This window comes from Episyrphus balteatus, chromosome 2 (assembly GCF_945859705.1).
Source record: "Episyrphus balteatus chromosome 2, idEpiBalt1.1, whole genome shotgun sequence".
In the NCBI taxonomy this organism is placed as follows: domain Eukaryota; kingdom Metazoa; phylum Arthropoda; class Insecta; order Diptera; family Syrphidae; genus Episyrphus; species Episyrphus balteatus.
In genome coordinates this window covers 112,808,870-112,950,987 of record NC_079135.1, presented here as the reverse complement: position 1 = coordinate 112,950,987, position 142,118 = coordinate 112,808,870, and the positions used below count along the sequence as shown (strand labels likewise).

The 142,118-nt window shown below is 31.6% G+C and overlaps 14 protein-coding genes, 1 long non-coding RNA gene and 1 other non-coding gene across 19 annotated transcripts in view; 11 read left to right on the top strand and 5 right to left on the bottom strand.

Annotated features, from left to right (window-relative positions):
- LOC129911105 (uncharacterized) overlaps positions 1–963 on the top strand; it is a 1,323-nt gene extending 360 nt beyond the window's left edge. The window contains exons 3-4 of the long non-coding RNA XR_008771599.1: positions 1–522; positions 607–963. The exon at positions 1–522 is cut by the window's left edge and continues 31 nt beyond it. This is a non-coding gene — a long non-coding RNA (uncharacterized LOC129911105). The remainder of the gene's footprint in view (positions 523–606) is intronic.
- A 385-nt stretch (positions 964–1,348) lies between these two features.
- Positions 1,349–2,301, bottom strand: LOC129909662 (cytoplasmic dynein 1 intermediate chain-like). The gene is made up of 4 exons (XM_055986737.1): positions 2,145–2,301; positions 1,731–2,088; positions 1,512–1,672; positions 1,349–1,450 (listed from the first exon to the last, which is right to left on the bottom strand). Exons 2-4 carry the CDS (start codon positions 1,897–1,899, stop codon positions 1,349–1,351), a joined length of 432 nt encoding a protein of 143 aa, XP_055842712.1. The 5' UTR covers positions 1,900–2,088; positions 2,145–2,301.
- A 2,480-nt stretch (positions 2,302–4,781) lies between these two features.
- Positions 4,782–5,524, top strand: LOC129911104 (UDP-N-acetylglucosamine transferase subunit ALG14 homolog). Its single transcript, XM_055988778.1, has one exon. The coding sequence runs from the start codon at positions 4,904–4,906 to the stop codon at positions 5,450–5,452; it is 549 nt and encodes a 182-aa protein (XP_055844753.1). The 5' UTR covers positions 4,782–4,903; the 3' UTR covers positions 5,453–5,524.
- A 1,639-nt stretch (positions 5,525–7,163) lies between these two features.
- Positions 7,164–9,165, bottom strand: LOC129911103 (TBC1 domain family member 22B). Its single transcript, XM_055988777.1, has one exon. It carries the CDS (start codon positions 8,787–8,789, stop codon positions 7,350–7,352), a length of 1,440 nt encoding a protein of 479 aa, XP_055844752.1. The 5' UTR covers positions 8,790–9,165; the 3' UTR covers positions 7,164–7,349.
- Positions 9,166–11,279: 2,114 nt separating this feature from the next.
- On the top strand, positions 11,280–15,005 carry LOC129911102 (dynactin subunit 4). Its single transcript, XM_055988776.1, has 6 exons — positions 11,280–11,518; positions 11,586–11,731; positions 11,781–12,063; positions 12,122–12,284; positions 13,936–14,506; positions 14,570–15,005. The coding sequence occupies exons 1-6, from the start codon at positions 11,390–11,392 to the stop codon at positions 14,778–14,780; spliced, it is 1,503 nt and encodes a 500-aa protein (XP_055844751.1). The 5' UTR covers positions 11,280–11,389; the 3' UTR covers positions 14,781–15,005.
- A 3,027-nt stretch (positions 15,006–18,032) lies between these two features.
- Positions 18,033–19,047, bottom strand: LOC129911101 (40S ribosomal protein S14a). Its single transcript, XM_055988775.1, has 3 exons — positions 18,925–19,047; positions 18,447–18,695; positions 18,033–18,370 (listed from the first exon to the last, which is right to left on the bottom strand). Exons 2-3 carry the CDS (start codon positions 18,681–18,683, stop codon positions 18,152–18,154), a joined length of 456 nt encoding a protein of 151 aa, XP_055844750.1. The 5' UTR covers positions 18,684–18,695; positions 18,925–19,047; the 3' UTR covers positions 18,033–18,151.
- Positions 19,048–23,173: 4,126 nt separating this feature from the next.
- Positions 23,174–43,539, top strand: LOC129911100 (zinc finger SWIM domain-containing protein 8 homolog). Of its 2 annotated transcripts, XM_055988773.1 has the most exons (10): positions 23,174–23,828; positions 23,890–25,329; positions 37,704–37,946; positions 38,008–38,174; positions 38,232–38,542; positions 38,608–39,102; positions 39,205–42,750; positions 42,813–43,151; positions 43,208–43,357; positions 43,416–43,539. In XM_055988773.1, exons 2-10 carry the CDS (start codon positions 25,287–25,289, stop codon positions 43,480–43,482), a joined length of 5,361 nt encoding a protein of 1,786 aa, XP_055844748.1. In that variant the 5' UTR covers positions 23,174–23,828; positions 23,890–25,286; the 3' UTR covers positions 43,483–43,539. The 2 variants fall into 2 exon arrangements, with proteins under 2 accessions (XP_055844748.1, XP_055844749.1); XM_055988774.1 differs by having other exon boundaries at positions 23,174–25,329; positions 39,220–42,750.
- Trnaq-uug (transfer RNA glutamine (anticodon UUG)) lies at positions 31,324–31,395 on the top strand. The gene has a single exon. It is a non-coding gene; the product is annotated as a tRNA-Gln (tRNA).
- A 111-nt stretch (positions 43,540–43,650) lies between the features above and the next one.
- On the top strand, positions 43,651–44,640 carry LOC129909661 (probable serine/threonine-protein kinase DDB_G0280133). Its single transcript, XM_055986736.1, has one exon. The coding sequence runs from the start codon at positions 43,651–43,653 to the stop codon at positions 44,638–44,640; it is 990 nt and encodes a 329-aa protein (XP_055842711.1).
- Positions 44,641–54,201: 9,561 nt separating this feature from the next.
- On the bottom strand, positions 54,202–56,799 carry LOC129911099 (synaptic vesicle glycoprotein 2A-like). The gene is made up of 8 exons (XM_055988771.1): positions 56,330–56,799; positions 56,180–56,257; positions 55,798–56,122; positions 55,371–55,731; positions 54,976–55,308; positions 54,793–54,922; positions 54,573–54,729; positions 54,202–54,507 (listed from the first exon to the last, which is right to left on the bottom strand). Exons 1-8 carry the CDS (start codon positions 56,331–56,333, stop codon positions 54,309–54,311), a joined length of 1,587 nt encoding a protein of 528 aa, XP_055844746.1. The 5' UTR covers positions 56,334–56,799; the 3' UTR covers positions 54,202–54,308.
- A 6,428-nt stretch (positions 56,800–63,227) lies between these two features.
- Positions 63,228–64,340, top strand: LOC129911098 (uncharacterized). Its single transcript, XM_055988770.1, has 4 exons — positions 63,228–63,576; positions 63,629–63,758; positions 63,820–63,976; positions 64,032–64,340. Exons 1-4 carry the CDS (start codon positions 63,343–63,345, stop codon positions 64,225–64,227), a joined length of 717 nt encoding a protein of 238 aa, XP_055844745.1. The 5' UTR covers positions 63,228–63,342; the 3' UTR covers positions 64,228–64,340.
- A 4,545-nt stretch (positions 64,341–68,885) lies between these two features.
- LOC129911096 (synaptic vesicle glycoprotein 2B-like) lies at positions 68,886–75,664 on the top strand. Of its 2 annotated transcripts, none has more exons than XM_055988768.1 (8): positions 68,886–68,996; positions 73,619–73,669; positions 73,726–74,050; positions 74,112–74,472; positions 74,539–74,871; positions 74,931–75,060; positions 75,125–75,281; positions 75,360–75,664. In XM_055988768.1, exons 1-8 carry the CDS (start codon positions 68,966–68,968, stop codon positions 75,556–75,558), a joined length of 1,587 nt encoding a protein of 528 aa, XP_055844743.1. In that variant the 5' UTR covers positions 68,886–68,965; the 3' UTR covers positions 75,559–75,664. The 2 variants fall into 2 exon arrangements, with proteins under 2 accessions (XP_055844743.1, XP_055844744.1); XM_055988769.1 differs by lacking the exon at positions 68,886–68,996 and adding an exon at positions 73,409–73,541.
- Positions 75,665–78,680: 3,016 nt separating this feature from the next.
- Positions 78,681–80,883, top strand: LOC129911095 (synaptic vesicle glycoprotein 2C-like). Its single transcript, XM_055988767.1, has 7 exons — positions 78,681–78,910; positions 78,971–79,295; positions 79,362–79,722; positions 79,780–80,109; positions 80,177–80,306; positions 80,377–80,533; positions 80,591–80,883. The coding sequence occupies exons 1-7, from the start codon at positions 78,841–78,843 to the stop codon at positions 80,778–80,780; spliced, it is 1,563 nt and encodes a 520-aa protein (XP_055844742.1). The 5' UTR covers positions 78,681–78,840; the 3' UTR covers positions 80,781–80,883.
- Positions 80,884–83,854: 2,971 nt separating this feature from the next.
- LOC129911094 (synaptic vesicle glycoprotein 2A-like) lies at positions 83,855–85,302 on the top strand. Its single transcript, XM_055988766.1, has 5 exons — positions 83,855–84,167; positions 84,227–84,553; positions 84,615–84,738; positions 84,795–84,951; positions 85,013–85,302. The coding sequence occupies exons 1-5, from the start codon at positions 83,883–83,885 to the stop codon at positions 85,209–85,211; spliced, it is 1,092 nt and encodes a 363-aa protein (XP_055844741.1). The 5' UTR covers positions 83,855–83,882; the 3' UTR covers positions 85,212–85,302.
- A 3,289-nt stretch (positions 85,303–88,591) lies between these two features.
- LOC129911093 (synaptic vesicle glycoprotein 2C-like) lies at positions 88,592–99,320 on the bottom strand. 2 transcript variants are annotated; one of them, XM_055988764.1, is made up of 5 exons: positions 99,153–99,320; positions 92,080–92,619; positions 91,596–92,019; positions 89,122–89,360; positions 88,592–89,051 (listed from the first exon to the last, which is right to left on the bottom strand). In XM_055988764.1, the coding sequence occupies exons 1-5, from the start codon at positions 99,184–99,186 to the stop codon at positions 88,702–88,704; spliced, it is 1,587 nt and encodes a 528-aa protein (XP_055844739.1). In that variant the 5' UTR covers positions 99,187–99,320; the 3' UTR covers positions 88,592–88,701. The 2 variants fall into 2 exon arrangements, with proteins under 2 accessions (XP_055844739.1, XP_055844740.1); XM_055988765.1 differs by having other exon boundaries at positions 88,593–89,051; positions 92,080–92,633; positions 99,153–99,315.
- Positions 99,321–110,813: 11,493 nt separating this feature from the next.
- On the top strand, positions 110,814–128,032 carry LOC129911092 (alanine--glyoxylate aminotransferase 2-like). The gene is made up of 4 exons (XM_055988763.1): positions 110,814–111,156; positions 114,426–114,544; positions 126,465–126,699; positions 126,763–128,032. Exons 1-4 carry the CDS (start codon positions 111,068–111,070, stop codon positions 127,769–127,771), a joined length of 1,452 nt encoding a protein of 483 aa, XP_055844738.1. The 5' UTR covers positions 110,814–111,067; the 3' UTR covers positions 127,772–128,032.
- Positions 128,033–142,118: the final 14,086 nt, after the last annotated feature.

Sequence of the window (142,118 nt, the reverse complement as noted above, 5' to 3'; positions counted from 1 at the left end):
CTATGCGCTTGGGTCTTAATCGTGTCGGTACCTTCAACCCTCACAGCCAAAATGTAATGTCAAATGCTCTTGGAATGCGCGCTCGTTTGCGAAAACGTCTATTCTTAGACGATCAACATGAATAAATGATAACAAAGCTCTTGTTGTTAATAAATTGCATCGTTAGAATGCCCACCACAAAAACAGTCTCTTACATTTTTAAAATGATACACGTCATGTATGCGTGCGCTGCGAAGAAAAGCAAATACAAACATACCTCCCGACACATATTCCCCCAGGAAACACTTTTCATCCCAAACAGCAGACAGCAACAAGCAAGACAATCCTAACATTGCATTATGCAGCTCATTCAACACCCAAAAATCCTTCAGCTCCCGTTGATGAAAAACCATTTCATAAGAGATCGCTTCACTGCGTTCAAACTTGGACGACATGTGCATGATAAGTGAAGTGTGGAAACAAATGGCATGTTGAAAGTGGTAATTGTTTCAGAGCATCATTTAGCTCCCCAATTGGTTGCAGGTAATATTTTTATTGATTCTCCTTTTTTGGTTCGATATATTCCTTATGTACTCTGCCTGCATTGATGTCGTTTTGTTTCTGTAGGACATGTCTTCTACAAATGGGTCTAAAGCCCCCATCGAGCTCCCGAGAAAATCTGCATGAATCTTCTTCGCAATTGCTTTCCCCTCCTAAACAGTTATGCAGAGGGAGGAATTAAGGCAAAACACATGGATTCCCAACCCAACTTAACCAACCCTACAACTGGACATCCGGGTCTGAACAACTCGAGTACGGCAGACTTTTTAAACTAAGTTTATCCATGTATTATATTTGTTTATATTTTATAACTTTGTCATTATTATTTAACGTTAGACCCCCTTTGTGCCATCAAAATTTTAAATGTATCTTAGAAATAAGTTATTTTATTATTAAATTGCAAATTGCAAAATTAAAACGTAATCCGTTTTGCTTTTTCTCATTAAGATTTATCTGACAAGTTTCCAATCCGATATGAAAATTAAATGAACAAATTTGTGCGCGCCTCACTGCATAATCTCGGAACTGCACTTTTACATCAGACTTACAAAATGTTTCCATAAAAAATTCAACACATAACTTTGTATTAGTTTTTAGAAATAAAAAACATACTCAAAGAAAGAATTACTCAGCTTTTGACAAAATTTACCTATATATTTATTTAACATTTTTGTTTCATGTTTTTTTTTTTTTTCATAAGTAGGTACCTACTCAGTAAATACTCTTTTACTAATTTTCATTATCATACATACACAAAACAAAAAAAAAAACAATCACCGATGCCGAGGGCACTTCGGTATTCCATAAATCAAGGCGACCACTGCCGTCGACAGAAGCGAACAAGGCGGGATGAATTGGAGACCATAACATAATTTGAATTTTCTTCAAATGAATATGATGGTTTAGTGTCCTACAAGTAAATACAAAAAATGTAATACATATTGGTCGTTATAGTAGATATTAAATTTCACCTTAAGACTCCATAACTTTATTGTCCAATCAATGGACGATGTAAGAAACAAATCACCAAAATCTGTTGTAGATTGATTTGGATGAGTTGATATTCCCGTCACTGGACCCAAATGTTTCTCATAGACTTCAGACACACCCGAACGTATTCCATGTCGATAAGCTTGAGTAGAAACAACAATTTATTTATAAGCAAATGAAAAATCACAACAAACTTTTACCATAATAAACATTGCCATCTTCACTACCCATAACCAGATTGTTAATCTCATTCGATGGAAAGGACATGCAACTGATAGCAATTGGGTTCGATTGCCGTGGCTGCAATTCCAGTGTATCTCCATGAGCAAAGCTTGCCATCGGATGAGATCGATAACACATTGTCTGCATTCTGTGTGCCAACCATTTGCAAACAATACACTGGATGCGTATGTGCAGTTGCACTTAGAGGTGCTCTGCTGGTTTAGCAAAGCATGTTGACATAACGGCACTTTGACAATGGAATACATCTTCGGGTGTTTGTTTTTTATATTTTGTGTTCCAGACCATTACAACACCATCTGGTTCATTGTGACTCTCCTTAAAAAATTTAGTGGGTTTTAGATAGAATCGTAGAAAAAAATACAAATGCAAACCTCATGATTGTGATATGAAACAACAACCAGTTCAGGAAAATGTGTTGGCCAATCCATTGAAGTGACGCATCGATTCTTAGACCATCGGTCTTCGTGGAAATCTCGATTCAATGACAACCTAGCATGTGTCCTCTCATCGTTTAACTCCTATCACCACCTCCAATGTATTCGGTGTAGATGTCGACATTCTCAGATAGAGCCCTTTCGAAGACACGTCCAGCGCGTAAAACAAACCTTTGAAAGTCCGCCGACAAGATGATCATCTGTTTTTGTTCTTCCGATAGTTCCTTAACTGAAAGCACAAATGTTAAATTAATGTAAAGAGAGGAGAGAAAAAATTCACTTACTTTATTTTTCTCTTCAGGTTCTTTTTTGTGTTCAAGTGGTGTTATGGCTGATGCAACTTCCTTCATAGTGGGCAAACCATGTGGTAGAATTCCTGGTGGTAGTTTGGAATGGAACCCATTGTCGATGTGTGGCAGCGATCTCTGTTCGTCATCTCCTTGGGCATCATAAGTAAGCATAGGTAAAACAGGAACAATTCTACGATTTTTTTTGTTTGTTTTTTTTTTTTCTCTCATTTTGTTTAGAGCTTTGTTTTATTAAATTTTAATTTTTTAAATAAAAAAGCAAAAGCAAACTTTTTGACAGACAGTTGTCAAAGTAAATGTTCAGTGCTGCCAAATTTTAACACGGATTCCAAAAATCTCGATGTCGTTTTTTTGCACAAAATCTATATAGATAAACAAAAAAACACACCTATAATTTCGCAAATAAGTTAATAGCCTGTTTTCATTACAGCCCGCAATGAGATAATTTCGCAAACTAGTTCAGTTCAAATTAATTTTTTTATATTTGATTTGACATTGAAATGAGATTTTTGCAAAATTATCTCATTTGAGCTTTTGTGAAAACAGGCTATAACACAATGCAAACGTGGTAGTGAGTAGAAATCAAGTACAAAAACTACACACTCCTATCTCCTCGAGTAGAAGATCATGTGTTAATAAATTGTAGTACTAGATCTACTCATGAGTAAACTACCACCTTCATTGGAACAAAGCTATAGTGTACGAAAAATAAGTCAAGAAAAACGGGGGTAAATGTCGGCTAAAATGTTTCACGATCTGCGTACTAGGCTTAAAGCAGAGTTTTATCACTGGTTCAAGGTCCATTTATGCTAAAATAGCCAAATCCATGCTTGAACCAAAGTTCAACCACAGTTTATCCACCGAAGTCTTAATTTGTATTTTTAACTCACATAAAATCTCCCTGGGCCTTACCAATAATGAATCGGTAAACACACGTTTAAGTATCGTCGGGTTTAATTTTACCGTCGCGTTAAATTGTGTGTATACTAATAATCAAAATAAACACGCGTTTAACTAATTGTGCTTCTATTACCAAATCTATTACATTTGTTGTCAAAATGACATAATTGAAGTGACATTTTTTGCACGTAATGTAATAATGAACAAAAATATAACTACAAAATACCTACATACCTTCATATATTTTTATTTTGGTTGTAAAAGTTAAAAAATGGAGCCCAAGCAAGGAGGCCAAAAGTGCATAAAAAAAATGTTCATCTATCGTGAAGTACGACGATAGACTGACTCAATACAATGGTGTAGTTGTGGCTGTAGCTTGTAGTACTGCCAAAATTTTACTGAGGGAAACAACAACAAAAGTTGGCAGCAGCTGATCAAAAAGTTGAGAATTATTCAACTTGCGCTACAAGCTACAGCTAAAAAAGATAAATATTTATAAACAAATAAATTTTTCCATTTACTTATTTAATAAATTGCCGCCAATATTATTAATTTTTCTCAACAGCTTGTTGACTTGACAAATGTTTTTTTTTTGCTGACAAATGACAGTACAAACCGTGCGTTTACATTTAACCGCGCGTTTATAGTTCAGTTTCCCAACTATAAAATTAACGTGGCGTTAACCCTTAACCTGACTATTAAATTGGTTATTGGTATGGAGAAATATTTAACGCTCAGTTAAATATTTAACTGAGCTTTAAATTTGATTATTGGTAAGGCCCCCTGTGTGAAAGTGAGTCTGTCTGGATACTGTCTAAAGCCAGAACTATAATTGGCGGATTTAGTCGGAAGCTACTGTCAATTGTTGTTGTTTTCCATAAGTTTTCATCCGATGAGTGCGGTACAGCACTCGTCGGTCAGTAACAATTGACAGTAGCATCCGACTCCATCCGCCAATTATAGTTCTGGCTTAAGGCAAATAATGTCAAAAATAATGTACAAAACCACACAGTTGTAGGAATTGGGTTATAAATGTTGAAAAAAGTAGAAATATTTCTGTTTAAAGCCAGAACTATAATTGTCCGATCGTCGGATGCAAACGGAGGGGAACAGCGCTCGCAACCGCACTCGACGGATGAAAACTTGTGGAAAATACAAAGAAAACAACAACAATTGACAGTAGCTTCCGACTCCATCCGCCAATTATGGTTCTGGCTTAAGGCAGTACCCAAACAGAACTATTATTTGAAAGTTACTCTTTGAACATATCCTCCACCATATTCAATACACAAACCATTAGCGTCGAATAGGTAGTGTTGATTTTGACTTTTTGTCAAAACGTCAGCTGATGAGCTGACAAAAGATAAACAAACGGTTATTTGAGTCAGCGTACAGAGATCTTTTAACACAATTTTGGATAAAATTAAAGGTCTTCTTGGTTCCAAATCACTTGAAACTAATAATTGATTGAAAAAGCATACTATTACCATGGAAGACAAATCCCAATATCCAACATACGTGGTCCTGGGATCCGGTGGCCACACAGCAGAGATGTGTGAAATAATTAAATCTCTATTTGATAATCTTCCTCGAGCTCCCGATTGCTATTTCATCGTGGCCAAAACAGATGACACCAGTCGCAAAAAAGTCGAAGAAACTTTGGATCTAAAAACCAAACCACATTTCGTTGAAATTCCACGAAGTAGACACGTAAATCAAAGCTATTTAACATCCATCTTCACAACTTTATGGGCATTACTCTACTGCTTTTATATTCTATTGCGTGATAAACCAAAAATGGTGCTTTGTAACGGACCAGGAACATGTGTTCCAATTTGCTTGGTAGCTGCATTATACCGTTTCCTTCACATCTTACACAAGGACACAAAAATTGTATTTGTCGAAAGCTTTTGTCGCGTCAACACACTATCGTTGACTGGGAAAATTCTACTTCCTATAACTGATACGTTTGTTGTTCAATGGGAACCACTTGCACGAAATCGAAAAAATGTTAAATACTTTGGACCACTTGTATGACAATAGAATCTTAATTTTTACTTATATAATATTCTAGATTTGTAATTTGATTTGCTTATAAATTAGAATTATAAAAAAAAACTAAAATTAAAAAAAAAGAAGAATTTGTATACTTGTTTGTTATCATTGAAGAAAACTTTTACTATAACAGAATCGTCAGTTCTTATTTCGAAAGCCGATGTTTCTTGCAATTATTTCCTTAGTATTTTTCACAAACAATTTATAGATTCAACCGTCTACTCTTTGAGTTTTCAGTATTGGAAACTGCTGCAATAGATGATAACAACTACTTAATCTGACGAAAAATGTGAACAATGTCAACAAATTCAGGGAATTATTATAAATTAATTTTATCAACTTTTATTATCTAGGAATTAATCTTCAATCTCTGATATCCCTTTGGATAGAAGCAAATATGCTATTATGTATTACTTTGATGCACGTTATACAGTCAAAATTTCTTACTCTTATTAATCCAGTTACTCGGATTCCGTTTATAAATGCTATCTTCCTGCATGACCCTTAGTGGGCTGTCTCTAGTCGTCCGAACTATCCACCGGCTATATCTTGGTTTTTAAAACATATGTAGTTAATTCAACCTCCTCGTCTAGAAACCCGTCTCATAATGGGTGCAATAGCGAAATCCATACTTTAACAGACAGCTAATATATAATTTTCACTGCTCCTGATTATCTTGAAGCAGATCTATATAAGTATTTTCAATCTCTGTGGAACACCAACTCCTGACTTGAAATTCTTAACAGAGTCATCATTTAGAACTGTTTCATTTATAAGAGCCAAAACGTGCACACAGCATTATCTTACTTTGAATTAGATAATAAAATCGTCATTATAAATTATAGGGATTACAAAATTCGCTTGAAATGTTTCCGTTCCTTCAAACATATGTATGAACGTAAATGATGCTAAAATCTTTTCCCCAAAATAGCAGAACAAAATTTTCCCAGCATTTAATTTAAGATGGAGATTCAAGATCTACTTTAATTCCAGAGGAAAATAAATGTTTGCAGCAAAGTATAATTCGCATAAAGATTCATTAAAGGGCTCACTATCTGTTTTTTTGACCAGGTAACACTCGAAGGAAGACGTGCCAAGTTTAACCACCTAATTTAAATCAGCTGTTCAGCTTGTTGAAGAGCCGACGTGAATTTAAACATGTTTCTTGGATCCGGCCCTAATAAAATCACTGTATTGGCTATCTTTAATTTTCCGTTCACGTATATAACAAGGAATTTTTTTTTAGAAAACCCGAAAATGTCAACAGTTCATCAATTTCGAAAATAAGGTTTAGTATAGAAATTCTCTTTTAACCGCATTTAACAAGTCGGCGTAAAGCAAAATTGTTCTTAGTCCTTAAGAAATCCCATGTTCTTAGAACAATTTTGCTCTACGCCGCCAACGAAATGTTAATCATCCTACTCAGCACTATTTTCTACAATTCAAACTCACTTGTGTAGTTGTAGGAAATCGCGGCTTGATTTTTTGATTAAGTTGCATTTTTAGAAACAAAAAAAAATGTATTTGAACAAATTTGTCACTAGTTCTCAATACTAACCTCTTCTAAGAACTTTATTCAGTGGCATATTTCAGAACTTGCTCTTCACTATGTATTCCGTAAAAACAAAAAGAAAACTCTATAATCTCATTGAATTTTTACATTTAACTAAGAAATAAAAACTACAAAAAAATATTTAGGTGTATTAACCCCCTTTTGCTAATAGCGTTTATTATTAATTATACATAAATGTTTTACAAATTTTTTTTATATTGATATTTTCCCACAGTAAGATTAAACATTACATGAACATACTAAGTTTTTTGTTTTTGTTTTTTTTTTTTTATAAATTTAAATTTATAATTATAATAAATAAAATTATCAACTCTTTGCCTCCAAGTGCTTTGGGGTGTCAGCATAAGTGAATTTTAATCGAAAAGCTTCAGCTACCAATATATTAATCTGCCTATCCGACCAATTGTATGTAGGAAGATTCTGCAGCATTATCATCAAACCTTGAAAATCAGTCTGATTGAGTAGCTGAGTTCTCCAATGCAACAAAAATGCTGCACACACATACAAATGTAACTGAGCAAACCCGTCCGATTCGGCTAGATATGTGTCCCACAGTCTGATGGTACAATGTAATGGAAGTTCACGAGTAAGTAGATTATTCATCCAACGGAAAGAGAATTGCAAATAATCAATGCCGTGGTCTTGTAAATGTCGATGCAGAGTCCCATCGATCCGATGAATGAGATCTTTCAACTGATTGACCTTCTCTTGAATGCCTAATTGTGCAAAAATGTAATTATCTTGAATGCAATCTAAAAAGTTGGACAAACACCAAAAGGAATCCGCTTCAATGGCATGACGGACATCCTCGGAAAGATCTTTAAATTGAATCTTCTCCAATTCAAAGCCATTAACTCCGAATGCTTCCTGCAGGAAGACAATAAAAAATGGCGTTACTAGGTCATTTATACCTTGGACGTAACCCGAAGCCGGATGGCGAATGGCCCAAATAAAGAGAATCCTTTCGAACATCTCCTGGACAAGTTCCTGCTTAAAAAGCATATTGTGTGGATTCATTCGAGGGACATCGATGTGAATTTGGCGGTATGTATCCTGCTGACTCTCATCTTTGCTATCAACCATAAAGTATTTCCTGCGTAATTCGCAATAGCTTTGGCGCTTGCTTTGTAGAACATACGTTCTTCGCTCCCCATTCGGTGGGAGGTACTTGGAGAGAAGTCTCCAAGTTATGGCTCTCATCTGTTTGGGTATTCCTGACCAACTAATTTGCTTTAGATCGGCGAAATCTAAAAATGGCGATTCTATCAGAGCAGAGAGCTTATTGATTTTCGATTGGCTATCCTCATATTCTTCCGGTGTCGAACTGAGTTTTTGTAACTGTGGCCACCCGGGATAAACATCGAATCTGCGATTTCTACATCGATTCTCGTAGTTGGCAGCAGATGATTTGAGTTGCTCCTGGCACTCTGTAGCTGGTGCATGATTATTGGCAGCTGCCGCATTTGGAGTTTCATGGGCAGCTGCTTCAGTAGGATTGGTTGCATTTTGTTGTTGTTGTTGTTGTTGGGAATTGTGAGACTTTTCTAAAATACAACATTCATCATCGCCCATATCCCAAGCATCGCTAACAGACATTTGGTAATCTTTGAATGTCGAATCACCAGATTTTTTGCCAAATGATTTTGTTGGATTGGTCATTTTTAAGTTAACATTTGGACTTGGTCGACCAGGGACAATACGACTGCTACTCTTCCAGAAACTTTTTGAGTTGTCTGCTTTTTCCATTATACATATATAATAGCTGTAACTAATAAGTTTTTTTTATATAAATTTTAAAAATAGAGGATTGACGAGCGCAAATAATATACGAAGGTAATACAACTTGAGAGTTCCATGTAATGAGTATCAGTGAGTGAAAGCTTCTGCCGAGAAAGCAGGAAACAAAGGTGAGTTAAATTGGTTTTTTTCTTCCTATAATTACACAAGTTTTTTAATTATTTTAGAATTGAAAATAATAAATACAAAATTTGGAACATCGTCTAATATGTAGCAAGAAGTAATAATAAAAAAAGTTTTCTTTATAAAAAAAAAAAATTGCACTTTTTTATCAATATTTTCCTAATTAATTGCTGTCAAACAAAAACAGGACAACCGACTGACAGAAATTTTCATTTTGACAGTTTGGTTGGTAAATGAAAGAGTTCAGCGCATGAATGAAGGTAATTTTCAGAAGGGATGTGTTCATAGAAATTGTACCAAATAAAAAAAAAGATTATACTTGAAATAACCCCTAGTTAGTAAATGCTTCAACCTTGGTTTAAGTTTTAAGTGCAAATTGTACAAATTTCAAATAAAACCGTGGTTTAGCAATTTTTATTATCTGAAATCAGGTGAGGTTTAGCTATGGTTTAAGGTTCTCTTCTTCCCTTTATTTGGCGCTATGTTGATCTCGATGTCAAAAGATCACAACTCTCCAAAGTATCTAATCCACCTGCAGGTTCGCCTTTTGGCACTAAATTTTAGCTCTAAATTTTCGCTCTCATACAAAATTTTCTCAAATATGGTTTTAATAGCCAAATTAAAATTAGAAAAAAAATTTTGAGCGATCTGCGTACTAGGCCTTACCACTCCCAACTAGCACAACAGCTTCTATAAATTGAAATCTCGCAGGATCTACTTTCTATACAGCTTGTATTGAGCTTGCTTCTGAATTTAACTGCTTATAGAAGTTCGGACTTGTTTAAAAACTTCTAATAAGTTGTTTAAATACTGTTAAAGAAACTTAAACGAAAAAAACTTGTTTTTCGGATAAGCCTGTTTAATGAATTTATAGAGGCTTTACAGAAATTACTAAGTTTTGTATTTGATTTTTGGTTTTGATATTAAATAATCTAGCTCGTACACTTTTTGGTTTTGACATTGAATAATTTAGCTCGGACATTTTTTTGCTATTTGAACTGATTAAGTTTTTGATTTCATTAATGAATATACTAGGATAGGCGAGTGGGTAGAGTGATGGACTACCACCAAGCAGATACGAAGTTCGATTCCTGGGTGTGGTAAAAAAATTATATACTTTTAAAATTATTATTAATAGATATACTAAAAACTAATGGAATGTTATATATAATATCAGATCAAAAGATAAAATTCATGATTTAAAACCAGTTAAAAAAGAATTCTTTTTTGTTTTTGTAGTTGTTTTTTTTAATTTCGATAAGACATGTATTAAAGAGCTATACAAGCTCTTCCGAAGCTATCTGTCAAACCTCAAAGCTTCTGTAGAGCTTCGGTAAAGCTTCGTTTAAGATCCTTATAGAAGGTCAAACTTGTATAACGTTCTCCTTTTTCCATGCCCAACAACCTTACTAAAGTTTAAAAGAAGCTGAAATGTAGCTTTTGTAATACCTTAACCGAAGCTGAAATGTTAGTTGGGCTGATATCTGATTTATAACTGAACCATGCATTAAATATTTGTACAACTGGCACTAAGAACCAGTGGTTCAGAAATCGGTGGTAAAACTGAAGAACTGGTTCAAGTTGCATATTGTTTTAATTTATAAAATGTCATTTAAAAATATTATAAATTGAAAAATAACAAATTTTCTTCGTGTTTCATCACGGAAAATGATAAATAATTGTTTAAAAATTAGTGGTGTGCGTGGTTTATCGGTTTTTGTGCGTTTTTCGTCGGTATTTTAAACAATTAAGAATTCGGTAGCTGACATTGGTCGCCAAAGTGTCATGTTTTGACAATCTGGCGACCAATGTCAGTTCGGAATATATTACCTTTTTATGTATACTGTGGGCTATTATCTCATTTGGGCTCTAGTTAAGCCTTTACTCATTGACTTAATATATATGGACTGCTAGAAGCATATTCAGGTTGGTTCCACTTGTTTCTTCGCGATACTAGCGCCCTAAAAAAAAGCGGAGAATAAGTGCAACATTTTTGACGAAGTGCGAAAGGAACAAATATAGAAAAACAGAGAAAGCACTACCTTTTAACGACAGATGTCATTCACTAAAAGTTTCCTCTTTTCGCAGTCTAAGTTTATACCGCTATAGTAGAGCTAGAAAGATGTGGAATCATTTTTTTTCAATTTTTGTATGGAAAAGTCAAACGACTAGCAGTCCATATATAGTAGGTCAATGCCTTTACTGTTTAAGTAGACTCGTGTCCTAACAAAAATCAATTCATCTAGTACAATTTTTATGCAAAATTCCTATTTTTTTTTTTTGCATAATTTCCCATCCCACAAACTGTCATTTTTTATGTTGTCATCGGTGGTGTCCCAGCTTTCAGCAAAAAGAAAGACAAAACTTTTATTAATTTTTTCTAACAATTTTCCCTGCAATTTTCTTCAAATTTAACCATTTCCATCATGGCAAATTTCATGCAAGATAGTGTAGTTAAATTTGCTTGTTCTTGTGGAATTTTAAATCCAATAATGAAGTTATATTTCTGCCGACATTGCCTAAAATTAAGGTGTGGATTTTGTGTTTGCCACGAAGTGAGTAATCCAAAATTATTCTCTCCCTTTAACCATTTTTGGAATACACAACATACAAATCTTTTAGGTGGATTCAAATTTCTGTTCAAATTGCTTGGAAAACATACCCTCTTCCGAAGCAAGACGAATGAAAAATCGATGCACTAGTTGTTTCAATTGTCCTTGTTGTCAACATACTCTTTCAGCTCGAGCAACAACTGTTGTTGTACCAAGGTAAGTTTGGCAATAGCTTAGTTTACTTTCTACATTAGCCCCCCTGCAGGAAAACAGATGATCCTCCCAAAGAAGGTGAACCCGAGCAAAAGGTTTTAACCAAAAAGATGTACTATCTATCTTGCTTGGGATGCAGATGGACGTCCAGAGATGTGGGCATTCCCGATCAATCTGTTGCAACTGGATCATGGCCAGACAATGAATACGCACACCAAACACGCTTCGATGCTCTTCTTGAATACTATCAGTCGGTAGTTCTACAAGAAAAGCAAGAAAAACAAGAATACAATCGCAGGAAGACTCCCAAATCGCACAAATTTCCTACTTTGACTGTAAATTGATTTAACTACAATCATTGGAATATTTAATTTGTTTATAATCTGTTTGTAGGATCGCACTGGTTTAACAGTGGCAATTATTCGACGTCAAATGGGCTGGCCCGATAAGAATCCTCAAAAAGCGAAATTGATTCAAATCAGTCCCTCGGCAGCCACTGAGGATGTTGGTGAATTGAATCCATCAATCTTTACTCAGAAAATCAACATCAAAAACAGTAAACTATCCCAAATAAGAATACATCTATACAGGGTGTCCCACAGTGATCGTCCCAAATGGAAACCATGTATTCCTGAGGTCATTTTAAGTCAAAAAACTCAAGAGGTCCGATTTCGAGTTATGACTGTTTTTATGATATTTGCTCTTTTTCCTTAACTGGCTTTATCTTTGCCAAACTACGTCCGATTCGTAAGATTTTTTGTATAAGAATTTATTACAGTTTTAGTTAATCAAAATTTATTTTCTGTGTACAACCGTTTCTCCCCAATTTTGCATCAAACCCAATTTTGTTCGTTTTTACTATACTATTATAAAGTAATGCATTCGTGAAAAAAAAGTTGACTTAACAATTTTCCATGATGTTACGATCATAGAGAATGCAAAAAAAGTGGGTCTCGAAAGTCTGTCTGTCAGTCTACCTGTCTGTCAGGATGTCTGTCGGTCTGTATAAGGAGCTACAGCCTAAACGGATGACTTCAAACTTGGTATGTAGCAGTTTTTGGATCCAGCGGGGTTTTTGGAATTAATTTTTTTGGACCAAAAATAACGGTACTTCATGGCATATACCAATTTTGGAAAAGTTTAATTTTCTCAAAAACGGCTCCTACGATTTTGATAAAAAAAAATTCAAGTATTAGTTCCTAGATAAGGTCTATCATTTCATGAAAAAATTATTTTTTTTTTCATGAAAAAATTATTTTTTAAATCAAAAATTAAATTTTGAAAAAAATTATTTTTGGATTTTTAAAATAATTTCGAACTTTTTTTTTTTTTTTGAAAAATCGAATTTTCGAAAACGAGACATTGGTTTTTTTAAATTTTGGTTTTAGGTATTCATTAATAGTTTCTATCAAATGGCATACCTACCAATTTTATTTTAAAACACTTTTTTCAAAATATTATTTATAAAAAATTAGTTTTTTAAAAAACGGCTCTAACGATTTTGAGATTTTTTTTTCTAAAAATGCATCTTTATAAAAGAAATTAAACTGTATTTAAAGATTTGTGTTTTTTTTTATTTGAAGAACGAAATTTATGTCCTACATTTAATTTAAGTTATTTTGTCACTTTCATATCATTTTATTAAAAAAAAAAACTTATGTATATGGGTGTTAATTTTTTCGCTTATTTTTAAAGCCCAGTTTTCTTTTCTTACAAAAATAATTTTTTTATAGAGGAGAATTAAGAAAATAATTTAAAAAAAAAAAATAAACAAACTGAGCGAGATTATAAAAAAAAACTAATTTTTAAACACGAAATTAATTCAAATGAATTACAACTTTTTCTGAGCTTTATCTATTTGTTCTTTTCTAAACCACAATTGTTCAGAAAAAGTTTTAGTTCATTTGAATTTTGTATTTAAAAATTATTTTTTTTTTTTACAAAATTCACTCATAAAAAACGAAAGAAATTGGGTTTGATCTTACGAATCGGACGGATTAGGCAAAGATATAGCCACTTAAGAGAAAAGACAGCAAAAATCCTAAAAACCGTCATAACTCGAAAACGTGACGAAAACAAGAAAATTAACTGTTAAGTTTTTCGACTTAAAATTACCTCAGAAATCCATGGTTTTTATTTGGGCCGGTGACTGTGGGGCACCCTGTATTTTCAACAAAAAAAAATAAAATATTTTGTTTGGTTCTCAGTTACAACAATTCAGCAGCGTCATGGTCAACCAGCCGATCAACCATTCACTGTAAATAATCTCTATCCACAGCGCAAGTGTTTGTGGATCAAAAGATCCCTGCGCTGTCGCCAATGTGAGCATAACGTCATCAAGCCCGAATATCATCCCGGGTCAATTAAGTACCGCATTCAATTGTTTGCAAACTATCACGTTCCCGATGTTCTCCTTGTGCGCTGTGAGAAACCATTGAAACCTGGAAACATGACTCAAATGATTCTCAAGCTGACTAACCCAACCATGCATGACATGACTATCACTATTATGGAATTGCCAACTGAGGAAGAGGAACTCCGTATGATTGAGGCTATGCGTAAGAATTTCGAACAACAAGTGGCTGTAACTGCAGCAACATCGACTCCATCTTTAAATACAAGTCTTTCGAGACAGACATCGCTAACTGAGGAGCCACGTTGTGTTAAGAATCCAACAAACGCTACTCTAGAAATGTTGGATTCTTCATTCGTTTTGAATCAGCGTGATGATTCAACGGAATTCGATGAGGACGTTCAAGTTCAACGAGAAGAACCAAAGTATACAAAACAAAGTTGTTGGAAGTAATGTTTTAATTATTTGATCATTATTTCCATTTTTAGATTCATTACTTGGAGAAAATCAAACAAAGTTACAATCAAATTGAACTTTACTCCTGATGAAGCTCTCAAAGCAGGTGATGAAGTAACACTTGGTTTTCTTATGCAATACACCTATGTGAATACTGTCACAAATACTCCCGAAAAAAAGGAACCACAAAAACATGCATTAGCATCGAAAGTTTATATAAAAGTTGGGCAAATCGAAGCTTAAATGATATTTGTTCTTGATGCATAATATTATTCCTGTTTGAGATTGAATCTATTGCAAAGGATTTATTAATTTTTTTTAATTTATTTTCAGTTATTATTTTAAAATTTGTTATAAATAATCGACTGTTTCCTTTTAACTGACTTGGTTTTTTTTTATATTCGAAATTATTTATGCTTTACCTATGCGCAGTGTTAATAAATAAAGGAACAGCTTTCATCTAAAATATCATTGTTGTTGGTATGACTTCAACAAAAGTTTAACGATTTTTTTTTTAACTCATGTGGAACTATAAATCAAAAAGCTTACAAACTAGACAGAAACGTATTTCGGCAATGTTTTATAAAGAGATGAATTCCAGTTCGAAGTATCTGTCACAAAACGAAGCTGAAAAAAAATTATTTTTTTTTCTAGTTATGTGGGTGATTCATCCGAGTAATCGAAAAAATAATATAAGAAGTATACAATACCTATGAATGCGCAGGCAACAAAAAGTTGCCATGAAAGTTAAATTAAGGATATGCACGTAATCTACTGGACTGATCCCACTCCTTGGCAGAAAAAAAAATGCCTAAAAATGAGCTATATTCCACAAAGATACTTATAGATCCCACAGATAATGTATGGTTGAAACTGGGAACGAAAGGCTTTCTACTTTACAAAACGAAGCTTTGGGATAAGCTTTGCGCCTGGTTTTGATGAGGTATCGAAGTTGCACCTAGAACGTTTTGTTATGTACCGATAACATGGGTTATACTCTTAATAGATTGGTCGATAAACTTTAAATTTTTAACCTAATTTCCAAACGGTTTTGATACATGTTTATAACAAATTTCTGTCACCAAGTAAGTTAAGAAAAAAAAAAAATTTTAAAGGTTTGAGTTGTTATGAGAGCGTATCTTAAAATTCCATTTTTTAATAATACCGATTTTATAAAATCCCGTTTTCTAAAACTCCGTTTATTTAAAATCTCGATCAATTATAGCACCGCTTTTTTAAATTCGTCATACGCCGACAAATCCTTTTTTTTTCCACAAAATATATGCATTCAACTAAATAAGCACAGAAGTCAATGGTTTGAATGTTAAACTATTTGACTAAAATGTAATGCATCGATATTTTTATGTCTTTACTGTAGACACTCAAACCATTATTTCTGTTTACAAAATCCAAATAGGTAACTATATTTTTTACTCTCGCATATTAAGCAAAGATATGCATTGCATACCTACAGCAAATCTTTCTTGGTAACGGTTTTACTGCTATCATTTGCTGCAGTTATATTTGTTTAAGGTTACAGTAAAATGCATTTAGAAAAATCTCTCATTTTCATATTTATTTTGTTTTTTTTTTATGATTTCGATTTTGCAATAAAAACCTGGTTGTTTTATTATAAGAAATCGCGGTTGATTTTTTTAAAATAAAACAACTAGTTTGATTGTAAAATCCGGATAGCAGGGGCTTATATAAAACTGGAATATTGAATGGCAAAATAAATAAAATGCACGACAGGGTCGCACGTGCATGCTCTTGCAGGGTAAAGCACTTTAATATTAGTTTTTTTTTTGTAGATTATAAATAAAAATTTTTATTATCAAATTTGTCTTCAAATGTTTGGCTTATTATCGGCCCTAGCGAGGTATCCGTCGGAGCGGAAATTTCTCCTATTGCATACGAATCGGAGAGTTTTTACTTGTCGGAAGTACACCTCGAAGCGAAATTCGTATGAAATCGGAGAATTTTCCGCTCCCACCGTATATGTACCATAGAGATACATATCGTCGGCTTAGAGTGTAAACCTGCTAACTCCACTCTACAAACTACTACTAACTACACTCGTGACAAAATTGTTAAAAAATAAAATATTTCTAATAAATGTTTGAATTAATTCAAGCCAGCATAAAGCTATTTCTTAGATTTCATACTATTAAGCCCTGGGGTCGAATTACAGCACACGATTACGATCACACGTTAACGTTTTTATTATTTCTGTCTCTATTTAATTATAAGAAAACGATAGGAAAACATAGCAACCATTCGTTAACGAACGTATGCCGTAATTCGACCCCTGATTTTTCAATAGTCAGTTAGACTATCAGAAGAATAAATGTCTATATTTAAAAAAACTTTTATTCCTAGGAATAAGCTCTATCTGAGGTTTATCTGACTATTTAAAAATTGGCCCTAAATGTAAAAGAATTGATAAGATTTGAAAGCTTTTTGTATTTTTAATCAATTTTTGAAATCATTTTTATGTGGAGTTAGCAGGTTTACACTCTAAGCCGACGATATAACGAAATTATTTCCTTTCTGAATTGATATGAATTTGAAATATTTTTTTTTTAATTGACATTTATTCCTCTGATAGTCTAACTGACGATTGAAAAATCAGGGCTAAGTGAAACTTTTTTAGATCTATTTTTTGGCATGAGTGATTGTTAACACGAATACGATTTTTTTTTACGAATCCAATGGTACATAAAATAAAAATTACAAAACCGATTTCTGAACTTTATTTTTGTTCTTTTCTGTTAACCGTCCCTACGTCAACATGAGAGGGCATCGATCGACATCGTATTCCATAATTAGGTCACGCAGCTCAATCGATCAGTTGCATTAAAAATCCACCCATTCCAAACAATAATTAATACAAAGCTTGCCAACCAGTTACACTTGAATAGCTCGCGTAGTTCTAAGCTAATCTTTTAGAAAAAAAATACAAATAACTCAAAGATGAATCATTCGCAAAATAAGAATCCTCTTCGGTAAATCACGAGCTTAAAATCTGAGACTATTAAAGTTGACTGTCAGTAAATAAATTTTATTCCATTGCTTTCTGGTGAAGCATGAAATGATATTAAAAAAAAAAAATGTAACACATTTTCAATTTCAAAAACATGTAACACATTTTCAATTTCAAAAACATGTAACACATTGACTGATATGATATAATGTAAATATTCGATTTGTTGTTAGTGCTTTAATCCATTTTGGAACTTTTATACAAAAGCTTTGAAAAAGCAATGGATAATGGATGATAGTTTAGTATAATTTTTACATCTCATCGATGCATAATCTCTCTTAACAGCAATCAGCTGAAGTCATTTAGTTGTATGTGGAAATTCGTTCATGACCACCAACTCCTTTACATTGCCCAGCTTATAAACAATTTTCAAACTTGCCACCACTTTCACAGAAAAGACAAACAAAAACCCCAGATTGATTAAACGCTTTCCAAATAAAAAGAAATGCAACTTTAGATTTTTATGGGTTTTTGTTTATATCAATAAAAAATCAGTTTTGTCGTCACAATTTATGGAATAATCTAATCCCAAATAATGAAGCACAAAACAAATCCGGCACACATTATCAATCTACAAACGGCGACCACGACGACCTCCCTTCCTACGTGTGGAATCTGATGGAATTGGAGTCACATCCTCGATGCGGCCAATCTTCATCGATGAACGAGCCAGAGCACGGAGTGCCGATTGAGCACCTGGTCCTGGAGTTTTTGTCTTGTTTCCACCGGTGGCACGGAGCTTGATGTGCAGGGCAGTGATTCCAAGAGTCTTGCACTTTTCAGCAACATCCTTAAAATTAAAAAAAAAAAAAAGAAATAATTAGTATATTATTCCAATTGGGTTTATAAACGTTTGCAAAACTTACTTGAGCGGCCAACATAGCAGCGTAGGGTGAAGCTTCATCACGATCAGCCTTGACCTTCATTCCTCCGGTAACACGGGCAATGGTTTCACGGCCGGACAAATCGGTAACATGGACGAAGGTGTCGTTGAAACTTGCATAGATGTGAGCAACACCGAATACAAGCTCACCATCGCGCACTTGGGGTCCTAGGGAAACCTGGACTTCCTCTTTTTGAACTTTGTTCTTCCTTGGTGGCATATTGATTGAATTCTGTGAATTAAGTAGGAATTTATTACATTTTGTCCAAAATGTTTGTATTCTATTTGAGTTCACAAAAGATGAGCCAAATTTTTAATTCATAAACATCGATGGGAAATAATAAGAATTCGATGCACAGTTTTTGAAATTTTAATGAAACACATATTGAAGTTTAGAATTTCACAAATATTTTTTAAAATGAATTTAAATTTAATGGAAATATTTAAAATTTTATAAAGACCTTTTAAAAAACACAACCCAATCACTTGAACCGGATATACAGAAAAGAAAGTATAGCAGCTTGAAATTGTCAAAACTGTCAAAAAACTGCTAGAATGTTTTAATTCCTTCAATTCTGCTAGAATGTATGGAATTTTGTAAGGTGGTGCTTACATTTGTTTAGGTGTGTGGAATTTAATTATACAGCATTTATATGGGCCGGATTTCTTCGGATATGGTTTAGTGCTCATGAATATTTTACCAAAGATTACAGAACACACCAAATTGTCTGAAAAGAGTTTTTAATTTTATTTTTAATTATTTTGTTGTGTGATTTATTATTTTTGCTCGATCTGCGTTTACCTACTAAAAAAAATTGTGTGTACACATTTACCACGATTGAAGTTAAGGCTTGACCACACTGGAAGGTATGCGGTAGCGGTACGGGTACTTGTATGAAAAAAATTTAATATCAGAATATTGGTTCTCCAGTTTGAAAAAAATTCCGAGCCTGAAATGATAAAGCCATAACTCAATTTTAAAGTTCAAGTGACTTCAACTCCAAATTTATAAAGCGACCAGGTACGATAGTAGGCTTACTTAAAATAAAAATATTTTAATATTTTTTTATTATTTTTGTTATTTTTCTTCGTTATTATTAAGCCATAACTACACCCTACAAACAATTTTGCTTCTATAAGGCTTTACAGAAGCATCATTAGCATCTGTAAAGCTTTATAGAACCAAAATTGTTTGTCGGGCAATGACCTAAAAATTGAAAAAGTGGGAAATTTCGTTGTTCAATTTTTGTATGGAAAATTTCATTTCGCTTCAGCTGCGTACTAGGTTTCAGGATGAAAATCGAGCTAAAATGTTGACTATACTAAATTCGCTAAAAATTTAGCCGAGCTAAATGTATTCAAGAATTTCATAAAATAGCAATGAAAAATTTTGTGTTCTTATATGTCTGAACTAAAAAAGTAACATAGATATTTTTTTAGACAGTTCTGTGATCTGCTCTGAGGTAAAAAGAAAAACGCTAATGGCCAGTTGTACATATATTTAATCCGTGGATCAGCAACTTTTTCCTTTTCACCGGTAGTAAAGTTGAGGTTAAGAGCTGGTTCAAGGGTAATATATGTAAAAATAGCCACATTCGTGCTTGAACTAACTGATAGACCAGAATGATGTAGCTGTGGCTTGTGTCTTGTGTCGCTGTCAAAGTTAAAAAGTATGAAATTAGTATATTGGTGCCAGAATACGTAGCTGTGGCTGTGGCAAGGAAATTCGCTGTGGTACAAGTCGAGTCGACTTTTACTTCAAGCTACAAGCGGAATGACTTTTGACGTTTCTATTGGGGTTGCTCAGTTAAAATTAGTTTTTTTTTCAAAGCGATTGACATTTAAGTGCGCCACATAATTCTGTTGATCTTTTCTACATTTTGAGCGATTTTATTTGACATCTTGTACCACCGCGTTTTTCTTTGCTACAATCGAATTTTCATTCTGTTCAACCAGTAAAGTTGACCCACTAATCCCCCGAAATCGGCGAGTTAAACTTCTGAAGCAATGCTGATCCACGTTTGTAAAACTGGCCCTAAAGCCTAGTACGCTGCTGATGCGAAACGAAATTTTCCATACAAAATTTCGTTAACGAAATCTTGAACGAAATTAAATTTGTTTTGTTTTTGCTTCAAAACTTATTTTCGGATGTTTTTTCTTGAATTTTTTGATTTGTATTTCTATTATTTTTACTTTGCTATAATACCTTATGGTATTTTTTCGTTAACATGTCCACTGCGTTGACTTTGGAGACTTCAAAATTTTTCGTTTCGCTTCAGCAGCGTACTAGGCTTGAAAGTCAAAATAACAAAAATTCAATGGGGAACTCCCAGCGAATGTCATTTCTGGGCTGGTGAAGATGTAAACAAACGTTTTTTGTACTGAAAAATAGCTTTTTTGTTGTAATTAGAATTGGAAAAAAATGTTTGTTTACCTCTTCACCAGTGGAGGTTGACCATAATGAGAAAGAAGTTCTTCTAGTACTTTTCCTCTTGGAAAAGCCCCATTAAATCAAGAAAAAAACATTTTTTCAAACAAGAAAACCAAAATAAAAATTAAAAAACCGTCGGCAAAACTCTTGCTGATCAAGAAAAATAAATTGTGCGACATTTTAGGTCTGTTTGGGTTCTTTTTTGACAAAAATATGAAACCTGTCAAATTTTAAGGAGTGGGGATGAAATCCTCTCAGAGAAAGAAAAATTGTGTAAAAGTACCCAAACGCTTTTGGCACAAAATTTTCTGCTACTTTTACTACAACAACAAATATGTAAACAACAACACCAATTGAAAAAAAAAAAAAAATAAAGAAACGAAAAATATCAAAATATTTTGTTTCGTTTTAAGGCTTGGCCACACCGGAGGGTATGCGGTAGCGGTACGGGTAGAGGTAACGGTACTTGTATGAAAAAAATTCCAAACTGACATATCAACGTTCAGATGTGGAATTTTTTTCATACAAATATCGTTACCGCTACCCTTACCTCTACCGCATACCCTCCGGTGTGGCCAAGCCTTTACAAACACTTTTTTATTCATTTTTTCATAAATAATTTATAAAATAAAGCACTTAACCATTAAAACACAATAAATAAAAATAAAAACAAAAACATAGCCACATCGTAATGTTTGTACTTTGCTTTGTTCATTAAAAAAAATGTAAACACAAATTGAAAAAACAACAAGAAATGAAAAATAGGTGTGTTTTTTGTTTATCTATATAAATTTTGTGCAAAAAAACGACATCGAGATTTTTGAAATCCATGTAAACATTTGGCACCACTGTACATATACTTTGGCAGCTGTCTGTCAAAAATGTTGCTTTTTTTTTTTTTTTTTATTTTAAGTTCGAAGTGGGAAGGCCATTACATCCATGTTGGATGCAAACAAAAATTTTCATATGGCCATGGCATCCATGTTGGATTCAAAAACATTTTTTTTTCACAAAAACCCAAAAATTATCCATGACCATTAACCATTAACATTAGTTGCGTTGTTCTTGTGTTATAAGCGTTTGAAGGTAGCCATATTGAATTTTTGTTTCGATTTTTTAAAAATTAAAGCCTGGTACGCTGCTCGCGCTAAAATTTAGCTGAGATAAAATTCCCATACAAGTTATCGATAACTTGTATGGGATCCATTTTATCTCGGCTAAAAATTTTCGATAATTTGTATGGGAGCTAAAATTTAGCGCGAGCAGCGTACCAGGCTTAAATGTGAAAACTTTTTTATTTTTATTTTTAATTTTTCGAAAAAACTTTGGTAATTTTATATACATATCTGTTCAACAATCTTATCAGGATCCATTTAAGACTTTTACCTGAAAAGTGCATTCCGTATATCTCGAGATATTAACATTTCAATGCAACCATGTCAAACAAATTTTTGATTATTTTTTTCTATGAGAGTTTTTTTCAAACCTCGTTTTCTCCGCTTTTTTTTGTTAATATTTTCAGAAATTTCTGTATGAACACAACAATTAAACTACCTTGGCACTACTGTTTTTATCGAGAGAAAGTAAAATCTGGATAATTATCTGGATTTTTCAAAAATCTATACAGATAAAGTTTTTGTTGTTTTTAACACGTAAATTGTTTTGATTTAAGAAATCTCGATGTCGTTTTTTTGCACAAAATCTATATAGATAAACAAAAAAACACTTTTTTTTATTATTTTGTTCATAAAATATTAATTTATTTTGAGTATTACACCTCTAGAACGAAATAAATTAAAAAAAAAAAAAAAAAAACAAGAAAAAAGATTGTAGTTTGTTTTGTTTATGTTGTGCGACAAAAAAAAAATAAAGAAAAACAGAGAAAGCTCTACCTTTGACAGATTTCAGATTTTTGTCCGAAGAATTTTTTTCGGCAGAAATTCGCAAGAAGGGGAATTTTTTTTTCTCTCGCGGCCATCTTTTTTCGAAAAATTGCACAATTTCAGAGTACCCAAAAAATGTTGAAAAAAGTAGAAATATTTCTGTTTTAGGCAGTACCCAAACAGACCTATTAAAAAAATCATCAAAATGTAGCCCCTGCCTACAATATGGAATTTTGAACATACCCCCGAAACAAAAAACTACAATCTTCCTGAACACAGCGCACAACAAAATCTCATTCCATTCCATATTCACCACTTGTTCCATTTTTCACACCAAAGAAAAACAACATGAAAAAGAAAATTCTTCTCTTCTCAAAAAATTCCCAAATTTCACATCATTCTCGCTTTGTGTGTCGCCATATTTGTTGTTATCTTCTTCAAAAAAACGGGGTGCCCAATATACATATAACTTTTTTTTTATTTAATTTTTCATATATTCGTTTATAAACTGAACGTGTGAAAGATTCTAAGAAAATTCTTTAAAAAATAAAAAAAAAAAATCCAAAACTTTCATTTAGAATACACTTTTCTTTGCGTGAACAGAAAAAAAAGCCAATTAATCGAAAAAAATCTTAACAAAGCAATTTATTTTTTTTTTCATCCATTGCAAGAGCTCTCCTCTCTCTCTCACTCTCCCCCTTGAAGAAAATTTTGAGAAGAAAAAAAATAGACAATCATCGGGATAAAAAAGACCCTCCGTCCTATTATTATAATTGAAGTAAAAGTGTAATCTTTATCATAATCTTCATTTACTTCGTCGACCACAAAGTGTGTGATCAAACAAAATAAAAAAAGTAGAGAAAAAACCCAACAAAAAAAACTTGTGTGAAAATGCTCATAAAAAAACCCCTCGACCCCAAGATCATCATCATCACGACGACGAATTTTCGTGGTACCACCTTGACTGGCTGCCATGGTGGTGATTGAAAACAAAGAAAGGACTTTTTAAAAGGACTGAAGAAAATAAAGAAAGTAGTAGAATTATAAAAAGGTTGAAGTAGTTTATAGTAGTGACGAAAAGTAGATTATATTTTTAAATTTGTTTAAACCAGGAGGAACATCGGCGAGTACCTCTGCCGTTCTCTAAGTTTTCCAAAACAACAAAAAAAAAAAAAGGAAAAACGAACAACCCATTTCGCTAACCACAAAACGCTGTTTGTTTGCTTTTCTGTTGTCTTGCTTTTCCCATGTCTCACGGTTTTTCATGATTAAACCTGGATCTGTGTTGGAAGACTCTCTTGGTTCTTTGTTTTGTTTTTTCTGTTTCTGCTGTGTTGACTTCGACTAGAAAAGGCAACTCATTCTAATTCCCAAGAAAGTGGCTTCTTTTGCCAGCTGATCACAAGAAGCATTTCTTTTTGATTTCCTTCAAACAAAAAAAAAAAGTTGAAAAAAAGCAAAAGAAGAAAAAAAAAACCATTTCTTGTGTACATACATCGATTTGCCAAACACTCAGGCGCACGCACATGCACACACAAGCAAAGGCAAAATCAACGCACACATTGAAGTGGCGCGAACTACAGGAGGAAAAGTAATCAAAAGGAGGAACACAAGAGAACAACAACGACAACGACGACGTTTACCTTCTTTCAATTTCCCATCTCCTCCCCGTGTTGCTAGAAATGCGACACCAACGACACCGTTCTGGGGAAAAGTGAAAATTCAAAGCTCCATTTAAAAAAAAAAAAAAGGAAAATACTTACCAACCATCCCGCCGTGGTGGTGTGTTGTTTCTTCTCCCGTTTAACGTAGAGTCTGGAGTGGAAAGAGAAAAAGAGAAGAAGTGAGAAGAATCCTTTGTCTTTTTGTCTTCAGGTTCAGCGCGACTTCAACTCGAAACTCGGTGGTGGCCCTCTGTGTGGTGGTGGATTACAAAATTTTTTGGTTTACGTTTTTTCCATTCCACATTTAACAACAACAACAAAAGGATTTTTTGGTTATAATTTGGTTTTTATATCCATCAATCGTGTCGTTGTGTTGTCGTCGTCTTTGGTTTTGGTTTCCCCATTCCTCCAATCATCTGGTCGGTTTGGTCATTGTTCTTCTTCTCTCTCAAGACTGTTGTTAACATTTTGCTGTTAAACTGGCGAACGGTGTAGGCAATAACGTTGGTGGTGGTAATGGAGGAGGTGGTGGTGGAGGAGGTGCAGGTGGACATGCAGCAAATCCTGCTGGTGGTGGAGGAGGTGCTCCTGGCGCTGGTCAACAGAATAGGATAAATGGTGGCCAACGGGGAGCTAATAATCCCAATAACAACAACAATGATCATCAACAAGGTGTTGGTGATTGGAATCAAGAGGATATTGATCGTTTTAGCTTTGATGATTCGGATCGTTTTGAAGAGGATTCATTGTGCAGTTGGAGTTCGGAACCGGAGTCGGTGTGTAATAATTGGCGTGGATGGAAACGGCCATTAGCTAATGGAGCGAATGGAAGTTGGAATTCGACAATGTTTAATCAGGCGGGAAGTTCGAAGAGAGGAAATGAAGAAGGTGAGTTTTTTTTTGTTATTAAATTAAACATTTTTAAACATTTTTTTTTTTTACATATTACTTGATCTCATAAAAGAAAATGTGCATTTCGGCGTCACGTACAGACAAAATTGAGTCACGTACAGACATGTGACGTTCACTTTATTAGGCTATCTTGTTTGAAGTTGTTCATATATGTATGTAAATTTTATTGCAGAAGACAAAATAAAATTTTTGAACTCCTTACTTGAGTAGAGTTTTGACCACGTGCACCTTTCGAACGAATTTTTAGCAAAATTTGTGCAATTCCAAAAGTCTACAAAGTTTAATCTGCTTGTAATTGAACTTTAAAATAAATTAAGTTCAAATCCTTTTACAGAATTTTATGCAGTGACCTATGCTGAGGGGATGGGACTTTTTGAAAAAAAATGTCGAAGTAGATTTGAACAAATAATGTAGTAGAATCATTTTTATCGCAGTAGATTTTTATTTTTTTTTTATAGAATTTCATAAAAAATAACAAAACAAACCAATAATTTCTTTTAAATAAAAAATAACAAAAACGGAACAAAACAAAAATTTATGAATTTTTGTATATTCAAACACATGTTACGTATTGAATGATACAAATAATATAAATAATATGCTGATAATATTTTTACATGAGATTCGCGTAGAAATTTTCCACCCGAAACATTTTTGTTCGCATGGACAGAACTAGTTCTTTGTTCGCCACTAAAATTTAAGTGAGAAGAGACCTGTCGACTACCTCGCACATTACCTAAAAAAAATACGAGGAGTTTTCTGAACGTGAACAACTTTCCGCACGGAACTCATAAGAAGTAAAATTAAATTTTTTCGGGTGAAATATTGTTCACATGAATTTCACAATAGGCTGATAATTTGTTTCTTGTAAAAAAAACTGCAGTAGATTTTATTTAGAGACAGTAGATTTGTTTCTTCAAGAAAATGCAGTAGATCTACTGCAATTGCAGCAAAGTCCCATCCTTGATACTAATACCCTTTTGGGCCAGTGAATTTGATGTCGAAATGCTTGAAATAGCATATATGGAAACCGGTACAGCAAAAATTGTTTTTTCTGTTCGATTTCAAAGATTTGGGCTCTAGGACATTCGAGTGATTGTCCCACACTTAGCAAATAGCTAACCAACATTATAATGATCATCTGATATAAGTGGTGAGGCCAAATGACCACTGAAACTACCTTTGTGCGGAAATTATGGACTCCATTTAATGATAGTGGTGCACAATGCAGATACGCCTTTAAAAATCCCAATTGTTAATTTTTGTTTAATGTAAATAGTAGTCTTCAAACAAAATTCAGTAGGTACTCCTGAAAAAAATGTATAGGTATCATTTAAATTACATATTCTGCCCTATCGAGGTATCCGTTCCGATTGACATATTGGAGAATCTTCCGAAGAAACATGGCGCCCATCAACGCATTGCCTTGAAGTGTCGGAAATCTCATCGTGCTTTGCCGAAATCAATCCGTTGAAGTTGACGAATAGGACGGAAAGGGATGACCCTTAGAATACCCTGCATGACGGATTGCTTTTTGACAGCTCACTGCATTCGCACTAAGAATGTTCCGATTTTTTCTAATACAAACAATTTTTAACTATTATTGTTGTTCTTTATGCACTTTATGATGAGAAACAGATGCCGAAGTGAGGCAGAAATTTTAAACAGACATTTTAATAACAGATTGTTGGAGCTCTACAACAGAATTCAGATATTGTATTGAATTCAGAAATGTCATAAAGACTTAAATGTTACTTTTATTACAATTTCGTCACTAATAAACAATAAAATGGGACAAAAATAAAACAGTTCTGATATCCTCGATGTGCACTCAGAAAACGAAGAAGCCCTACACTTTCGCCATACGAAAATGTTAATTGTCACGTATAGAAAACACATTTTTTAACGCTTTGGTCGACACTCAGGGTCAAAAAATGTTTTATTAACTTACCCAATACCCCACAACTCCTTATGTATGTATGTACATATGTTAGTAGGTATTTGAGTGTGACTTAAATTTTTTTTATAAAAAAATATCATAAAATGGCCTCTACAATTAATCTGAGTATGTCCTTTCTAAAAATCGGTACACAGCATAATTTAAGCAGTTTTTTAATATTTTCACTTGAAATTGGTACAAACCTTTAAAAATTTATTCCGCACAGAAATGCCTACGGGCTTTTTGATTAATTTATTAATTACAATAAAATTTATAGGCAAATAAGGTATTTTTTAAAGTTAAAAATTTACTAGTAACTTCAAATGCGTGCCAATTTTAGTGTTTTCAAAATCTATTAGGTACCTACGTATTTCTGTGCGGAATATTGCACTAAAAATAAAATGCACTATAATTTTATAGCTTTTTATGAAAAAAAATAATTAAGAACTAGATATCACTTTATTTTTTTAATGTATGCTCGAGACATATTTAGGTAGAATTGCGTTACAGGGTCAAGGTAGATATTAATTAATCGAAATAGCGGTAGGTACCTATCACATGTTAAATTAAAAGATATTTCCTACGTTCCCCAGGAATGGAGTACAGAGAACCAAATTTTGTATGCTCTTGAAATACTTAGTCAAATAATGCTTTTGACTTTGTTTTTAATGTTTCCTTAAATTTATAAATTTCAATTGTAAGTGCTCTACCAGAGTAAGGACACAAGAGCAGGTACATGCAACACAGTCGTGCATTTTGTCTTAATTACTCGCATATAATTTAAAATCTTGCACAAAATAGTAGGTAACTCTTAACAACATTATTTTTGTTTTCTTCTCCAATTTATTGTAATCTTTTTTTAGAATCTTAATAAATCGAACAACACAACAATAACAAAAAAAAAAAAAAAAACATCCTGAATAGTCGTGTTTGTTTTGTGGTGCTGACGCTGAAATTTTTTTTATAAAAACTAGTTTTTTTCGTTTCAACGTTCTTTGTTTTACAATCAACTTTGGTTTTTTCGTGTTTTTCTGTTTATAAATGGACAAAATAATTTAACAAACAAAAAACGACAACGACAAGAGAAAAAGAGACATCACACAACCAAATACACATCGATGCGAGGTTGATGGTCTTGGTTTTTTGTTGTTTTTGTTGCAATTGTTTTGTTTACAATTCAACGAACATGAATATATAAAGTCAAAGAACCTTGTCAAGGATTTGACTCTTCTTCTTCTCTCAGATACCTATCAACTTAAAAAAAAAAATAATGTAATTGACATTGGGGTTGTTAAGTGTTTCAATTCAAGTTATTTCTTCATTGGTCGCTCCTTCCGTTTTTAACATGGTTTGGAATGCATCATCGGTTTGTTAATTTTTTGATATTTATGTATAGTTACTGACAATTAATGAAAAGGACATCCTCTTTAGGAAAGTAGACGGACAGACAGTTTTGATAATAATGATTGATCAATGATATTTTACACATAAATTTGTAATTGCAGAAATAACTTCCACGAACGACTTAGTGTGTACCTTCTTAGACAAGACTTTATTAAGCATTTCAATTTTATAAGGCATTATGTTGCAATTGGGAATTGTTTTTGCTTGCAGAGACTGTCCCTGTCCATTCATTTGACATTTCGAAGATTAAAAATACAAACCATTGGATTTAAGTATTATACCCATCTCTATTTCAATGCACAGCCTTAGCGGCTCAAGAGATAAAAAGTCCTTCATTACAGAGTTCTCATATTCAGGTACATATGACGAGGCTACTTGTCATTAAGCGGAAGAAGAAGACTTTTTTTATGACGTTTCTAACAGAAAAGTTTATTGAGTTAGATCAAATGAACAGTTATCCTAAGTTTTCGCCTCAAGAGTCGAGCAAAATTGCAAAAAAAATGTCAACAAATACTATACAAATACAAATTTTTCCATCAAAATCTTTTGAATCCTGTATAGTTTGATTGCTGACAAAGAAAACAAGACACTTTTCTTAAAAGTCTACGGATATGTTATAAAGATATGATCGTTTCAAATCTTTCTGTTTCATCTCGATTTTTTGTTTGAAACTTGAAAACAAGAACTTTTTCTAGATAATTAAATTTCCTATCGTTATGAATCCTTTTATAAATTAAAAAAAAAAAAATTATTAAAAATGTAAGAAAAACTAATAAAAAAAAAACATATATTGTATGTACTAAATAAGTAGCTTACTTTTGTGCTATGAGTATTTATAGACATTAAACATATAAAGTAAAAAAGAAGCTACATTATCTTTGAATACTATGGTCACAAAAATATTGAATTGAGCTAAAATGATTGAAGTACTGTCTACTGTTTTTTGGTTTTTTTTTTGAAAAATTTTTTCTTTAAGATCGAAACTCATTTTCACATTTCTAACCTTAAAACATCAAAAAATTTCAACTTAGATGACCTGTAATTTTTTAATACATATGTATTTATATAAGTTATCTAAAAAATTTTATGAAACAAACTACGACAAATTTAATTTAATATAAAAAAAAATTATGCTAAGGGCTAGAAACAAGTAGTAATCAATTAGTAAAGGTCTTAGCTCTTAGGCATTATTTTTTATCCAAACACCACACGGAGTGAAGTTGATATTTCAAACGGCATCAGTTTTGAACTCATTGCTACCCATAATTATTTATTTTTTAAATTTTCATAATAATTGATTAAATGATACCCGCATGAAACAATTTGTCATGGCTCTCAAAATAAGGTATATTTGTATATAGAAAGGAGTATGGAATTTATTTATGTGTGTTTATATGTATTTTCGTTTATGATGTAGGTATAGAAAAAATGAAATAAAATTTAAAATTCAATTTCTTACATCAGTTTTTTGACCTTTGTTCATTTTAAAATCATAGATGCAAATTTTTTTGTCGCACAAAATATTAACTTTTTATGTTCTTACATTGCTGTACGTTTAAAATGACCCACTGCAATCATTTACACGAATGAGGTTTCTTGTTTCTGAAAAAGTAGATGGCCTTCTAAAAGTATCTCTTAGATAAAAAAAAAACCTTATAATTTGTACGTACTTTACTATTATGTTCCACTTTTATGTGTTAGGCAACTACATATGTAAGGGTTCAAAAAGGTACCTTAACCACCTTGAAACAGAGAATAATTAATACAAATTTCTGTTATTGTTTGTATTAATTTAAATAGAATACAAGAGCCTAAGCATATTATATTTATGAAGTTTACCCAACTTATCTTAATATAAAAAAAAATATTTTTTCTTTAAATGCGTCTAACCAAGTGTAATGCACTGTAATTTTATAATATTACCTTCGTGTTACAAAAATATAAACTTTGTGGGGTGTCATCCTATTAAGTGAAAGGAAATATGCGCACGAATTTTTCTTTGTTTTGAATTTTGTTGTTCCCATTATTCGCCTTCGCCTGTATACTCAATTCCTCTTTTGTGCAGCTGCTTTACAATCAACAAAGCAATTTTTTACCTACAAAGGAAAACAGAAATTTTGCGTGAAATAATCTAACGCAACAAAGTATGAACAAAATATAGAGCAAGAGTTGTTACAAAGAAAAAACTATACTCGTACCCAGTAGGTATTCGGTATAGCTATGTATGTACCTTCCTCTACTTCTTTTCGTGAAATCATATGGGTAGTGGGTAGGTAGGTAGCTATTATACCTACCTTCCCATACTGAATTTCTTTTTTTGAGAATTGAAAAGCATTAAATGCAACAATATTTTTTTTTTATTATTTTTATTATTATATAATGAAATAAATCGGGCATTGAACCATCTTAAAGTCAATTGCATTATTTATACAAATGTTAAATAAATTGTTTTATCAATTATAAAACACAACGTCAGGTATAAATACCTACTACTTGCTACCTGCCTTGCCTGCTATTGTGATGAAAACACGAACATCTCAACGGAAAGTGAAAGCAACTGAGTGTCTCTACATTGAATCAGATGGGAGTATGCGTCATGTTTTAGTTTTGGCATGTGATTGCCACACGGTTCTATGGTGTAATGGTTAGCACTCTGGACTTTGAATCCAGCGATCCGAGTTCAAATCTCGGTAGAACCTGAAGTTTTTTTTACATTATTTTTTTAAACTGAATATGAATTCGTTGGTAGAACAATTGGTTTTATGTTTATATTTTATATATAATTTAATATGTAGTTCATTTATCTTTTATATTTGTATCTTGTCTTATAGTAATAGGTCTTTTGCACTATCTGTTCTAAAAAAGACTGGCTATTAAATTTCAAAGAAAAAAATAATAATGTGAAAGAGTAGAGTTTATAAATTAATATTTTTAATTAATTAAATAAATAAATTTAAGTAGACAACATTGCAGGGAAAGAAAACATACCTATATTTGTCGCCTCTATATGTATGTATTTTATGGCGTTGATAAAACAAAATCAATGCAAACCTATATTTTTTATTTAAATCCGTAAAATGTTAGATCCAACAATCACACTTACATAATGAAGATGAAAAGATGTGAAAGTTCTGAAAATGTTTTTGGTCATAGAATTGATTTATAAACTATTAGACTGTCACACTTAATTAGAGCTAACGCAGCAATTTGTGTCAATTAAATTAATTTAAATATTTAAAATGCATAAATAGATACAAACGGTGGCGGTGACATACAGTTCTTCAGAGCAAATAAACAAACAAAAATAAACAAATTTTACTCGAATAACAGATGTTTTGTTGTTTGTTTATTGTTTGAAAAAAAAACGCCTTTTTTGTATGTTTTTTTTTACTTTGAAGAAGTAAGTTCAACTTTGAAAATTTGTATAACTTTTTTAAACCTGTAATAATAGGACAAATTTTTAAAACAATAAACTAGCCATTCAAATGCTTTTCAGAATCCTGCTCTGAAATGAAATAAACAATTATTGAGTTTTAAATCTTAGAACTTGTAATTGATTTGTCGAAAAATGGCGTAGGTACTAAATAATTATAGTCATTCAGTAAAACTTTTTTTTATGAATCAATGTCTAAGTTCAAAATAGGTTTAATAAACAAAAATATACAAAAAAATAAACAATTTACTCGAATAACAGATATTTTATTGTTTGTTTATTACTTTTTGGAAGAAAACGCCTCTGTTTTTGATTTTTTTTTACTGTAAAAGTAAGTTCAACTTTGAAAATGTTTACAACGTTTGAAACTTACAATAACAAGACAAGTTTTTAAAATAATAAACCAGTATCAAGCCCTACAAATGCTTTTCAGATCCCTTCTCTGAAATAAAATCAGCAATTGAGTTTTATTGAATCATAGAACTCTGGTTATCGATTTATCAAAAAATGGCGTACTAAATAATTAATAACTATTCTTTTGTTAGAACACAGCAGTAAGAGGTCAAACGCCTTATCTGAGGATGATTCGGCTGCAAATTCACTACAACTCAGTACTTCAAACCAGCAATACTGTTTTTAAAAAATTTTATTATTATTTAGTCTATTTAATAGACCCGAGCTCCAGAGCAAAAATAGAACAAATTCGTTCAAGACTTTTTATTAGCGATTATGATTCCTTGGCATACAAGAATACTCCAGCCAAAAGTGCTACTAAATCCATTGGTGCATTTCTGAGAAAACGGCAACACTGGTCGGTTTTCAGTTTTTTTGATTTAACTCGAAAATCAAGCCTGACTTTGAAATGGTTCAAAGACACTTTTTATAGCAAATTAAATTTTCTGTCAAGTTAAGATGGTTAAAAAATTTTAAAAATTATTTTTGACTAATATTCTAACCTAAAATCAAAGAAAAAAAAGTTAAAAAATTGACAATTTTTTTTTTTTTTTTACTAAATCAAGGGGCATTTTGTGTATGTAGCCGGGACGTCCAAACTTTGTACTAATGAAATAAAGTAGAGGTAAAATCCTTTGATAATATGCAATTTTTAATTTTTTTTGTCAAGAAACAACTTAAATGTACCTATTCAAAAATTAGCACTTTTTCTAAATTTTTGACTTTTTTAATTAAAAGCAAGTTTTTAAAACTCGATAAAATCGTATTAATTGGTAACTTTTAGACTTTTAAAGTAAACATACTTCGAGGGATTGATTTAATATAAACTAAATATGACAAACAAAAAAATTTATTTGCATCCTTATGGCCTTTTGTGCAATTTTGTGTATGTGCATTTTTATAAATTCGGGTCGAATGGATGGACGGAGAGCCATTAGCTTTGGTCTATTGCATAGAAGAACATTTAATACCAACTCTTTTACTATTTTCAATGGCCTGAAAAACAATTCTTGTAAAATCCGCGACCAACGAAAAGTTTCTCTTGAAAAACGAAAAAAATACTCTAATGAGTTTGAAACAAAATAGCTCAGGCAAATTAGTAAATCAAATTGCACTTTTCGCGGGACAAATTTTTTTCATGGAACGTGTTTAGGTGAATGTCCTTATCGTAAAAGTGAATTTTTTGGGATGATAAGATATCGGGAACAGCCGCCATCTTGGAAAAGAGGTCGGTGCCGTTTTTATTTTATAACTCCATTTTTACTCATTTAAACCAAAAATGTCCGGGGATAAACTTATTATCAATTAAATTATCTAAAAAATGGTATACAAATGAATTCCGTGAGTTAGTTAAATTCAATTTTATAGTCGGTCAAAGTCCGGGTTCTTCTCGCAAGGTTAAGACAATATGACATTTTTTCAAATATCTGAAGAATTTTCGATTTGTTTGGGATTTTCTTAAAGAATGAATTATAGCATTTTTAATTATCTATGAAATATGAACCCTTTATTGTTTTTGTAACCATCACATTGTAGAAGCAACAAACGTCGAAGTCATGATATACGATTTTTAAACTGAACATATTTGGGATTTCAATAGTTCAAATAAACAATCAAAAATTAAACACAATAGTCTCGAAAACATAACGGCTTACACACCTCATATCTTGAGTTATACTTATCGTAATGCTGAGATTGAGGTGTTCATGTTTAGGAAAAATGACAGGGCATCAGTTCTTATATTTAGAATTTTAAATAGTGTCACTTTAGCTTATTCACATTAATTGGAAAATTCACTTCATTTAAAACCTCGAAAACCATATAAAGGTTAACATTAAAGATTTCAAACTTTGAATTCAATATTTAGACGAATATAGTTAAAAAACTGTTTTCTTATATTTTGGTTATACCTCCACTTCAAAAATTTGCTCGGTCTAATAGAAGAAAACTTGATATTTTCTCACTTTTGACTGGTAGAATGTGAACTTCGACGTTAGATAAGTATACATTATGTTGGTTACAGTAACGATAAAGGGCTCATTTCATAGATAATTAAAAGTGCTATATTTCATTCTTTTAGAAAATCCCAAACAAATCAAAAGTTCTTCAGATATTTTAAAAAATGTCATATTATCTTAACCTTGAGAGAAGAACCCGGACTTTGACCGACTATAAAATTGAATTTAACTAACTCACGGAATTCATTTGTATATCATTTTTTAGATAATTTAATTGATATAAGTCTATCCTCGGACATTTTTGGTTTAAATGAGTAAAAATGGAGTTATAAAATAAAAACGGCACCGACCTCTTTTCCAAGATGGCGGCTGTTCCCGATATCTTATCATCCCAAAAAATTCACTTTTACGATAAGGACATTCACCTAAACACGTTCCATGAAAAAAATTTGTCCCGCGAAAAGTGCAATTTGATTTGCTAATTTGCCTGAGCTATTTTGTTTCAAACTCATTAGAGTATTTTTTTTTGTTTTTCAAGAGAAACTTTTCGTTGGTCGCGGATTTTACAAGAATTGTTTTTCAGGCCATTGAAAACAGTAAAAGAGTTGGTATTAAATGTTCTTCTATGCAATAGACCAAAGCTAATGGCTCTCCGTCCATCCATTCGACCCGAATTTATAAAAATGCACATACACAAAATTGCACAAAAAGCCATAAGGATGCAAATAAATTTTTTTGTTTGTCATATTTAGTTTATATTAAATCACTCCCTCGAAGTATGTTTACTTTAAAAGTCTAAAAGTTACCAATTAATACGATTTTATCGAGTTTTAAAAACTTGCTTTTAATTAAAAAAGTCAAAAATTTAGAAAAAGTGCTAATTTTTGAATAGGTACATTTAAGTTGTTTCTTGACAAAAAAAATTAAAAATTGCATATTATCAAAGGATTTTACCTCTACTTTATTTCATTAGTACAAAGTTTGGACGTCCCGGCTACATACACAAAATGCCCCTTGATTTAGTAAAAAAAAATAAAATTGTCAATTTTTTAACTTTTTTTTCTTTGATTTTAGGTTAGAATATTAGTCAAAAATAATTTTTAAAATTTTTTAACCATCTTAACTTGACAGAAAATTTAATTTGCTATAAAAAGTGTCTTTGAACCATTTCAAAGTCAGGCTTGATTTTCGAGTTAAATCAAAAAAACTGAAAACCGACCAGTGTTGCCGTTTTCTCAGAAATGCACCAATGGATTTAGTAGCACTTTTGGCTAAAGTATTCTTGTATGCCAAAGAATCATAATCGCCAATAAAAACTCTTGAACGAATTTGTTCCATCCAAAAGGGTCTATTCAATAGACTATATTATTTCTTAAAGATTTCATATATTCCAAACTCAGTTTCCATCTTATCAGAAAATAATCGAGCTCACCCTCGATACAGGAAAACTAAATAAGAGTCCATATCTAAACGAATTCGCCTTTTGGAGGACATAATAAACAAACACCGAAAAGAAAACATCTCATTTTCCCAAAAACCGCCTTTTACGATTTTGAATTTTAAGGTATTTTTCAACATCTAGATATTGGTTTGATGATAAAGGGTATTTTTATTCGAATAAATCTTTAGTTTTCTTTTTCCCAAAAACAAATACCGTACGCTACGTGTAGCGAAGGAGTTGCAAAACTCCCTTTCTTTAAAAAAAAAATCACATCATCAAAAAGTAGTTAGTAGATAATTTTATTCCTACGATCAATGACTTAGAAGATATTTTTTTTAGAGAAAGTGTTGAAAATAATTGTTTATTTTCAAAAAAAAAATTCAATTAAGTATGTAGGCTGACTTTCTGAACATAAGAGGTTCATATTTTGTATGAGGTATCGTTTCGAAGATATTGCATTTAAATGAAGGTTTGGTATCGCAAATATCAAGTCTTCGCCTTTTACACTGGCTTTTTTAAATGGAATTTTTTTTGTTTCTTGTTTCATCTGTTTCTTACTAAATTTGAGTTGATAGTTACGCATTTACTATGACTATCTAGGGACTCGAGTCCCAGATATATTTCAATCATCAGAAAAAGTTTTCTAAAAAAGACTACGGAATTGTCGACAGATTTCAATAGCTCTATTGAACCGTTGTCCCAGGACAACTTAACTTATTCATTTCTTAAAACATACACATTTTAAATCATTAATCCATTTCTTTAACAAAATATCGCTTCTCACTTAAATTTATTTTTAAATACTTTTGAAGTTAAAATTGGGAACGTCTATCCTTAAGTTTACTTCTTAGTATTTTTCCTTATTATTTACAAGTAAGCAATATCCGCTAAGGTATCTATTACACCAGACACACAACCTTTTGGCATTAGGCTTGACCTACCCACTTGCGACAACCTCACTCCATTTCACACAGTGAAGCCATCATAATAGTTAAATGTTTTTCAGTGTACCTATATGAAACATTGCAAAGACTCTTTGACTTGACACATCCCTCTGTATGCACATCATATGTAGATACATACAACTTCGTCATAGTCTGGTGGTAATTGCGACAGTCAAGCCAGGCCAGGTTACACTTGTAGTTGTTCATATTAATATAAATGCATGTTCTCTCTCTGTACATTTTAGCCATCACACTTCTTCTTCTTTTGAATCGTCAAACATGAGCAATGAATGGACGGACGGACACACAAATACAAACTACCCATACTTTTTTGCATAAAATTAAATTTATTCAACAGTCGCCTATAAGTCTGCTTCGAGTGTAATCCATATGGACACAGCTCCCTCATCCTCTTCCTCGTCTCACCTGACTTGGCTATTTTGTTTTCGTTTATATTTTATTGCTCATCGTCTACTTCATCGTCGCCGTCGTTGTCTTTTCTTCTTTCTTTGTTTGTCCTCGTTGTGAGTTTACTTTTTTTTTTTTCAGTCGGTTTTTGTTTCTATCTATCACTTTTACGCATTCGAACACTTCATGCAAAAGAGGCCAGTGATTTGGCTTAAATAAAATAAAAACCTTTAATGTAACTTACAACATTCCTTTTTTTTTTCTTTCTCATTAAACACTTATTTTATCTTGAGGAAATGTATTGTTTTCATCAAAAAAAGTATTTTTCCTGAAACGAAATTGCTAATCCATTTATTCTTTTTCCTTTCAGATGTTTCATCTTTAACGGAGCTAGCAGCGAAATGTGTTGCTTCGTTCATACCATTCGAACTTGTCGAACATGTCTATCCACCAGTTCCAGAACAACTCCAACTACGTATAGCATTTTGGAGTTTCCCCGACAACGAGGAGGACATTCGACTGTACTCCTGTTTAGCAAATAGTTCTGCTGATGAATTTCATCGCGGAGATCAGTTATTCAAAAATCGTGCAGTCAAGGATCCATTGCAAATAGGTAAAGTTTTATTATTTACTTCCAAATTCAAGAAACTAATTTTACTGATTTTTTTTTCTAGGTTTCCATCTATCGGCGACTGTTATTGGCCAAAGCCAACTTAGAAGTCATTTCAATGTTGCAGTGACTTTCGATCGGCGGCGAATATCATCATGCAATTGTACATGTACATCATCCGCTTATTGGTGTTCTCATGTAGTCGCCGTATGTTTGCACCGAATACATTGTGTAAGTAGAAGTAACACGAATTTCATATACAAATTTATAATAATAATTTTGTAATAGCCCAACGAGGTTTGTCTGCGAGCTCCAGTCTCAGAATCCCTCACCCGTTTGCAAAGAGATCAGCTGCAAAAATTTGCACAGTATCTTATAAGTGAACTGCCGCAACAGATTCTGCCAACGGCACAGCGCTTACTCGATGAATTGCTGAGCGCCCAGCCAACAGCAATCAACACAGTATGTGGAGCTCCAGATCCAACAGCTGGTGCATCAGCGAACGATCAAACCAGCTGGTATCTAGACGAGAAAACTTTACATGAGAATATCAATCGCATATTAATTAAGTTTTGCCTACCGGCGCCAATTGTATTTAGGTATGTCTTTATGACCCCAAAAACCTTAGCCAAATTAACTTAGCCTATTTTTTCATCCATTACAGTGATGTAAATTATTTAACCAACTCCGCCCCACCGGCCGCAGCCGAATGGAGTTCTCTTCTACGTCCATTGCGTGGAAGAGAACCCGAAGGCATGTGGAATCTATTGTCGATTGTTCGCGAAATGTATCGTCGCTGCGATCGCAATGCAGTTCGCCTGCTTGAAATCATTACGGAAGAGTGTATGGCATGTGATCAAATTCTAATTTGGTGGTTTCAAACTAAACTGTCAATGATGATGGGTTCGCATGGTTATAATGGCGGCAAACACAGCAACACACATAGCAATTCAAATGCATCGCAACATGCTTGCTCATCGTTGTGTGATGAAATCGTTGTACTCTGGCGTTTAGCGGCTTTGAATCCCGGTCTAGCTCCAGACGAACGAGATATGTTACATGCGCAATTTACGGCGTGGCATTTGAAGATCCTCGATCGGGTCGTTAAATGCCGAATGCTGCCATCGTCATACAGCAGCAAACATCAACAGAATTCAAGGTGAGTGTGGTTAGAAATTGTAGTCCCGCCGCAGAGATTTTTTTCTATTTTTTTTTTTTGTTTTTTGCTTTAATTTAATTTTGATAATAATTATTCACAAAGATTTACTTCACGCAGAACGGATGCTGAACTATTTGTTGGCTTTAAGCCGGCAATCGAGGCATGTTATCTTGATTGGGAAGAATACCCTATTCCTGGCATAACACACACTCAGGAAACAAATCCCATATACTATTCGCCGTTCACATGTTTCAAACATACCGACTCGAAGAGTGAACCAGCCACAAACAGTCATCAATTGAATGCGACACAAGCGGTCATGGCCAACAATAAACACTATAACTACATTAGCACGGCGGCGGATCATCATGGCATGCATCTTGTGCACAACAAAAATCGTTACGATCGACCATTCCGTGATCGATTTTACATTTCGAGCAGCAACAACTCGAGTAATTCGAGCAGCGAAAGTGTCCCAGTACGAGTTCATCATCAGGTGGCTTTGGTTTCAGGAGGAGGCGTTCTGCCTGGTATTGCCAGTGGCAGTGGAGGTGTAGGAGTTTCCATGGGAGTTGTTGTTGGTGGAGGAGCAGCTAAACCCGGCGATGGTAACCGCTCAAGTGCGAGTAGTGAAGGTTTTTGTGAAAATGAAGATTTTGGCGGAGACAGCAGTGGTAACAATGAAGGTGGACAGACACTGCCACCCACAGCTGCAGCTGCTGTTCAGGTTAAAGCCCCAAACACCAGTGAAACAGATTCACAAAATAGCTTAGAACTGTCTTCACCGCTTGAGCCAGACAACATAAACGGCGAGGAATTGAAATTTCTTGGAAATTTTGTTGAAAGCGCCAGTGGGAGTGCAGGTACAAGACCCACTTTATCTGCATCCTCATCGTCGTCTTCGACTTCATCGATGTTGGCAACAAAAACTGGTGAAATGCCGCTAGCCGAGCCCTCTACATCCCAATCAGTAGCCATGGCAGCTGCAGAACCAGTAGTAATAGATGATGCCGCTGCTATTGTGGTTGAACCCCGTCGGGTGTCTAAAGATGAATCATTTTCGAGTTCAAGTGATGAATTTATTACCCCCGAATGTCAACCAATTAAGTCTCCTCAACCCTCTTCTTCTGTATTTCCACCCACAGTGGCTGTTGCAGAATGCAGTCCAGTTGCAGGATGTAGTAAGACACTACAAATTCCTCTAGCAACTGAGAAACCGGAAATATTCTCGAATGTACGACCCACAGAGGATGCTTGGGATATTTTACTCGCTCGAGCCGAAGGCCTACATGCACATGGCCATGGAAGAGAAGCCTGCATATTGGCAGTTCGTTTGGCAGAAGAAATGCTAGCAAATCCACCGAATTTAATGGTGGAACTTCCGCCACCACCTAAACGCAAAGGTAAAAAGCATAGCATCAATCCGATTTCGCATCAATTAAGCGTCCTGGCATCGTCGACCCTATCTAAATGTGCATTTCTATGCACAGTTTTATCAGAAAACTCTGAACACTATCATAATGCATTCAGGATTTGTCTATTTGCATTGGAAATGCCACGACCTCCAGCCAGTACTAAGCCACTTGAAGTCAAATTGGCAAATCAGGAGGCCGACTTATTGGCTTTGTTAAAGAAAATCCATTTGAATCAACCCAAATTACGGGTGATTCGTGAAAGAGCTGAACAATTGAAAAATGGAACGCTCAAGTCGAGAGGAGAAGCTTTGCTTCCAATAAATCTAGCTAGTTTTATTTTTGATGCTTTGGTTATGCCCTCGGTTATGGGCAAGGAAAATCGAAACAAAGTTATGAGCATTGCATATCGGACGCCAACAGATGAGAATTTAGGATTTGAAGCAGCTGTAGCTGCTCTCGGCCTGAAAGCAAATGTCTCTGAAGCTGAGCATCCATTGCTGTGTGAAGGAACACGTCGCCAGAGAGGTGATCTGGCTTTAACACTACTTTCTTACTACAAGGACGAACCGCGAAAGATCGCCAAAATTATGGATAAATTGTTAGATCGAGATATACACATATTGTTGAAGAGCCCACTGCTGCCAGCGTACTATTCGAACAACCCACCTGTACGAACTCCAGCATCGCAAGCTCGTCGCGATGAACAGGAGCAATTTAATGCACATGTTGCGACTACATCTAATTTCGCAGATTCTTGTGGATTCCCATCGTCGGACAATAGTCGGCCACACAGCAGTACTAGTGCGGAATTAGAAGTGGGAATGGGAGCACTGAGTGTAAGTTCTGGACAAGGTAATATGGCTGGAGCATCACCAAGTCAAACGATTGGAGGCAATGGTAATGTTGGTAGTTCCGGCCCAGGTCCGAGTAATCGAAATAAGGACCTTCGATACAAGGGCAAGCGGGCTTATCCATCGATACCAAACCAGCCATCGGAAGCTAGCGCTCATTTTATGTTCGAATTGGCCAAGAATGTGCTCACCAAAGCAGGCGGAACAAGCTCAACATCTCTCTTCACACAGGCAACTACTAATCACAACCATCATGGACCGCATCGTGCTCTCCACATGTGTGCATTCCAACTGGGATTGTATGCTCTTGGTTTGCACAATTGCGTCAGTCCGAATTGGCTGTCACGCACGTACTCTTCACATGTGTCCTGGATCATTGGACAGGCAATGGAGATAGGTGCACCTGCAATATCATTCCTAATTGAAACGTGGGAGGGTCATCTTACGCCACCAGAAGCCGCAGGTATGGCAGATAGAGCCTCACGAGGCTGGGATAATAACATGGTTTATCCTGCAGCTGAATTAGCATTATCTGTTCTACCTCATTCGGCAGCACTCAATCCGAATGAGATTCAGCGTGCTATACTGCAATGTAAAGAACAAAGTGATCAAATGCTAGAACGAGCTTGTATAACAGTTGAAAATGCTGCCAAGGGTGGAGGTGTCTACCCAGAAGTTCTTTTCCAAGTTGCTCACTATTGGTATGAATTGTATTTGCGAAACACTCCGAATAGCGAACAAGATCACGATGTTAATGATATTGACCACTCGGTTAGTCTAAGCGCTTTGATTGAATCGGCGGAGGCTCAAATGCAACAGCCTCCACCACCACAACCCACACAAAATCAGCAAGTGGTAGTGACAACAGCGCCACCTCCATTCCAACAGGGAGTTACGACACTGGCTCCAATCGGAATAACCCCATATCCGCCGTACAGCTTCTGCCAGGGCATCTATCATCACCACAATCTGACGTATCCACCAAATCAAATGCAAATGTATATCTCCACAGCACCTCCACCACAGGCCTACCAACCATACCCACAAGCGCCACCTACTCAAGCTGGGCCGCCACCAAATGCATATGGTGTGCAACCAGGTGGCTTCCAGCCTATGCAAGCTCATCCACAGGTAACACAAGGTGGAGGATATCCAGGTGCTCCAGGAGCACAACAGTATGCTGCAGTGCAAATGCCTGTACAAGTTAATACAGGAGCTCCACCACCACCACAGCAATTGCCGCCACAATACTATGGACAAGCAATGGCGATAGCTCCCCCTCAAGCTTCACAACAAGGAAATGGAATGCGACAACAGCCATATCCATTTCCGCAACAACAAGCTCAGCCGCAGGTTCGGCAAAGGCATCCACATCAGTTTAGGTGAGTCAAAAATTAGTCTTACCGTAAGAATCTATGAAAATATAGTTTGATTTGATTTTCAGTCCCACACAACTGCGTTATTTACTCGCCGCCTACAATGTAGGAATGCTAGCAATGGAAACACTGGCACGCAGAGTTCACGATGATCGTCCACAGGCGAAATACGCCCGTAATCCACCCTATGGCGAAGATGTCAAATGGTTGTTGCGCATATCAAAGAAACTGGGCACCCAGTATTTACATCAGTTTTGTGTATGCGCCGTTAATTCCATCGTTAGCCCGTTTGTGCTGCACGATGTCGCTATCGAATCGGCACATTATCTAGGTCGAAACAACCACCAACTGGTTATGCAACATTTACGATCTGCATTGACTCCGTTAGTTCAAAAATGTCAACAGATGTGAGTACAAAATTTATTTAAATTCCAGGACTTTAGTAATGATTGGGTTTTTTCAGGTACATCCAATGTATTCACCAGAAATTGTATCATCTAACTCAGGCAGATTATGAAGATTTTGCTAGTATTATTCTAGCAGCACGTGCAGCGTTCCAAATAACGCCTGAAGGCAGTGCACAATTTAAAGATTGGTTGCAGTCTATTAAAAGGTATATTTTTCGAGAAATTATAACCTTGAAGCATGTTAAATGTTTTTTTTTCTTTCAGATCAAAATCGTGTAAAAAAGATCTTTGGACACAAATTAATACAGCTCTCCAAACCAATTCTAAATGACAAAGACTTGAATCGGCAAGTTCCGAAGTACACACTCTGAAAAGCAATGCATCATCTCTATCTTCATTACTCGCCGAATCAGCAGAATCTTCATCTACACCAACAATAAGCCATGACCGATCGTCAACATCGACACCGTCCCCATCCGAATCACCAGCAAGTTCGGTAATGGTTGCTCCAATAATACCACGGCCAACAGCTCCACCATCGGCTTCACCAAGTCTCAATCAGACAACACCATCGTCTGCTTCAACAACTTCGAATAGTTCTTTTCATTTACAACACCTGCAAAATCATCATCATCACCATCATAAAAACCAACATCAATTTGGATTAGGTTCTTCTTCTGCAACATCAATAGGTGTTGCTACAACACCCACGTCGTCGGCGAGTAATAGTAGTCTTAGTTCTTTAACTTTGCCATCGTCGTCTGGTGGTGGTCATCATCACCATCACCACCATCATCATCATCACCATTCAAAGCAACAGCAGCAATTGCAAGAACAACTTCAGCAACAACAACAACAGCAGCACCAACACCAACAGCATCGGCAGCAGCAGCAAATTCTTGCACCACAACAGCAAGTGCACCAACAGGTTGCTCAACAATTTCACCATCTCCATCAGCATCAACCAGTCCCTCATCAACTACCACATCATCACTTGCAACAATCCCATCAGTTACACCATACAACTTTAGAGCTACTGACACAGCAACCACCACCTGTTGCTCCTTCGTCTTCGCAAAAGTCTCATCATGGTCAGAGTTCGGTACCTCATATACCGATAAGTATGCCGCCGCCAAATACGGCGACAGTGCAACAACAACCTCCAACACCCCAACAACAAGTTTATCCAGCTGCAATGCTTACGATTGCTGCCACCGGAGGTCCAGCACCAAATCAAAATCTTAACGTAATTGCAGCTGCTCCAATTGTCGTTGATTTTAGTAATTTCACAGTTAATTGTTTAACGGCGCATCCTCCTCCTCCGGCGGTGCCTTCGTCGCAACAAGCACCGTCACAATTGCAAGAACAACATCATCAACTGCAGCACCACCATTTGCAGCAGCATTCCCATCAACATCCCTCACATATTGTACATAGCTTGAATCATATGCGACCAACATCGCCACCCGTATATCCAACACAAAAATGATGATCCCCCTAAAAGGGACTAAAGAATTGGTGAGGTAACATAAAACAAACAACATGTAGTTTTGAATTCTTAACAATCTTTGGTTTTTATTAATTAATTTTTTTTATCTTTAAAAAAACAATTTCTTCGAATCGTTATAAAATTTTGTTCTAAAGTTGACTCAAAAAATTGTTTTAAAGAAAAATGAATAAATACATAAAATTATGTATTTTTAGTTCACAAATTTGTATTGTCTGTTTAAACTTGGATTGAAAAATTTAATTAACTTTCAGGCCTATAATAAAATTTAGTACTAAAAAATAGGAACTGAAAATTTGTTTTTCTAAATGTTTCATCACAATCTAACTTCTCAAAGAGTTGTACTGAATTCAGTATGCGTTTTGTACTAAATTTCAACGAAAAATGTAACTTTTAGAACTCTACTAAAAATAAATGTTTAGTACTCACTCTAATTACGGAAGGCGTATTTATGTACTAAAAAGCCAAGTTATCGAAGTGGAAATTGTCTTGACAATTAAAACGAAGAGAACGTTGAAGTAAATGTTGTTACGAATACTAATTATCAGTTTTAGAACTTGTTTTAGTACAAACATATTCCGAAATATAGGTGATTAAGATTTCAAAGTCTTGAAACATAATTAAGGTTCATTCTTCTACTTAAATCTTTTTAGTACTAAACTTAAAAAAACACTATTGGTATTTCAGTTCAAAATTCAATGTTTTAATTTTAGTACTTTTCAAAAACTTGTTCTAATACCTATTTTTAAATAATTCTTTTGTGTTAAAATAATTTTTAATTTGGCACAACTTAAATTGGATTTATTACTTTGAAGATTTTTTAAATTTTTGAATAATTCGGCTTTAAGTTAGGATCAATGCACAGTTGAATATTGGACACTGAAAACAAATTTGATTTTTTTTTTTTAAGAACTTAAAACATTATAAAAAAATAAAATAAAGCGTGTGTAAAAAGACATACAATCTCGAAGCAACCATTTTCTTCTACTTCTTTTATTTTCAAATTAAAATACACATTTTATTAAATTTTATCCAATTTCATGTGTTTTTATTTTTGAATTTTTCTTAGACTGAATTTTGCTTCATACATAAATAAACAAAAAATAATAAAAAAAAAAATAAATAAAAACCCAATTATGTAAAATAATTTTTAGTAATTACATATGTATATTAATTTTTTTTAATTAATATTTTTTTTAATATTAAGAATAACTTTAAAAATAAAACTTTATTAGGAATGAAACAAAAAATGTGTTCAAAAGTAGTAAAATATTTTTTTCTAGTTTAACGAAATTTTTTCTATAATTTTTTTTTCATCAAATAGTTTTTTTGTTTTTTATTTAATTGCAAAATATTTTGTTTTGTATATTTTTATTTTATTTTTTTTCTCAATGAAAATATATATGATTATTATATATATTTTACTTATATATACATAAATATTTTTTCATAACTGATATTTTTAACGTGTTTTTTTTTTTTAGTTTAACATATTATACATATATATTTTTTTATTATTAATAATTATATACACTTATTTTTTTTTAATTACTAAGAAAATATTATTTATAAATATTATTTTTTGTTTGTTAAAAATATATACAATAATTATACATACATACAAAAAAAATAATTTAAACAATTACATACGGATTCATTTATATAATTTAAATATAAATTTCATTTCATTTTCATTAATTTTTTTTGTTATATTTGTACATTATATACACATGCATACATAAACATTATATACATATATATATTTCATTTTTTCATTATAGTTTTAAGTTATTAATAAAAAAAAGAGCCACACTGGAGGAGAAAAAAAAATGTTTTTTATTTTGATTTTGTTTCTTTTTCCTGGTTTTGTAGTTTTTTTTTTATTTTAGGTTTTTTAGAGATTGAAGTATGTGCAGTTTTTTTTTTTTTTTTGGTTTTGTTTGGAAGCATTGCTCGGTTTTTCATTTGTGCGAAATTGACAAGAAAGACTAAAATTGAAATTGACTAAATTTGGTTCAGTTGAAAGGTACATTATCTATATTTATATTTATTTGGTTTTGAATATTTGGCCTTGCATCTGAAAAAATCCCCAATATTTGTCATTATACATTTGAGATTTATCAAGACTAAGTTCACACTTCAAAGGAATAATATAAAGGTCTTAAAAAAATAACTTGCAATTGCATCAAATGGGCCATTCTTATAACGTATTTTATGTTCCATTACTTGACATTCCGAAATCTTTTAATTGGGTATATGCTTGATATTTAGCTAGGACTTGAAGAAGCATTTGTGTTTGTTTGTCTTAATCGAGTGCCAAAAGTTAAATAAAAAAGTTTATAATTCTTTAATTACTCAAATCAACTTACTGGGGGTTGACGTTTTGTAGAGCTTGTCGCACTGATTACAAAAGAGCAAGTAAAAATTTCACTACACCAGAAAATCTGAATAGGGAAAAAACGGTTTATTTGGAAATTCAACCCAGCTTTCAAACATTACAAAAATATAGCCGAAAACATAATTAAATATCTCAAAAACCTATAAAGTATTGGAAAAGTTCCCTTGCAGTTTTGAGTATCATTAATATTCAAAGAAGTATAGTTTGGTTTAGAATTGATACATTTTTCGATTGGAAACCAGTGTTGCCAGAATAATTTGGAGACAAAGAGCCGATTTTGAAAAATCTTGGAGCCAAAAATAGCCGCTTTCGAAAATGGTCCAAAAAAAGCAAACATTTTTTTTTTGTATGAGATTTATGATATTTTTTTTAAATTTTCAGATAACTTGCTAAGCAGACTTCAAGTATATTTTTATTTGTATTTCATTTTGTCAATATATTCTGGTTTTCATGCTCATTGACAGGTGGGAATTTAAATTGCAATACATGAAAATGAAACATATACGCAAACTGGTTGTCTGTTCTCATCTCTGGTGAATTTTTGTTGTAAAATGCTTGGATTTCAAAGGAGCGTTAAATCGCCAAGTTAAAATTAAAAGAGCCAAATTCCGATAAATCGGAAATCAAAATTTTAAGGAGCGAGCCTGTTTGGCGATAAATAGCCGGCTCTGACAACACTGTTGGAAACATTAGTTGATGTTTTTTATTACAGTACACAAGGTGAACATTTTTGCTAAATGTTTCTTTATAGTTTTTATAGTTTTTGTTTCAATCGTTTAATGCAGCTTTAGTAATTGTCGAAAATTTGTGGTCTTCGACAATCCATAGAATTTACTTCAAATGATAAATTTTCGAAATTTGCAAAAAAAAAATCGAATTGAAAGCGATCGATCGCTTAAAGTTCGATTTTTTTAAAAGGAATTCGACATAGGAATAAACATTCCAAAATTGAAACACATGAATTATATTGGCACTGGGAGAGTTGAAATACGTTAATATTAGACAAAATTTGAAACTTAACATTAAGTATCAAAAGAAACAAGCGTTGTTTTGAGAATTATCAACACAATGACAATTAAATCGATTAACCATTTCATTTTTTTTTTGTTAAAATGTGAACAAAATTAATTTTTGAATTATGAGAACTAAGCGGGACTGAAATCAGTCTTGGAAATTTAATTGTTACTTTAACGAATAGGGATGCCACACGTATAGCCTCCAATATTTAATATTAGACAAAATTTGAAACTCAACATTAAATATCAAAAGAAACAAGCGTTGTTTTGAGAATTTTCAACACAATGACCATTTCATTTTTTTTTGTTAAAATGTGAACAAAATTAATTTTTGAATTATGAGAACTAAGCGGGACTGAAATCAGTCTTGGAAATTTAATTGTTACTTTAACGAATAGGGATGCCACACGTATAGCCTCCAATATTTAATACATACATATAAACGCCTGTTTCTTTATCCATTGGGGCTTAAAATGGTGGTAAAATGTTTTAATGAGCTAGGATGTGGTGACCTACTTTATTCAAGCTAAGGATAGAATTTTAACAAAGTTAATTAGTTTCTTTTTTTTTTCTTTATCACTTTGCATATTAAAATCGCTATATGATTGCAGACTATCCCAGATATTCGAACTTTTCAAAAATAGCTTTGTTATGAAAAGAAGGGGTTTAGAATCAAAATCATCGTAAGTTTCACGTGAACAAAATACCACCAGGAAAATTTGTATTTCCCTTTTCCCTATTGTGAGTTTCAGGCGAAAAGTTGTTCACGTTCTGAAAACTCCTCGTATTTTCAGGTAATAATATTAATGTTATGTAGGCGAAAACTCTTTTCTCACTTTTCGTGGCGAACAGGAAACTATTTCCGAGGAAAATGTAAATTCTCTTCGGGTGAAACTCACGATAGCTTTTTAAATGCCGGGCGGAAAAAATTCCACGTGGAACTCAGGATAGGGCTGTAAACAATCAAGATTTCTTATTAAATTCAGTTTCAAAAACAGATTGAGGCGTATTCATAGACACGGTTCAAACTGCTTTTAGGAACAACTAGATTTTATCGTATTTGAGTTACATTGGATAAATTCCAGGTTAAGTTAAACAACAACTATGAATCCCATTGCTTTTATCTTATAAAGTAGAGTCAGTTCGTGAAATCTTGGATTAAAATTGACCTCAAAATCAGCCTCTTTTTCCTTCTCGAAGAGTTCAGAATGAATAAACTAACAATTTAAACGAAGCAATGTTTATTCTGATTTAAAACAGATGAATTATACTTTTTAATTCAGACGATCGTCCTCATTTGTTTATTGATAAAATTGGTAGTATGTTATAAAACATCGAAATCCATATTTTATCAATAATCAATTTTTGATTTACCTACCTATTGATAAATCGCAAAAGGGGTGAATATCTGAATTGGATATGTAAATGTGAGCGTATGTACTTGACAGAACATAATATTATTTTAAGTATATATTTTTCTATGAAACTTGGCATATGAAAAGAAATTCGAAAATTTTGTTTCATATGCGTTTGCTTCGGATAGAAAAATATATAATCCATAATCCACTAGAATTATACTAACATATTACATCACATATAAATAATTAACAAAAAAAAAAAAAATAAGAAAATTAAAAAAAACTGCCAACAACTACTGTTAAAAAATAAAAAAAAAAACAAATTATCATCAAAACTTAAGATGCATAATTTAGATGTAAGTATTTAAGTTTTTGAAAATTGTTAAGAAAAAGCAATAAGTAGTATCTTATTAATGATTTTTGGATTCTTCACAAAGAGTTTTATCAATGTAAATATTATAAATAAATAAAATAAAAAAAACACTACAAAAAAGTCTTATTGAAATAAAAAAGCAATTTTTTAAAAACACAAAACACAGGCAACATTATTGTTACTTGTTTTTTTGTATATTGAAATTACAACATTCATATAATTATAAATAAATAAAACAAAAAAAATAAAAATGAAAAAAATGTAAATACAAGAAATGTTGAAATTATTTTAAGATATTTTAAGACGAACAAGAACAACAAATATAAGTAAAAATTGAGACATTGCATGTAAATAATATAAAACAAAAAACAAAAAAAAAAGAATATATAACTCAGCGAAAAAAAAAATATTTAAATGTATAACTATGTAAATAATATTTATAAGAAACGTTATTTAAATATTTAGAATCTTTTTAAAATTAATAATTATAAAATTATCGATACCTACACGGAATTAAACCATAGAATTAGAAAAAAAAAATTATAGTAGAAAACTATAATATAATAGAATACATTTCTTGAAAATTAGAAAATAAAAAAATCAGTTATGTTAAAGATTTAAATCAATCAATATTCTTATATGAGAATACAAAGTTGAACAAAATAGAAAACAACATTAAATATGTTTTCTTGTTCATTAAATGTTTTATTCAATTTTTGTAGATGTGTAAAATTAAGATAAGATAGTTAAATAGTCTGTTTTCACTAGAGTCCAAATGAGATAGTTTCAAATTATCAAATTATCTCATTTAGAATGTCAAATCGTATAGAAATTATTTCATTTGAAATTTGAACTGAGCTTATTTACGAAATTATTCCATTTAGGCTGTAGTGAAAACAGGCTACAGAGATAAAAAAAAACCACTGGGATAACTTTACGTCTAGTATATTAACCTAATTTCTGGTATTTTAAACTATATAATGATTAAATGTATCAGAAGTAGAGTTATCCCTGGCGTTTCTCCGTGTATAAGACAGTTTTTTTTTTAAGTTAAGGAGAACATTTTTTTGGTTAGAGCAAAATTTGGCTAGAATATATCATTTTATGTTTAACATGAGAAGCAAAGAACAGGTCCAATTATTTTTATTTATGAAATAACTTCCATTTCACGAATATGGAAAGATAAGATCGAAGTTACAAATATTTTTATTTTTATTGAAACTTGAAGAATGAAAAAAAAAATGTCACGTATACGCCAGGGTGACCGTTCAGTTTATTGCTGAGTTCTCAGTTGCAGTGAACTTACTTCTCGGGAACTATTACCTTCACAATGGAAATAAATTCACACCTAGTGCGAAATAATCAGAGTAAAAAAAGTGTAACATTATTTCCCACTGTAAGTAAAACTATTTTTGTTCCCGTGAAGCTAGATCCTTGCATCGAATCCTCATTGATCTTTGAAGTGACATAGAATGGTTTATACAATATGTGTTTTCTTTTGTTATACTTCATATTTACAATATGATTATTAAGGGTTTCTTTGCTTAAACAAAAAAAAAAAAAAAAATAAAACATAAAACATAAAACTGATTACCTTTGATGATTTTTGATTATTCTTAACTTTGTAAATTTAACTATAAATAAAATGCAAAAAATGCAATATAAAATTAAAAAAAAAAAACAAACAAAAACTTTAAAACCTATTTAATCTAATATTAATATTAGATATTAAATTTTTTTTTTGTACATAAAATGGAGAAAAATAAAACAAAAATAAGCCAACGTTATATGGAATTAAATAAGATAATACAGTTTAAATACATTTATAGAACTAGACAAAAGAATTATTTGAGTTTGTACCATAATATTTTGGCAATTAATTATGCTGTACATTGAACAAAAAAAAAAAAAACAATAAAACAAAAAGTAGTCGAAATGAAAAAAAAATAGTTGCAGTAGAAAAAAAAATATTGTACATTTTATACATAAAACAAAATTAACATTAATAAAAGCGAAAAAAAAAACATGTGCGTCCAATATGGAAATTAAATTATATGAAAAAGTGTAAATTTTTTCTAACACATTTTCGAAGAATAGTATTCAGTAGAAATTAAATTCTATTCAAATCGTTGTAAATATATATTTTGTAATTGTATAATGTAGTTTTGGAATTTTAAGATATAGATAAATTCAAATTATAATATTAGTAATTAAATCTTAAAGAAATTACAATTAAATTCTTTAAAAATTTCTTATAGCACTATTGTTATAAATAAATAACAATAAAAACAATAAATTGTAAAATACATTATTTTTAAAAGATCGTAGTTGCATTATACCCAAATAATTATGAAGATTTTTGTATAATTATTTAAACATATAAAAATAATTATAAATCAGATAAGATTTATGTAATTAATTAAATAATAATTAATTTATTGTTTTTATTGTTAAAACTTGTTTCAAATTAGTAAAGCGATTCAGTTATGGATCGTTTATTATTTCTAGAAGTATGCAGACTTTTCATTTTAACTTTTAAAATCACTTAAATTGTATATGCATGCCTATATTATATAATATAAATTATAAAATTAACTAATAAAATAAAAAAAGAATAACTATTGACATTAAAACAAAAATATAGTTCTCCATGGCTTGGTGTGGAATTAAATTTTTTGATTCAAAAAATTTCACGAATAAAGGTAGAAAAATTAATGAAAATAACATACAACGCAATTTTAAATTAATATTTATAAAAAGGATGTGAAAATATAACCGAATTAAAAAAAAAAAAAAAAAACAATGAAAAAAAATAATTTCACGCTTTTTTAGAAATGAAATCATTCAGTCGTTGCTAAGCGAAGGTAAATTTAAATAATTGTAGAAAAAATACGTATTATGTGTATGTATGTAATAAAAATTTGTAAATATATTAAACTACTCATAAATAAAAAAAAACAACAACTTAGAGAGAAGTATAAAAATATATTTATTTCATTTTTAAGAACAACATATTAACCTAATTTACTTAGAATAGACAAGAAAAAAAAAAAATAAAACAGATTCAAAGTTTATCTTAAGTAAAAAATTATTAAAAAAGAAAAAAACAAAAAGTGTTCTTCATAAAAAGTAAAACAAAAAAATAAAAGAAATATTATATTAATGAACATATTTTAAAATACACCCAAATAGAATACTCTCCCTTTCTATAAATTAAACATATATACAGATAAATTATTGAAAAAAAAATTATATTATACATTATATACACTTATGTATACAAATACACATATATATAATATATATATATATATATAACTATTGTTTTTGGTGTAACTTTTTCGAATTAAAAAAAAAAATCTATAAATATAAATTATATATATACATACATACATACTAAATATAATTATACATACAAAATTAACGAAAAATAAAAAAAAGAAACTGAGATATAACTGTTTTTGTTTTATTATGTAAGAAAAAACTACACGGAGAAAATAGACCACCACAAGGGGATTCTGCATTAAATTAAGCGGATTTGTGCATGGTTTTTTGCCAAGATGACTTCCATCTTAAATTAAGCGGATAAATCTTCTTAATTTCTTGAATGCGCAAATTTAAAAAAGTCCGCTTAGTTTTAAAGGAAAATAATCTAATATTTTTTGTTGAAATATTTTAATTAAAAAAAAAAAAAAAACACTGGCAGCCACTGGGGACCGATCCTAAACCTGTTGGCGAGTGCTTTAACATCAATCTACCTCACTGTTGGAAATAAGTATGATAAGCTAGGGTAGAATTGCCTAATTTCGCCCGTCTCCAGTTTCCGGCTACCTTACTAAAAATCGTTATAACTAGTGATTTCGTGCGGTTTATTCTAAATTTTCGCTCCTTTGCTGTTTTAACATTATAAGAAAACAGCATAGAAACAATGAGGAATAAAGCCTACGAAATCACTTGTTATACTGATTTTTCGAAAGGTGGACGGAAACTGGAGACGACCGGCATTAGGCAACTCTACCCTATAGTCTGACCATAGTTTTTAAATTTTTATTTTAGTTCACCTTAAATTTAACAGAATTTAAGCGTATTCCACTTATTTGAAGCGGAAATCGTATTGCTTTGAAATGGTTGGATTTAAGGTGGATATCATCTTATTTTAACGTGCTCAGAGGTGTTCAATTATAGTGAACTTAAGTTGGAAAGTAGTTACTTGGGTTGACCCACGTTTTAACACTAGCCCTATTCCTTTGGTAAACTATAATAATGAGTACTTTATTAACGACTTCAAATGATACGCACTTTCAAAACGTATCATTTGAAGTAAACGTACTAAATGAATGAAAATTTATCAGTATTTTACTAAAACAAAAAAATATTTTAAAAAACTTGTCGCATACAAAAAAAAATCACTTTATTATCTTACAAAGGTATTTATGGCATAATTATGCACAAGGGTCTTTTTAACACTAATATTGCCTAAAATTTTTTTTACACACCAATCAATATCATGACCCAATAACTGGTTTGTTCTCTAAATTTTTCACTTTTGGAATTAAAAAAGTTAAAAATGCCGAAACTATTAAGCCCGTTCCGGCAATGTTGAAAGTCATTTCGCAGTTAGTAGCCAATAGCAATGCAATCATATTAGTTCCAAAGACACCGCCCAATCGACCAAACATCAAAGAGATACAAAGTGCCATAGCTCTGAAATATGTGCGATGTAATGTCATGTTAATTTTAATAAAAAAAACTTGAGTAGAATTACTCACCTCAAATATGTCGGGTATAAGTCTACCACTATTTCGCTCAAAACTTGAATTCCAACTCCAGCCAGAAATAGCATATTGTATACAACTAAGGCCAAAGTTGTATTGTAGATGAAATTTGTCAAAATTCCACAAGTTCCAAAAGTAAAAAGTATAAAAACTATAGATTAAAGAAAAAAAAATTGTATAACTTCCTTACCAAAAATTGCACATATGTACTTACATAAAATATGAACTTTTTTAACTTTTTGGACCAGAAAACCAATAACAACAAATCCCATGCCATAAGAAAATTCCATCATAATTGTCAAAAGAAAAGTTTCATCTTCAAGTTTTTCAGTGCAATGCTTAACCTAATACAATTTAAGTTGATCAATTTTGAAAATTTAGAATATCAAAAACTTACGCCATCAACTCTTTGGGATTCATTTTCGAGATGAAGCTGCTTAGCATAAATAACATCACAAATTCTAGATGAATTTCCTGGATTCTTATTCCTAAACTCAACCATATTATGAACAGTAAATGGAAACCACATAAACATTCCATGGATAGTAACGTAAATCCAAAATTGAATTGTACAAGCTAAAACAGTGGAGAGTAATAGACCTTTTCGGAAAAGTGGTATTGTCTGTCTCCACATTGTTTGTAAAAAGCTTGATAAAAGGCTTGAACTTTTCAATGAATCTTCACTTCCATTCCCAATTGACGTATCCTCCTCAGGAATTATTTTAAGTACCTATTGAATATTTGGTAAATAAAGTCTCCACTTTTGTTGATCAACCAACAATTCAGTCTTACCTTGAAATTTCCATCTCTTACATTCCAACTATACATTTTTCTTAAAACCTCTAAGGCTTCTTCGTTTTTTCCAATGGACATTAGGAACTTAGGACTTTCAGGATAGAAGAGTAAAATGATTCCAGCAATAATTCCCGGACTTGTACAAGCTACTATAAAAAGTCTCCATGGTTTGTAGACTATTCCAAGAAAAGGCAATGGCAAAGACCAACTTTGATTAATAATTGCCCAAGCAATAACTGGCAATGACATAGCTCCGACAGACAAAAAACATGAAGAAGCAAGAACTGCTCGAGTTCTTCTCCGTCCTATGTGAAACTCTCCAATATAAGCGTAGACAGTAGCTGATGAACCAGAAACGCTAAAAAAGTCATGTCTTGTTTAAAAATCCATTTTTTTTTTTCATTAAAACTTCAAAGATACTTACAAAAATCCATTTAAAAATCTAAGAAGAGCAAGCATCCAAAATGTATGTGAAAAACTTGATAATATCGACACTGTCGAACTTATCAAGACTGTTGGCATAATAACATATCGTCTTCCTTTTGTATCAGCTAAAAATCCCCAAAGATGTGAGCTGACTATGATACCGATATATCCTACAGCTGTCAATATGCCTCTATCTTGGTATGTCAGCTCTAAATCACATTCTGCTATTGGAAGTATGAAACCTATAGAAGCGGTTTCATATAAAGTACAAGCCAGCAGTAATCCACCGAGGATGATGAGGATATAATTAAATACTCCAAAGCCTAGCAAACTAATTTAATCAACTCGATATTTTTACTTGGTAAAAAGAAAGATCATACCAGTTTTTTCCAAAGCTTCAGAGAATGGAATAGCATCCTTGCTAAATTGTTTCCTATTTATCAAGGCAATATTCGTATCTTAAATAAATTGTAATTAAAAACACATCTTTAAAACTTTTAAACCCTTTATGATAAAGTGCCACAAATTACCCATGTTTTTTTTAGTGTGTTTTTATTTAAGTTAACGCCCTCCAAGTCTTTCAAATTGAAAAGACTTTGCAAGACAAAAAAAAGTCTAAAATATGCAAGCTCTGCAAGTTAATATTATGTGCTATGAAAGCTATCTTACTTAGACATGAGTTTACACAATTGCCAATGAAAATAATATCTATTAAATGTCAAGATCATTGCACTTTATTTGATCAGAGATTGTTTCATCTTAAAATCAATAAGAATTATGTATATTTATTATTATTCAATAACAAATTGTTAGAAAGTCTTAATTCAATACGTCTTTATTATCGCGCCGGCTGATGTAAACTACAAACAAAAAATAACACAACTGATCGTCAACGTGGTGGATTCACTACTATAGTACTAGGGGAACGTTTGTTGTCATGTCTAAAAAGTACTATGTGATACAGTTTTTTCAAATGACTGGGAGACGATTCGTCATAAAAACTTATAGTGGAGTCAAATTAGCTTTATACCTCGGAATCCAGGGAAAGTCGATGCATCTGAAAAACGAGTATAGGGCTGCATTATAAAAGGGTCAAATAAGAAAGTTAAAAAAAAAAATTTCACCGCTCTCGATTACAACAGTTTTTATGGACCGCTAACTGTCATTCCGTATGCAAGCGTCAATCGGAATTGTTGTCTCATTTTAGATTTTGATCAAACTTTGTAGGGATGTTCTCTAGGACTGTAAGGAAGCAAATCCATGATGATTTAATTTTAAGTTGCGTGGTTTCCCCGCTACCCGCATTCGAACTTTTTCAGAAGGTCATTTTTATGTTATTATAGCTTTGCGTCTACTAAAGATATCTTTTTGTTTGAAACGCCATTTTAAAGCTTAAGAGTAGTAATTTTTGAATATATATTAAAAAATTACGTAGTAATTATTCCTGAATTAAAAATAATTTTTGAAAAACTGGTAATTTTGCTGATTTTTCATGGTTTTTGACTGGCTCCAGAACCTTGGCTATTATATGTAGGAAGCTTATACTTACCAAATATTAAATATAGATATTTTTCAACAAAATAAATCTAAAATGAACTCGATGGCTGTACTCCTTATGCAAAAATTTTAAGTTCAAAGTTTTGAGTTTTTTGAAAAAATATTTTTTTATACTATGATTTTTTACGATTTGACTAAAGATAGAAACATGAAACTAACAGTGTGTTAAGTTGAAACTTTTAACTTTAAGTCCTCTAAATAAAATTGTGTTATTTTCATATCTTCTTAGTGTACCGCTTGTTTGAAAATTCGCAAAAATGCTAAAAAGCCAAAAAAAAACCCTACTTAAGGCTATGATTGCACTATGTTTGACATAAGATAGAAGCATGAAATTAATAATATATTTAGTTCGTACTCTTAGCTTAACACACTGTAAGTTTCACCTTTCTTCGTTTAGTCAAATCGTAGAAAATGACAGTATAAAAATTAGCTTTTTTAAAATACTCAATACTTTGAACTTAAAATTTTTACATAAGGACTACAGCTATTGAGTTCATTTTAGATTTATTTTGTTGAAAAATATCTATATTTAATATTTGGTAAGTATAAGCTTCCTACATATAATAGCCAAGGTTCTGGAGCCAGTCAAAAACCATGAAAAATCAGCAAAATTACCAGTTTTTCAAAAATTATTTTTAATTCAGGGATAATTACTACGTAATTTTTTAATATATATTCAAAAATTACTACTCTTAAGCTTTAAAATGGCGTTTCAAACAAAAAGATATCTTTAGTAGACGCAAAGCTATAATAACATAAAAAAGACCTTCTGAAAAAGTTCGAATGCGGGTAGCGGGGAAACCACGCAACTTAAAATTAAATCATCATGGATTTGCTTCCTTACAGTCCTAGAGAACATCCCTACAAAGTTTGATCAAAATCTAAAATGAGACAACAATTCCGATTGACGCTTGCATACGGAATGACAGTTAACGGTCCATAAAAACTGTTGTAATCGATAGCGGTGAAATTTTTTTTTTAACTTTCTTATTTGACCCTTTTCTAATGCAGCCCTATACTCGTTTTTCAGATGCATCGACTTTCCCTGGATTCCGAGATTTTACAAATTTTATGTCTAATTTGACTCGACTATTATGAATAAAAGGGATTCCTCTTATACTGCCCGATCATGAATAAAAAGTTTATAAAATTATCGTTTAAAATTGTAATGAATCTTCTTAATGTTCAACTAATGTTTTTTTGAGCTTATTTCGGGGGCGTTGTTGGTTGCCAAAAAAAAAAAAAAAAAAATAAATAAACCATAAATAAAGTCACACGCTTTGTGTACACACAATTTCTTTAAATATACACTTTTCTATTTGAAGCATATTCAAGCTTTTGGTTATTCTTTGAATTGATTGACCTGTAATAGTGAATCAATTAATTTTGTTGACTTGTTTAATTTCTTTTAATTTTTTTCGAAGGGAGGAAATATGCTGGAGGCTAATGATTTTTGATTGCTGATATTGGTATACGAGTGGTAGACATGAAATTAGTAGACCAAAGCAGTTGAAGAATATTTTTATTTTATTTTATTCTTTGTTTGAATTTATAATGTGTAGAATTTTTTTTATTTATCAATAACATCAATAGTCATTGCGGGCACTTTTGATTAGTAAAAACTGCACCTAAATACAAAAAATAATTACCTATCATTTATATTTTTAATAGTTAAAAATAGTTGTTCAATATACATTATAATGTAAATGAATGGCCAATAAAAGTTTTCACCAAATCAACTATTTAATAGTTTTTTAACATTTTAAAATAGTTGATTTTGAATATTTTATTAGTCAGGAGTCTACCGATACGGTTATCGATTACGACTTATTAAGAAAAAAGACATTTATGAAGACCAATAACACTGGTCAACAAAATTAAAAAAAAAGTGGGGCTCGCAATTATATCTGTTTGTCTCTCTATCTGTCAACAGTATACCTAATTACTGAAGCGATTTGCTCTCAAGTTGGTAGTCAAGAGTTTTGGGTGAATTTCTAAAGGGGAAACTGATTTTTTAATTGGGATCAAAATTAACGGAATTTCCCATATGAACAAAATGAAAAAAACAAGTTTAAAAAAAAAAAAAACAATTGCCTACGATTTTGATCGTAACATCGCACAAAAGATCATGTTTGTTGCTTTCACAGAACCGTTTTCAATGTTTTATTCATTTTAATGTTAAAATTAAGAAAAATCTTCAAAAATATCAATTTTGGATTAAAAAAAAAATATTTTTTTCAGTGCATCAGATCTGTCAAAATTTTCAATTTTTCTGATCGCTAATGCTGACTCAAATGGAAATCAGCATCAAGGATCAGAAAATGAAAAAAAAAAAAATTACAATCTTGTTTATTCAATTGTTCATTTAATTAGAATAAATAAAAACATGGTACAACTGATTCGGTCTGCTTATTTCATGCCCATCACTACAATATTCAATCGAAATTTATGCGCCTGAGCATATTTTCTCTCTACGACAAATTAATCAAGTGAACATTATATTTAATTGATTTGCTGTTACATATCAGTTGAATTCAGAATTATAGAAAACATTAAACTGTTACTTTGTAGAAATCAAATGCACGACTGGGTCGCACGATCTTGCTTTTTAAGTTAATAAAATTTTTAAGTCTTCTTACTGATATGAAATTCGTTTTTCAAGAAATAAAATATTAAATCAAATCGAGGTTCAAATCCTAAACAAGTTTGCAATACATTTTTTTTGTATTTAAAAAATAAATAATTTCAAAATCGTTAGAGACGTTTTTTTTAAACAAAAACTTTTATTAATAATAAAGAAAATAAATAAATTTAATAAATTTATGCTATTTGATAAAAATGACTAAATAACAAATTAATTCAGTTCCAATTTTAAACCAAAATTTCAAAAAAAGTCGCTTTTTCGAAAATCCAAAAATGAATTTTTTCAAAATTTAATTTAACAATTTTGGAAAAATTTTATTAAAAAAAGAACCTGTTTATTGCAAGTACCGTTAATAATGATTTTCGAGAGAATTTTATTTTTTTCATTAAAAGATAGACCTCTTTTCTAAAAACTAACATTTTTTTTTTAACAAAATCGTTCACAGAGAAAAATAGACCACATAAAATAGAACAAAAACAATAAGATTTCTCTATGGTTTTCATCCAAGAAGGAAACCTTATTAAAACAATCGGGTTTTCCTTATTGTTTTCAAATCTGCAAAAAAATTAAAAAAACGATGACCAGGCTGGGAATCGAACTGGAGACTTAAAACCATTAGTCACCCACCTTACCACCTGAACCAACCTGCCATGAAAATATTGATCGCGATTTTTGTTCTAGTGCTAAGTTGCAAAAAAAATCAACTTTTCAGTCAAATTTTAATAATATTTTCTCTATAAAAATAATAAGAAATCTCCTTAAAAAAACCTTATTAATCGTTGATTTTAATAAGATTTCTTTATGAAATATATGGACGGTAAAACAATATGGCAATCTGTTAGGAAATATATGGACGGTAAAACAATATGGCAATCTGTTAGTTTTTAGCGGGTCATATTTTTCTCTGTGTTGGAGCCGTTTTCTAGAAAATAAAATTTTCTAAAATTTGTACATGACAGTGATACCGTGATTTTTGGTCCAAAAATTTGTATGCAAAAACTTCTTCTGAAAGATTAAAAAAAAGCTTAATCTGAAATCGTAATGTCAAGTCTCAATTTTTTTTTTAGGAATGCATAATTTGAGATGTTTCTTCATCTCAATTTATGCATTCGTAAAATTCCATTCCTTCTGAGGTGGTAAACTAATCATAAGTAGAAAATCTAGTACATTTACTACTAGAGCAGTAACTACTCATTACTCATGCACTTCTGCTCGAGAAGATGAGAATTGCATTGATTTCCTTGAAAGCCCGTTCCATTGAAAATCGTTGTAAAGTAACTGCACTCAGAGAAAACAATAGTTAAAACCGGGATAACTATTTTAAATAGTGAAAAAATGGTTATTTATGACTATTTAGGTAAATAGTCAATTGAAGTATTCTCCAAATTAACTATTAAATAGTCTATTTTAACAAAATAACTATTTTAATAGTTAAAATGGAATTTTTAATAGTTTATTTGGAGAATACTTCAATTGACTATTAAAATAGTTACAAAATAACCATTTTTAGCTAATTAAAATAGTTATGCCGATTTTCACTATTTTTTCTCTGAGTGGACTATCAGTCCATCTGCCAAAGGCACATGGCATATATAACACAAAAAATGTAGGTACCATTGGAGAAATGGTATGTAAACGAATTGAGTCAGTTTGTTCACTGTTTATTTTTTGTTTGACAAACGCTTTTAATGTAAGCATAAAACACCAAAAAACAATTGAAATGAATCATCATCTGCGCCAATAAAAATACCTTTCTTCAATATTCATTATGGCAAGTTTATTAATGGTTGATGAATCGTCTCCCGGCCTTGACAGTTCTGTCTCAAATATTATTCGTTGTGATGAAATTAAATGAAGGCAAACGTTCCCCTAGTATTAGTGGCCTCAGCACGTGGAGGAGTTTTTTTTAAGTTCACATCAGCCGTCGAGGCAATAAAGACATGTTCAATCAAGTCTTCCTTACACTTTGTTATAGGTTATAAAAAAAGATGAAAAACAATCTCTAAATAAATTTAAGATAAGGGGCAACGATCTTAGCATTTTTATTACGATATTGTTTTCATTGTAAACTGTGTAAACACGTGTCTAGTCTAAATAAGATAGCTTCTTGTACTTATCTAATTTTAACTTGGAGATTTCAATGTTTTGGTTTTGTCTTTCAGTGTCTTTTGAATCTTAGAGGCTTGAAGGCTGTGTTTCTAACTTTCTAAATAAAAAGACCTCAAAGACGAACAAAACATGGGTAAATTCTGTTAAAGGATTTTTTCAAGTTTTCCTTTTCGATAATAACTATATTTCTTAATAGATATTGCCTTGCCAAATCGAAAACAATCCAACAAGGATGCTATTCCATTCTCTGAAGCTTTGGAAAAAACTGGTACAAGTTTTAATTTTACCTCAAGTGAAAATGTTATTTTAATTTAAATACATTTAAGGATTTGGAATATTTAATTATATCCTAATCATCCTTGGTGGATTGCTGCTATGTGTCACTTTATTTGAGTGTGCTTCCATTGGTTTTATACTTCCAATAGCAGAATGTGACTTGGAGCTAACAAACAAAGATAAAGGCATATTGACAATTGTAGGATATATTGGTATCATAGTTAGCTCACATCTTTGGGGATTTTTAGCTGACACAAAAGGAAGGCGATTTGTTATTATGCCTACAATTTTTATAAGTTCGACAATTTCGATATTGTCAAGTTTTTCAAATCAATTTTGGATGTTTGCTCTTCTTAGATTTTTAAATGGATTTTTGTAAGTATTTTTGAACTCTTAAAGAAAAAGATGATTTTCTAACACATTAAATCATTTTCAAGTGTTTCTGGTTCATCAGCTACTGTCTACGCTTATATTGGAGAGTTTCACATAGGTCGCACAAGAACTCGAGCAGTTCTTGCATCTTCATGCTTTTTGTCTCTCGGTGGTATTATATTGCCCATTATTGCTTGGGCAATTATTAATCAAAGTTGGACTTTGCCATTGCCTTTTATTGGAATAGTCTACAAACCGTGGAGACTTTTTATAGCAGCTTGCACAAGCTCAGGATTCATTGCTGGAATAATCTTACTTGTCTATCCTGAAAGTCCTAAATTCCTAATGTCGATTGGCAAGAACGAAGAAGCTTTAAAGGTTTTAAGAAAAATGTACAGTTGGAATGTAAGAGATGGAAATTTCAAGGTAAGACTGAATTGTTGGTTGTTCAAAATAAAGTGGAGACTTTATTTGTTAAATATTCAATAGGTGTTTGAAATCATTCCTGAAGAGGATATAAAAATTGGAAATGGAAGTGAAAATTCATTGAAAAGTTCAAGTCTTTTAACAAGTTTTTTACAAACAATGTGGAGACAAACAATGCCACTATTCCGAAAAAATCTACTACTCTCCACTGCAATAGCTTGTACAATTCAATTTTGTATATACATCACTATGCATGGAATGTTTATGTGGTTTCCATTTATTTCTCATAACATGGTGGAGTTTAGAAATAATAATCCATTAAATTCATCTAGAATTTGTGATGTTATTAATGCTAAGATTCAATTTGAAGATAATTCGCAAAAAATTGATGGCGTAAGTTTTCAAAATTTCATTTTATTTATTCAAATTGAATTTTTATTTGTAGGTTAAGCATTGCACTGAAAAACTTGAAAATGGAACTTTTCTTTTGACGATGTTGATGGAATTTGTTTATGGCTTGGGATTTATTGTTGTTGGTTTTGTCCTCCAAATAGTCAAAAAAGTTCATATTTTATGTAAGTATGCGTTATTCTTATTATTTCTTATTAATTTTTAAAAATTTTGTTGTTCTTATAGTTTTCATACTCTTTGCATTTGGAACTTGTGGAATTTTGATAAATTTCATTTATGATACAACTTTGGCCTTAGTTGTATACAATATGCTATTTCTATGCGGGGTTGGAATTCAAGTATTAAGCGAAATAGTTGTAGATTTGTATCCAACAAATTTAAGGTAAGTTTTTGAGTTTTCTTAAGGGATAACTTAAAAAATATCGAAAATATTTTAGAGCTATGGCACTTTGCATCTCTTTGATGTTTGGTCGTTTGGGTGGTGTCTTTGGAGCTTATATGATTGCATTGCTATTGGCTACCAACTGCGAGATGACTTTCAATATTGCTGGAATGGGCTTAGTGGTTTCGGCATTTTTAACATTTTTAATTCCAAAAGTGAAAAATTTGGAAAACAAACCAGTTGTTGGGTAGTGATATTGATTGCTATGTAGAAAACAGTTGTATGTTATATAAGTGTTAGAAATTCCTACGTCCATAATTATGCCATTAATACTGTTTTAAGATAAATAAAGTATTTTTTTTAATTTTGTTAAAAGTTTGTTTTGATATAGTTTTATTGTGATGTGATCAACTTTCTAATATTGCGGGAACACATCCTTCAACAAAGCTTTTGTTGTAAAGGAAATAAAAACAATTTTTTGATCTGATCAGGAGAATAACAAAACACAGCTAATAATATCACCTTCGATTAACAAAAAATCAATTCCTAACCCAAGCTAGAAAAAAAAAACAAAAAAAAAAAAAAAAAAAAATCAGCACAAAAAGTCCAAAGGACAAAAAAGGATGATAATTACAAAAAAAAAATACAAAAAAAATCTCTTTTAATTTTGATAATAAACTTGCATTTCTTGTTTGTTTAACATACTGTTTATTTTTACCATATTAGTATTGATAAAAAAAAAAACAAGTGTAACATAATCTTTTACGCTTTCCGATCTTTGTTAATTCTGCATTTTTGTGCACTTTGTTATCAATTAAAGCTCTAACTTAATAATGTTTTTCTTGTTATAGTGCTTCACTATTAATTCATGAATTTCATTTTCTGAATAAATGGGTAATAGTTTAAATTTTATAGAGATAATCAGTGGCGTATTGAGGGAGGGGCTCAGGGGGCTCAAGCCCCCCCAAGCCTTCAAGTTCATGTTTTTATTTAGCTGATTTCATCATAATGTACATGATTAACTGAAACTTGTTCGTATATCTTAGAGATTTAGAGGCAGCACAGATGATCGAGCCCCCTCCAAATTCTGAAACGGCTGTTTGGGTTTGTTTGAGTGAGAGCCTAAGCTGACGATGAGGGTTGGGATAATTTTTGTTTTTCGGATTTTAGTCCAATTCAGAATTCTTTAGATCATTTTTTTTAGTATTTTGACTTCCAATTACATCACCGTTAAATTATTGCAAAACTTCTTATGCAATCTCAAAACGCCGTATTTGATCGTCTTAAAAATTTACTTTTTTTTCAATAATATTTTTCTCAAAGATATTGGAAATAGAAATTTTTGATATCTCAAAATCTAAGTGGTCAACAGGTTTCTTTGAGAAAATTGCAGTTTGCGCTTCCGATTTGGATTAAAATAGGAACATATTACGAAAAAACTTATATATTTCGGATTAAACATCAAAAAGAATTTCATTCAAAATTAGTTTTTGAGATTTTCACGTTCTGCATTTCACTTTTTGCGTATTCATTTTCCGAAAGTGAAATATGTATGTAGGTGTTCTGCATTTTTTCACTCATTTAGATTTTCTGATCGAATTCAATTCACTATGTTACTGTTCGTGAATTTGGGGGCCTTTTTCAATGAATCTGCAATTGCAATAATTTCACTTTAGAAACAAAATAAAAATGGAAGACCCTTCAGTTTTGACAGTTAGAAACAATTTCAAAGTTTTCGAAACCGATCGAAATGAAGAATATTGATATTTTATTTCACGTGAAATTGAAAAGTGGTTTGAATTTACTTTCGATCGAATTGATTGCGGAACATTGCCGTATATAACAAAAATATTGATGAGTATAACTAAAAAACTCTTGACTAAGAAACTCTTCGAACGAAATAAAGTGTTTTTTTTTAAGGATAACTCAACTCCTTGCTGTTTGTGTAAAATGTTTGGGACACAAGAACTTTTAAAAAACACTTGGTACTCTGAATGTGAAAGGAGGAGACAGTAGTACGAATCTGTCGAGAGCAGTATAATGCTACTATACCACTTTCAGTACCGCAGCACAGCGTTTAACTCTCGATCAAAGATTAATAAAAAGAAATGAAAATTTTGTCGCACATTTACCCTCTAAAAAAATTTTTGAAAAATTTTCCAGCCCCCTCCAAAATTTTTTCTGGATACGCCACTGAAGATAATATATCAGCATTGGGAAAAAAAAACATGGTGAAAAATCAAATGCCCAAAATTTCTTAAATCATGCAAATTTAAATTTTTTGGGTATGACCTATATTTTTTTTTTTGATTTATAAATAAATGTGTTACCTTTTAGAATCGATTGTCTGTGTTACATCAAGAACCTTTTTTTTCGAAAGTCAGAATTAGGATCTTTCCATTGTAACGTAGATGAAATTTTTGCATGTTTTTTGGTATTTGATATAGATTTTAAGCGCGAAGTGCCGTAACAGTTTTAAGATCGATTTGAACATTTAGAAATAATCGTCCCTTCTATGTAATAAAGCGTCCACAAGTTTTAGTTTAACAAATATCGTTACCATACATTAGATACATATGTCGCGTAACGTAAACGCTATTAAATCAACCAAATTTAAGCGTTTATTTTTGCTTAAAACTTGATGAAAAGTTTGGCTGGGTGAATATCAATTTTGGAGTTAAGTTCGCAAACACTTTTTAACTCTTAACAAAGAGTTATCTGCCTCTAAATAAGTTTTTCATTGGAATAAATCCCATCTATTACTTTTTTCCCTAATTATAAAAAGTTAAATTTTTTCATGGAAGCCCCATTAACCGTTTTTTTTTTATTTGCCTTTATTTTTTTCCCTAACTACTAATTTGAACAAAATTTTCAAAAAATATAATTTTGGGTTTCAAAAAATGAAAATCAATTTTACAAAATCATGACATTGAACTTTTATTTTAAAATGTTGGTTCTAGGTGTTTATTTAAAGTTTCGTTATATTTTTAATTTTATAATAAAACTATTACAAATTTAAAATAAAATTATTATTAATTCAAAAAATGTAAGCAAGCAAAACTCAAGACCATGTTCGTTTGCCCATGCATTTTATTTTAAAGTCCACTTGAGTCAATGATAGTTCCATTGGAGGTGGTAGTTTACTCGTGAGTAGAAATCTAGTACAACAGCTACACATTCGTATCTTCTCGAGTAGAAGATCATGTGTTAATTGTAGTACTAGATCTACTCATGAGTAAACTACCACCTCCAATGGAACAGGGCTGATAATGAAGTATAACTTCTATAGGGTCAATGTGGGTAAATGTAAACAGGGGTAAATGAAAACATGGCTCATAACAAGCTTCCGTTAAATCTCTTTAACGCATACATAAGTACAAATCGCGGACGCATGTATCTTTTAACTTATAGGTCAAACTCATTATTGGTTTTAATAAAAATAATGTATTTTTAGTCAATTACTATTGCCGCGGAGTGACATTTTAAAGTAGCCAACACCCTCATTTTCAGTGGATGATGTTGCAAAATCGGTCTTTGACGTAAAAAAAATATGACGTTCAGAGCTGCTCATGATGCTAATTGGATGCCTATATAAAGAATCAAAAAACTTTTATTGGAATTTGAAATAGTTTTTGTCAAATACCTTCTTGAAAGTTTTTCAAATCGTTTTCCATATGATAAAGAGGAAATTCTAAATTTTAAACCACTGTTTACATTTACATTTACATTTACATTTGTTACAAAAAAAAAACAGAAACATGGTGGGGTATTTGTAAACATACCATAATTGACAGTGATTTAAACAATTTGGGAAATATTTCTTTATATTTATAAAAAAGAATTGCCATCATTGCATATTTGTATTTGAAGATACCTGTCAAGTTGTTCCGTGAAAACATATTAAAATCTAAAGTCAAAAGAAAAAAAAGACATGAAATTGTTTACATTTACCTACCCACATTGACCCTAACGCGTATAATACATGAGTAGTTATTGTTGCTGTTTTGTTTCGCCTTTTTTATATTAAAAAAACTCTAACGATTAAAGGATGTATACGATTTTCATGGTTAAAAAAAAACGTTTGATAAAATCAACAACGTTTCAGATTTTCAGAGTTTTTGAGAATTTTGTTATTACATTATCACTCATATGCCCTCCCACAAAAAAGGTTATCTACGCCACTGTTCTCGTGCATCAATTCTCTTTAAAAGATCGGTTTGTTGATCATCACATCTCTTTTTTTTTTGCAAAAGGAAGAGGGAAAATGTTTTGCATGAATTTCATTTCAATTTGAAGTCAAGTTAATTAAAGATAGATCATATATTTTTATTGGGCATTATTTGGGCTAAAGATACATATTTTAATTGCTTTAAGAAATAATTTCGGAAATTGTTCACAATTAACTAAATAATAATGAATTATATTGGCAATATTATAACTTCAGTCAAGCCAAGAAATCATTGAAATAAACATCGTTGAACTTTTTATTGCTCTCTGTACGTCGATATCTTGTACAAAACATAAATGCTGGAATATAATTTTGTTAGTAATATTCGAGACTTCAATTGACAATCTCTTCTTATACGATTTATAGTTATACGTCATAGCTCAATAAAAATATAACATACTTATACGCAAAACATTATTCACATGTAGCGCCATTTAAGTGTCATTCAGATGAAGCTAGTTGTTGTTATTTGATAAATTGTTTATATGAAAACTAGTTCTTGTGAATTCTCAACTTAAAGATAAGTTTTTAATGGAAAACAAATTGAATGAGGATATAAATAGAAATCGAATTAAAATAAGCCATTGACATCAACATGGGTTATTAAGAGGCGATAATGTTTTATTCTCATTGAAGATAAGATTGGTTTTTGTGCGTAAGATAGTTTTTTTTTTGTATTTTGTTATAAATTAAAGTGCAAAAATTAAAACTTGTCTGAATTGAGGTTTATCAAATCATTTTCAATTACCGGATTTAGCAAAATGGTCATAGAAAAATTGTTAAACGAAGAGCGTAAGTTTTATTTATTTTTATAATATTCTTTTTTTAAAAAGCCGGTTTGAACCCAAAAATACCAATTTGATTAGTTGTCGATACCTTACTCCCTTAACAAGTGTGGAATCAGTGTTACCGGAAAAAGTTATATCTTAATGGTGAAATTGTGTTTAAATGAAAAGATAGTAATTGTTGTCATTTATATTTGAAGTGAAGTTTTTGTGGCAGCAACGAAAATGACGTCATGCTATGGAAGAAAATAATTTTTTAATTAAATTTGAAGGATTAAAGAGAAAGAACATATGCATTTTCAATTAAATCGTTTATTTTGAAAATAAGACAAGTTCAATTTTGAAAAAAAAAGAAATTCAGGCCAAACAAAAACTGTATAAAATTTCCTTTGCAAATAACTTTTACCAGATTTGTTTGAACTTATTTTGAGTGGGTTATAAAACCTTGCAATAATCAAAAACACTCTGGTGAATATTCTTCAGAAAAAAATTGTTTCCATTTTTTAGTGGGCTAAAATTAATTTGTGCCACTTGCACACAAATGAGATTCAACTAAAATTGAATATGTCATTTCAAAAAAGACTTATTTCAGCAGTTAAGTCATAGAGGAAGGAATACCTAGAGAGCCGACTCGTACCCCCCTTACCTAAAACACCCGCAAATTTAATTTCAGATAATCTCTCTTATTTTTCTCTTGTTTTCCTATCTGTGAATACGTGTGAAAAGTACAATTCGTTTAATACCTTCCTTTCACCAGTAGATGTCCTCACAAACTTTGAATTTAAACATGATTTTGGTTTGTACATGAACTTGAATAGCTCAAATAGCTCACTCCAGACACCCACCTTTCAATAAATATGTACAGAAATAAAAAAAAAGGTTCGTGTTTTGAATTTATTATATTATTTTTTTATGAATTTATTTCCTACTGAGCACTTAAATTGTTTTTAATTGTTTTGAGCTCAACTCCACAGTTGAATGTGTTGGTGCCATTTAAAATGCACGGGAAAACTACCACATATAAGCACTGTGGAGTTTTTCCTCTCATTGCAGCTTGTAGGGTGGAAGAGAAAAACCAACCGAAGTCGCGTCTCTAGGTACCTATTCCTTCCTCTATGAGTTAAGTGCAGCAGTTAAGTTGTTTTTAAAATGACCGTTTTAATTGTTTTTTAATATTTTTGAAGTGAAGCACTCGTTAAGAACCGCAATAAGAAGCCACACAAAATACGATTATTGAAGTGAATTCAGACAAAGTGTTGCACGAGGAGTTAAGTAAATATTTCCATAGCCACCAAAAATTTATCAAAAATATTCATTATCAGAAAACGTCAATGAAGAATAAATATTTACACACGTTTTTTGCATTGGCCAATCTTCCAAATTCATACCTACTCGGCTTATCTCAAGGTCACATAGCTTGAGATATAAACATGTCGAAATTTGCAAAAAAAAAAATGTATTTGATAAGCAAAAATTAAAAGTTATTAATAGCAACCACCTTTTTGGGATGATTTTTATCTAAAATAAATTAAACATTGTAAAAAAAAAAAAATTAAAAAACTTTCCATAACATACATATGAAGAGAGTGAATTGCGTGCGGTATTTAACTTTGGAGTTCAAAATTAAACCTTCAAAATTTTGCTTCTTAAAAAAATTTCTAATAATAAAATTGGACAATTAAAGTGAATTTTTCTTGAATGAACATAATACCAAAAAAACAAAATTGATCACGAATGTAGAGTTTCTTTCCTTGTAATTGTAGGTGCATACTAGCAATAGTCCTGAAGTTAATTTAACAGAATTAGATGAATGTTCCTAATAAAACTTACAAAAACTTAAAGATTGCTTATGATTGATTTAAAACAAAAAAAAATCCTTACAAGTGCATACCTACTTTTTGTTTAGTCTAATTTTTTTTTGTAAAATTATAATATAAGAACAGTAATTTATCAAATTAAAACTATCTCTGTCAAATTATTGAGCTTCTGGTAAATGTATTAGAAAATAAAACATTCAGAACAAAAATGTTACGTATACATCCCAGTGACCATCTTTTTTTTTCAATTTTACACTGGAATGGAATTGCAAGGCAAATTTTCAAAAATGTAGCAAATTTGCTATAGATTAATAGGTGCACATAATAAATATAGATGTCGGGAACTCCAAAAACAAATTTATTTTGACATGATTTCACACCGTAATGTTCAAACACAAAGCTGCGTGCACACAATTGATTGTCATTACCTCAACTTTTTTCCGATACAAACTTAGAAAATAAGAAACACAAAATGTTAAAATGAGTCTAAGGGCCTGTTTCACAATGTACAAGTAAAGTTCTGTGTAGTTACCCACCAGTTAATTTACCTTCCAGTTAAATCCTCCCATTAGCAAACAGTACGTTTCACAATCAGCTGATAGCTATTCCAGTTTTCCATTAAACAAATTTTTGACAAATGGAAATCAAGAAAAAAAAAAAAAAATGTAAAAAATTGAGTGGCGTTGTATTTCAAAATGCAAATAAAATAAATTGCACGACTGGGGTCGCACGTACTTGCTTTTATTTTAAAAGTTACTCTAATGTTAAAGCTTTTCATTGATATTTTCACGGAATTTCATAAGTGGAAAAAAAATAAAATCTTTTTTTATAAATAATTAAATACCGTTTTAAATGATCTTTTACAAAAAAACTAAGTATGCCATTTTATTTCATGTATAAAAAGGAATTTTTAGAAAAATTTTTTCGAAAATCGTTAGAGCCGTTTTTTAAAAAAATAATTTTTTATATACCTATAAAAAATTTCTAACATTTTTCGAAAAAAAAAAAAATTTTAAATTTTTTTAAATAACGATAGTTTAAACGTTTCTGTACAAAAATTTTAGTCGAAATATGTTTTGTCGTTTACGAGAAATTCATAAATAAAAAAAAAACCATTCTATGGCAGGTACCGTTAATAACGGTTCAAAAAATATTTTTTTTATTTCCAAAGGAAGCTTTTATGTGTTACACTAAACACAAAAATTTTAGTCAAAATTGTTAGAGCCGTTTTTGAAAAAAATTAACTTTTCTATTTCCGTTATATGAAAGGTACCGTTAGTTTTGGTCCTAAAAAAAAATTTCAATTTGTCCTCTAGAGAATCACCCAAAACTATTAACTTCCAAGTTTGAAGGAAATCGCTTTATTAGTTTAGGTGGTAGCTCGAGATACACACAGACAGACAGACAAACAGACAGACGGACAGATAGACAGACAGACAGAATTGCCGGACCAACTTTTTTGGCATTCTTCATCATCGTAATGTCATGTAAAATTGTTATCTCGAGTTCGATTTTTTTTACGAATCCTAAACTTGCCCTATAGTACCTATATCGCAAGTAAAAATTTATGGAATTTAATGAAAGCAATTTATACACAAATTAAATTTACTTGGTGATTTGATAGGCACGTGGGTGCAATCAATAGCACCTACGAGTCTTGGAAATTTCGCAATTTGATAGAAAATTCTGTCTGTAGTGCATCTATATCAAGGAATTTAAAATACATCGCTTGTAATACTACGTTTCCACCTACCCTTAATCCAAAATTTAGCTAAGTAGATTAACGGCCATATTATTTACTAGTTTAAAAAATACATCTCGATGTAAAATTGTCAAATGTCAAAAATAAATCCAAATCCAAAATAGTTATCCCGATATTAACTATGAAAATAGTTAAAAATTACTATTTTTATCTCTGTGTGATAGTGAATATTATGGATTCCATTACTCTGGAGATGTATTTTTCACAGTGCTCAGCTTATTCTTTCAATTACTCGAATCAGGATGTTTTGTTTGGAATTGCTTGGTAGTTTCCAAACGTTTATTACAATGGTTTTTACAACTGAGTCTATTCTCTTTTTGTGCTCAAACTTGCGCTGCATAGAAGACTATCGCTTAAAATATGGTTTAAATAAAACAAAAACGATTTTTCGATTTATATTCGTTTTGTGTTGAAACTAAAACGTGCTCTTTAGTAGAGCAAGTAAAAACGTATAGATGTAATTTTTAACCTGGTTAAATATGACATTTAAAGTGTTATTGATAGTTCAAACATTAGGAAAACACCTCAAAAACATGTGTAATATAAGAATGAATATTCCATTACTTGTACTCTATAAAACAACTAAACATAGAAATATCTTATACAATAATCCTATCTATTCTGATGATATCGAAAGTATTACTTACATATGGAAATGGAATACTACCAAATATAAATGCTTAGTAACCGCATGACGGACCATCTTATTTTAATTTGTATTAAATAATAAACATATTGTGGATTAAAATATTAAGATAAGTTGCAGTAATCTAAGGATTTATTAGATACTTAAGATAATGTAATTACTGCCGCACTGAGATATATTCTGCAGAATTATTTTTAAACATCCAGATGTCAGAGAGACTTTTTCTGTCTTATAAATAGTATCGATAGTATCTTTTGGGTCCAAGATAGGATTAGAGGTTGTTGTCCCGTTTAATAAACTCTTTGAAATTTAATAAGTTACAAATGGGTAATATTCAATAAAGCTTAGATTGAAAAAAAGAAAAGAATTGTTAGCTTAAATTTAATAATAAACATACATTTTAGGTCAAAATGGGAAGAATGCTATACCAATATCCGAAGCTTTGGCAAAAACAGGTATTTACTTAGATCTTCTTACGAAAAACTGTGAATTTTATGTTAATGTATTTAAGGATTTGGTATCTTCAATTACGTCCTAATCATTCTCGGTGGATTGCTGATGACATGTACCTATTATGAAACAGCTTTAGCTAGTTTTATACTTCCAGCTGCAGGATGTGACTTAGAATTGACAAACCAAGAAAAAGGCATATTATCAGCTATTGGATATATTGGTATTATAGTCAGTTCACATCTTTGGGGATTTCTAGCGGACACAAAAGGTAGACGATATGTTATTTTACCTGCAGTCTTGATAAGTTCGACAATATCTGTATTGTCAAGTTTTTCAAATACATTTTGGTTGCTTGTTCTTCTAAGATTTTTAAATGGATTTTTGTAAGTATCTTCACTATTTTTTTAAATACAAATAAAAATAATAAATTTTTCTTTTTTATAGTGTTTCTGGTTCATCAGCAACTGTCTTTGCATATGTTGGAGAGTTTCATACAGGTCACTCAAGAACTCGTGCAGTAATGGCCTCGGCATCTGTATTGTCTATCGGATGTATTCTATTGCCCGTTTTGGCTTGGGCAATAGTTAATCAGAGTTGGTCTTTTCCAATGGCTTTACTTGGAGTAGTCTACAAACCGTGGAGACTTTTTATTGTAGCTTGTGCATGTCCAGGAGTTCTATGTGCAATTATTATAATGTTTTACCCCGAGAGTCCAAAATTTCTCATGTCCATTGGCAAGAATGAGGAAGCTCTTGAAGTTTTAAGAAAAATGCATAAATGGAATAAAGGAAGTGGAGATTTCCAAGTAAGATTTAATTTGGTAATGGATGCAAGTTTAGACTTATTTTTTTTTTCTTAAATCTACAAATAGATACGTGAAGTTATTTCTGATGAAGATACATCATTGGCAAATGCAAATAAAGCTTCAAACAAAAGTTCCAGTTTTCTAGCAACTTTCTTCCGAACAATGTGGAGACAGACAGCACCACTTTTTCAAAGGGGCTTACTCCTCTCCACTGTGCTTTCTTGTACAATACAATTTTGGATTTATGTCACTCTCCATGGAATGTTTATGTGGTTTCCCTACACAATTCACAGTATGGTGGAATTTAGGAAAAATAATCCAGGCAATTCGTCGAGTGTTTGTGATGTTATTTATGCTAAGCAGTTTCAGTTGGAAAGCGAATTACAAAATGTTGATGATGTACCTAAGTTTTAAAAAATTCATAAAACATTTTTTCATAATTTTATTTTGATAATTAGGTCAAGGATTGCAATGAAAAATTTGAAAATCAAACTTTTGTTTTCACAATTATGATGGAATTTTTCTATGGAATGGGATTTGTTATCATTGGTTTTTTGGTTCATAGGGCTAAAAAAACTCATATCCTTTGTAAGTATTCAAAATGTTTTTTTTTTTTTTTTTGTTGTAAGAAAGTTGATAATTTTCTTCATAGTTTTTGTACTGTTTGTCTTTGGAAGTTGTGGAATTTGGATACATTTCATCTACAATACAACTGTAGCCTTAATTGTTTACCAAATGCTGTTTCTAGCTGGAGTCGGAATTCAAGTTATGAGTGAAATAACAGTAGATTTATATCCAACAAATCTTAGGTTAGTAAAACAGGACTTACATTTCTTTTTTTTTTCCAGAATGTAACTAATGCTAATTTTGTATAAACAATATTTCAGAGGTATGGCTCTTTGTATTTCTTTGATGTTCGGTCGATTGGGTGGTGTTTTCGGAGCAAATTTTGTTGCTTGGCTTTTGGCAACAAATTGCGAGATGACTTTCAATATTGCTGGAGCAGGTCTCATGATATCGGGACTTTTAACATTTTTCATACCAAAAGTAAAACCTTTTGAGAAAAATGCAATCAACGATGCGTAGTATTAATTACAATTAGACCGATTTTAGATTATATTAATCTAAGTTAGACCTTAGTTTTAAGTTATAAATGGTTTTGTAAAAATAAAGTTTTTTTTTCATAATTTCATTTTGTGTCTGTTAATTTTGTTTAAATCTGCAGGGTAACCCAGTTCAAATAGACAAAATTATAAAGAGCTCCAAAGGATTTAAGATAGATTTAAGGCACACAAATATTCTGAAAACTTGTAGCAGAATTCCTTTGTAATAATATTGTTACTCAAAAGTTTTCTTAAAAATGTCCATATGAACCCCAAAAGTATGCAATTTGTTTTGCAAATAAATGATACTCAATACAATACTTGACGAAAAGATGACAAAAGCAGTAAATCACATATGTAGCAAAATAATGAATGAGATTTTTAGAAAATTGATAGTTGACTGGGAGAGGCGATCGCTAAGCAACACCTTTACTTGCTAAAGAATTTGTATGGAGGCGGTTAACGACGTGACGTCAAACATACAAAGTCTTTCAGAGACTTCAAGATAATTTGAAATGAAGAGAGTAGTACCTACATCACAAAGAAAGAGTCAAAACACTAAAACGGCCTATAGACACGACACTTGTGTGAACACCGGAGCGATTACAATGAAAACTTTTTGATTTTTGGTGTCGGTGTCATGATCGGTGTCAGAGTGTTGCCTAAATATTTTATAGGCAAGGAGTAGAATTTGAAAAATCTTAGAGCAAAAAATAGCCAATTTCAAAAGTAGTCAAAAAAAAAAAAAAATAAAAAAAAAATTTGTTTGGCATGAGATTTTTTTTAATTTTCAGATACCTTTTGGTTATTAGAGTTCACGTATAATTTTTATTTGTTATTTCATTTTGGTTTTTATGCTCATTTGGAGTTTTTCTTTTTTGGCTCTGAGGAAGTCCCTGAGCGCTCAGGACAGAGCTTTGAGTAGATTATATTCGAAGCATTCAGATTTAATCCTGAAACCCACCTGAGTGCCAAACTGATATTCAATCAATTTTGTAGTTTTGTTACTTTTTTTTTCAATCAAGCTTCTAAAATATAAGTGAGTTTGGCTTTGCTCAGCGTTTTGTGAAATGCTTTGAAAAGAGCCAAAATTCTGATAAATCAGTAATACAAATTTTAAGGAGCGAATGAAATGTTCAAAGCGTCTGTTTGGGGAAAAAAAACCGGTTCTGGCAACGCTGCTGTTTGCCATGTTTGTTTATTTCATTGAAACAAAAGATAAAATTAGTACAAACTTTTGATCATCATTTGACACAAATAAATTGCAATCAAACTGAAAACCAAGAAGCGGGTACTACAAGACATCATAAATCAAATTAAGACATTTTATCATCCACTAAACCTTTAAGTATTTTTTACCGCAGTACGTTCTAACATATTTTTTTAAAGCTGTAACAAAAAAGAAACTATTAAAATACTTACTTTTTAAACTATCAAGAAAAGAAGGGTTATAAAAAGACAAATGAAATTTATCCATCCAGATTTTTCTGGATTTTGACTTGATTTTTTTAAAAATTAAAATTAACTTTTTTTGAGCAAAACCATTTTTATTTTGCTTAAATTTCATAAAATAAATGATACAAAAAATTCTCTAGGTAATTTAAGGAAGAAAAATATATGGGAGTAAAAGACAATCTTCCATCGATAAAGATTGCATTGCGATAAATGCAATTTTCTCACAAACTGACTTCCAACACAAAAAAAAAAAAATATTTTGAACACAACCTCAACACCTACAATATTTGCATACATGTTTTTAAAAAGCCAAAATCTCATTTATATCTGTGAAATTTAAATCCACTAAATTTAATCAAGAGTTTTTGAAAGAATGTTCCTCAAATCAAAATTTTGTAAAAAAACCTTATTAAAAAATTTTAAATTGCTTTTTTTCAAACTTTTTTGTAGTAAAATATGAATTTATTAAAAAAAAAATTTTGGCAATAAATATTTTCAGTTGAATTCCGAAGAGAAAAAGGTAATTACAGTTTTGAAAAAAAAAAAAAATTACTTCAATTTCATTGGATTTTTTTGATAAAAACTGAATTTTTGCATTGAAATAATTGATTTTCTCAAAGCCTTTGGAAAAATAAGAACTTACACCTTTTGCTTTTAAACTTTCAACAATAAGGGCTATTCAATGAAGAAAAAATAACCTTATATTTAAATGTTGAACTTTAAAAAATAATAAGTTAATTTTTTTTTCAAAACTTCTATTAAAAAAGTTCTTCGAAAATGAAATACTTTTTAATTTATTTTCATAAACTGTAATACATATTGGCATTTCCTTTTATAATTTCAAATCATAATAAATGTGGCCAGAAAAAGTTGAAAAATAAATGCATTTTATATTACGAAAAGGTTTTAAAAATAACATGTTAAAATTTTTTAAATCATTTTTTTTTTCAAAAATCTGAGTTGAATTACCATTTTTTCAAAACCCCTTTCTTCAATTTACTTTATTTTAATTTTACAAATATGAATAAGCTTCTAGCTTTTTAAAAATGTATATTTAAATATTGTAGGTGTAGCCGTTGTGTTCAAATCAATTTGAAGTCAATTTGTGAGAAAATTTCATTTATCGCCTAAACCCTAAACGATGGAAGATTGTCTTTCATTCCCATATAATTGTTTTCCTTTAATTGCCTAGACAATTTTTAAGCATTAGTAAATTTATAAAATTTAAGCAAAATTTGATTCTCGAAACTGTAAACAGAAGAGTTTTTCTGTTTCCACATCTTTTGTTACATTTCAAAGACTAATTAATGAAGGTTACTCATGAGTTATTTTTTAACACCTGAAACATTCTGTTTTTGGTTTTATTAGATTAGGCATTAAAAAAGACCTGAAAATTTATCTGTCATACAAGAATAGGTGCTTCATTAGTTGAACTTAAAAAAAAACATAACAGAACAAATCAAATACAAGAAAAAACTCTTCCTCTTTGTTATAAATCATAATAAACATAATTGTTAAGTTATATCTTATCAGATAAGGTGTTGTAATCTAATGATTTATTGGATACTATGTAAATATTATTTTAAAAAATAATTGTCATATTGAGATAACTTTGGCAGATACTTTAACTTTTAACTTCAAGGCGTCAGAAAGTTTTTTTGTTTTGTAAAAAGTATCGACAGTATCTTTTAGCTTTAGCTTTGAAAAATTCTTTAGTCAAATAAATGCAATATTATTTTGATCTTTAAAATAAAATAAATAACATATGGTTAATTTGTACATGATTTTCAAGAAGAATTTAATTTAAGACATGGATTCGACAAATAGGAGTAAAATAAGCAAAAGTGCTATTCCATTTTCCGAAGCTTTGGAAAAAACTGGTATGTACTTAGTAAGTTTTTTTTAAGTAAAACTATTAAAGATTAAGGTATTTAATTTAGGCTTCGGAATATTCAACTATGTCCTAATAATCCTCGGTGGATTGCTATTGACATGTAACTATTATGAAACTGCTGTTGCTAGTTTTATACTTCCAGCTGCAGGATGTGACTTAGAACTGACAAACCAAGAAAAAGGCATATTATCAGCTATTGGATATATTGGAATAATTGTCAGTTCACATTTTTGGGGATTTTTAGCGGACACAAAAGGCAGACGATATGTTATTTTACCTGCAATTTTGATAAGTACAACAGTATCTGTATTGTCAAGTTTTTCAAATACATTTTGGTTGCTTGTTCTTCTAAGATTTTTAAATGGATTTTTGTAAGTAGTATCTTACCATTTTTTGGAAAAGAAATAAATATAAAACAAATATTTTGAATTTAATAGTGTTTCTGGTGCATCAGCAACTGTCTACGCATATGTTGGAGAGTTTCATACAGATCACTCAAGGACTCGTGTAATTATGGCATCGTCATGTGTTTTTTCTATTGGATGTATGCTATTGCCCTGTATAGCTTGGGCAGTTATTAATCAAAGTTGGTCTTTGCCAATACCTTTTCTTGGAGTAGTCTACAAACCGTGGAGACTTTATATAGTAGCTTGTGCATGTCCAGGAATTCTCTCTGCAATTATCATAATGTTTTATCCTGAAAGTCCGAAATTTCTCATGTCTATTGGCAAGAACGAGGAAGCTCTAAAGATTTTAAGAAAAATACATAAATGGAACAAAGGAAGTGGAGATTTTCAAGTAAGTTTTGTCAGTCAATACAAGAGTGTAGACTTTGTTCATAAATCTAACAAATAGATACGTGAAATTATATTTGATGAGGATACATCATCATTGAAGAATGCCTCAACCAAAAGTTCCAGTTTTATTGTAATTTTTTTCCAAACAATGTGGAGACAAACTGCACCACTTTTACAAAAAGGTTTAATCCTTTCGACTGTTTTAGCTTGTACAATTCAATTTTGGATTTTTGTCACTCTCCATGGAATGGCAATTTGGTTTCCCTACACAGTTCATAATATGGTGGAGTTTAGGAAAAATAATCCAGGCAATTCATCTAGTATTTGTGATGTTATTTATGCTAAGGAATTTCAATTGGAAAACGAACGAAAACAGGGTATTGATAACGTAAGTTTAAAAAAAATGTTTTTAAACTTATGTAAAATAGTTTAATTCTTATTTTATTTATAACTAGGTCAATGAATGCAATGAACAATTTGAAAATCAAACTTTTATTCTACACATTTTGATTGAATTTTTCTATGGAATGGGATTCTTTGTTATTGGTTTTCTAGTTAATAGAGTTAAAAAAACTCATATTCTTTGTAAGTATTTGGAATATTTCGTGTTTGGTAAGAAAGTTTTGTAACATTTTTAATATAATTTTCTTTATAGTTTTTGTATTATTTGTTTTTGGAAGTTGTGGAATTTGGATAAATTTCATCTATAATACAACTTTAGCTTTACTCGTATATAATATGCTATTTTTAGCAGGAGTTGGAATTCAAGTTACAAGCGAAATTGTGGTAGACTTGTATCCTACATATTTAAGGTAAGCAAACCTAAAGTTTCATTAATGTTAAATTGGCAAATATTAAATATATTTCAGGGCTATGGCACTTTGCATTTCTTTGATGTTTGGTCGATTGGGTGGTGTATTTGGAGCTTATATAGTTTCCTGGCTTTTGACAACTAATTGCGAGTTGACTTTCAACATTGCTGGAGTGAGTCTCATGTTATCGGGACTTTTAACTTTTTTGATTCCGAAAGTAAAAACTTTTGATAAAAACGATCCGTAATATTTATTCGAATTAGACTTGTTACTGATTATATTAATCTAAGCAAGACCTAAGAAAAGTCACAAATGGTTTCATAAGAGAATAAAGTTCGTTTTGTATAATACTCCTTTATTATTATTTTGTGTTTGTGAATTCTTTTTAAATCTATAATGTACTTTAAAATTATGAACATATGAAGATACATACTACTTCAGGAAATTCTAACCCAAAAATAATTTAAATAAAAGAAAACTACAAAAACTGGAACCTTAAAAATAACACTCTCAAAAATATGAAACAAGAAAATATTTTCAGCTGAAATTGTTATCTGATGTTCGTTTCGGAAGCGTTTCGGACGCGTTTTGGGAGCGTTTTGGAAGCGTTTCAGACGCGTTTCGGACGGGTTTTGGACGCGTTTCAGATGCGTTTCGGACGTTTTGGGCGCGTTTTGGACGCGTTTTAGGCGCGTTTCGGACGCGTTTTGGGCGCGTTTTGGACGCGTTTTGGACTCGTTTTGGACGCGTTTTTGCACGTTTCACGTTTTAGACGCGTTTCAGAAGTGTTTCGGACGCGTTTTGTACGCGGTTTGGACGTGTTTAGGACGCGTTTCGGACGTCTTTCGGAAGCGTTTCGGACGCGTTTCGGACGCGTTTTAGACGCGTTTCGGACGCGTTTCAGAAGCGTTTCGGATGCTTTTTGAACGCGTTATGCCTTAATCCAAGATTGAACTTTTTTTTATATCAATCATTTAAACGCTTATTCTGTCCACCATTTTGAGACTTTCCATTTTGAATACAAAATAGTTGGCAAATTTTTCATATTCCTCTTACTAATATGCTTCAGTGCACCATTTCATTACTTTTCGCCAAGAAATAATGGCCATGCAAATGATTTTTGACTCCAAAGAGCACTAAAAGGTACCACTGTGCACCGGGTCCTCTTCGCTAACTGAGATGTGCTTGAACCTGACCTGACCCTAAATTTACGTTAAAGAGCAAAGCTCTTACATTACCTTTAACAACTTAAAACTCACGAATTTTTGTAAAAACGACCTCTAGCGGGAAAATAGTGGAATCGATTTTTATGTTTTTGCACTCAATTTAATGTTTTGATTCTAAGCTAAATTCAGCAGAAGCCAAAGAAAACGAGAGTGATTTCATATTTTTGGTTGCAAGTGCAGTAGGTAAGCAAGCAAAAATTAAAAATCAGCCAGACAGACGACTAAACAGTTTTTTTGAATTATTCTGTGGTCATAATTCTTAAATGAATTATAATAAAATCATTCTAATATCAAACCCGATGACATGCATAATGAGTTTAAAATGTCTTACCAAATAACTGAATTTTAATTTTTCTGCTTGCAAGTAAAGAAGCCAAACCAGATTTTTTTACTTAATTTATTAATTTGTTTTCGAAAAAAAAGACGCTTATACAGGGTGTTCTATCACTCTACTAACAAAAAAAAAGTTTTAATATTCGATATTTTTGCAACGAATAGAAAAAAAAATTATGAGAAAGTAGATGAGATTGTAATAATTTTCAGTCGTATAAATTAAGGCCCAATATATTCACTATTCACTCTCCATTAAATTTAAAGTCTCCATTTAAAATGAGAAATTTAAAAATTCGTATGCGATTTGACGGATTTTAAAATATTAATGGGGACTTTAAATTTATTGGAGAGTGAATAAATTAAGTCTTTAGAAATACAGGCTCTACAAAAAGTTAAAAAATGGGTGTCTACTCACGAGTTTATAAAAAAAATTATTTATTAAAAAAAAGCGGTTTTCAAAAGTTAAAAAACTCGTTTTTAGATTTCACAGGAAATAAATTTATGATGAAACGCCGAAAAAGAAGTACAACCGAAAAATAATAGTACAAATGAGCTGGATACTTTTTTTTACTTCTTTATTTGATGCTCTTTAATTCAGACTAAGCTTCAAATATTTATGTGTTAGAAGCCTAGTTCAACAATCCGATGTTCTTATAAAAATGTTAAGATGTCTAACATCCTGTATGTTTTTAAGATCATCAGTTTAATGTATGTATCTATTATCATTTGTGTTTATATTTCAAGAATAAAGTTGCCGAAATGGCGTTGAAGTGTACAGATAAAACAGCCAACGGTAAGTTCTTGCGCTGTTTTATTTGGTATTTCTTTTAAAAGTAATTAACATGTGCTTAAAAAATTGTATTAAAAGTTTTTGGAATGTTGTTTTGTCGGCCAATTACCACATGGTCCAAAATTAATTAAATCCTAAAAATTCAGTTAAAATTTGAACATTTTTATTTTCAATCTTTTATACAGGAGTGTTCATAAGCCATAACCATTTATTTAATTAATTTGCAAAAAAAAAACGATAGGCCTAAGTCGAGTTAAGAAAAATTTGAGCTAAAAGTGCATAAAATTAAGAAATGCCAAGCGTTTTGCTGAGATTAACTCAATAAATTCCTATCTCGATTTAGGCATTTATGGCTTGTGGACACCAGTAATCGAACTATATTTAGTTTTTATTTTTCGAATTAAGTTGTTACAGATGAACCCAATGAAAACCAAAATACAAACGATGCAATTAGTTTAACTGAAGCTTTGGAAAAAACTGGTATGTTTTATTTTTGTTATCAAATCTTCTTCAAGTCGTTAATGATTATATGAACTTTTAAATTTCAGGTTATGGAATATTTAATTATTGTCTAATTTTGCTTGGCGGTGTTGTGTTGTCTTGCAATTTATATGAAACTTCTTCAATTGGATTTATACTTCCTATCGCAGAATGTGACTTGAAACTGTCAAACCATGATAAGGGAATTTTAAGTGCTGTCTGTTACTTTGGTATCATTGTCAGTTCACATTTTTGGGGATTTATGGCTGATACCAAAGGCAGACGAGCTGTTATATTGCCTTCACTTTTGATAAGTTCGGTAGTGTCGATATTGTCAAGTTTTTCTCATCAACTTTGGTTGCTAATTGTTTTGAGATTTATCAACGGCTGTTTGTAAGTTTTTCAAATGAATAAATGACGATAACACTTTCACTGTCTGCTTTAAAGTATTTCTTCGCTTTCCACATACATAGTTTATCTTGGAGAGTTTCATAGCGACCGTACAAGAACTGGAGCAATTATGGCAGCTTCTTCTATCTTTTCTATCACAGCAATGTTATTACCAATACTTGCCTGGGGTATTATTAATCAGAGTTGGTCAATTTCTCTACCTTTTATTGGAATAGTCTACAAACCGTGGAGACTTTTAATATTAGTTTGTGGAAGTATTGGATTGTTTGCTGGTCTAATCATGATGCTGTTTCCCGAAAGTCCGAAATTTCTTTTATCAAAAGGAAAAACAGACGAGGCTATTGATGTCTTAAAGAAAATGCATAAATGGAATGTTAGAAGTGGAGACTTACAGGTAAGCCATTGAATATTATTTAGGAGTGAGATATTAAAATTTTGAAACTTTTTTATAAGATAAGTGAAATCACTGCTGACGAAGAAGACATACAAGTACAAAATGATACTTCATTGGAAAGTTCGAGTCTTTTAAGAGTTTTTCTACAAACAGTATGGAATCAGACTATACCACTTTTTCAAAAGACTTTACTAATACCTACTATACTTATTTGTACAATTCAATTTTGGATGTGCGTTGGTATTTATGGAATCTTTATGTGGTACCCTATCATTACTGACAGCATGGTGAGCTCAATGAGTCATAATTCCCAAAATGTATCGAGTATTTGTGATGCTGTTTATGCTAAGCAAGCTGAAACTTTGGCGATAGATAAAAACGTTCAAGTAAGTTCAATTTTACCAGGTTTTGAAAATAGTTAATGGTGGTAAAATTTTGATTTTCTAGCACTGCACTGAAAAACTTGAAGATCGAACATTTATTTTCTCTATTATGATGGAATTCTTTTTCGGAATGGGTTATGTCGTCATTGGAATTTTGGTACAAAAAGTTCAAAAGAAACATATTTTATGTAAGGATTTTATTATTATTTAGTTTTGACTCCGAATTTAAAATTTGTATTTACAGTTGCTACATTAATTATTTTTGGAACTTGTGGAGTATTGACAAATTTGATCAACGATAAAACATTTTCTTTAATTACATTTAATATGTTCTTTATATCAGGAATCGGAATTCAGCTTTTATGTGGAATAACAATCGAATTGTATCCGACACATTTGAGGTTGAAAAATACTATACAGTATTGAATTGGTTTAGGTAAATAATTTATTTATATTTTCTAGAGCAATGGCAATTTGTATTTCGGTGATGTTTGGCCGATTGGGTGGTGTTGCTGGAGCAAGTATTACTGGTTTGATGATGGCTAGTAATTGTGAGATGACATTTTATATTGCGGGAACTGGATTGATTGTGTCGGGTTTCTTAACGCTTTTGATACCGAAAAAAGAAAATGAAAAGACGGTAGAAAGTGTAGTTGAATAAATAATTGGTTCAGATTTCGATGGATATTTTAATGGATAAGACTTTTTTGAGATTTTAGAAATCTGAATTGAAAAAAATTTGTAAAAAGTAAAAAAAAATTAATGTTAAGTTGTTATAAAATAGGAAGTTGTTTGTTAAATTTTTGTTAAAATTGAGGTTATATAAATATAGAAAAACAAGTTTATGTTTGAAGTTAATGATAAATTTATTTAAAAAAAAATTAAAAGCTGGGAGCTTTGTCAAAATGAAGCAAAGGACAAAATATTTTGATGGATTTTTGTTCAACTTTTATTACACATATTAGTCAAAACAGCCTAGCTTTAATAAGCACTGACTTGAAAATTTAAGACAAATAAACATTATTTGTTTTATGACCCTGAACTTTGCAGATAATTTGAATTAATAATTAATACTCTGATCTACCACCAGAGCCTTAAAAACCCACCAATTTTCACAATATTGAAATGGCTTTGTCTTAAAAAAATTTGGTTAGGCTTTTTTTTAGTTAATAGAGTCAGAAAAGCTTCTCTACACCATTGACCTTTAAAAGTGTGTGCACGTTAACAAAATCGTAAAAATTCGCTGATTTCCAAAAAAAAGTTTGGCAATGGCTTCGTCCAAATTTTTTTTACTAACCCTAACAAAAAAAAAAAAAAATTACAGCTAAAAGAGTCAGAAACGCCAGAACAATTCACCTTTTAAACTTTTAAAGCTTATAGCTTTTTAATATTTAAAGTTTTAATCTCTTAAATGTCAATTTTATAGGCACTGCTTACCTTTTTGTCTTAATTTTTGCTCTTATTTCATTTTATAAATAAAATAAATCAAATACTGTTTAAAATGATTTTCTCCACAAAAAGGTGTTTAAGAAATAAAAAAAAAAAAATAAAAATCGTTAGAGTTGCTTTTTAAGCCAAATATTTTTTATACACACAATTTTACCTTAAAAAAAAGTTGATATGACACGAATAAAAAAATAAACTCATTAATCAATTTTAATATTAGATTTTCTTAAATGCTTATTAATACAGTAAAATAGGGAGAAAAAAGGGGTAAATCTCGGAATGAATGTTAGTAGAAATTTTTTTTGCTCAATATCTTCCTTTTGCCATTCTATAACATATCTCAAAAGTCTAGAAAAATCTCATGTCCGCTTGTCGCGATTTCAAGGTCAAATCGCGAAATGGAGATTTTCAAAATTAGCAGAAATAGGCTATGGTACTATATACACATATGATACATGATGTCAAGGTATTTTTTAATGCTGATTCCAAAAAATCTAAAATCAAGACAATCTGACGTCTCTGGAAAAAGTTATACCTGTTTTTCATCTGTCAACTCATATTATTATAACAGTTGCAAACTTACTGCCGAAAAACCCTTAAAAGTTATGGTAGATGAACCAAATTTTGCATGAAGATTTTAGAATCCATCATTATTAAAAACCAAAACAATCCATTACAAAAAATATATATACCTACGAAATAATGGTATTTTTTGATGGAGGGGCAAATTTTAGGATATGCACTAAAGAAGATTCTTGTTCATCTTAGGAATAAGTGCTAATAGGCTAATTTTTTCATTTTAATCTTTGTTTGGATATTCTTTAACTACCCTCAAAAATCTAAAAAAATCTCATGTCCGCAAGTCCTAATTTTCTTGGTTTGAAAATAAGGTGCAGATTTTAAAAAATTAATAAGAAAAGTTTAAATTTTTATATGTATACCAACATAAGCGACATGATTTAAAGGTATTTTTTAACACTTATTCCAACAAAACTCACAAACAAGTCAACCTGACCATCCCTGAAAAGTAATGCACCTTATTCATGTTGATCTGACACAAATATCTGAAGTGTAGTTTTTCAATTTTTTAAAATCTGCACCTTATCTTCAAACCAAGAAAATTAGGACTTGCGGACATGAGATTTTTTTAGATTTTTGAGGGTAGTTAAAGAATATCCAAACAAAGATTAAAATGAAAAAATTAGCCTATTAGCACTTATTCCTAAGATGAACAAGAATCTTCTTTAGTGCATATCCTAAAATTTGCCCCTTCATCAAAAAATACCATTATTTCGTAGGTATATATATTTTTTGTAATGGATTGTTTTGATTTTTAATGATGATGGATTCTAAAATCTTCATGCAAAATTTGGTTCATCTACCATAACTTTTAAGGGTTTTTCGGCAGTAAGTTTGCAACTGTTATAATAATATGAGTTGACAGATGAAAAACAGGTATAACTTTTTCCAGAGACGTCAGATTGTCTTGATTTTAGATTTTTTGGAATCAGCATTAAAAAATACCTTGACATCATGTATCATATGTGTATATAGTACCATAGCCTATTTCGGCTAATTTTGAAAATCTCCATTTCGCGATTTGACCTTGAAATCGCGACAAGCGGACATGAGATTTTTCTAGACTTTTGAGATATGTTATAGAATGGCAAAAGGAAGATATTGAGCAAAAAAAATTTCTACTAACATTCATTCCGAGGTTAAACCCTTATTTGACTGGATTATATCTGTATGAAAATGTTCCTCAAAATCGGTTATATCGCTCAAGAGAAATTGAGAAATAAAAAAGATCGGTTCTATGGTAGAGGTGCTGTTAATAACGATCAAAGTAATTTTTTTCTCATCAGAAATATACCGTCTTATTTGCTTTATTACACACACAAATTTGGTTCAAGATCGTTAGAGGCGCTTTTGAAAAAAGGAAACTTTCTTTATTTTTGTGAATGTTTTAGTCCTAGTAAAATTTCAAATTTTTCTCTTGAAAATTGTTGAGAACTGTTATACCAAGCACTTTATAATCGATGTCCGGACGCATAATTGCTATATAACTTACTTACATTTGGGTTCCTAAACTTCAATACCAAAATTTGCAGTGAGCTCTTACAGTATATTTTAAGATATACATACTTTTACTTTCGCATTTGATACAAAAAAAAAACATAAATTTTGTATCATTTTTGAAGCTAGCAGATAATTATCGCAGATGTTTTGAGTCTCTTTTTATTTCAAATTATGTTAAAAAATTTGAAATGTAAAGAAAATGTTCAACAAAGATCAACAAGCTTGATTAATTCCCGAAGTATAAAAGATTTTGTATTATGATTTTTTAATTTAAAAAAATAGTTACTCATACACCACAGTGACCTTTAAAGTAAAATTGAAAAAGACAAAAATTTTGGAAAAAAAATTATAACTAAACAATTTTTTTTCACGTTATTATGAGAAACTTGTGACCAGTTAAGTAATAATGCATAACTTTTCACCCATTATTTTCAATATTTTCCATTGAGAACACTTGACAAGAATAATATTTTGTTGATAATAAAATAAATAAAAAGTCTTCTTTTGCAATTTTCAATCATTCAGTATCTTTTATGTTTGTATTATATAAGTGTAATGCTTTTTTGTTTTATTTTAAAAAAATTAAAAAAAAATCTTAATATCTATAACTTATTACTAACATACTATTAACTATTAACAGTATGTATTTTCTTCTCATTACTTGGTAATAAAATTGACAATATCAACAAAAACATACATAAGCCAAAAGAAATATAAAATAACATATCACAATTTACATAGATCATTAATCCGAATACACTGCTTCCCGCCGCTGATCCAATTCGTGCAATCATCATAATCAAACTCATTCCCATGCCACTAACATTTGGTGGGAAAAATTCAAAAGCCATTGTACCAACAATGCCGATACAATTGCTTAAGCTCATTAAAACTGTCAAAGTAACAATTGCCCATGGTACACTAATCACAAATTGTAATGCCAAACAACTTAATCCTGGGAAAACGATCAATGCGACTGTAAGACGAAATATAAAACAATTATTTATTATTAATAAAAAAAAAAAATTAATAACATTACTACTTACATAATAATTTTCTCTTTCCAACTGCGTTAATGATGAGTGATAAAAAGAAATAGGTTACAGAAAAGACTGCTCCAATAGTTATAAGGACCTTAAACATCGCTGTGTCTATTACAACTTCTGAAGATACTTCTTCAATTTGTGTTACGTTTACAGACTCATTGGATGCTAAGTGCATTATTTCACAAGTTGAGAGGCCATTTGCAGAATCAGCAATTTGTTGTTTTAATATTGTTGGAAACCTTTAACAGCAAGAATAAGTAGAAAAAATTATAAAAATAACAATTGGTAGCTTTTGATAAAAAAAATTTATAAATGCTATATAGAAGCAAAATATTGAAATACGGAAATCATTTTTTTTTATAATTTCGAATCATGGATGCACTACGCTATCCTTTTAGTTACTAAAATAAAAAAAATTGTTTCTAATAATCTTAACGACTTACATGTTTGAATAAGTAAAATAATACTATTATTCAAAGTTCTAAAAAGGCTAAAATTTTGTATAAGATCTTTTTAACAGAGACAAATAGAGATGACAATAATACGAAAAAACTTATGAAATAATTTTATAATTTTAATACTTCTTTTCAAAATTAAATTTTAATTATTTTATTTATGTCTACGAGTATGCTTTAGCTTTTTTTAAAAACTTCTGGGTTTGGTCTTAGATTCCTAAGAGGAAAATTAAAATATTTTATTTAATAACTTCATATTACAAAGACACCTGTGGCAAAACCATTATAGAAAAATATTGTTTTTCTAAAAAAAGGCTTCAATGGATTTACTTGAAATTTTTAATCGTATTTTTGAAAAATAAGTTTCTTTTTCGAACCTTTATTTATGAACGATATTTGCCATAAAACTGTTTTTTTTTTTCTTTACATCTAATATAAAAAATTGGATACAATGAGTTTCGGAAACTTTAAGCATTGGCAACTAACAGCCAAAAGCATAAAGTTTGAAAAATTTCAAAGTGAACTTTTTTTTGTATTTTCAATGTTCTGAATTTAAAGACGTTTTTAATATTGAAGACGTTTGAATGGATATGGACATTAGGGTGTCCGTTATTTCCCAAAGTGATGTTTTCGGGGGTGACACCCCCCAGATCGAAAGTTTAGGACCTAAATACGGGGAATTCAGCAAAAAATTTTTTTTTGGAGGTCATTAACCCGTGCCTCTAGGGTCATACTTTCCCCATACAAATTTGTATGGGAAATTTTTAACTCATACATACAATTTTTTTTCTCTCGAGTTAAATCATCTTTTTTCAAAATGTTTGTTAATTCTGGTTCGAAAATAGTTCCTTTAAAAGATCACATTTAAAATTTTCCAGTAAAATAATTTTTTAATTTTCGGAAAAAAATAAATTTAAACGTATATAAACGGCAAAAATTTCAAATAAAAATTTTAAAAATTAAATTTTTTGATTTATACACACATTTTTTAATGCAATATTTGAAAATAGTTAAAAACCAATAAAACTGCATTTAAAATTGTGTGATAGGTGGTGTACTCTAAAAAGAATAAAATAAAACGTAAAAGCAAAAACCACGAAAACAGCTAATAATTTCAAAAACCGAAATAAAATATAAAAACATTTTTTAACGGGAAATTTTGAATGTGATCTTTTAAAGTAACTGTTTTCCAACCAGAATGATCAAACATTTTAAAAAAAGATGATTTAACTCGAGAGAAAAAAAAATTTATGTATGAGTTAAAAATTTCCCATACAAATTTGTATGGGGAAAGTATGACCCTAGAGGCACGGGTTAATGACCTCCAAAAAAATTTTTTTTGCTAAATTCCCCGTATTTAGGTCCTAAACTTTCGATCTGGGGGGTGTCACCCCCGAAAACATCACTTTGGGAAATAACGGACACCCTAATGGACATGGACACCAAGATAATGCTATGTAAAAGTCTACTTTGATTTCTTTTTTTAAATTTAACTTGTTTTTTCATATGAACATTTTTTAGTACTATTTGTTATTATTTTTATGATGTTCTTTCTCAAAAAATTTCAAACCAGATTGAAAATTTGTACATTTCCTAAAAGTCCCTGTCAGTCTTATATCTGAGAAAAAAAGCATTCGGGATTAAATTTTGATAATATCGGTTTTTCTTAAATACTTCTTTAGCGGTGGACGCTACTAATTAGTGTTTTTCTACTTGGTATTTTATGATTTTTTCCAAGGGCTATCTTTTTAATATTCGTCAGTAGTAGCAGTTTTTTTCAGACTTTTTCTCTTAAGAAATGATGTTTTCGTACAATATTCTAAATTTGGTGTATTAATTGATATTCTCTGCAAATAACCAGAATAAATATTACATCGTTATTAGTTTTTTTTGCCCAATAATTCAGTTTTTTTTCCGTACTTTTTATGCTAGCTCTTCTGATAGAAAAGATATTTACTCCATTGACAACTTTCTTAAAGGTCTTGTAAGAAATTTCTAAATAATTCCATATGAACTTACCACATATAAGCTCCATGTGAAATAGCACTTATCAAAAACATCATCACACAAATATTCATCGTATGCAGTATTCGACTCTTATTAAACAGTGGAACTGTTTGATTCCATATAAGTTCAAAAGCTCCTTTAACACCATGAACATTTTTTAAACTATCTCCTCTGCCCTCTGAAGCAATACGACGTACCGGATATTCATATTTCGGTTTTCTAGTATTTTTCGAATACATCATTTGAAGTATTCCAATTGCTTTATCATGATTACCGTGAACAAGTACGAATTTCGGAGTTTCAGGCAATATAAAAAGTCCAATCAAAGCAAATGTTCTCATGAAAGAGAAAATTAACATTAACAAACGCCATGATTCGAATTGCAAGCCAAAAACTTCGGTATTAAGTTTTAGTGGTAGAATTCCCATTGCTACAGCTGAGGAGATAAAATAAAAATTAGTTACTTTGATACTTTTTATTTGACGAAATGACTTACCAGGCATAAAAATCATTGCAAGTTGAGAAAACATTGACAACATTGTAACATATTTCGCTCGTGTTTTACTACTGTGAAATTCTCCAACTAAATTAAATATACTTCCTTGACTTGCTGACATAATGAATCCGGTCAAAAATCTCAACACAATAAGCATCCAGATATTGAACGAAAATACTGACATGATACTTGTTATGAAACTTATTGACAAAGTTGTGCGCATCGTCTTGGCTCGTCCCCAAGTATCAGAGAGAAATCCAACAGCATGTGAACTCATAACAACTCCTAGGAATCCTGCTGAAGCTAGATAACCCTTTTCAGCAGTTGTTGAAGGAATATCACGACTTATAAAAGGCATAACTACACTCATACCAGTGATTTCTACAACAGCTGTCATCAAACATATTCCACTAACTAACTGAAGAAAATAATGAAATATCCCAACTTTAGTTTGAGCGAGTGCCTCATCAAATGTGTAAACTTTTTCATTTTGAACTGCGGGAATTGCTTTGTCCTGATTGACCACCAATTCAGGGATTTCTGAAATGAAAAATCTTTTAATTTTGAAATAATTTTGTTTTAGTTTAATAAAAAAAACTTTTTTTTTGTTGATAAAACTCAATAAAATTCAAATACGAGATTTTGACTGTTTCATCGGTTTTATTTCAACTCATGAAAGCTGTTTTATTTTAAGAACCCGAATTCAGGTTAAAATGAACAAAGAACAGCAATATTTTAAAAGTTAATAAATTAAAATCGTTGTTTAATAAACTTTAAAATAAACCGGAAGATGGAATAATCTTATTAAACGATTGAAACAAAACAAAATACAAATATGCAAATATAAAGCTATTGCAAATGTTCATATTTTGATAAGCAAATTGTTTTTTTTTTTTTGATGATTTGAATATGGAATCTTCTTTGATATTTTATTGAACCTATTAAAATTAGAACGCGTTCATCATGATTTGCATGCTGATCGTAATATTAATCCAAGAGCTTTTGAAATTGACGAAATATTTTTTAGAAATCTACAAAGCTATTCCCAAACGTGTTGTAACAATATCCCTGTACTAGAAAGTACTGTTTTAGAAATTCTTTCATCGTTGAATGATGATTGTTCGGTTGGACCAGATGGTGTTCCTCCAATATTATTGAAAAACTGTAGAAACTCGTTATCTAAGCCCCTAACGTATTTGTTTGAACTTTCCCTCAAATCTGGACAATTTCCCATCATTTGGAAATCATCATTTCTAACTCCTATTTTCAAGAAGGGTGATAAGACAGATATAAAGAATTATAGACCTATTTCAAAACTATCGTGCATTCCGAAGATTTTCGAAAAAGTTGTTTGTGAGAGTGTAGCATTTTTCAGCAAGAATCTAGTATGTGAACAACAGCATGGTTTTATGAGGAAAAAATCAACTATTACTAATCTCCTTACCTTTTTATATAAATGTTCAAATGCTTTAGAAAAAGGAAGTGAAGTTGATTGCATATACACTGATTTTTCTAAAGCGTTTGATCAATTAAATCATAAAATTATTTCTTTCAAGCTAAAAGCTTTTGGTTTTCCGCCTTTTTTTATAGCCTGGATAGAATCATACCTTGAGAATAGATCCTATCAAGTTAAATTCAGGAACTGTCTTTCTGACCCCTTTATTGCTCGCTCAGGTGTACCCCAGGGAAGCCATCTGGGTCCATTTCTTTTTATACTTGCTATAAATGATGTAACTTCATGCATTAATTCAAGTGAAATTCTTATATTCGCCGATGATATGAAGATTTTTAAGACAATAAAAAACAACCATGACCGGATTCTTCTACAAGCTGACATTGACAGTTTTAGTGTTTGGTGTGGGAAAAACGGTCTCTCTCTCAACCCAGTCAAATGTCAAACTATTACTTTCTCTCGAAAACGAGTCCCGAATGCCTTCGATTATTGTATATCGCAACACAAGCTCTGTCGAGTATTTAGTTTTAAGGACTTGGGTGTCCAATTCAGTTCAAATTTAGAATTCACCGAACACATTAATTTCATAGTAAACAAAGCGAGCTCAATGCTTGGATTTGTAAAACGCTGGGCAAAGGAGTTTGACGATCCATTTGTCACACTTTCTTTATACAACTGCTACGTTCGACCCCACCTCGAGTACGCTTCCCAAGTATGGAGTCCTTTTTATGAGGTTCATAAGAATCGTATAGAATCAATCCAACATAATTTCATACGCTTTGCTCTGAAGGGTCTACCTTGGACAGATCCTTACAACTTACCACCTTACGATCAGCGGATTCAACTTTTAAACATGCAAACTTTGCAACAAAGGCGTGTCAATAACGATATTATATTCTTTCATCAATTAATTAATGGCCAACTTGACGCTCCTGACTTATTAGGTTGCCTTGGCTTTAACTATCCGGGAGGATCTCACCACCTACGAAGATTTGAACTCTTACATATTGACTTTCATAGAACAAACTATGGTATAAACGAGCCTCTTAACCGAATGAGCAAACTTTATAATTTAAACGATATTGACTTTAATATGAGCAAGATGAAATTAAAAAATTTATTTCGAACCAGTGCTCCACAGACGTGATTGTCAGTTAATGTTTTAATTAGATTTTTAAATTGTAAATATGTTAGTATATCATTTTTAGCTAATATTAATTGTAAATTGTGCATGTGGATAGTATTTAATTGTTTTTGTCCTACTAACTACTAACACATGCACTAATGATGAACCCTCTGATAGTAGTATACAGCTTGCTCTAAGCTGACTACATCAAAGAATCTGAAGTGAAAAAAAAAAAAAAGAGAAAAATTTTTTAATTCTTAAACTTGAATAAATATGTGGATGATTGCAGTTTTTAATTTTTGCTGAGGAAAACAATTTATGAACAAAGTGAAAAATCTGTGTTCTTATGAGAACTGTTATTTAAAAGTCCTTTATTGAACTTTTTTCTTGATTTTGAACTTTTTAGTAAATTTATCTATTTTTCATTTTTAAAGTTTTTTGTTTTTATATTAAGACATTATTTAATGTTGCCCAGAGTATTAAAAATCAGTTTTTTAATGCATTTGTTTTCGATTAAAAATTAAAAAAAAATATTTATTAAAAATAAATAATTTTCTGGGTTGAGAAAAAAATCCAATGCAAAATGTAAGCATTAAATATTTTGTCAAATTTGTTACAATTTTGACTATTTGGCCTTACATTTTGTTCATTATTAATAGTTTAAATAGCTAATGTATGGTTAAACAGTGGATTTGTGAAGTTGACACCCCCAAGTTAATTTTTGTTTTTTAAACTGCCTGGTTCGATTGCCCAAGCTTAGCCCAGTATAGCCCAGTATTTTTTTCGTTAGCCCGACCCATAATTCTAAAATTATAATCCAATTATTTTTTTTCACCTCAATAATTACAAAAAAAACAAATTTTTATTCATTCAGTGTAAAAATTGTTGGTCCAACTTTTTTTTCTTTATTCCACTATTTTTACTTGCGATATAGGTACTATAGGGCAAGTTTAGGATTCGTAAAAAAAATCGAACTCGAGATAACAATTTTACATGACATTACGATGATGGAGAATGCCAAAAAAGTGGGTCCGGCAATTCTGTCTGTCTGTCTGTGTGTCTGTCTCTATCTGGAGCTGCAGCCTAAACGAGTGAAGTGATTCTCTTCAAACTTGGTAGTTAGCAGTTTTTGGTGATTCCCTAGTGGGGAAATTGAAATTTTTTTTTTATGACCAAAACTAACGGTACCTGCCATATAATTTTGAAAAAATAGTGGAATAAGGAAAAAAAAGTTGGGCTATCCAGAGCTAACGTTGTGCAAACGAACCACAGTACAAAAACAAATAAATTGCACGACTGGGGTCGCACGTACTTGCTCTTATGCTTAAAGTAACTATAATGTTAAAGCTTTTTATTCAAGAAATTTAAAATTTGATATTTTGAAGAAATTTCATAAGTAGTATAAAAAACTTAAATCTGTTTTTATAATTAATAAAACTCCATTTTAAATTATCTTAAAAAAAAAAACAAATATGCCATTTTATTTCTTGTATAAAAAGGTATTTTTAGAAAAAAAATTTCGAAAATTGTATGAGCCATTTTTTAAAAAAATAATTTTTTATGTATAAACATTTTTTAACATTTTTCAAAAAAAAAGTTGGTATGCCATTTTGAAGAAATAAATAATTTACACATAAAAACTAAATTTCAAAATTTTTCATTGATCCGTTTTCAAAAAATTGATTTTTCAAAAAAAATTTTGAAATATTTTTTAAAAATCCAAAAATGTGTTTTTTGAAAATTTTCTAAATTCTTAATATTATCTTTACTTACACAGGTTTGTATAAAAATTTTCATTTAAATCGGGTTAATGTTTTACGAGATATTCAGAAACGAAAAAAACCGTTCTATGACAGGTACCATTAATAACGGTACAAAAAATATTTTTTTTATTTTAAAAGTTGGCTCTTATGTGTAGTACTACACACAAAAATTTAAATCAAAATCGTTAGAGCCGTTTTTGAAAAAAATTAACTTTTCTATTTCCGTTATATGGCAAGTACCGTTAGTTTTGGTCATAAAAAAAAAAATTCAATTTCCCCTCTAGGGAATCACCAAAAACTGCTAACTACCAAGTTTGAAGAAAATCACTTCACTCGTTTAGGCTGCAGCTCCAGATAGAGACAGACAGACAGACAGACAGACAGACAGACAGACAGACAGACAGACAGACAGACAGACAGACAGACAGAATTGCCGGACCCACTTTTTTGGCATTCTCCATCATCGTAATGTCATGTAAAATTGTTATCTCGAGTTCGATTTTTTTTACGAATCCTAAACTTGCCCTATAGAACCTATATCGCAAGTAAAAAATTTTAAACTGAATAAAAAAAATTTTTTTTTGTGATTTTTGAGTTGAAGAAAAAAAATATGATTCCGTTATAATTTTAGAACTAATATTGGGCTAGAGAAAAAAATCTTGGTGTGTCCGTGGGCAATCGAACCAGGCAGGTTTGAAAAAAAGTTGCTTTTGGGGGTGCCAACATCACATAGTTCAAATTGTAAGAAATACGACGAAATCAAAAAAGAAATATATATAATGCACTTATTTTAAATTGAATGTTTTTTTTTTAGTTTAGAAAATTTTTTATTTGCAATAACATTTTTTTTAATGAAAATTATTTTTATTTGCAATAAAAATTTTATTTTCAATGCAAATATTTTTCAGTTGCAATACCTAATATTATTTTTTAATTTTTAAAATTGCAACACCTAAATATTTTTGTTTGCCTCACGAGTACGACAAAAGGGCATTTTGAATTAGTTTTTTTTTTAAATATGTATTTTTTTTTAAACTATAAGGGTTGAGTAAAGTCTTCAAAATTTGTGATTTTCATTTTTTGGCATTTGGCAGTCAGCTGTTTAGTAAAATGAAATTTCATCAGTAAAATTTATAAAATGAATTTTTGCATACACAAAATGCATTGATTCTTTTTAAAAAAATTAGTGGAAATATGTTTTCAATTTATTTCATCAAAATTTTCCACAAAATCTAAGATTAAAGTATTCAAAATACAAAAACAAATTTTTTACTGATGGATTTTACTGATAGCTATAACTGAGCCCTTAGTAAAACTATGCATTTTTATAAAATTCAGAAAATCTGTCAAATATGCCCCACCTTAACTTAAAAGTTTTTTAGTAAAAAAATATTAAATTGGAGGTCAAAAGTCCTTCAGATTACGACATTATTAACATTATTTAAGTAACCAGCATACAAAATTACAGGCTTTGTTTAGACAAAAGGACATATTTTTGTTTTAAATGTTGGAGTTGTAGTCCACTTAAAAATAAAATGCACGACTGGGTCGCACGTACTTGCTGATGTTGTTCAAAGTATCTTTATCTTAAATATCTTTTGGAAATCTTAGGTTTTTTAAGTGTCGAGAAAAAAAAAACATCGAAAGTTAAAAAATCAATTAATTTTTTTTCCCACAACTTTTTTTTAAACTTTTTTTACATTTTACACTTCAAAATAATATCTGTAAATTTTAAATAAAATTGGCTTATGCTTTGATAAAATACCTTAAACCTTAAAAAATATGTCAATTTTTGAAAAACGGCAACGCCATATTTTCGTTCTCCGCATTTTTTGAGAAAAACTAAAAACGCAGATTTGTTAGAATCAATAAGACTATTACGCACACCAAATTTAATCAAAATCGTTAGAGTCGTTTTCGAGAAAATTGCAATACCTCGAAAACGTTATATGGGAGATATGCGTTAAAAAGGAGATTTAAAAAAAAATAAAAAAAATGGACCTAGGAAATTACACAAAAATCATCTGTACCAAGTTTCAAGCAAATCCATCCATCTAGCTCGATGTACAGATGGACGCACAGACGCACAGACCGACGGACGGCATGACGAAAACCACTTTTTTGATCTTTTCCATTATCGTAATGTTGGTTTGATTAAAACCTCGAATTTTTTTTCTACACGAAACCAATACTTGCCCTATAGAGCAACTAAAAATATTCGTTACATAATTCTCAAAAATTAAAACATTTCATTTTGATTGTTACTGATTTCTTAGAAGAATGCATATAGTCTTATAATATGTTCATTCGACATATTCATAAATTTTATTACAACTTAAGCCAGTTATTAACAAAACCAAATAAGCAAACATCATTTGACTCGATTTGAAAGTATTGTTGTTTTATTTTTTCTAAACAAACAAGAAGTTATTTTCACATCAAATATGTCAAAGACAAACGCATTACACTCAGGCTAGACTAATCACTATTATCAATGATCACAACATAACAAACAAGTTAGTAGTGATACAAGAATTGGTGTATCAATCTATTTCACTCAGAGCTTTGTCCACCTTTTATTTTAATAGAAAATATTTTAATTTACTGGCTATTTTTATTTGGTAGTCAAAAATGCAAATTAAGATGCAACACAAAAAGAAAACAAAAGAAATTTTAGTCGAATGCAATGTAAACAAAAACAATGAAATAGAAACAACACACACGCACAAACCTTGTGATTCTTCAAATCCATGGTTAGTTGGCATTTTTTTTTTTCGAAATTTTATAGAAATCTTTAAATTCAACTAAATTAAATTGGAATAACGAATATTAAAAACAAAAATGTTTTATACTAATCGCACTCCTGAATTAAAAGAATTTAACAAATAAAATAAAATAAGGTATAAAAAAAACCAAGATTCCGTACAAACTTAAACTAAACTACATTAAATAAGATGCCTGTTTAAACTGGCTATCAAACTTCTGAATTCATTGAATAGGATTGGTAGAAGAAAAAAAGAAAACAAAAATAAGTTGTTCCATGTGTAGTAGGTAGGTATACAGTGGCTCAGTTAATGCAAAATGTACGGTAGAAAATATTAAATGTACTGAATTGGGTCGCATGAAGTTGCATTTATAGTTCATATTATTGGGAATAGAATTTCATAAAAAAAAAAGTAAATGTAAGATTTAGGTGCAGTGAATTAAGGTATAGAGGAAATAAGTTAGAATGGACTTTATTTCCATTGCATATTGTAAATAATTTAAAATTTTACCATGTTCTGTATTCGACTTTATTTCCACAAACTAAACATAAGAAAATAGTTATAATTATGTAGATAGTCCATTTTAACCAATGAAATTTTGGTAATCGACTTTATTTGCCAAATCAAAAAGATTTTTTTGGACTTGGCGGGTTTTAAAAGCAACTTTGTTGCACCGCTTATGGTGCAACAAAGTTGTGGCAAATAAGTTCTTTCTTCAGAAATAAAATAAATATTTTTTAAACCGTTATTAACGGTAGAGGTACCTGTCATAAAATCGCTTTCTTGATTTCTGATTTTCTCATAAGCAACTTAACCGATTTCAAAGTAAATTTGTGTTCGAAACATTTTTGTAATTTTAATTTAAAAATTAAGAAACATTTTCAAAAATATGAATTTTGGGATTTGTAGGGAATATTAAAAAAAAAATTTTTAACCCTAAAAACCTAACCTTATTTTGTAGTACGTTTAAGCTAACCATTCGTCGAAACGACGAAGTTATTTTAAACCGCGCTGTTAAGAAAAAGTTATTAACTAATTTCTGTGAAGTTAAATAATTCATGTTAAGTAGTTATTTTTTTAACAGAAAAAGTAAAAAAAGTATTTTTTTTACACACGGATTACACGAATTAAAAATGCAATCGGAAGCTCCTTTTTCCGAAAAATCAGAAAAAATAAAATTGGTGTTCGTCAAATCGACGAAGGTTAGCTTTCTAGGGTTAAGAATCAATATTTTCAGAAGAGGTTGCTGATTTTTCTTTAATTTATCATTTACGAAATTTTTTTTGGAAAAGTTTTGAAAACTTTGATACACAAAAAATTATTTTTTTTTAAAATTAAGGCCTATTTCTGTGAAGAAAATTTACAAATCACGAAAGTTGAAACCGGTGTTCCACAATGTTAGTAGGTGTAAAGGGTGTCCCAAAAGTCAACGTCGAAACGAAAACGCACGGAGAAAAATGAATCTAGTATTTTATACTCCATATGACTAGTAAGGTAATTAAAGTAAAAAGCCCTAGATTTTAAGTAAAATTTACCTTACGTATTGAACATTTCTTGGATCCGTAAAGTAATTTTTACAAGAAAGTTATGGTGAACAAATTATAGTAGTATATACCTTACGAGTAGCAATATTTTCTTTACGTAGAGTCAAATATACCTTCAACCAAAAAAGTGTATGAATCTTTTCACTTTAAGATTCTAGTAAAACATATTTACAAATTTAACTATTCTATGAATAAGTTTTACCTTACACTTAAGTAATAATAATACTGAATTCTAGGAAATTTCCCCAATAGAGATCAGTACCCTCGATACATAGAAAAAACTCTTAAAGCTATCATTGAAAAGTGCGCCATTTTTTCTCCATTTGTGTTTGATTTTGATTTTTTGTCAAAACTTTTAGGTGACGAGTGCGGGATAATTACATTAATTCATAAAGAATTCGCAAACAATTAGATCAAATAAAGTCAATTTAATTTTTATTGATGATATTTGCCTAAATAAAATTGTATGCATTTATCTTACAAAAATTAATTAAAGTAAAAAGAGGTGATTTTTGTAATTATTGAAAAACATAACAGGGTCATACGTTACTTACTTCTAAATAGCTTTGAGGATTAAGTACGTGTTACTTAGTTATGCTTTTCAATAATTACAAAAATCAACTTTTTTCTTTAGTTTAGTTTATTTCATCAATTTATTTTAGTTTTTGTAAGATAAATGCATACAATTTTATTTAGAAAATATCATCAATAAAAATGAAATTGACTTTACTTGATCCAATCTGTAACTAAATTATATACCTTCCATAGAGAAGTTCAATTTACTTTAAAAATCAGTATTTTTAGCCTTATAGTAAGGTTAAATATGTACCTAACTTTCTAGTAATTTCTATTAGAAATTCATACAAAAAAAGGCTTTACTGTAAAGTTAATCATAAGCTATAAATTTACTAGAAAAGTAAGGTAAATTCCATTTTATTGGGGAGTCATCCCTATTTAAACTTTACATTAAAGTTAAATATACCAGAAATAAGGTGGTTCATACCTTATTTTTTCTCCGTGCGGTTTCAGAACTTTTCAGAATACAAAAACTTAAATAATATGGAAAAATTACCTAATAAAAAAGTCGGATTTCTTAAGAAAAAAAAATTATCTCGGTTATTTATGGAATATTCTCAACAATGTTATACCATTTTGAAAAGAGAATTGAACACACCAACTTTTAAAATAACTTGCCGAAACATGGTAGTGCATTTTTTTACACTACGGTTCATTAAATTAGAGTCATGTAAATTTTTTTTAGTACTTAGTTAGGCAAAAAATAATATTGGCTTTAAAGCTGATGCAGCTGAGTTTAAATTTTTGAATGCATTTGGTAGCAGAGTTATTCAAGGTTCCGTAACAAAAGAAAAAAATGAGAAAAATTAAGATTTGTAGTCACGGAAAACTAATTTTGTACCAGAAAAATTTTATGCAAAGTGAGAAGAAAAACCGTTTGTTTTAGAGAAAAATAGAAAAATAAGCTTTCCCTTAATTTATTATTAAGCAATTAGTTTTATAAACAAACTGTTGTTTTCTACAATTTCCTTCGATGTTCGAAAAAACACTTTGTACAAAACTTTTTTTTGCCAAACTTGGCATGTACCACAAACAATATCACAAACCATTGTTGTGTATTTTCTTAAAAAACAAAAGTATAAATTACGGCAATAACGCATTTTATTTATAAACCTTATCTTCTATTTTATGTTCTTGCTCTTGTGAATAAAATGTCTGAAGATCAAACATCAAAATAAATATCAATATTATCAAAAAAAAATTAACTTAAACTAAAAAATTAAGACAGCAAACAAATGTACATCAATGAATTACTCACATTTGATTGCAGTTGTTAGTAACGTTTATGATGTAGACGCACGCGTGGCTCTAAAGAAAACAGTAATATTTTAATTTTGAAATTATTAAAATAATACATAGGGTAAGGTGGTATAAGAGTGCGCATTTTAGACAAAATACCAAATAAAACAATAACAAAAAGAATTTAACTACTTTTTTTATATATAGTTTTTAGTTTATAATCAAAGCAACGAAAAAAACTTAAAACTGGTAACAAAAATGCATTAATTCAAAAGTTATAAACAAAATACCACATTAGGAAATTTGCGCACTCTTATACATCCTATTGTGTAAGAGTGCGCGGCTTAGTTTGTAAGAGTGCGCAGCTGCGCACAGGTGTAAGTTCGCACAAAAGTCGCAAATAAAATTGCCTATCTTTAAATAAACAGAGTATTTTTCAACCCATCACTCCTTGCATGAGGAACAATCAATTTAGTCTTCGATTAATGGTTCCGAGAAAATTTCAATATTTCCTAGTTACTCTCTTCGCTTGTTTTTTGTAAAACTTTTATTTGGTTTCTTTTTGGTTGGAATTGCTATTTCTAGCTGCTGTTTGCTGGTATATGGACAAATGCCAGTTATTTTGAAGCCTTGGAAAGCATTTACTGCTCTTATAACCCGCGCACTCTTATACATCATCATGGTGCGCACTCTTACACGCAAAGACATGTAATCGAAGAATATATATATATTTCACAATGCACTTTATGACCAGTCTTACGTGTTACTCAAATGTTTCTTTTTGTCGACTTTTCAATGTCCCATACTTTGTTTATTGTTATTTTTTGTTGTTAAGCGGAAAATTTAATTTGTTTGGCAAGAAATATTGGAAAAAAAAGTGCTAAAAAACTTAAACTTAACTAGCACCTCTGTTTACAAACACATTTGCATGAAGTTTTGACAGCAGATCAAACTCATTTAGATCTTTCCAAAATAAGTGCATTCAGTCTTATATTCCCTTTCAAATCGTAGAAAATGGCCTTGCGCACTCTTATCAACCGCGCACTCTTATACCATCCTACCCTAACTAGGGGGATGAACTATCTCTCTTTCAGATACTTAGATTATATAAAAGAGCCATAAACATTTTGTATGTCAAAAAATTAAAACACAAGTTGATAACAAAAACTGGCTCACAAACTGTGCATTGTATTGTCACGTATGATTGTTATTTCGATTTATTTTTACGAAACCCATAAGTAACTTTATTGAGAAATTAATTCTTTAATCTTAAAAGTGATGCACAAAAAGTTTCGTGATTGCATGGTTTTTTTTCTGTAGAATGGTCAAATGTTATCACTTTCACCATCTTGCCTTGTAACTTGGAAGGAGGTACAACCTTCAAAGAGGTAGTTTAAAGAAAAAATTGTTTCCTGATTGTTCTTAATCTCGTTTAAAATTATTTTTTTTTTGCAGTATAATAATAATTTATATTTATAATTATAATTGCTCCTGATAATATTAAAATGTAGATAAGGTTAAAAAAAAATCAAATATGCACTTGATTTATTTATTGAGCCACTGTACCTATATGTCTCCTAGAAAAACACTTTTGATTGAAACTATTTTTAGTTCAACTGGCATTTAAGTTTAAAAGTAAAACTTGTTTTGAAATGTTTTTTATTTTAAAAGGCAATAAGGTTATGGCCATTGCACTTTTCTCCGATTTTAAAGTATGAAATTTATTAGTTGTGATAAGAGTGTTTGTTTTTAACTAGTTTTGTTAAATTATATTCTGCGGTATGTATGTATTTAATAATAAAATAGATTTTGTAACATAAATTAAACCTATGCGCATTGAGTGAAAAAGGGAAAGATATATTATAGGTATGCCCATTTTGGTTCAAATCAATAGTCAAAGTTTGAATTGCAGGCAAATAAAGATTGAATTTAAGTTTCGTAATCTAATACATTTTAATAAAGTAGTTAATTTTGAATGTTACTCAATACTCAAGATATACAGAAAATTGATTTTTGTTTTTTTTTGCAAGTGTGAGTGATACACTTTTTTAAAAAAGAAAATGTAATAATCGAGAGTGGTCAAAATTCAGTTTTTCAATGCTGTTTTTTTTTAATTCTGCTTATTATTTTTGTTTCAAAATTGTGCTTTTCAAAAAAAATAATAATCTGCTGATTAAGTTTTTTTTAATCGCATATGAGCTTTTTAACATTTTCCAAACACGTTTTTCATTTTTTGCAGAATTTTGTAAAACAGAATTATGGAAAGCAGAAATTTGAAAAAAAAATTTTGCACGCGGTAAAATGTTGACCCCAACCCGTAATTATCCTTATGATAACAAAATTGGGGGCAGTGCTGCCATTTTGAAATTAAAAAAAACATGATAAAAAACATGATTTCTGTTGAAAAAACATGATTTTTAAAAAAAGCAAAAACTGATAGAAAATGAACATCCATATCGTGACTAGGGGGAATAAAACAAATTATTTCATTTTAGAAAATATAATTTTATGATGCAGAAATCATAGATATTGGCTTCAAAAATTTAGTTTATAGTTTTTCTTTTTTCTGGAAAAATTGCCTTTTGTAGGAAAAAGTAAATTATTTGCTTTTGTAATTTTCCCACTTTTTTTCAAAAGGTGGCCATTGTAGTTATAACTTAAATTAAAAAAATGGCAGGAATAAAACTTGAAAACATAGACACATCAGTTTATAATTTGTACTCATTTACGGCCATATTATTCACTAGTTTAAAAAATACATCTGGATGTAAGGAAATTGAAATGTCAAAAATAAATCCAAATCCATAATACTATATCATACAGAGAAAAAAGTCATTTTTAACTATTTTTAACTATTTTCATAGTTAAAATCGGGATAACTATTTTGGATTTGGATTTATTTTTGACATTTGACAATTTTACATTCAGATGTATTTTTTAAACTAGTGAATAATAGGTATGGCCGTTAGGGTTAGTTTCATATATACATACTTCATGTAGGTATTGAATAGCTTATTAAAAATAACAGTTTACCTAGTGAAGATTTTTGGTTTATAAATTGTTGGATGACAAAGATTTTTCTCTTGGATTGAAAAAAAAACATGATTTTGGGCACAAAAACATTAAAACATGATTTTAGTTCAAAAAACATGAAAATCATGCTAAATCATGATTTCTGGCAGCCCTGATTGGGGGTGGGATTTTTAATGCACTGGACTGACTGGACCTGTGGTCCGTTCTTTTATTGAACAATGTTAACTATTGTTGTTATGTCAAAAAAATCGTTGTATTTGTTTTTGTTACATTTTGTTACAAAATGTTAACTTTGATTTAGGAACGACTAAATGTTACATTTTGTTGATCTGTCAAAAGAAAAATTTTTGAGATTAATTTTATGAATGAATAAACAAGAAAAAATTAATTTGGTACTGAAATAATTCTTTTTAATTGAATTCTAAGCAAATTGAAACAAAAATATGCATTCAATAATTTCAAATATGGAAACAAACAAGAAATTCTCTTCTCACATCATCCCCTCTCTTCCCCATTTAGTTGTGTTTGACAGATTAACATTGAAACTCAAGTCCAGAAGCTGAGTTGGAAAAAGTAACAAAATGTAACTATTTGACACTTCAACACTGGATTTAGGAACGATGTTGTGACGTCACGATGTTACACTTTGTAACTTTTTTCTCATTTAGGAACGATGAAAGTTAACTATTGTTAACAATAGTTAACATCGTCGAATAAAAGAACGCATCACTGGTGTTTTGTCCTAAAATATAGTTAAACTCGAAAATATCCCAAACACAGACAAATTTTAAAGTGCTAAGACAAGAAAGTGAAAAAAGTAACAAAAAACAATTGATTCAATATAAGTTCAAGTGACCTCAACTCCAAAAATTAATAAAGCGTTTCGCCCAGGTACGACAGTGGGCTCATCAGTTAGATCTGTCGTACCCTTACTAAGACGCCTTATTTTGGTCAATGTTTACCGACACTATATAAAACTCACAGCATGAATATACTGTGAATTATAATATTCTAAGGGAATTTGTTTAAATTCAGACACTTAGAAAATGAATGCCCGTGGTCAGGCTTATATAATAACGAAGAAAAAAATAGAATATTATAATTCACAGTATATTCATGCTGTGAGTTTTATATAGTGTCGGTAAACATCGACCAAAATAAGGCGTCTTAGGCTAGGCGCACACATGCGATTTTGATCGCGCGATTATTCAGTCGCAAATTAAATAACAAGAATTTCGATAAACGTAGACACAATTTTCAAATTTTTAATCGCGGGAAGCATGTGTGTTCACAGGCATTGAAATCCTTGTGATCCATTTTTGCGACTGAATAATCGCGCGACTAAAATCGCATGTGTGCGCCTAGCCTTAGTAAGGGTACGACAGATCTAACTGATGAGCCCACTGTCGTACCTGGGCGAAACGCTTTATTAATTTTTGGAGTTGAGGTCAGTGTTGCCATTAAAATATTTTGAAAAATCTGCAGAAACAATGAAAAAAAATCTGCAATGCAGATTTTTTAAAATTTGGGAGACACGATTTGAAAAAAATTGCGAACAGGTGTCAGCAAGACTAATTTTTCTCACTGAAATTGTTAAATTTGTATCAATAGCTTCTTCCCTATAACAATGGAAGTGTTAATAAGTCGTTAAGCTTTATCCTCTATAAAATCAAAATCATACTGAGTTTTGTTACAATTTGAATTTTAAAAAATGAAATCAAGAAGTCAAGAAGGAAAAATATAGAACGTTATGAACAAATTCCAGCTGATTTGAAAACTAAAGTTAAATAACTATACCATTTTACTGGATTTTTTTAAATGAAACCTATTTTTGTTATTGAAACGTTAAGTTTCAGTTGCAGATAAAATCTGCACTGCAGATTTATGGTTCTCAAAAGTCTGGGAATGTGGTGAAAATCTGCAAAATGCAGATAAATCTGCACTATTGGCAACACTGGTTGAGGTAACTTGAACTTATATTGAATTATATTCAATCACTCCACTTAAAATAAAAATAATTTTAATAATTTTTTATTATTTTTGTTATTTTTTTCTTCGTTAAAAAACAATTGAATCTGTTTATAGTCAATATTCATCTCTTTGACTTTTATTGTTGCTCTATAAGTTGAGGAAAAAAAATCGGTTCCAAATCAGGAAAAAAAAGTGCCCTAATTTTTTCAAAGTTTTATTCTTAACCCTTCTTATTTCTTATTTCATTTAGAAATTTTTGTTGTTTTTTTTTTTCAATTTTTCGATATTTCACCATTTGCTCTTAAAGGAAAAAAAAATTGACAGTTTATAGCCTCTTCAAAAAAAAAACCAGTGGCGCCCTCTTTACTTTTATACTTTCATACGGTATCATACGTAGAAAACTATCATACATATTATACATATTATGAATGATCAAACATCCGCCATTAAGCAACACTGGACACAGAATATATTCCCTGCTCTAGTTATAACCAGTACAAACTTCTTATCAAAATAGGGCCAGGAAGGGTTAGAGATAAAAATATGAAAACAAAATAAGGTATTTTTTGATCATTTTTCGGACTTTTTTTTAGGGGCGTTGCACTCAATTTTCGCAAAAGAGTAAAATAAGGACCACCCTTATAAGTCAAATAGGTATTGAATTCGTGTCAATTTTCGAGGTCGTATTCAAAACCAACTTTGTAATAATATGGAGTAATCTAAAAATATTGGTTTTTATAATGGCGTCCGACCGAAGCACATGTCGCTCCAATTCGTGCCACAGAACCGTAAGAGAATATATGATCTAATTAAATAGTAATTTTCCTTATTAAGATATAATATTTATATGTCGTTAGCCTTATACTCAAGAATAATAAATTTATCAAAGGGAAAAATATTTCAAATTTTTTTTTTTTTTTTATTACTTAATTTTAATGACTATATGTAACACACAATAATCCAAAATCACAAGAGCAATGTATTCAAAACTGATGTTGTTTTGCAACTTGAATGATGATATCCCAACCTCTGCGCTTGAACCTAGTAAACATTTTTTTTTTTTCATTAACAGTAACAGAATGACAAACGTTTTCATAAAGGTAAGCAATGATAAGTATAGCTACTTTCCGTAATGGTTTATTGATTCTGGTACTTTTCCATTAATTTGCTCAATAAGGGATTTCAGGTAGATGTACCTTTTTTAATGACGGGTACCGCATATCATTGTGACTTTTAAAATCTATTTCTCAATCATCTATGTATTGTCAAACCTTGAAAACAAAAATTTCAATAGAAACGATAATGATGTGCATTTAAAATTTTGTTTTAAATTTTAATTATATTTTAGTTGTGATACAGTAACGATCTATCTGCAAAGTTGGTACCATTTAGCGATGATTTAAGAAAGCCCTTACTTTGATATGCCTTAACTAATATTAATGATGATTTCTCTTTTAGTAATTGTAGTACAAACTTGATAATGGTCTTTTTTTATTAGGAAAAATGTACTCCTTTGAAAATGTGTTTAAAAATTGTTGATATCAATTTTTGAGGCCAATTTTCTACAAAAAAATGTGTTGTTTTATTATTTGACAAGTTTATTATAAAACCTATACATTTTGTGATACTTGAGAAAACATGCTCCAGGAAAATCTTAAAAAACGTTTTTTTTTTGTTTAAGTAGGCAAGGGTAAGAATCCTTACTTGATTTTTCATGAATAAAGCCATTTTTTTTCTCGAGTGTAAAATCCTTCAATATTTTTAAGGAGATGGGTATAACATAAAAAAAATCATATGTGCAATTCACACGTGGTAGAAGTGAAACCTTAAAAAATCATTTTCCTTGCTAAAAAAAATCGAAAAAATCTACATTTTTTTCATTCCATCACCTTTAAATCCATATTTTTTATATAACAACCTATAATAAATTTTTATCATCTGAAGGCTTATAGTTTCAGATCAAAATATTTATATCGACAACATCTACAAAAAGAGCAAGAATTTTTTGAACCAGTCACTTCTCACCAAAAAAGCATAAAATCAATCTTTTTTCTCTTCTAACACCAATAAACATATTTTTTTAAATGACAACCTATAAATTTTATATCATCTGAAAGCTTATTATTTCACCTTTTATATGACGCTTCAATCATATTTATACCATGCCTACAAAAAAAGTAAGAATTTTTTTAAGCCAACCATGTCAAAATTTCAAACTGAGATTACGGTACTTCCTACTGTAACACTGGTGGCAGGTTATGGGCAACAGATCTCCACAGATGTTTTTAGGTATTTTTCAAGTTTTTCAATTTAAGATTGTGTAACTTGCAGAGCACATTCCGTTATGTGTGATAAATTAAATGAAAGGTAATATAATCAGCATGCGTATTAAAGTTAAATACAATTTGTATGTGCTCTAGATTAAAAGATATAATGTGTCCAGAAAAAGAATATATTTTTAACATTATCTCAGAATTTTGATTATGAAATTAATTGAAATTTTGCACAATTTTATTTTATTTAATTACCTATCTACTGTATAAATTTCATTTATCATTTCATTTATGATTAATTGATTTTTCGTGTCGCTTTTTCGTTTCATCTTGTTTCAAATCACTACGATACTAAAGAAGTTTTCACTTCAAAAATAAATCATTTTTTTTCATAGTTTATCAAACAATTCATGTTGCACCTTATAACTTTAGTAAAGCTCTTTAAGTTTAGACAATCTGAAGCTTTGTCATTGCTTAATTTTTTTTACTATGGGAAAGCTTCTTTCAAAGTGAAAACTTTCTGAGCTTAATCTTATCGCAAAAGTATGAAGAGTTTATTTGTCAGTGCTGTCGTCTGGAGCTGGAGAATACAAAAATTATATAAATTCATGTTGCAATTGAAACAAATACACAAAATAATGAAGGCGACTGGTGTTTTTAACTAAAGGTATATAATCTACTTGAAAAAACATTATGAAAAGAAGAGTATTATTTGTTCCTACAAAGTAAACTTTAGCACCTAATTAATGTACCTACAATAGTAGCTACATTTTCAAGCTTTTTTCATCGATAACTTGTGCAAAACTTTACTGTGTCGTGCCTCTTTCTTAAGCAATTGAAACAAAAGCTTGTTACCTTCTCAAGCAAATAAATAAAAAGTAAATAAATATAAACTACCCTTAGATAAGAAATTTTCGTGTGCACAACAATACACGCACGTGAGTCGAACACACACATTCAACCGTTTTGTTGTCATAAAAACCATAGAACAATGCCGACAATTCGACATTTGAATAGTCTTGTTCACCCTAGAGGCATCTAGTTATCCGCAGAGAGCTATAGTTAGTGGCATCTACTACCCCCTCTGTTTTGGTTTGGTGTGAAACAGGTCCTAAAGACCATATCTATCTACAGTAATTTAAATCACACTGCATATAATCAGTACATCGTTAACTTTGCCTTAGAAAAGGTGTTTAATTTTTTGTAAAGTGATTTTTTTTGGATTTAAAGAAATAAATAGAAATAATGCCTTATGCACAAGAATCTAATGAAAGCCCTGCCGTTGAGCAGATGTGCAAATCAGAAACAATAAAGCTACGTAACAAACATATTGGGTGAGTACAATGAAACCGAAAAATTATATTATTAAATCCTTATGAATCCTTGATATAAGTTTTTTTTTTTTACGGTGAAAATTTTCATACACCGCTGATAATGGCCTTGAACTTTTTGTTTTCTACTCAAGGGTAAACTTTCTTTGTGGCAAGGCTGGGTTTTTTTTTTTGTTGTTGAATTTGAGATGCATCTTTAATATGAATTTAGATGAACTTTATTGTGTAAAGTGTGTGATAAGTGTAGATGTAAAAATTGTTAAGAAAATTTATTTTGATTTTTGTTTCTTCAAATTCACACCAACCAAATAGAAAAATCTAGACCTTATTGCGAAACAAAGTGTTGCCAAAACAACTAAACAAGTTTTAGTTTATCGATGGCGGTAAAATATTGATTAAATTTCGCAAGGTGTCAAAAAAAAAACAAGTCTTTTAGGTAATTTAGGAGATAGTTAAATTTAAATGAATTCATTTTTTTTACAAAATATTCTTACGCATTTTTATGGCACTTAAAAGTAACACAAAGTAAAAGTAAAAGGGCAATTCCATGGTAACTCACGTTACATTCACAAAAATTTCCAACACATAAATAATTTTTTTTTTTTCAATTTTAATGTAAATTGATACTAAATTACTATCCATGAATGGAGCATAACTATTACTTTCATAATTAACTAGACAAATTTTTTTTATTTTTAACATTTGCTTGGGAAAAATAAAAGTTTGATGGTAACTCACGTTACAAAAATCGGACACGAATTTTAAGAGTCCTACAGTATGAAGTTTTTATGTGAAATTAAGAATCATAATTTGTTTTCAATGAAGATTCCATACATACAAAATTACAAGCTTTTAATATGAGTGACAAAACCAAACATTTTTTCAATATTTCGAGGAAAAATTTTAAAATATTTAGGTAACTCACGTTACATTATTTTGGTAACTCATGTTACCTGCGATTTGTGGTTCCAAAAGTAAAGAAAAGATGCATTTTCACTCAAGTTTTTTTTTAATCGAATAGTGTGTAACGAAGCTTGCTTAAATGTTAACTTATTTTAGCACTCACGAAGGGATATTGTCATCGTCACTATTAGACTCATCATATTTTCAGTTTGCTTGTTTTTCCGTCATTTTCATGTGAAATTCTTCCGTTGTTGGCAAGCTTATGCTATAAAAATGCTTTAAGATTATTAAACTCCCTGAATTTTATGTCTATCCATAAGAGAATACAACAAAGAATCTTTTCTTGCAACTTGCATAAAGAGTTGCCGTTTGTAAATAGTAATTTGCTAATAAAAAAAAGTAAAAAAGACTGCATAATTTGTTCAAAATTCGTGTCCACTTTTTCATGGAATTACCCAAAAGTAATTGTCTAGTAATGAAATCATAATCGAATAGTCTGAAAAGATGAATTTGAAAGAAATACATTTTTATATTACTTTTTTTTTGTTTGTAAGTTTTTCAAGGAGGAACGAAAAATGGCTGTGTTTTCGCGAGTCAGAAAAATTTAAAACAGAGTTCAGCAAAAAAAACCTTGCTTAACTTTGTACATCGCTTCACAAAAAACAACGTTTTATTTCGTCACTTGAATAGAAATAGTCTCAAAATTTAGGTTAAAAATGATGAAAAAGCATGTGTAAAATTAATTTAAGCAAAGAAAAGTTAAATTTATATATTATTTGTACTATAATTAGCCCTCTGTCGGCACACGGGTGCGAATTTGGCAGGACAAAAATAAAAAAATTACGATTTTTCAAAAAAGTGGTCTCAAAAAAGTCTCTTTATAAGGGTGAAAATATTTTTTTCGGAATTGTGAATACAATATTCGAATTCCTCGGAATATTCTACATCAATTTCACACTTGATTCTCTATAAAATATTGTGACCGAAAAAAGTTCTAGCGACATGAAAAAGTATAAACCAAATTCGCACCCGTGTGCCTATCACGTCACAAAAAAGAGGTGTGTCTACAGAGGGTTAAAAAGAATATTTGAATGAATATAAAATAATAACGTTAGCTTGATATTAAAGACTGGGCGTAATATTGTAGGTACCTACCAGGTTTTGTAACTTATTTTTTTATTCAAGTTCTTTTGGGGTTATAATTTCATATAGTTTTAATACATTAAAAAATCATAATACAAAATAATTCATGACTTTTGCCTTTTGGTACCATAGTCAATTTCAAATCTGTATTTTAATATTTAGGTTCTTATTATTCTCTATTTAAAAATTAAAATAAAATTCTGAATATCAAAAACTTTGTGAATCTACTTTTTTTTTTGAAATCTTAAATTCTGTGTATTTTTTAAAAATTAAATCCTGTAAATCTACAAGAACTGGAATTCACTCCTTTTTACACTAGCCAAACAATTTATATTGACTTCAAAATTTTGTATTCCAATTTTAGAAACAACATTTTGGCACTTTGAAGAAAATTAAATATTCAACAATTTCCATATTTTAAACATTTTATTAAATATCCGATTTATGTATAAATTATCTTGTTAATTAATTTTTTTTGGAATTTAATTGAAAAATATCTGTTGACAAATCAATTAAAAAAAAACTTTGGCAAGAGAACAGGACATTCTGTATTCATATTTCAGCGATTTTCTGTTATTTTGAAAATTCTTCAATTTTGAAAATTCTTTAAAAACGTTAGAGTTGAAGAATATAATTCAAAACTTTGAAAAGTGCGTGGTACTTTATTTCATAAAATCAAATACATAGGTACTTTTGAATTTACAGAATAGAATTTAGATTAACAGAGTTTTAAAATACATAATTTTGGGGTAGGTACAAATTATGGAAATCAACTTGTAAAAATGAAAACCAAATAAAAATTGATTTGCATTAAAAGCAATTTCATGATCAAGAAAAACAATGACATCAAAAAATTATTTGATCGTTAAATTTAAAAAATCCAGAATAAAATAAAATTTAGTGATCTATAAAACGAAAAATTGTATGTTTTATTCTGCCCTTCAAATTGCTTCTGAGTTATAGCAATAACAGAAATGCAAGTTATAAATAAGTTTCTAAGTCAAACAATAAAAATGTAATCTTTCTCTTTTTTTTGCAATTTTATGTTTTTGTTGAGATTTTTTCTTTCTAAATATGTCAGTTTATTTTGATTATAATTTATATAATCAGTTTTTATTAAAAAATTACCTTCACTTAAAATGTTTTTCTATTTATAATATGCACTTTTTATAACAATTATTAAAATTGATAAACAAATTTTTTTTTTTTTTTTTCTAACATTTCAGCAAAGCATGCCAGTTATTTTATAGAACAGATCCACTTAAGATTATACGTGGCCAAGGTCAATATATGTTTGACGAACAAGGTACTCGTTATTTGGATTGTATCAATAATGTTGCGCATGGTAAGTTGTTTTTTGTTATCTTAAGCTTTAAAAAAATGTGCATGCAAAAGTAATTTAGTTCAAGCAAATAAAGCAATATAATAAATTATTAGGTACAATGACCCATTTTTTTTTTGTATTTTCAAGGTAATAAAAGCAAAAAAAAAAAAAAAATATATATATTTTGATGCGATTAGAAAAGAAAAAATATTTTATAATAAAAAGATTTGCAACATTGTTGCTAAAAATATTTCGGAATACAGATAAGCTTCTAAGATTTATTATTGCGGGATAATAGATATAATATTCACAAGTCATAAATTTTAAGAGGATTTATTTTCCCAGATAATTGGATTGTTAAACATTTGTTTCCCACACACGTCCGAAATTCAGACAGAAACCTTTAATGGGTTTTATGCAAGCTTATAAACCTAAGAGTTTAAAAAAAAATCTAGCCAATGTTCATCTCCCTACTGCAATGTATATTCTACAGCAAATTTTATTAAAATCAGTTGAGAATTGCAGATTATATGCTGCCACAAACAAACAATTTTCGTTCCTGAATCATAATTTTAATGTTATTTTCACAAAATTTTGACTTACGTCAAACTTTTCTGAAAAATAACATTATCGTTACTAATCTGCTCGTCATATAGAACCATATTTTGACATCGTTAATACCTACTTCGATGCACTAAATCTTACCTACGTACATTGCCTTCATTGCAAAAATAGAAAAACAATATATAACTGCACACGTTTCCCTCAATTCTATTAAAAAATAAACCATCGCAATCTCAAATGCAATTATCTCAAGTGTTTTGTCAATAAAAAAAAACAGCAACACGCAATAAAATTGTGCTGCTCTCAATGACACTTTGGGTCATTCAAAATGAAAACGTGATATACACTACGCACTTCACACATCAGTTTCATTATTCTCGATTCGATTTGCAGCGAGTTGAATCAGAATCATTTAAAAAATATTCCTCTCGTGAGCTTCACGTGATAAAGATTACAGAATGAAACAAGTACAACGTCCCTAGCCGAGCCGTGCCCCCAGACCGCAGACAAGAAGACAGCATGATTTATTAAGTGGGCAAACAATTTAATTGATATATACGCATTATCTATAAATAAATAAAAAAAAAAACAATATATTGATAACGCATCGCACAAAGTTTGCCAACTCTATTGACAATATGTTGTGTACTTAAGTAATCTGTTTTTATTACAATAAGGTACTTGTTTAATGAGAACAAATTCAAGTACTTTATTGTTATTGAAGTAGATAACAGAGTAATTGTAACAAATCCACATGTTAGACATGACTTCCCACCACGTGAACACGCCTTGTTCGTAGAGCATCACCCGGTGGCGATCAGCTTGACAAAAGCTTTTATTTGTTTGTGCAATATTTGCTACAGTTTTAGTTTTCTATTTTCTTATCATTACTTCTCAAATTGTTGATGTAAATAGAATGTACTTAGTTAGTCAGGAGCGGATTTGGTAGCAAAGCAAAATTGGTATCAGAATCTGGGGCGGTTAACTTTTGAGACTTTGATTTCATTTCAAAATTTATGGAAAGAGTAAGCTATTGGTTACATGTAGAATTTGATAGGAAACAAAGTTAATGTTTAAAAAAAACCAAAGTTGAGACCTCTTAAACTTTGAACTTATTAAAATTTTTAACTTATTAATAAAAGTTCATTCAAATTTCCATTCACAATTCCAGTAAATTACCAATTCATTTATTTCCACATTTGAAACTATACTCGTAATATAGCCAACTTACAAAAAAAAAAAAAAAAAAAAAAACTGGGCCCAAGACAACGAATTTAGCAAATCCGTCCCTGTACTCTGTGATACCATTAGATTGTGTACCCACTTTTGTTTCGTTTTTTGTTGTTTTTTTTTTTTTTTAGAGATGTAACAGTAAGGAAATTTTTCGCTAAATTAAATAACAACAGCAACATGCTGAGAGGTGAAGGTTGAATTACTTTCGGAAAGCGCGGAATGCAAGCAAATAAAACTAACTGCGACTTATGTAGGTAGTTTCTTTTCATTTAAATTATTTCAGATAATTTTTTTTTTTTACAACACAACAGGTGGCAATTTTATAGTTACACAATTTGTTTATATCAACAAAATTTTGTTGATATACATAACTGAAGATGATGATACTTGTAACAAAAGCTAAAGGGATTGAAACTGTAGAAGATTTTTTACTTAAATAGATTGTTCAATTTCATTTAATTTTCTTCTAATCTCAAAGGCTCAATGATTGAAAAAAATAAATTAGGTAATAAACACTAGACACTAGCGAGAAAAACGTTTGGCGGATTTCTTCAAAGGTTTCTATCGTCATGAACAAACAAATCTACTTTTTTATTGTTCATATTTTAATTTTTCGAAGACAATATTCATTTTTAAGGCACCCAAAAAGATCAGCTGCTTGCATGAAATATGTGGACTTCAGAGTTTGTATTAAAAGTAAAAAAAAAAAACTATCAATTTAACGTGTACACTGAGGGAAATAACGCAACGTTAAACGTAATATGTTCAATAGGGTGGGTCAAAAAAATCGAATTCGTATTTTCGATTTTGTACTCCGAAAAATCGATTGCTAGACACCTCTAGAATATACACACCAAATATGAGCTCTTTTTATTAAGAGGAAGGTCCTCCGCTTCGCAATTTTCTATTTTTACATCAAGCTTCTACTAAAAAAGAAACATTTTTTTTTATTAATTGACTTTTTAGCAAATTTTTTTTACATATTCTTGTAGAAAATTGAACGACCAACCGAGCTTAAATTTTTTTAGAAGTTTGGCCGGAAATGAGAAAGAGTTTTAGCGATAATCGCATCTATCGATACCAACTCGACATAGTTTTGGATAAAATTTCTTTAGTTTATGGAAACTTATAGCAAAGTCCGAGATTGTTATTTGGTTTTTTTTTTTTGTAAAGGACGGAAATTCAAACTTAGTTTGTGTGGAATATGATAACTTAAACCATTTGAATGGCAGAATTTTGTAAACCGAATACACGCAAGATTTTCTTTTAATGATATTTTCTAAAATAAAGAAATTGTACGACTGGGTCGCACGAGCTTGCTCTTAGAGTTAGAGACTTTTTATATAGAAATATGGAAAAAAAAATAAAATTCGTTTTTTTTTTTTTATAAAATAAAATCTGAAATCAAATTGCCCTCCAATTATTTTTTTGGAAATTTGTTTGTTGGCTTATATTTAAGTTGTATAAATGCTTCCTCACAAAAAGTTTCGTTGAAATCGAATGAGCAATTTCGGAGATAATCGGATTTGAAAAAACGGTTCTTTGGCAGGTACCGTTAATAATGATTTTCCAAAAAAAATTTTTCATAAGAAGATAGACCTTAGCTTAAAACTAGCGTTTGAATTTTTTTAAACAAAATCGTTGGAGCCGTTTTTGAGATATTTCAATTTTACTAAAATCGGTATATGATAAGTACCGTTATTTGTTGTCCAAAAAAATTAATTCCAAAAACCCCTCTGGAGAATCGCCAAATAACGCTACATACCAAGTTTGACATTAATCGGTCCATCCGTTTAGGCTGTAGCTCCTTATACAGACAGACAGACAGACGGACTTCCGGGACCGACTTTTTTGGCATTCTCTACCATCGTAATGTCATGGAAAAATGTTGTCTCAACTTTTTTTGTTGTTGTACGAATGCATTACTTTATATCTAGTACATCGCAAGTAAAAAATGGTGAACTGCCAAAATTCTTCCTATTCTATAACATTAGCATATTTTTTCTAATCTTTCAAGCTTGTGAACTCTAGTTAAGTTGACTTGAAATTTGAATATCTTAATATGTAGAAAAGTTATACATATTACTGATCAGAATGAGTGTTTCTTTCAAAACAATTAAAACCTTAGTCCAGTAAATAAAGGAGTTTTACCCTACAAAAGGTCCGGTAGTTCTAAATTTTTGATATGTTGTTAGGTATGGTTAGTAGATAGAAAAACCAAATTTCCACAACCACGCCCCCTCCGCCCCCTTCAGCATCACCGAAAAACCATAGAAATCTGGCACTTTTTTCACTTTTATGCCCATAACTTTCTTCTGGTGCATTTTATTGAAAAAAAGTTGTTGGTAGACTTGTAGAAAACATAATTTCCTACGAAAATGACCTTGGTAGTATTTTTATACATCCAAAAACAACGAAGTTATGAAGCTTCCAAAAACATGTAAAATTTCGGATTTTGCAATATTTTCAGTTTCTTGTCACTTAACAGTGCTATAACTCTTTAACAATTGACTTTTACGCAAAAGTCTTCATAATCAATCTTATAGACAATTTAATTACCTAAAATAAAATGTAACCCACTTTGATTTTGTGAATCAAATAACCGAGTTAGGGCTAAAATAGTAAAAAAGTATTTTTGATAGTTTTAGAAAATTTTTTAATTATCCATTAAATGAAGGATTTGAATCCCACAAAAAGTCGGGTGGTTCTTATTCTATATTTAATCAGGTTCTAATGGTAGATTGAAAAAAAAATTCATAGCCACGCCCCCTCCGCCCCCTTAACCATACCCCAAAAACCAATTCTGCATTTTTTCAGTTTTATGCCCATAGCTTCCTTCTGGTCATTTAAATGTGAAAAATTAATGTGCAAAATTGTAGAACACAAAATTTTCTACAACTTGCACATCCAATATCCACCAAACTAAGAATTTTCAAAAAAAAGTTACAATTTCCGTTTTTCTTTATTTTCAGTTTCTTACCTGTTTACAGCGCTATAACTTCCCAATTTTTAATTTTTAGCCAAAAATCCTTTTGTAGGGAATTCATTTGCATAACTTTATTATTTTGATAAGAACCAGGTAATAGTAAGTGTTTTTATTTAATAAAAGTCGTATTTCTTAATAACCTAGTTTAATATCTCATGCGCTTATAAAGCGGTGGGCTATGAGTGGACGAAGGTAAAAGAATTGCGTTATGAGGGGAAGGGGTAGCAGGTGGGGAAATATAGAAGTAATAGGTGGAGTTGAAGATGGTGAATTATGAGAAAAGTTGGCTTCGTTGAATTTTTCTTCAAATTGATCGATGATATCTGATCTTCTTCGTCGACATCTTCATAAAAAATTCAAGTGGACGATTTTGACAGGATTGTCCACAGCAAAAATTACAGAATGTGGAACATTTAAGTCCCTCTTTCCTGCATCTGCCAGCTCCCATGCATCTAGGCACATAGGTATTTGCATGACACAGCTTTCATCAATTTTTGGGGAGCAGGATCTTGCACAGTTTTAATGGGTTGCAATACGTGGCATCCTCTCGTCCAGCCCCATTTCAGAGGTTTTTCTCAATACCCATCCACGCCATGATCTGGTGATAAGTCCGGAGGAAATGAAAGTGTGCTGGATCTGTTGTACGCGGTAGTTTGCACAAATTAAGTTAGTTGAACTGCTCATAAATTTGAAATATCGAAGAGAGCTTAGAGATATGACTACTGTCCTCTCCATATAAAGCCAACAAGATATGTTCTTCCGCCTCCGATACTTTCTGATCTCTGGCATTTGGGTCCTTAGCTTCTCTGCAGCTTCAAGAGCAGAGGGGTTTTTGAAACATTTTGCAAAATTTGTTTTTTTCCGAAAACAAAGATGTTTGAGGTGGTGTCACATTCACTTATGGCATGAATGAGACGTTCTCCATAGAATTGAATGTGAAAAATGGAGAATTCATCAGATAAATTGATCCTCCCAGGTTTTCGAAGGTACATACACGTTCTCTGCCCTAGGTATAGTAAGTCGATGTCTTCCTCAAAAATCTTTGAAACTCTATGGTACCTGCTTTAGATACTAATTCTGGCGCAACTGGAAGAAAGCATCCTTACGTTCGAGTTGAATCAGGGGTGGTTGTGGTTGCATGATAGTAGAAACTTAAAGTAGCTGCGCCTCGTGGTGATTTGATGAAAAGCCAAGGGATGTAATCATATAAATGAGAAGCTCAGGACCTTCCTATACATATACACTTATTCTTGTTTGAAGGGGGAAAGGAAGGATCGGGGACGAGCAGCAGCTTTAACAGCATGGGATAAGGCCAAACATTTCCTTTTCCATTTATCCAAAGGGCCACTCTTATTCTTCAGTATTACAGTTTCAAAAAATAGAGGATGGGTAAGGGTACTCATCTGTATTGTAAACTTTAGACCGAATGACTTCCAAAACTGTGCCTGCGGCTGCTTTGACTACTCTCAACCTTTTAACCTTCTCCATACTTCTTAGGCAAACAGGATTTGACTGTTTTATTATCCATTTTATAATCACCCGTATTGTGATTTACAACTGTCAATCGATTGTTGATAAATACTGTAATTTTGGGTTTTTAAACCAAAATTATAGGAAAACTGGTCAACTGGAATTTTGTAATTAGATTTCTTTATAACGACTAGGACCATTCTCTGCTTTCAAAACTTTTTTTAATTAAGTAATAAGATATTAAAATTAAATTTGTATCAACTTCCGATTGATAGTTGTATATTAGGGTGGTCCTTATTTTACTCTTTTTCGAAAATTGAGTGCGACGCCCCCTAGATTGGTTCCAAATCAGGAAAAAAAATACCCTATTTTTTTTTAAATTTTTATCTCTGACCCTTCCTGGCCCTATTTTGATAAGAAGTTACTATAGCAAGGGCGATATTCTGTGTCCAGTGTTGGGTAAATGGCGGATTTTTGATATAAACTTCTTAATTAAATATGGTCAGGAAGGGTTAGGAATACAAATTTGAAAAAATTAGGGCTTTTTTTTCCTGATTTGGAACCACTCTAGGGGACGTCCCCAATTTTTTGTTCCTAAGGACCACCCTGTTGTATATAGCAATAAAGCTGAACCTCCTTCAATCGTACTTGTCAACTCATCAACTCATATATGAAACTTCATAAAACTGAAAAAAATGCAGAATTGGTTTTTGGAGTATGGTTAAGGGGGCGGAGGGGGCGTGGCTATGAATTTTTTTTTCAATCTACCATTAGAACCTGATTAAATATAGAATAAGAACCACCCGACTTTTTGTGGGATTCAAATCCTTCATTTAATGGATAATTAAAAAATTTTCTAAAACTATCAAAAATACTTTTTTACTATTTTAGCCCTAACTCGGTTATTTGATTCACAAAATCAAAGTGGGTTACATTTTATTTTAGGTAATTAAATTGTCTATAAGATTGATTATGAAGACTTTTGCGTAAAAGTCAATTGTTAAAGAGTTATAGCACTGTTAAGTGACAAGAAACTGAAAATATTGCAAAATCCGAAATTTTACATGTTTTTGGAAGCTTCATAACTTCGTTGTTTTTGGATGTATAAAAATACTACCAAGGTCATTTTCATAGGAAATTATGTTTTCTACAAGTCTACCAACAACTTTTTTTCAGTAAAATGCACCAGAAGAAAGTTATGGGCATAAAAGTGAAAAAAGTGCCAGATTTCTATGGTTTTTCGGTGATGCTGAAGGGGGCGGAGGGGGCGTGGTTGTGGAAATTTGGTTTTTCTATCTACTAACCATACCTAACAACATATCAAAAATTTAGAACTACCGGACCTTTTGTAGGGTAACCCCCTTTTTTTTAGCTTCATTTATTGGACTACCTTTTTAATTGATAAATCTAATCTTTTCACGAAAATTAACTTAATTATCGAATGTGAGAAATTTGAGACTCATTTATATTTTGTTTCTTGATGAGATTGCAAAGTTGATAAGTGGAGTTAAATTATCCTTATTGAATAGTTTGTGGATCATAGTCCAACAAATAGTGCTCTGTCCATCGAAATTACCTACTTGATTATTAATTCTGATAAATATGTAATTAAAGGAGGAAAAGGGATTTTTTTTTTGAAAACAGCAAATAAAAATGACTCGGCTAAATTATTGTTTATACAATTTCCAAACTTTCCTTAAAATTAAAGAAGTAACTATTTATAATAGTGCAATGAAAATAAATAATCGAGGTGTTTCTTTTATAGTTCAAAATCCACTTTGGTTTTGTTTAGATACGTCAACAACTACTGTCGCCATGATTAATCTCACCGATAAATCCATAAACAAACCACAAGAAAAAAATCAGCTTTACCATTCCATAATATGATAACGCTCCAAGGTAAACAATTTTAAAGCTTCGCAATTCAATTTGATTATGTAGGTACTTCAATATTATATTTCCAGATAGAACGCGATCTGACTTTGCAGCAAATTTTTCCACAATTTGTTTTAGGAATTGTTTTGTGTTGATAACACTTTTAATGATCCTGATAATAATATATTTTTTAATTCGAAAGCAAAGAGTCAAATACACAATGGTTGGAAATGATAGTGTTTCTCAAATCTCGTGTGTTGCGCATGTGATGATCACATGTGGATTCAACGCGAGTTAAATACTAGAAATGTCTAGTATTGAGAATGATAAGCTTATAATATTGTTTGAATACTTTTTTTTTGTTAGGCTCCTGACCTAAAATAAAATATAAATTATACGACTAAATTGTTAATGTACAAAAAGTATTTGCAAAAATAAGACTCAAGGCTGTCTGGGTGCCTAAAAATAGCTAGAAAAGTGGATTAATTTATATAGCGAAAAATATAAAAAAAAGGCGTTTTCTCACGTACGCATGTTAGAATTTTGCTGTTAGATGCTTTTAGAAGCTGTAAATCATGATTATGATAAACAAAACTAAGCTGCAAACATTCTTGGTTATCTTTCGGTTATTTATTATTGTGTAGAATCCCTGGGTGTTATATGACGCATATGATGACTATCCATTTATCATCCCTAAGAAATTCACTAGGATTAAGATTAAGATTAGGGTGAGAGGTGGGAATAATTCGCCTTATCACTGCGGCCTCTGATGGGCCTATTGTGATGTCCTCTTTCTAGAGTTCACGTAGAAATCCTGAGTTTAGAAAACTTAGTATGTTTTTGGGTGAACTAGCGGCAATGTTTTCCGCTTCGAGATAATACCCTCCGAGGTGACGTCGACGTGTATTAATTAAGCAATTACAGTGACACAATATGTGTTCTGCTGTTTCTTCGTCTTCGTTACACATTCTGCAGGTATCGTCTTGTGTAATGCCCATGGTCTTGAGATGTTTTTTTACTGAGCAGTGTCCAGTAAGGAAGCCTGTGGTTATGCGAATCTGACTCCTGGTGAGTGTGAGGAGTTGTTTCGTTCTGGCGTGGGAGATGTTTGGTATAAATTTTTTGGCTTGTCTGTTACCTTCCGTATGCGTCCAGTAATGATTAGCCATATCTCTTAGCCATTTATTGATGTAATGTTTTGCAGTGCTTGTTGGTATGCCACAGAATGGTCTTGGCATCATGAATGTAGATGCGGAACCTTTTCTGGCTAGTGTGTCTGCTATTTCATTCCCAACGTGACCGCTGTGACCAGGTATCCAAATGAGTTGAACTCTGTTTGTACTGGCAAGCTGGTGTAGAAGTTGTATACAGTCCCATACCAGCTTTGAGGTGACTTCACTGCTCCTAAGAGCTTGGAGTGCGGCCTTGCTGTCAGAGAGAATATAAATTTTTTTGTTTATTACAGCTCTGTTTAAGTTTTCTCTGAGGCAGAGTTCAATTGCGAATATCTCTGCTTGGAATACGGAATTGAAGCTGTCCATGCTCTGGTGCAGATAAGTTTTGGTGTTCATTCCGAATACTCCGGCCCCAACACCTTCATTTGTTTTGGAGCCATCTGTGTACCATACATGAGACTCGCTATTGAAGATGGGTCTGTTCTGTTCCCATTCACGTCGTGAGGGGAATGTGACCTTATAGTTTTGGGTGAAGTTATATCTTGGGAGACAATTGTCTACTAGAGATATTTTAAGTAATTCTTCCCTATTTAATTCAGTGAGAATATCAGAGTGGATTATCTTGGAATTAGAGTTATCTTCTGCGATGAGCCTGTAGCCGTTGACCATGGCTTCTTTCTTTAGTAGGAGATGGAGTGGTGGTAGATCTGTGATAACTTCTAACGCTGCTGTGGGGGCTGTTCTCATTGCTCCTGTAATATTTATACAAGCTAGTCTTTGTAGTTTATTGAGCTTGGCTTGTACTGTTTTTTGTTTTGTTTTATGCCACCAGACCGGTGCAGCGTATGTAATAATTGGTCTGGCAATGGCTGTATAGAGCCAGCGAGAGATTTTGGGGTTGGCACCCCAGTTTTTACCAGTTAGACATTTGCTGGTCCATAAGGCAGTCCTTGGACTTGGACACTAGGACTTGATCTTGAAAATTAAATTTTCGTCTTTGAAGGCTGAGATTTGAAGATTTTTTTATTGTAGCTATAGATAATGGAATCTCTTAAAAATGTAGTCTGATTGGTCTCCTTAAGAAGGAGAATTTCCTCAAACTTAAAAGTTTTAGGTACATTAATCAATTTCACTTTAAATTTAATAGTCCTAGCTGAAATTTATCTATTTCCATTAAGGTTTACCAGTTTCGTCAAAAATTAACCAATCTTGTCGGAAATTTACCAATTTCCGCGGAAGTTTTTTTTTCCGTTAAGGTTGGTGAAACATACCAATTTTCTTAAAGTTCTAGCAGTTTCAAACAAAGATACGCATTTTAGCTGATATTTACAAATTTCCGCGAAAATTTACCAGCTTTGGGTGTTTTTTATAAGTTTCCGCTGATATTTAGGAGGTTCTACCGAAATTTTACCAATGTTCGTGGACATTTGCGATTTTACTAAAATTTACCAAATTCTTCGGAGATTCGTTTCAGCTAAAAATTTCTAGCAATTTCCTCATTGAATTCCCTGTTTTGGTAGAAATTTAGATTTGCCCAAAAATTTACCAAATTCGGAATTTTTGCTTGTGTTTCCAAATTCGACTGGAAACTTAGCAGTTTCTGCTATTAGTAACCGATTTCCGTTGATACTTAGAATGTTTCAACTGAGATATATTTTACCAGTTTCTGTTTAGATTTATTCATTATTTTTTTTAGATTTACCAGTTTCAGCTAGAATTTACTAGTTTCCGCAAACATTAAGCAGTTTCAGCTGAAATGTATTGATTTCAGTGGAATTTTAACCAAACTCCACAAAGGTTTTTCTGAACTGTATTTCGGAGCAGATTCCTTAGTTTTCGGTCTAGATTAACAAGTCCCACATGAGGTTAACTAACTCCGTTTAAAATCTATTAGTTTCAGCTAAAATTTAGAAATTTATGCAGAAGTTAACCGTTTCGGCTTAGGTTTATAGGTTCCAATCGGGTCATCCAATTTTGACTAGAATTTACCAATTTCCACAGACGTAGCAGTTTCCGCTATTATTATGATTTCCGTTAACACTTACCAGTTTCAGATAGTTTAGATATTTTTTCCTTTATTTTAGTTAGTTTTAGACGAAGTTTAATAGTTCCAGTTGAAATTAGTCAATTTTTTGCCAAAATCTACTAATTTTCGCCAAGATTTGGGAGTTTTGGTTGAATTTTACCAATTTCCGCATACATTTTTCAGTATCGTCTAAAAAACATTATTTATTACCGATATTTTTACAGGTAAAATTTACCAATTTCATCTATAAAATCGCCACTTTCCATGAAGCCTTAAAAGTTTTCGTTTAGATTAAGTTGTTGCGGCTGAATTTTAGCGGTTTCCGCTTAGTTTTTTTTTTGTCTTTTTCCAAATTTACTTTTTCCACTCGAGATTTCGATTTAAATCAATCAGTTTCAGCTAATGTTCACAATCATCGGCAGAGATCAGCAATTTTGACTGAAATTTACAAAATGCCGCTGATATTTAATAGTTTTTGATTTTGAACTTGGCTCTCAGAGTTTTTTCTTTGTACATAAAAATATCAGCTTAGCTACAAAAATTATATGAAAATCCATTCTATTATTGTCATCATTTTTAAACTTTTCTAACTCGTTTATTCTCTCTTTTCAGTTGGTCATTGTCATCCCAAAGTTGTTAAGGCTGGAAGCTCTCAAATGGCAACACTTTCAACTAACAATCGTTTCTTACACGATGAAATAGTTCAGTGTGCTAAAAATTTGACCAACAAGTTGCCATCAGAGTTATCGGTTTGTTTCTTTGTGAACTCTGGCTCTGAAGCAAATGATTTGGCTTTGAGATTGGCCAGAAATCATACCAAGAGGAAGGATATTATTACTTTAGACCAGTAAGTTTGAAAAAGCTCAAAACTTTCTATAAACCTTTTTAACATTTGTTTTTGTCATCACAGTGCTTATCATGGTCATCTTCAATCGGTAATGGAGATCTCTCCCTACAAATTCAATCAACCAGGTGGCGATAAGAAGCCTGACTTTGTTCATGTAGCTGCTTGTCCAGACATTTATGGAGGAAAATACCGCGATAAAGATCATCCAAATGAGGATATGGCTTCGGTTTATGCTAAAGACATCGATACAATTCTTGAAGGCTTGAGAGCACAGGGTAAAGGTGTTGCAGGATTCATTGCTGAAAGCTTACAAAGCTGTGGTGGTCAAATTATCCCTCCTGATGGTTACTTCCAAAAGGTCTTTAACGCTGTTAGAGCCGCAGGAGGAGTCTGCATTTTGGACGAAGTTCAAGTTGGTTTCGGACGTGTTGGTTCCCATTATTGGGCTTTTGAGATGCAAAATGTTGTCCCTGACATTGTAACAGTAGCCAAGCCAATGGGTAATGGACATCCAGTTGGAGCTGTTGTGACAACTCAAGAAATTGCTGATTCATTTGCTGCCACAGGAGTAGCTTATTTCAATACTTATGGAGGCAATCCGGTATCATGTGCCATTGCTAATGCTGTTATGGATGTTATTGATGAAGAACATTTAAAAGAAAATGCTTTGAAAGTTGGCGAGTATATTCTCAAGAAATGTGAATCGCTCACCTATGAATATGATTGTGTTGGTGATGTTCGTGGAACTGGACTTTTTGTTGGCATTGAGCTGGTTAAAAGTAAGGCAAGTCGTGAAGCAGCTACTGAAGCAGCTCATTGGGTTGTAAATCGCATGAAGAATGTTCATAAGATTTTGGTCAGTTCGGATGGTCCTCGTGACAATGTTATCAAGCTAAAGCCTCCAATGGTGTTTAATATTGAAAATGCTGATGAATTTTTAGTTGGCTTCAAGGAATGTTTGTCAGAATTGGAGAAAGATCGAAGACCTGTTACAAATGGAAATGTTTCAAGTTGTAGTATGCCGACAAATGTTTTACACGAGAAACGGGAACATTTAATTAAGTCAGTTTAAGCAAATTTATAAATAGCCTTTATAAGGCCTAGTTTTAGGAAATATAGGTAGTCTTAGTTCTAGTATCTAGAATTTTAGTATAGGTACCATTATTATGGTAGGAAATTATTATATCGAAAAGTTTTGGAAAAAAAAAAAATAAATAAAAAATAATAAATGATCATATTTTTTTAGATTCATTATATATTTTAAGTTCTATACTTTTTTTTTTTTAAATATAAGCATTTAAATTTATAAACAATAAATATATAACATTGTTAATTTTGTGGTTTAATTTATTTAAAAAGATCATTATATCCAAAAACAATTTATAGCAGAATATGAATGATTTTGAAACTCGAACTTACATTGTTCCCTTTTTTAACATATTGTGATATCAATACTTAAGGCAATATTACAGAAGAAAATATTAGGGTTATTCATGAAACGGGGTAATACGCTCCCAATGATTCCTTCTAAAGTTCTTAGAAAAATAATCACGCGGACCGTAATAATTTTGCAAAAATCAATAAAAAATTGTTCCATTCTGAAACAAACGAATCTACGAGTTTATTTTTCTATATTGGTACATTGTATTACTCCAATACAAAAAAGACTTTCCCAATTTTGTTAAAAAAATATGGGTAAAAATCCTACATACCAGTGGCGTAACTAGCCCTTTGGGGGCCCTGTATCCACATTTTCTTGGAGGCCCCCTTCATCTTCTAGACTTGGATACAGCCTTAAGCCTTAACAACATTGCAATGTATTGCTTCGAAAAGTGAAAATTTGCAAACGCATTTTTGTATAGTTTTCCGGACTGTTTTGCACAAAATTTGAAGTAACCCAGACCGAAATGCAATGCTGAAACCTCGCTTTTCAGCTGGATTAGTTTTCTACAAAATCGGGAATGTACCTAAGCGATTCATTTCGGTCTAGGTTACTTCAAAATCTGCAAAAAAAAATTTTATTTTGCAAAACGCTAAAATCCTTGTTAAATTTAAACCATCGAAATATGTAAACGTTGACTTTAAAGTAAGATTCTGGATTTGAAATTCTTATTTAATTACTTCTGTCAACTCATCAAAAGAGCGCTTCGTTATGATCCTGCTTTTATTTCTGAAAACATGTCTCACTTCCATGAGACATGTCTCATGAGAAATTTCTAATGAGAAATGTCTCGAGAGAAATGTCTCATGGGACATGTCTCATGATTAATGTATAATGATAAATGTCTCATGATAAATGTCTCATGCAAAATATCTCATGATAAATGTCTCATGAGAAATGTCTCGAGAGAAATGTTTCGAGAGAAATGTCTCTAGATAAATGTCTATAGATAAATGTCGCTAGATAAATGTCTCTCGATAAATGTCGCTAGATAAATGTCGCTAGATAAATATCTCTAGATAAATGTCTCTAGATAGATGTCTGTGGATAAATGTGGATAAATGTGGATAGATAAATGTGGATACATAAATGTGGATAGATAAATGTCGATTGATAAATGTCGATAGATAAATGTCTCAAGATAAATGTCTCTAGATAAATGTCGCTAGATAAATTTCGCTAGATAAATTTCGCTAAATAAATGTCGCTAGATAAATGTCGATAGATAAATGTCTCAAGATAAATGTCGATAGATAAATGTCGCTAGATAAATGTCGCTAGATAAATGTCTCTAGATAAATGTCGATAGATAAATGTCGATAGATAGTGGTATAATCGGGATTTTGGATTATTTTCAAAATTACGAGAAAATCCAGTTTAAAGTTCGGGTAAATTGTTTTTTTTCGAAGAATCCCCGAACCTTTGAACGCTCCTGGAAGCTTAACTGCTTGAGGGAAATTTTTGGCAGTGATTCCAAATGGTAGCTTGTGTCATGGGCTTACGCTTTGCATATTGTTAGATTTTTAAAAAGCTCATCTTCCATGTTAAACCGCCAAATCATGCCTATTTTTTCAGCATCGGGCTTAACTTTTTTTTAACCTTTAAGTTCTCCCAGTTTGAGAACCCGTGGACCTATAGTGATGGGAGTTGTACCCAAATGTAGGTTAGAGTCCCCGTTACCTTTGGGTATCAAAAAAATTTTTTTACCCTTTTTCAAAATCCCGAGATATAGGCGTTGGATGTTGGGGGTGCGAAAAAGCTTCTGGGAGCTGAACGCTTTGACCTAGAGACATGGGAGTGGTGCCATATGAAAGCTTATATTCTCAGCTACCCGTAGTGGTATAATCGGGTTTTTTGATTTTTTTCAAAATTCCGAGAAAATCCAGTTTGAAAGTTCGGGTAAATTTTTTTTTTCGAAAAATCCCCGAACCTTTGAACGCTCCTGGAATCTAAACCGCTTGAGAGAAATTTTTGGCAGTGATGCCAAATGGTAGCTTGTGTCATGGGCTTACGCTTTGCACATTGTTAGATTTTTAAAAAGCTCATCTTCCATGTTAAACCGCCAAATCATGCCTATTTTTTCAGCATCGGGCTTAACTTTTTTTTAACCTTTAAGTTCTCCCAGCTTGAGAACCCTTGGACCTACAGTGATGGGAGTTGTACCCAAATGTAGGTTAGAGTCCCCGTTACCTTTGGGTATCAAAAAAATTTGTTTACCCTTTTTCAAAATCCCGAGATATAGGCGTTGGATGTTGGGGGTGCGAAAAAGCTTCTGGGACAAAAGTCGTCGACAAAAGTCGTTGACAAAAGTCGTTTACAAAAGTCGAGTCGTCGACTAAAGTCGTTGACAAAAGTCGTCGACAAAAGTCGTCGACAAAAGTCGTCGACAAAAGTCGTCGACAAAAGTCGTCGACAAAAGTCGTCGACAAAAGTCGTTGACAAAAGTCGTTGACAAAAGTCGTCGACAAAAGTCGTCGACTAAAGTCGTTGACAAAAGTCGTCGACAAAAGTCGTCGACAAAAGTCGTTGACAAAAGTCGTTGACAAAAGTCGTCGACTAAAGTCGTTTACAAAAGTCGTCGACAAAAGTCGTCGACTAAAGTCGTTGACAAAAGTCGTTTACAAAAGTCGTTTACAAAAGTCGTCGACAAAAGTCGTCGACAAAAGTCGTCGACAAAAGTCGTCGACAAAAGTCGTCGACAAAAGTCGTCGACAAAAGTCGTCGACAAAAGTCGTCGACAAAAGTCGTTGACAAAAGTCGTTTACAAAAGTCGAGTCGTTGACAAAAGTCGTCGACAAAAGTCGTCGACAAAAGTCGTCGACAAAAGTCGTCGACAAAAGTCGTCGACAAAAGTCGTTTACAAAAGTCGAGTCGTCGACTAAAGTCGTTGACAAAAGTCGTCGACAAAAGTCGTCGACAAAAGTCGTCGACAAAAGTCGTCGACAAAAGTCGTCGACTAAAGTCGTTGACAAAAGTCGTTTACAAAACTCGTTTACAAAAGTCGTCGACAAAAGTCGTCCACAAAAGTCGTCGACAAAAGTCGTCGACAAAAGTCGTCGACAAAAGTCGTCGACAAAAGTCGTCGACAAAAGTCGTCGACAAAAGTCGTTGACAAAAGTCGTTGACAAAAGTCGTCGACAAAAGTCGTCGAAAAAAGTCGTCGACAAAAGTCGTTGACAAAAGTCGTTGACAAAAGTCGTCGACAAAAGTCGTCGACAAAAGTCGTCGAAAAAAGTCGTCGACAAAAGTCGTCGACAAAAGTCGTCGACAAAAGTCGTCGACAAAAGTCGTTTACAAAAGTCGTCGACAAAAGTCGTCGACAAAAGTCGTTGACAAAAGTCGTCGACAAAAGTCGTCGACTAAAGTCGTTGACAAAAGTCGTCGACAAAAGTCGTTTACAAAAGTCGTCGACAAAAGTCGTCGACAAAAGTCGTCGACAAAAGTCGTTTACAAAAGTCGTCGACAAAAGTCGTCGACAAAAGTCGTCGACAAAAGTCGTCGACAAAAGTCGTTGACAAAAGTCCTTGACAAAAGTCGAGTCGTCGACTAAAGTCGTTGTCAAAAGTCGTCGACTAAAGTCGTTGACAAAAGTCGTTGACAAAAGTCGTCGAAAAAAGTCGTCGACAAAAGTCGTTGACAAAAGTCGTTGACAAAAGTCGTCGACAAAAGTCGTCGACAAAAGTCGTCGACAAAAGTCGTTGACAAAAGTCGTTGACAAAAGTCGTTGACAAAAGTCGTCGACAAAAGTCGTCGAAAAAAGTCGTCGAAAAAGCGAAAAAGCTTCTGGGACAAAAGTCGTCGACAAAAGTCGTTGACAAAAGTCGTTTACAAAAGTCGAGTCGTCGACTAAAGTCGTTGACAAAAGTCGTTGACAAAAGTCGTCGACAAAAGTCGTCGACAAAAGTCGTCGACAAAAGTCGTCGACAAAAGTCGTCGACAAAAGTCGTCGACAAAAGTCGTCGACAAAAGTCGTTGACAAAAGTCGTCGACAAAAGTCGTCGACTAAAGTCGTTGACAAAAGTCGTCGACAAAAGTCGTTTACAAAAGTCGTCGACAAAAGTCGTCGACAAAAGTCGTCGACAAAAGTCGTCGACAAAAGTCGTTGACAAAAGTCGTTGACAAAAGTCGTCGACAAAAGTCGTCGACAAAAGTCGTTGACAAAAGTCGTTGACAAAAGTCGTCGACAAAAGTCGTCGACAAAAGTCGTTGACAAAAGTCGTTGACAAAAGTCGTCGACAAAAATCGTCGACTAAAGTCGTTGACAAAAGTCGTCGACAAAAGTCGTCGACAAAAGTCGTCGACTAAAGTCGTTGACAAAAGTCGTCGACAAAAGTCGTTTACAAAAGTCGTCGACAAAAGTCGTCGACAAAAGTCGTCGACAAAAGTCGTCGACAAAAGTCGTCGACAAAAGTCGTCGACAAAAGTCGTCGACAAAAGTCGTCGACAAAAGTCGTCGACAAAAGTCGTTGACAAAAGTCGTTGACAAAAGTCGTCGACAAAAGTCGTCGACAAAAGTCGTCGACAAAAGTCGTCGACAAAAGTCGTCGACAAAAGTCGTCGACAAAAGTCGTCGACAAAAGTCGTTGACAAAAGTCGTTGACAAAAGTCGTCGACAAAAGTCGTCGAAAAAAGTCGTCGACAAAAGTCGTTGACAAAAGTCGTTGACAAAAGTCGTCGACAAAAGTCGTCGACAAAAGTCGTCGACAAAAGTCGTTGACAAAAGTCGTTGACAAAAGTCGTCGACAAAAGTCGTCGAAAAAAGTCGTCGACAAAAGTCGTCGACAAAAGTCGTCGACAAAAGTCGTCGACAAAAGTCGTTTACAAAAGTCGTCGACAAAAGTCGTCGACAAAAGTCGTTGACAAAAGTCGTTGACAAAAGTCGTCGACAAAAGTCGTCGACAAAAGTCGTCGACAAAAGTCGTCGACAAAAGTCGTCGACAAAAGTCGTCGACAAAAGTCGTCGACAAAAGTCGTCGACAAAAGTCGTCGACAAAAGTCGTCGACAAAAGTCGTCGACAAAAGTCGTTGACAAAAGTCGTTGACAAAAGTCGTCGACAAAAGTCGTCGAAAAAAGTCGTCGACAAAAGTCGTTGACAAAAGTCCTTGACAAAAGTCGAGTCGTCGACTAAAGTCGTTGTCAAAAGTCGTCGACTAAAGTCGTTGACAAAAGTCGTTGACAAAAGTCGTTGACAAAAGTCGTCGACTAAAGTCGTTGACAAAAGTCGTCGACAAAAGTCGTTTACAAAAGTCGTCGACAAAAGTCGTCGACAAAAGTCGTTGACAAAAGTCGTTGACAAAAGTCGTTGACAAAAGTCGTCGAAAAAAGTCGTCGACAAAAGTCGTTGACAAAAGTCGTTGACAAAAGTCGTCGACAAAAGTCGTCGACAAAAGTCGTCGACAAAAGTCGTTGACAAAAGTCGTTGACAAAAGTCGTCGACAAAAGTCGTCGAAAAAAGTCGTCGACAAAAGTCGTCGACAAAAGTCGTCGACAAAAGTCGTCGACAAAAGTCGTTTACAAAAGTCGTCGACAAAAGTCGTCGACAAAAGTCGTCGACAAAAGTCGTTGACAAAAGTCGTTGACAAAAGTCGTTGACAAAAGTCGTCGACAAAAGTCGTCGAAAAAAGTCGTCGACAAAAGTCGTTGACAAAAGTCGTTGACAAAAGTCGTCGACAAAAGTCGTCGACAAAAGTCGTTGACAAAAGTCGTTGACAAAAGTCGTTGACAAAAGTCGTCGACAAAAGTCGTCGAAAAAAGTCGTCGACAAAAGTCGTCGACAAAAGTCGTCGACAAAAGTCGTCGACAAAAGTCGTTTACAAAAGTCGTCGACAAAAGTCGTCGACAAAAGTCGTTGACAAAAGTCGTTGACAAAAGTCGTCGACAAAAGTCGTCGACAAAAGTCGTCGACAAAAGTCGTCGACAAAAGTCGTCGACAAAAGTCGTCGACAAAAGTCGTCGACAAAAGTCGTCGACAAAAGTCGTTGACAAAAGTCGTTGACAAAAGTCGTCGACAAAAGTCGTCGAAAAAAGTCGTCGACAAAAGTCGTCGACAAAAGTCGTTGACAAAAGTCCTTGACAAAAGTCGAGTCGTCGACTAAAGTCGTTGTCAAAAGTCGTCGACTAAAGTCGTTGACAAAAGTCGTTGACAAAAGTCGTTGACAAAAGTCGTCGACTAAAGTCGTTGACAAAAGTCGTCGACAAAAGTCGTTTACAAAAGTCGTCGACAAAAGTCGTCGACAAAAGTCGTCGACAAAAGTCGTTGACAAAAGTCGTTGACAAAAGTCGTCGACAAAAGTCGTCGACAAAAGTCGTCGACAAAAGTCGTTGACAAAAGTCGTTGACAAAAGTCGCCGACAAAAGTCGTCGACAAAAGTCGTTGACAAAAGTCGTTGACAAAAGTCGTTGACAAAAGTCGTTTACAAAAGTCGTCGACAAAAGTCGTCGACTAAAGTCGTTGACAAAAGTCGTTTACAAAAGTCGTCGACAAAAGTCGTTTACAAAAGTCGTTGACAAAAGTCGTCGACAAAAGTCGTCGACAAAAGTCGTCGACTAAAGTCGTTGACAAAAGTCGTCGACAAAAGTCGTTTACAAAAGTCGTCGACAAAAGTCGTCGACAAAAGTCGTCGACAAAAGTCGTCGACAAAAGTCGTCGACAAAAGTCGTCGACAAAAGTCGTCGAAAAAAGTCGTCGACAAAAGTCGTCGAAAAATTTCGTTGACAAAAGTCGTCGACAAAAGTCGTCGACAAAAGTCGTCGAAAAATTTCGTTGACAAAAGTCGTCGACAAAAGTCGTTGACAAAAGTCCTTGACAAAAGTCGAGTCGTCGACTAAAGTCGTTGTCAAAAGTCGTCGACTAAAGTCGTTGACAAAAGTCGTTGACAAAAGTCGTTGACAAAAGTCGTCGACTAAAGTCGTTGACAAAAGTCGTCGACAAAAGTCGTTTACAAAAGTCGTCGACAAAAGTCGTCGACTAAAGTCGTTGACAAAAGTCGTTTACAAAAGTCGTCGACAAAAGTCGTTTACAAAAGTCGTTGACAAAAGTCGTCGACAAAAGTCGTCGACAAAAGTCGTCGACTAAAGTCGCTGACAAAAGTCGTCGACAAAAGTCGTTTACAAAAGTCGTCGACAAAAGTCGTCGACAAAAGTCGTCGACAAAAGTCGTCGACAAAAGTCGTCGACAAAAGTCGTCGACAAAAGTCGTCGACAAAAGTCGTCGACAAAAGTCGTCGACAAAAGTCGTCGACAAAAGTCGTCGACAAAAGTCGTTGACAAAAGTCGTTGACAAAAGTCGTCGACAAAAGTCGTCGAAAAAAGTCGTCGACAAAAGTCGTTGACAAAAGTCGTCGACAAAAGTCGTCGAAAAATTTCGTTGACAAAAGTCGTCGACAAAAGTCCTTGACAAAAGTCGAGTCGTCGACTAAAGTCGTTGTCAAAAGTCGTGGACTAAAGTCGATGACAAAAGTCGTTGACAAAAGTCGTTGACAAAAGTCGTCGACTAAAGTCGTTGACAAAAGTCGTCGACAAAAGTCGTTTACAAAAGTCGTCGACAAAAGTCGTCGACAAAAGTCGTCGACAAAAGTCGTCGACAAAAGTCGTCGACAAAAGTCGTCGACAAAAATCGTTGACAAAAGTCGTCGACAAAAGTCGTCGACAAAAGTCGTCGACAAAAGTCGTCGACAAAAGTCGTTGACAAAAGTCGTTGACAAAAGTCGCCGACAAAAGTCGTCGACAAAAGTCGTTGACAAAAGTCGTTGACAAAAGTCGTTTACAAAAGTCGTCGACAAAAGTCGTCGACTAAAGTCGTTGACAAAAGTCGTTTACAAAAGTCGTCGACAAAAGTCGTTTACAAAAGTCGTTGACAAAAGTCGTCGACAAAAGTCGTCGACAAAAGTCGTCGACAAAAGTCGTCGACTAAAGTCGTTGACAAAAGTCGTCGACAAAAGTCATTTACAAAAGTCGTCGACAAAAGTCGTCGACAAAAGTCGTCGACAAAAGTCGTCGACAAAAGTCGTCGACAAAAGTCGTCGACAAAAGTCGTCGAAAAAAGTCGTCGACAAAAGTCGTCGAAAAATTTCGTTGACAAAAGTCGTCGACAAAAGTCGTCGACAAAAGTCGTCGAAAAATTTCGTTGACAAAAGTCGTCGACAAAAGTCGTTGACAAAAGTCCTTGACAAAAGTCGAGTCGTCGACTAAAGTCGTTGACAAAAGTCGTTGACAAAAGTCGTCGACAAAAGTCGTCGACAAAAGTCGTCGACAAAAGTCGTCGACAAAAGTCGTCGACAAAAGTCGTCGACTAAAGTCGTTGACAAAAGTCGTCGACAAAAGTCGTTGACAAAAGTCGTTGACAAAAGTCGTCGACAAAAATCGTCGACTAAAGTCGTTGACAAAAGTCGTCGACAAAAGTCGTCGACAAAAGTCGTCGACTAAAGTCGTTGACAAAAGTCGTCGACAAAAGTCGTTTACAAAAGTCGTTGACAAAAGTCGTCGACAAAAGTCGTCGACAAAAGTCGTTGACAAAAGTCGTTGACAAAAGTCGTCGACAAAAGTCGTCGACAAAAGTCGTCGACAAAAGTCGTCGACAAAAGTCGTTGACAAAAGTCGTTGACAAAAGTCGCCGACAAAAGTCGTCGACAAAAGTCGTCGACAAAAGTCGTTTACAAAAGTCGTCGACAAAAGTCGTCGACAAAAGTCGTCGACAAAAGTCGTCGACAAAAGTCGTTGACAAAAGTCGTTGACAAAAGTCGTCGACAAAAGTCGTCGACAAAAGTCGTTGACAAAAGTCGTTGACAAAAGTCGCCGACAAAAGTCGTCGACAAAAGTCGTTGACAAAAGTCGTTGACAAAAGTCGTTTACAAAAGTCGTCGACAAAAGTCGTCGACTAAAGTCGTTGACAAAAGTCGTTTACAAAAGTCGTCGACAAAAGTCGTCGACAAAAGTCGTTGACAAAAGTCGTTTACAAAAGTCGTCGACAAAAGTCGTCGATAACAGTCGTTGACAAAAGTCGTCGACAAAAGTTGTCGACTAAAGTCGTTGACAAAAGTCGTCCACAAAAGTCGTCGACAAAAGTCGACTAAAGTCGTTGACAAAAGTCGTCGACAACTTTTGTCAACGACTTTTGTCGACGACTTTTGTCGACGACTTTTGTGGACGACTTTGGTCAACGACTTTTGTCAACGACTTTTGTAAACGACTTTTGTCGACGACTTTTGTCAACGACTTTTGTCGACGACTTTTGTCAACGACTTTAGTCACCAACTTTAGTCGATGACTTTAGTGGACTACTTTAGTCGACGACTTAATATTTTATAACTATGAAATTTTGAAAATAAAAATGAAAACAAAAATTGAAATTTTTCAAGATTTTATCCCTTGCTTGTGTCATGGGCTTACGCCTTGCACATTGTTAGATTTTTAAAAAGCTCATCTTCCATGTTAAACCGCCAAATCATGCCTATTTTTTCATCATCGGGCTTAACTTTTTTTTAACCCTTAAGTTCTCCCAGTTTGAGAACCCGTGGACCTACAGTGATGGGAGTTGTACCCAAATGTAGGTTAGCGTCCCCGTTACCTTTGGGTATCAAAAAATTTTTTTTACCCTTTTTTCAAAATCCCGAGATATAGGCGTTCAAAGTTGGGGGTGCGAAAAAGCTTCTGGGAGCTGGATTGATAAATGTGGATCGATAAATGTGGATAGATAAATGTCGATAGATAAATGTGGATTGATAAATGTGGATAGATAAATGTGGATAGATAAATGTGGATAGATAAATGTCGATAGATAAATGTTGATAGATAAATGTGGATAGATAAATGTCGCTATATAAATGTCGCTAGATAAATGTGGATAGATAAATGTGGATAGATAAATGTCGATAGATAAATGTCAATAGATAAATGTGGATAGATAAATGTCTCAAGATAAATGTGGATAGATAAATGTGGATAGATAAATGTGGAGAGATAAATGTCGATAGATAAATGTTGATAGATAAATGTGGATAGATAAATGTCGATAGATAAATGTGGATTGATAAATGTGGATAGATAAATGTGGATAGATAAATGTCGATAGATAAATGTTGATAGATAAATGTGGATAGATAAATGTCGATAGATAAATGTCGCTAGATAAATGTGGATAGATAATTGTGGATAGATAAATGTCGATTGATAAATGTCAATAGATAAATGTGGATAGATAAATGTCGATAGATAAATGTCTCAAGATAAATGTGGATAGATAAATGTGGATAGATAAATGTCGATAGATAAATGTCTCAAGATAAATGTGGATAGATAAATGTGGATTGATAAATGTGGATAGATAAATGTCGATAGATAAATGTCGATAGATAAATGTGGATAGATAAATGTGGATAGATAAATGTGGATTGATAAATGTGGATGGATAAATGTTGATAGATAAATGTGGATAGATAAATGTGGATAGGTAGTGGTATAATCGGGTTTAGGTTAGCGTCCCCGTTACCTTTGGGTATCAAAAAATTTTTTTTACCCTTTTTTCAAAATCCCGAGATATAGGCGTTCAAAGTTGGGGGTGCGAAAAAGCTTCTGGGAGCTGGATTGATAAATGTGGATAGATAAATGTGGATAGATAAATGTCGATAGATAAATGTGGATTGATAAATGTGGATAGATAAATGTGGATAGATAAATGTGGATAGATAAATGTCGATAGATAAATGTTGATAGATAAATGTGGATAGATAAATGTCGCTATATAAATGTCGCTAGATAAATGTGGATAGATAAATGTGGATAGATAAATGTCGATAGATAAATGTCAATAGATAAATGTGGATAGATAAATGTCTCAAGATAAATGTGGATAGATAAATGTGGATAGATAAATGTGGAGAGATAAATGTCGATAGATAAATGTTGATAGATAAATGTGGATAGATAAATGTCGATAGATAAATGTGGATAGATAAATGTCGATAGATAAATGTTGATAGGTAAATGTGGATAGATAAATGTCGCTATATAAATGTCGCTAGATAAATGTGGATAGATAATTGTGGATAGATAAATGTCGATTGATAAATGTCAATAGATAAATGTGGATAGATAAATGTCGATAGATAAATGTCTCAAGATAAATGTGGATAGATAAATGTGGATAGATAAATGTCGATAGATAAATGTCTCAAGATAAATGTGGATAGATAAATGTGGATTGATAAATGTGGATAGATAAATGTCGATAGATAAATGTCGATAGATAAATGTGGATAGATAAATGTGGATAGATAAATGTGGATTGATAAATGTGGATGGATAAATGTTGATAGATAAATGTGGATAGATAAATGTGGATAGGTAGTGGTATAATCGGGTTTTTGGATTTTTTTTCAAAATTCCGAGTAAATCCAGTTTGAAAGTTCGGATAATTTGTTTTTGTCGAAAAATCCCCGAACCTTTGAACGCTCCTGGAAGCTAAACCGCTTGAGAGAAATTTTTGGCAGTGATGACAAATATTAGCTTGTGTCATGGGCTTACGCTTTGCACATTGTTAGATTTTTAAAAAGCTCATCTTCCATGTTAAACCGCCAAATCATGCCTATTTTTTCAGCATCGGGCTTAACTTTTTTTTTTAACCTTTAAGTTCTCCCAGTTTGAGGACCCGTGGACCTATAGTGATGGGAGTTGTACCCAAATGTAGGTTAGAGTCCCCGTTACCTTTGGGTATCAAAAAAATTTTTTTACCCTTTTTCAAAATCCCGAGATATAAGCGTTGGAAGTTGGGGGTGCGAAAAAGCTTCTGGGAGCTGGATTGATAAATGTGGATAGATAAATGTGGATCGATAAATGTGGATAGATAAATGTGGATAGATAAATGTGGATAGATAAATGTGGATAGATAAATGTCGATAGATAAATGTCGATAGATAAATGTGGATAGATAAATGTGGATAGATTAATGTGGATAGATAAATGTCGATAGATAAATGTGGATAGATAAATGTGGATAGATTAATGTGGATAGATAAATGTCTATAGATAAATGTGGATAGATAAATGTCGCTAGATAAATGTCGCTAGATAAATGTTGATAGATAAATGTGGATAGATAAATGTGGATGATAAATGTGGATAGATAAATGTCGCTAGATAAATGTGGATTGATAAATGTCGATTGATAAATGTGAATAGATAAATGTGGATAGATAAATGTCGATAGATAAATGTGGATAGATAAATGTGGATAGATTAATGTGGATAGATAAATGTCGATAGATAAATGTGGATAGATAAATGTCTCTAGATAAATGTCGATAGATAAATGTGGATAGATAAATGTGGATAGATTAATGTGGATAGATAAATGTCTCTAGATAAATGTCGATAGATAAATGTCGTAAGATAAATGTGGATAGATTAATGTGGATAGATAAATGTCGACAGATAAATGTGGATAGATAAATGTCGCTAGATAAATGTCGATAGATAAATGTTGATAGATAAATGTGGATAGATAAATGTGGATTGATAAATGTGGTAAGATAAATGTCGCTAGATAAATGTCTATAGATAGTGGTATAATCGGGATTTTAGATTTTTTTCAAAATTCAGAGAAAATCCAGTTTAAAGTTCGGGTAAATTGTTTTTTTTCGAAAAATCCCCAAACCTTTGAACGCTCCTGGAAGCTAAACCGCTTGAGGGAAATTTTTGGCAGTGATGCCAAATGGTAGCTTGTGTCATGGGCTTACGCTTTGCACATTGTTAGATTTTTAAAAAGCTCATCTTCTATGTTAAACCGCCAAATCATGCCTATTTTTTCAGCATCGGGCTTAACTTTTTTTTAACCTTTAAGTTCTCCCAGTTTGAGGACCCGTGGACCTATAGTGATGGGAGTTGTACCCAAATGTAGGTTAGAGTCCCCGTTACCTTTGGGTAGTTGGGGGTGCGAAAAAGCTTCTGGGAGTTGGATTGATAAATGTGGATAGATAAATGTGGATAGATAAATGTGGATAGATAAATGTGAATAGATAAATGTGGATAGATAAATGTAGATAGATAAATATGGATAGCTAAATGTGGATTGATAAATGTGGATAGATAAATGTGGATAGATAAATGTGGATAGATAAATGTGGATAGATAAATGTGGATAGATTAATGTGGATAGATAAATGTCGATAGATAAATGTGGATAGATAAATGTGGATAGATTAATGTGGATAGATAAATGTCGATAGATAAATGTGGATAGATTAATGTGGATAGATAAATGTCTCTAGATAAATGTCGATAGATAAATGTCGTAAGATAAATGTGGATAGATAAATGTCGATAGATTAATGTGGATAGATAAATGTGGATAGATAAATGTCGCTAGATATATGTCGATAGATAAATGTTGATAGATAAATGTGGATAGATAAATGTGGTTTGATAAATGTGGATAGATAAATGTCGCTAGATAAATGTCGATAGATAAATGTTGATAGATAAATGTTGATAGATAAATGTGGATAGATAAATGTAGATAGATAAATGTGGATAGATAAATGTGGATTGATAAATGTGGATAGATAAATGTGGATAGATAAATGTGGATAGATAAATGTGGATTGATAAATGTGGATAGATAAATGTCGCTAGATAAATGTCGATAGATAAATGTTGATAGATAAATGTGGATAGATAAATGTGGATTGATAAATGTGGATAGATAAATGTCGATAGATAAATGTCGATAGATAAATGTCGATAGATAGTGGTATAATCGGGATTTTGGATTTTTTTCAAAATTCCGAGAAAATCCAGTTTAAAGTTCGGGTAAATTGTTTTTTTCGAAAAATCCCCGAACCTTTGAACGCTCCTGGAAGCTAAACCACTTGAGAGAAATTTTTGGCAGTGATGCCAAATGGTAGCTTGTGTCATGGGCTTACGCTTTGCACATTGTTAGATTTTTAAAAAGCTCATCTTCCATGTTAAACCGCCAAATCATGC

Coding starts and splice junctions, on each gene's coding strand:
- LOC129911101 (XM_055988775.1), bottom strand. CDS start 18,683: ATGCCACCAAGGAAGAACAAAGTTCAAAAAGAGGAAGTCCAGGTTTCC. Junction 18,371..18,446: donor CTGCTATGTTGGCCGCTCAA/GTAAGTTTTGCA, acceptor TTTAATTTTAAG/GATGTTGCTGAAAAGTGCAA.
- LOC129911092 (XM_055988763.1), top strand. CDS start 111,068: ATGCCTTATGCACAAGAATCTAATGAAAGCCCTGCCGTTGAGCAGATG. Junction 111,157..114,425: donor CTACGTAACAAACATATTGG/GTGAGTACAATG, acceptor CTAACATTTCAG/CAAAGCATGCCAGTTATTTT. Junction 126,700..126,762: donor GATATTATTACTTTAGACCA/GTAAGTTTGAAA, acceptor TTGTCATCACAG/TGCTTATCATGGTCATCTTC.
- LOC129911100 (XM_055988773.1), top strand. CDS start 25,287: ATGTTTAATCAGGCGGGAAGTTCGAAGAGAGGAAATGAAGAAG. Junction 37,947..38,007: donor CAAGGATCCATTGCAAATAG/GTAAAGTTTTAT, acceptor TTTTTTTTCTAG/GTTTCCATCTATCGGCGACT. Junction 43,152..43,207: donor GTTCAAAAATGTCAACAGAT/GTGAGTACAAAA, acceptor GGGTTTTTTCAG/GTACATCCAATGTATTCACC.
- LOC129911096 (XM_055988768.1), top strand. CDS start 68,966: ATGGTCATAGAAAAATTGTTAAACGAAGAGC. Junction 74,051..74,111: donor AGATTTTTAAATGGATTTTT/GTAAGTATCTTC, acceptor TCTTTTTTATAG/TGTTTCTGGTTCATCAGCAA. Junction 75,282..75,359: donor TTATATCCAACAAATCTTAG/GTTAGTAAAACA, acceptor ACAATATTTCAG/AGGTATGGCTCTTTGTATTT.
- LOC129911093 (XM_055988764.1), bottom strand. CDS start 99,186: ATGCCAACTAACCATGGATTTGAAGAATCACAAG. Junction 92,020..92,079: donor TGCAATGATTTTTATGCCTG/GTAAGTCATTTC, acceptor TTATCTCCTCAG/CTGTAGCAATGGGAATTCTA. Junction 89,361..91,595: donor TCACATGGAGCTTATATGTG/GTAAGTTCATAT, acceptor TTGCTGTTAAAG/GTTTCCAACAATATTAAAAC.
- LOC129911104 (XM_055988778.1), top strand. CDS start 4,904: ATGGAAGACAAATCCCAATATCCAACATACGTGGTCCTGGGATCCGGT.
- LOC129911103 (XM_055988777.1), bottom strand. CDS start 8,789: ATGGAAAAAGCAGACAACTCAAAAAGTTTCTGGAAGAGTAGCAGTCGT.
- LOC129911095 (XM_055988767.1), top strand. CDS start 78,841: ATGGATTCGACAAATAGGAGTAAAATAAGCAAAAGTGCTATTCCATTT. Junction 79,723..79,779: donor AAGGAAGTGGAGATTTTCAA/GTAAGTTTTGTC, acceptor TCTAACAAATAG/ATACGTGAAATTATATTTGA. Junction 80,307..80,376: donor TAAAAAAACTCATATTCTTT/GTAAGTATTTGG, acceptor TTTTCTTTATAG/TTTTTGTATTATTTGTTTTT.
- LOC129909662 (XM_055986737.1), bottom strand. CDS start 1,899: ATGCAGACAATGTGTTATCGATCTCATCCGATGGCAAGCTTTGCTCAT. Junction 1,673..1,730: donor AGATGGCAATGTTTATTATG/GTAAAAGTTTGT, acceptor TTTCTACTCAAG/CTTATCGACATGGAATACGT. Junction 1,451..1,511: donor TAAAGTTATGGAGTCTTAAG/GTGAAATTTAAT, acceptor ATTTACTTGTAG/GACACTAAACCATCATATTC.
- LOC129911102 (XM_055988776.1), top strand. CDS start 11,390: ATGGCAAATTTCATGCAAGATAGTGTAGTTAAATTTGCTTGTTCTTGT. Junction 11,732..11,780: donor ACAACTGTTGTTGTACCAAG/GTAAGTTTGGCA, acceptor GCCCCCCTGCAG/GAAAACAGATGATCCTCCCA. Junction 14,507..14,569: donor GTTCAACGAGAAGAACCAAA/GTATACAAAACA, acceptor TTCCATTTTTAG/ATTCATTACTTGGAGAAAAT.
- LOC129911094 (XM_055988766.1), top strand. CDS start 83,883: ATGGCAGCTTCTTCTATCTTTTCTATCACAGCAATGTTATTACCAATA. Junction 84,168..84,226: donor TTAGAAGTGGAGACTTACAG/GTAAGCCATTGA, acceptor CTTTTTTATAAG/ATAAGTGAAATCACTGCTGA. Junction 84,952..85,012: donor TTGTATCCGACACATTTGAG/GTTGAAAAATAC, acceptor TATATTTTCTAG/AGCAATGGCAATTTGTATTT.
- LOC129911098 (XM_055988770.1), top strand. CDS start 63,343: ATGTGGAGACAAACAATGCCACTATTCCGAAAAAATCTACTACTCTCC. Junction 63,759..63,819: donor CAAAAAAGTTCATATTTTAT/GTAAGTATGCGT, acceptor TTGTTCTTATAG/TTTTCATACTCTTTGCATTT. Junction 63,977..64,031: donor TTGTATCCAACAAATTTAAG/GTAAGTTTTTGA, acceptor AAAATATTTTAG/AGCTATGGCACTTTGCATCT.
- LOC129911099 (XM_055988771.1), bottom strand. Junction 55,732..55,797: donor AGATTTTTAAATGGATTTTT/GTAAGTATCTTT, acceptor TGACTTTTTTAG/CGTTTCTGGTTCATCAGCTA. Junction 54,923..54,975: donor AATCCCAAAGAGTTGATGGC/GTAAGTTTTTGA, acceptor AAATTGTATTAG/GTTAAGCATTGCACTGAAAA.
- LOC129909661 (XM_055986736.1), top strand. CDS start 43,651: ATGGTTGCTCCAATAATACCACGGCCAACAGCTCCACCATCGGCTTCA.